At 46.7% G+C, this 121550-nt stretch overlaps 3 protein-coding genes across 4 annotated transcripts; 1 reads left to right on the top strand and 2 right to left on the bottom strand.

Moving 5' to 3' along the window:
• Positions 1–4559: 4559 nt before the first annotated feature.
• ABHD12 (abhydrolase domain containing 12, lysophospholipase) lies at positions 4560–58249 on the top strand. Its single transcript, XM_086482240.1, has 13 exons — positions 4560–4708; positions 32996–33120; positions 36610–36715; positions 39090–39209; positions 42026–42056; positions 50458–50503; positions 51842–51971; positions 53505–53542; positions 53735–53814; positions 54479–54561; positions 55286–55364; positions 55654–55781; positions 56285–58249. The coding sequence occupies exons 1-13, from the start codon at positions 4560–4562 to the stop codon at positions 56322–56324; spliced, it is 1155 nt and encodes a 384-aa protein (XP_086338366.1). The 3' UTR covers positions 56325–58249.
• Positions 58250–59597: 1348 nt separating this feature from the next.
• On the bottom strand, positions 59598–77078 carry PYGB (glycogen phosphorylase B). Its single transcript, XM_086460744.1, has 20 exons — positions 76836–77078; positions 74492–74593; positions 72608–72686; positions 71640–71743; positions 70063–70194; positions 67444–67555; positions 66283–66365; positions 65239–65382; positions 64801–64893; positions 64526–64672; positions 64254–64417; positions 63790–63904; positions 62936–63037; positions 62649–62796; positions 62051–62109; positions 61576–61717; positions 61033–61240; positions 60489–60623; positions 60222–60288; positions 59598–59932 (listed from the first exon to the last, which is right to left on the bottom strand). Exons 1-20 carry the CDS (start codon positions 77076–77078, stop codon positions 59780–59782), a joined length of 2532 nt encoding a protein of 843 aa, XP_086316870.1. The 3' UTR covers positions 59598–59779.
• Positions 77079–78722: 1644 nt separating this feature from the next.
• Positions 78723–91561, bottom strand: ENTPD6 (ectonucleoside triphosphate diphosphohydrolase 6). 2 transcript variants are annotated; one of them, XM_086460742.1, is made up of 13 exons: positions 91303–91561; positions 89977–90053; positions 89038–89181; positions 87788–87863; positions 86155–86190; positions 84899–84987; positions 83455–83567; positions 82492–82556; positions 82033–82134; positions 81422–81562; positions 80470–80526; positions 79298–79410; positions 78723–79026 (listed from the first exon to the last, which is right to left on the bottom strand). In XM_086460742.1, the coding sequence occupies exons 1-13, from the start codon at positions 91559–91561 to the stop codon at positions 78937–78939; spliced, it is 1362 nt and encodes a 453-aa protein (XP_086316868.1). In that variant the 3' UTR covers positions 78723–78936. The 2 variants fall into 2 exon arrangements, with proteins under 2 accessions (XP_086316868.1, XP_009945685.1); XM_009947383.2 differs by having other exon boundaries at positions 83455–83534.
• Between the last annotated feature and the right edge of the window lie 29989 nt (positions 91562–121550).

Raw genomic sequence — 121550 nt, 5'->3', positions numbered from 1 at the left:
GAGGGCAGCTGTGGGCAGGTAGGGGCAGCTAGGGGTCATCAGGGGAGAGCCGGAGGGCACTGAGGGTGCTGAGGGGGCAGTAATGGAGCTAGGGGGCATTAAGGAGCGTTGGGGGCAGCTGGGGCACCAAGGGCCAGGGACATTGGGGTGGGAGTGTGCAGGGGTCCTCCAGACAATGGGCTTCTTCCAGGCCCCAACCTGACTCCTGTGTCCCCCCAAGAGGTGATCTTGCGCCTGCTGTGCCCAGCCAGCCAGCACCTCTCAGCTGCTGAGCTGCTCTGGACCTACTGGGTCTCAGTTCCTGCCCGCGGGGCATGCGGGCTCGGGCACCTAGGCTGCCAAGCACTCAGCATCCGTGTGCAGTTTTGGGGCCCCCTCAACTTCAGGGGCCACTATAAAAGCCTTGAACCCTCTCTTGGCTCCGTCTCTCCTGGCGGAGCTCCCATCATGGACAGCCCCTGCAAGGGATCTCCCCCAATCCATCCCTCCCACCCTCCAGGCCACAAAGCAGCCTCCCCATATGGGGACACCTCTCCATTCAAAGCCTGTCTGTGACTGTGGGACCTGCCAGGCTCCAGGAATCTGGAGGCTCCCACCATGAGCAGAGCCACCCCTATTCTCCCAGGACCATTTCTCCAGTCTCTTTGTCATCTTTTTGGCCCTTCAAAGCACTTGCTTCAGTATGTCTGTGTCTCTCTTGTACTGGGCAGCCCAGAACTGGACATGGAGGTATGGGGGTAGCCTCACCAGAGCTAAGGAGAGAAGGACCACCTCCCTCAACCTGCAGGCAATACTCCTCCTAATGCAGCCCAGGAGGGTTTTGGCCTTTGTTGCCCCAAGGGTTCACTGCTGCCTCATGTCTAAGTTGGTGTCCACTAAGAGACCTCCAGGGCCTTCTCTGCCAAGTTGCTTTCCAGCTGGTTGGTCAGCCTCTGGCATGTACTGTATCAAGTTGCTTCAGCATTATCTCCCTTTCATAAAGCCATGCCAATCTACTAATCCTGATGGCCACCTTGTCCTTCATATGTCTGGAGATGGTTTCCAGGATTATGTGCTCCATCACCTTCCCAGGGATCAAGGTGAGGCTGGCCGGCCTGTAGTTCCCTGCAGACAGCTTTCTGCCAGTCCCCAGGAACCTCTCTCCATCATCATGGCTGTAATTACACAGGTGACAGAGAGTGGTCTTGGAAGGACTTCAGGCAGCTCCCTCAGCACTCTGGGGGCATCCCATCTGCTCCCAGGGACTCGTGTCTGCCCCAGTTGTTTAAATGTTCCTCAAACCAGTTCTCCCCAAGGCAAACTCTCCCTCACCCCAGGCACACTCTCTGGCTTCTGGGGCCTGTGATTTCCAGAGGCAGCAAAGGCCAGAAAGTTTCAAGGCCAGTCACACTGAAGTTCTACAGAACATGTCCTTGCCCACAGGGATAGCTTCTACTATTGCTCTACCATAATCTTTGTTCATGCCTTGAGCTAAGGAATCCCCAGTTCTTTCCCAGCCTTTACTCTGACTGGATTTTCCTGTTCTTCCTGTATATGCTCTCTTTGTAGAACCACACTGAGTTACTGCCTGCTAAGAAATCCTGTGGCAGCACATTCCCTAAGCTGCTTTGCATTGTTCAGATGAAGTGTTTGGTGACCGAAGATGGTAGAATTTCACTCTGGTTTGCCTAAAACAGCAGCAGAAGTATGGTTTGTGGACCCTTGCCTCAATAAACTCCTGTCAAGTCCACCAGAATTCAATATGGCATTTGGGGTTAATTTGGAATTCAGAATGGATGTTGTGCATTGATTTCTGTGAGTGGGCAAATTTGAGGCAGCACTCATCTCTTTCAATAGGTAGGGAGAGCAAGTACTAATCCTAAGTGGGAGAACCTCTTCATATTCTATAAATTATGTACTAGCAGCACAGAGGACATTACACTAACAACAACAACAACAAAATACATGGTGATTTCTGAATCTCAAAAATCTGATGTGATGGGAGACTGAACAAGCACCTGTTTACACTCATACATAGTTAAGGAAGAGAAGCCTTTAGAAATGCTGAGAATATCTTAAGGTTGCCGCAAGAAAATACTTGCTTGTCTTCTTTCTAGCACAGAGAAAAAGCCAACCGATATTAAGACCCATGCCACAAAGACAGACTTTCAAGTAATTTTCTCTAGTTGTCCTTCTCGGTAATAAACTTCACCCAGAGGCGTCTCAGAGGATTTATGACACCTCAGTCCATTTCCCTTGTATCAAAGCCTGTTGGGCAGCTTGCAGTTCGCTCTTCACAGGACTGCACTGTCACTCCCAAGGAGCCCCACACAGCCCTTGTGGAGCCTGATTTTGGAGTGACCACCACTCATGACATGTCAACCGGCAAAGCTCCTAACACATCGCTAACAATCCCCAGTTGCAGCATTCATTCTTCCAAATGGGACATAGGAAACGAAACAAAACCAGAGGGAGAAGAACACTCTTCTTTGCTATTCAAAGCATGCAAGAGAACAACCAGTCTTTCCAAAAGCCTGGCTGAAAATTTTAGCAATTATGATCTGGTTGAGAGAAAATCTCTAAAAGGTCTCATGTCAGAAGAAGCTTCCAGAGACGTGACAAAACACATATCAGCACATTGTACAGTACTTTCTGCTAGCTATCCATAACTGCTGAGATAGCTGAGGCTTGTATTTTAACAATTGCTTCCTCTCTTTTGATCCATTGCCTTGTCTTTACTCCTGGGATTCACTCATTCATGTATTTCTCTTGAATTTCCATGTTCCATCAGGTATGGGATCAGTCAGCAGCAAGTCAGAAGAAATGGGTGCAAGACAGCTTGTCCAAAGAGCCATTTTCCAGGAATTGCCTCACTTTTTCACTTTACAGGAACGCAGAAAGAACAGATCAACCCAGCAGTGGCAGTGGGAGACAGAACACATGACCATGGCTGCTTTCTGTGGTGCATTGCTGTCCTGCTGCCAATAGTACGGACAGAACAGTGTCCTGGTTTGACTGGGATAGAATCAGGACAGCTGACCTGAGTTAGGTACAAATGTAGCCCATACCATAATGTCATGGTTATTATAAAGGGGGAAGGTTTGCTGTAGAGAGTGAACATCTGTGGGGTTTCATTCTCTGGCTTCTCCTGAGGACTAGTCGCTGGTTGATTGTGACAACTGACTATTCATTTGGCTAAGTAACTTTGTATATCTCTGTTGATATTGGTGCTGTTTCATTAAATCTGTCTTCTACCCATGGCTCTGCTCTCCTTTTTTCTGCTTCTCCTCCCTGGCTGGTGAGGGGTTGTTGGGTGATAGAGCGGCTGTCACATTTTAGGCCTGGACACAGGCTAAAAGTAGACACACAGTCACCAGCTATTGCTGATACCGGAAAGTTTTACTTTGTTCTTTATTTGGCACTACTTCTTTCCAGTGCAGAATCCCCATGCTGCTAGGGGAGCTCTGTAGCAAGTTAGCCTTGCCAGTGCGTGTCAGAAGAGGACAATGTGCTTTCCAAATTGGTATCAAAACCTCCCCAGAAGCCTACAGAGCAAATGTATGTGTGTGGGGAATCACATCTGAAACTTTGATATGGCTGTCTTCTGCTTCAGAGAAAGTTTCAGAAGACAAAATAGTGGAAGGTGATGATCTCTGACTGTTTGGGGACCATGGCTATGATTATCTGTGTTATCTCAGTGCTTCATTCCTGTCCTCACTGCTGAGTCTAACAGTAAGGGTTACTGCTAGTTTTGCCTCTCCACATCCTTGTGCCATTTCTTCATGGGCAGATGTGTGCTGTAGCTTAGCCTCTAGCCCCAGGCAGGGTCTTGTAACCCCTCCAGGCTTGTGCAGACCAGATGGTGTTCTTTGATTTGCAACTGCCCTGTTCCCCTGTGTCCCAGCAGCTCTTCATGTGGAAGCAGTTTAATGATGCCAGGCTCATCATCCTCTGCTTCTCCTCACGAGGGGCAGCTCAGAAAGCTGGGTGTCCATTCCATGTGTGGGGTGCCAAAATTTCCAGTTGCCTGCAGGCTTCCATAACACCAGAGGGACTATGTCCCAGGTCCTTGCACTGGGACGCACACCAGCATGACACCTCACACTTCACAGGGCCCTGTACGCTCTCATGTGCCCCTACAGCCCCAGAAGGGCCAATACCCCGATGCGCCCTCTTCTTGAACCACCACCGCTCCCAAAGCTGGCAGGGGCCTCTGCTTGAACCACCACTTCTCCCAAAGCTGGCAGGAGCCTCTGCTCGAACCGCCACCGCTCCCACGCCCAGCAGAAAGGGACATCCATCGCCCCAAGCCGAGCGTGCCCCTCACAGACGCCACCGCCCCTCGCCCAACAAGATGGCGGCCGCCGCTTTTGCCCGCAGTAAAGATGGCGGCGCGGTCCCTCTGAAGTGCTGGTAAGCAGCGCCTTTGTCGCCAGTCCGCTCCGGTGGCGGGGATTGGTGGGGGCGCCGGCGGGGCGGGGCGCGGCGCAGGGCAGGGCAGGGCAAGGCGAGCGGCGGCTGTGCGCGGCGCCGCTCCTGCCGTCTCCGCCGTCCCGGGCCGCCGCTGCCGCCACCACGGCATGAGGAAGCGCAACGAGTCGGTCACGGTGGAGCATGAGCGCGCCGCCGCCGCGCCCGCGCCCCTCGACAGGGGCTGCAGCCTGAGGCACAGCCTGCGCCTGCCCGCCGCCGCCGCCGCCGACACGGGCATGAAGCGACCGCTGGGCAGGTGAGCGCCGCCGCGGTGGCGTCCCGGCGCCCGGGCTTTGTTATCTTCCGCGCCCCCCAGCCTCTGCCCAGCCCGCCGCCCCGCGCTGGGGGGACCGCCGGTCTCGGTCCCTTCCCCCCCCCCGTTACTCGCAGCGACAGCACCGTACCCGCTGATCCCCACTGGAGGAGCGGGGCCTCGGGCACCTCCTCAGCCTGGTCGCGGGGACGGCGGGAGGAGGGAGGGAGGGGGGCGGGGGAGGCGGTGGCCGCGGGGCTATGTTTTGCAAGGAGAGGGAAAGGGCCTGCCCCCCGCCCCCAGCGCCCGGGGAGCCCCCGGCGGCAGACGGGTACGTGGGAATTCGGGGTGTTTCCCACCTCCGTTTCGCGTCCCTGGCGCTTGTGTGCCGGGGGAGCAGGTGCCGTCCCCTCGGATGCTTTCCGGTTGCCGGTGTAAATAACTAATTAGAAGATGGGGTGGTAGCCGGTCCTGCAGACCCAGATCTGGCCAGCAAAGGCTGGCCGGAGTTTTGATTTTCAGACCTGAGCGTTGCTTCATCCAGGGCCCTTCGGTACAGGCAGGCGTTTGTCGTCCCCGCCCCCCCCCCCGTCCCCGTTCCCCGTTCCCCCTCCCCAAATAAAAAAAATGGCTAGCACAAAATCCTCTCCATCAGAGCGTACGTGGAGGGGCAGGGGCCTGCAGGTAGGATGTCTTATTTTTTTTAGAAAAGCCGGTTCCTGTCAAAGTCATCTCTTTCCTATAAATGAATCGCATCTGCGTGTCGGTAAGAGAAGCTTGTATGTCTGGGTCCGTTGAGAAGAGTTTAGGCATGGCTTTTTGCTAGCTGTCTTAACGTTTTAAACATCTTGTGCTTATTTATGCTGGGAAAATGTTTGTGTTCCGCTATAAAAAAATCAAATCTGTTACAATAGAAGGTTCTTACAAGCTCGAACCTTCTTGTGGAAGATTTCGGGGGAATGTAATACACAATGAAGACCGATTCACAATTACAGAGGGCTAGGGAGGAAGAGGCATCTACACCAGTATAGCGCTTTTCTTTGGCTGCATTTGGTAAGTGTGAAGAATATTTAATGATGAAGATAGCTGTGTCGTTTGGGTGGCTGAAGCCAAATTGCTGTGCTTCAGGAATGCAGCAGCCTGTTTAAAAAAAAAAAAAAGTGCTTATCAGTGGATTTCTAGAAAATGAGCTAATGTGGCTGTTTCACTGGTAAATTTTCTGAGAATTTTTCCGTTCTCATAAGCAAAAGTGACATTTGAAAATAACTTTTTCCTGTTCATGACATGTTTTTTTGTCATGTTCAAAGACAGAGGCTTTAAAATGTTACTCTTTTATTAGGTAATAGCTATTCAATTGTATGCCCTGGAGGTAAACCTTTGGGATGTTTTTAGCACTCTGTTCGTGTCAGGACAAGCTTTTGGTAATTGAAAATGGCGCTGGGTTGATCTCTCTGTTCCAGTGACTATGCAATAGATCAGACTCTGTCAGTGCTCTGCTTTTATAACATTTAAAAATTCAGCATATTTATTCCATTTGTCCAAGTGGGTCACTTCTAAGGCCAGTGGTAATCAAATGATGACTTACTAACTTCTTCAACATTATGAATGGCAATCAAGTACTTTTTACTGAAGTGGAAATGCTCCTTCAGTGGTAAGTATTGAGCAAGCCCTAAGAGCACCAGCGCAGGCTGTCGGCTTGGTCTGACAGGCAGGTATTGTGTGGAAACCGACAGCACAGCTGTTGGATACACCATATTGAAAAGGCCAAGGTAAAATCAGGGAAAATACATCCCATTTGTGGAAAGCTTTTCTTGCCTTTGTTTCTCATTTGCACATTTAAAGATGGTCAGCAGGCAAATTTTCCTCACTTTTCTTCATGTTGAGCCTTTGAAGCCTGTTTCAGAAATCTCTGAAGTCCTGCATGCTTTTTTGGGTTTGGTGTGGGGGTTTTGTTTGTGTGTGTTTTCTTTTTAGGTCAGGTACTGTATTCCATACAACAGCATTTCTCAAAATCTTGACATTGTTGGAAAATGTTATTTGTTTGGAACTCGCTTTCCCTTTTCCACATCTCAAGACTTTTTTTTTTTTTTTTTGAGAGTCCTGTAGATCATCCTGTGCAGTGTTGCCAAAATGGTGTGTGTTTGTATCTGTGCAAAGTGGAACAATCACTTACTTCTGTACTTCTGTTGTCTGCTGTCCTGGGTTGGGTTGCCTGCCTTTCTTACTGACTTTCAGTGGACCTCTTTCGAATTCCTCACCTTGTGAGCTTTCAGACAGTCGTTTGCAGGCAAGATGTCAGGGTCTGACAATACCCTCCAGTTATGTTTTCTACAGAATAACAAATACATAGGTGCAGTATGAATTTGAGTGTGCAGGAATGTGAGGTCCAGGCAGAAGGTGTGGTGCCCAGAGATAAGGCTGTTGTCCTGAGCAACCACTGTGAGTCAGATTAGGCTGCTTTCTAGCTCTGTATTCCAGCACTGCAGACAGCGGTGGGTGTTTAAGGAAGAACATGAGGGGGGTATGTAGACAGCACACCTACCTTGGAGTGTATCCTGACTGTGGCTAGTTTTGTGGCCAACAAGTTGCCGTATGAGCATCTGGATCCTCATATTTTAATATGCAAAGTCATGCTGTTATTGCAGCGTTCTTTACACCATTGGGTAGAAAACCAGTGTTTGATTGTGGTGTTGTTTTCAGTGTGTTGCATCAGTCTTACTCCCCATCTTGCAGAAACTGTAAGGAGGTGAAAACTCTGCTGCAAGGTTGCTGGGGTGGTAGAGATGGCATAGTATCTGGAATTTGGGGGTTGTACCATGGAAGAGTATTCTTAGCAGCGTGCTCATTGATTAAATAGTTAAGATCAGCACTTCTGGTGGTGGTGAATTCTGCGTTCAGGGGAAGTGGGGCTGTCTGCATTTCATACCGCTGCTATTTAGTCTCTCTGCAGACTTGGGAAACAGCTTGTGTGTTTGGCCTCGGTATGTGGGTTTCCATCTTTTCTTTGTAAATGACACAAATCACTGGTTGGACAAGCAAACTGACTGCACAGTAGCCTGAAGTGGCTGTGCACCTCTGCAGCCAAGGGCTGATCATGGGGCAGATCCTGTGGGTCATGAGCACAGGGGGCTTCGGAGGCAGCGATGTTTGCAATTGCAGCAGTGACCAGGGCTGTAGAGCACATCAGAGCTTGTGTGTGCGTTTCCCCAGCGGGGTTCTTTCTGTTCAGGCCCCTTCCTCAGCAAAGGCTAAATAGCACCATAACTGTAAATGTACGCAGTGTTTGTAGAATACAGTATTGCCTTACCAGCAGCTGCAGCTTAGTCATGCAGCAGTTTGTTTTTTTTAATTTCACTAGTACTGTATTTGTCCCTCTGTTTTGGTTCAGTCCTATCATCACACTGCTCATTCATCCAGGAGCTGAAACTCATTCTGAAGAGGTGGCTGTGCATTTGAACTACTCTGTTACAGAAAGTATATGTGTGCAAGTATGTGTAACGGAGATGAATGTCTGATAAATAAGATTTATGTGGCTTTGGCTAGTGCATACTGTAGTCAGTGTGGCTTTTCTTAAGTGGCTTACAAACAGAAAGGAACAAATAGAGGTATTTCCGTTTTTCTTCTGTGGGTAGCAGTAAAATACGGTGTGGTGGTTATCTAAGAACTTTCAGTAGCTGCTTTATGAGTCTGTGAGTGATGTTTTTTGAAGGAACTGAGATGTTTTGCCTGAAACTATTAAATGCAATAATGCAGTACTAAAGAAGCAGCATGCAGTGCTTGGTTTTCCTGGTATGTATGTTCTGTGTGCATGGCCATTCCTCTAATATTTGTGTTACGATGCGTTTTCCAGGTGACAGTGTTTAAGTGCTAGATGGTTATGAAGGTAGCATTGTGTTTTGGGTAGTTGCTTTGACTCGGTTTTGTGGCTCTGATGTTCTGAGGAAATGCGTTTGAGGAGCCTTAGGTATACAAAAACCTTTATGTGGGGGCACAAAGAAAGTGAGTTTAGTATTGGCATTGATATCAAAGCAAATTCTCCTGTCATTTCTGCTGAACCCTGATCCTGGTGGAAAATGGTCACTTGTATATTACCCTTCCTATCTGTGACCTAGTCCTTATCTGTGCCTCATTAATCCCAATTGATAGAGGGACTATAGACCTGAAGTATGAATTTTGCCACTCCCTAATCTCTTGCAAACACTTGTTTGCTGCAAATGTTAAAACTTGTTTCTGTCTCTGTCCGTGCTGTGAAGCAGTGAAGACCTGCAAATCCCACGTGTGTGAGCTGTATACCTTGATACTTTTGTCTTCCTGTGTCGCTGGAGAAGCCTGCTGTCCCTCAGGCTGTCTCTTCAGTTAGCTAATAGCTGCTACTATTTCATTTCTTGGTAGTTGTTCTTGAGCAAAGCTCACAAAGGAGCTGTGAAATAGTTTTCAGTCACTTGCCTGTGCTTTCTTCCATGGTAAGTACAGGTTGAATCACATTTCCTCATGTATGTAAATTGTGTAAAAGCAGCTTGGTCTGTGTGGGGTTTTTTTTGTAGTGTGGGTTTTGGTGTGGTGGTTTTTTTTTTTTTTATTTGTTACAATTCTCTTGGAAGAAGACGCACAGTAATATTTTGCTCAGATCTGTCAAAAATGGGATTGTGTAATTATTTTCACACGTGTCTGACTTTTTTTTTTTTTTTTTTGTGAAAGGGAACTCAGTGGCTGTGTCTAAATCCTGGTTTGTCTCATGTGTTATCAGCCATTTTGGCAGCTTATGGCTAAGTGAGTGCCTTTGAATTGCTCCCAGGTTACCAGTTTGGGGCATTAGGCGTTCAGTCTCTCCATCATCTTCCCGATTTGTTCAGCCTTTGCGGCCATTATAATTCTCTTTCCTTGTGCTCATCTTCTCCCCCCTCATTCTCAAAGACATATAATTCATTCAGCAAAAATAGCGAGACTTCCTGCATTGCAGGGAGTGATTAGTTTTATTGGTATGTTTTTTTAAATCTGGGATTTTTTTTTTTTTAAGGACTTAATGATTTGTGAGGCCATCATGTTGATGTGTAGCTGACAGTTCTGTGCCTCAGTTCATTAAAGCCTATCTTCTTTCACCATGTTCATCACTGACTTTGTTTTTTATGTTAAACAGGCAAGGTTTACTCTTTCAAGCATCTCTTGGGACTCCTAGCATCCTCCTGCAGGCCTGTCTATATGTTCTAAAATTTCTTTCCTTGGATCCAACTTATGAGTATATCTGGATTTTCTGTATTAGAGCATAGCATTTTTCTGATGCATCTGATCTGTGTTATGTCATCCTACAGTCTCATAGTCTCTGAGCAGTTTTCTCAAGTTCCCATAGTTCTCATGGAGAACTCTGCTCAAGCAGGCTTGCTTCAGACTGAAGACAGTTTGCCCTCTAGTTATGACTGAGTTTTGTGTTGGTCTCTTGAACTCCGTATTTCATTGCGGTGCTGTACTTCTCACATCATGTGTGCATCTGGGTTCAGTTGCTCTGCTTTGATGGCTTATTCCTGAGTTAATAATTACTGTGGTGTTATTAATTGCAAGTGCTTTGTAATTCCTGTAAAAGTCTTTTTCTACTTAGGAGCTGTATGAATTGCAGACCTCTGCTTGTTTCAGTATAGCTAAACTTCCCAACATATAGATGGTTCTGGGATAACTCCTGGGACCAAGAGGACTTTCTAGTCACTTCTGGAGTGAAGATGTCTGTGGAGACCAGGGTCTTCTCAGTATTGTCACAATCTTTTCTGTCCTTTCTTCTCAACTTGGCCACTACTGGTTCCTTTGGACATACCAGTGAGTATAATCATTGGCTGGGTTGTTGGCCAGCGTGATGCTGTGCTGTAGGATGACCAGCTAAACTGAGCTTCTAACATCAGCACAAGTCCTAGGTTCCCATATGCACTTTTCCCTCTAGATATCCTTTTTTCCTCTGGTAGCTCCATGTCTTATTTCCAGCCTATTTTCACTGACCCAGAGGATCAACGGTCTACTTAGGACAAGCTAATTTTTGAGGATGACTTTCTTTCATGCTATAAATGGCATGTAGTTGCTGAGACGGGAATCTAGTTCTCTGCAAATGCAGTCACAGGTCATCACAGTGATTCTGTAGCTTTTCTCCAGGATGAAATATATATGTATTTCTTTGTGGTGAAAACAACATTGTGATGTTTTCGTTAAAACAAATGATGACTTTATTTCCTTTCTAGAATTTGCTGCTGTGGTACGTGCAAGAGACCTGGTATACCCAAGCAGGATTTCTGCTGTGAATGAAGAGTTTTGCCGGTTGAGTCCAGTTTCTTTTGAAAGGCGCCATGATGTCCTCTTAGGAGGCTGTGACTAAGTTACTTTAACCTTGCAGGCCTGAAGGGCAGGTCAGGTTATTTCTGTAATCATTCCAGGATGTGAAATTAGTAAATAGGCTTCTACAGCAGTTCCCCTGCAAAACACTGGGTTTTGGAAACTCAGTGGGTAGCTGCACTGTAAGTGTCCTGTTGTTGGTGTTACAGTAGTGGACAGCTTCTGACATCAAGAGTTAGTGATTATAAGCAAGGGAGATTCACTAAGGCTGTAATGTGAGATCACTATGTTAATGTAGCTGTGACTGAATCAGTACCACCAGAGGACTAAAAGAAAGTACTTCTGGCTTATTAAAAGGGTAACAAGAGACCTAGGAGGCTTTAAAGTCATTAGCCTGAGGTGGACTCTGTGCAATTTTAATGGTAAGAGTTAATTTGCAATTCAATGAAAGAAGATTTAGCAGCTAAATATATATACTAATGAAAATAGATCTGCCCTGTGCAATGGAGGTCTCAGTGTAAAATGTGACAGGTTTATCAAGATTACAGCCTAGTTGATGAAAGCATCAGTGGTAAAATTGTTTCTCCAAAGCACTTGACTTGTATTGTAGTTTATTTTCTGGAATTGCTAATGGAGAGCATGTTATCTGTATTGAAAACTGTCTCAGTGGAGAGAGGAATAACTGGGGAGTTATCTTGGGATTGATGCTTGGGCTCAAGGGTGCCTAATTTTGTATATCAACTGTCCCAATGACGAGACAATTACTGTTGGTAAAACTGGGAGGAGGAGAAGGGCTGATGAAGGGGGCAGCTGGTGAAATAGTGAAAAGGCCACCAGAACACAGGTTAAACGTAGCTGGCTGCAAGGCAGGATGGTAGGGGAGAGTGTAGAACTTGTAACTGTGGGAAGGGAACTGTGTCAAAGAGTGAAGTTGTTCTAGGTAATCACATCTGCAAGCTGTCATGTGTCTTTTTGCACAGGCCTGGCACGAGTATCGCCTGTCCAGGAGTAAGGCTGCGAGCTAGGCTTTGCACTTTTGGTTTGCTGGCACGCATCTCTTCCTCAAAGCAGTAAGTGTTGGTAAAACAGTGCAACACTGAGCTTCAGAAATCTGCCTTTTCCTTATTGAAGGCAATTAAAACTTGCAATTTTTTTTTATTTTAGACTATTATGTGCCTTGATAATTTGAAGTATGACTATTGATCTGACCTAACAGGATGTCTGTGTTTACTTTCCAAATCAAAGTGTTTAATCCAGACTTATTTCAATGTTGTAACTCTTACTGAGTAGTAGAGAAAAAAAAAAAATGGATAGACTAGAAAATTAACTTTTAAAACACAAACACTTGAAAATATTTGAGATAAGTCCCACAGCTGCCCTCTCCTTGTTCAGAACAATCTGTCAAACTACAAAAAGAGAATTTTAGAAATTGAAAGAAGAGCATTGAAACTTCAGGCACCGAAGCTGTCTTCTGAATCTAGTAAATAGCTAAAGCAAAACCTTCTGGTGTAGGATTGGGTAGTGCAAGTAGTTCAATCTTTGTGGAGTTTATTTTAAAAATAAAAATCCTCCCCCAACAGACTGGCCACTTTAACTTTTTTTCGGTAACAACCATCTTTGAATGGATGCCGAATGGCTTTAAGCACAGATAGCAGAATATAGAATTCCTCTTTTAACATCTCTTAAGCCCAGAGCTTTTCTCTCATGTTGTGGTGGGAAGAGATAACCGTGTTCTTTGATTACCTCCCTCTTGTGTTTTTGTGTTTTTGTAGTGGCGATGTGTGACTAGCAAGAGCTGGTATTCCTTCTCGGCCTCTGATAAGAAGAGCCGAGGGGTAGGCCAAAATATGGGCCCTACCTTCAATTTATATGCTTCTTGTACATCAGGCACAGGACAAAGAAGGGTGACTGGGATTTCAGATATTCTTTCCTGCAGTATTTGTGCTGCTGTTCTGGATGTGAGTGGTTATATTAAAATCAAGTTTGTACCCATTTAAAATGCTGGCTAATTCTTCTTGCAGAAGAGATTGGTGTTGAATAATAAGTGAAATGAGGTCATGTGGAGCCTGGTCTCTCTTGTTACTAAGGGTGTACAGAATAAAGGACTTTGTGTGGCATAACTGAAAAAAAACCCCTCTTGGAAGTGTACTTTTCAGTGGGATATATGCAAGCTCAGAGCAGAGAACAGTAAATGCATTTACCCTGTCTAGAGGCTGATTTGTCTTCCCCTGACAGTAAAGCATCCCCTGGGGTGACTTTTTGGAGACAGAGAAGCCTACACAAATGAGGGTGATGTAACTGGAGCTTTGGAGTCAGGGCTTCCAGGTTGCAGCATCCTTGCTTGTGGAGGAAAGTTTGTGCAAGGTGTTTGAGAAGCAAGTAGATTTTTAGGCTTTCTTGGCATCCCCAGGAAGGGAAGCCTGGCTCTGTTTTCTCCTGTGAAGCAGTCCTAGCTAGCTTTTTGTAAAGTCTTGATTAGTTTCAGAGCAGCTTTAGGAAGCAGGAATAAAGCTGACAATGCAAATTTTACACTGTTGAATATGAAAATTGTGAATTGGACACAATCATTGGAAATATCTCATTCTCTTGTCTTGCAAATCCAGCAGAAATGCAGCAAGTAACCTTTTCTTTCAGTTTCTGATAGCTTTGTGCTGTCTCTAGTAAAGTATTCTTTTCCCCTTTTGACTGCTGGAATAGGGACCACATTCCACTTTAAACTTTGTGGCAGTCTGATGTATGGTGCTGCAAAACGTTCTGTTTTCATGCAGTTAAGTAGAAACTCCAACACCTGCTTTTCACTTTCTTTGAGTATGTTTTCTGGCTTGGCTCTTTAGAGTTTTGTGGTATTAGCAAAGGCTCTGGTTCTAATTGTCATTAATTTTTCAAGCCTTTGTCCTTTTGGAGTTGTTTCAACAAGGTGATAGCTAAAGCTAGAGTCCCTGAATAAAGCACCGATGAAAGCAGGAATGGATTAATCTTCCTGGCTGTATGTAAAATAAACCCGTGTTCAAGGTATGTTGGGGCTGACAATGGTTCCGTTATCTGTTCTTTAACCATGGCTGTTGCTTTGTGGCCATGCACTGTTCGTTCAGCCTGCCTTTTTAAACAGGTCACGATTACAGAGGGTACTGTGACTGCCAGCTAAATATAACTGTGCTCAGCTGATGGTCAGCGTATGTGATGTTTTGGCATTGTTTAATGTTCTTGTTTGCTTGTATGCCTCTAACAGGGAACTGTTGGTTCATTGTAATCAAAATGTATTACCAATGATGTGTTCTGCATCTAAAAGGTGGCAGTATCACTGCTAACACAAAAGCATTTTTTTTTTTTTCTTCAGGCTTCCAAGAAAGAATGGCTTCTGGTCTCTGACAGCAAAAGCAGAGCTGTCTCGGTTGGACAAATATAAAACTACCATCTTTATGCATTTAAAAGGGAAAAAGGTCTACAATACACAAATGAAACTTTTGCTCAGGTGGTTTAAAAGAGAGCCAGAGCCACAGAGGCTGCCAGTAGTGGTAATTCGCAAGCTGTGTGGCTGGTGGCTGTCTCCCAAAAGCTGTTGTGTGGAAAGATTTCATGTTCACAAAGTTGTGCAGCTTGGGAATATGGACCTGTTCATACATGTGTATCCATAGGAACAAAGCCTGAATCTATGGATTCCTGTTATTGCTGCATATTAACATATGCATGCAAGTCTGGCAGACTTACAGCACGTTAACAAGTTTTAAGTGGCGGTAGGGGAACTGGTTTGGCTGTACGGTATGCTTTTTCAGTTATGGTATACGTTCAACAGGCAAGTAGCTTTATGTTAAACAGCAGCTAGGAACTGTGGTGGAGTCTTACATGCCTAAATTGGTTCTGCTCTCAAACCTTTGCTTGTGCACCCCGATACTCCTCCTCATGAAGGAGAGTGTGGTAGAGAGAAATGTGCTGTACTGCTTCAATAAAAATCCAGCTCAGCTGGCCTCAAGCTCCTGTTTTATACTTCTTGCTGTTTGAGTCTTTTTGTGTTTATGTTCTGTTTTTTCCTCTTTCATTTGCAGACAGCTTTGCATTCCCCAGCTCATGGACTAGTGAGAGGGCTGTGCCCTTAATAGAAATCAGCTGTGAAATGAGTGGAAAACTTAAGAATTCAGTAAACACTGTGGAGGGAGTGTACTTGCACCACAGTAGTATCTCAATGCCAAGCTCAACTAAAATCTAGTGTGGGTGACTTCAGATTTGATTAGTGTCAGCAGCATTGCTGGGGAGCTCTGGACAAAGCATATTCTTAGAATTTGAACAAATGGTTCATACTGAAAAGGTTCTGTCGCAAACTAAATGGCTGTTGCAGAAGATGCATTCAAGGCAAGTCAACAACTTAAAACCCTAATCCCTAAGCCTGCTTCTCTGTCCCAAAAGTCAATTGTTCAGTTGCCTAGGGTATAATTATTCATTGTTTGCTACATACTTAAAATAACAGAAGCATCTGCTTCTTTATTCTTCAGACACAGCTTTCGGGTTAATTTTGCCAAACACCATTCACACTACTGCTAATGCTATTTTACCCAAGTCTTGAGAAGTAACATAGCTATTGCTTAAGCCATGCTGTCAGTATACACTTTAAAATAAATCAGTGCTATATTGCTGAGTGTTCAGCTCATTCTTGTCTCCTGGTCTGTGACACATATGTAGATTTCACGAGGTTAGAAGGTAGGTTATCAAGACTGATGTTTGAAGCTCCTGTCCTTCAAAGGAAGTGCCAATTTAATTAGACAAGCATTGTTGTTGCTACCTTTCAGGGATAGTTAGCTTAGGGGATGGTTGTGAAAAGGAGAGCCCAAGGCATGGCCACTCCAAAGGGATGGGGCAGGGGTGTGTGCTCAAGGGGGAAAAGTTAGATGTAGCTCCCATGTCACTGACCTGTGGGGTGTGTGAATGCCCGTGTGAGCCTTTCCCTACCTGGCTCCATTTACTCTGCTTTTTGCAAACGTGTTTCATTGCCACAGGCCCATACGCTACCTGTAGGCTGCTCCATTATTTCTGCTCATTAACACTGTACGCTAACTTGCCTTTCCCTCACTTCATGGACTTCATTTTTTTTCCTGCTGCACTTTGAGTCCCTGCATGACCCTCCCTGGCACTTCATTGCTATGGACTGACTGATCAGCAGTGCCTTCCTCTTCCCTTTACCATGAGTGCTGGTGCCGCATTTCCTCCTCTTGCTGCACCAGGGTCTTGATTCTTGCAGGTCCTACCCAAGATCTTTCACTATTCCATAAGCTGAAATGTGGTTATTAAGGTCTCAATAGCTGGAGCTTGCTGTCCCCTTCTGAAAAAACCAATTCCTTGAGACACTCCTTGCAGTTATAGGTCTTGGAGAGACACACCTGAGTTCTTGTAAATGACTGGCTAGATGGCTTCCTTCTTTCTGTTTGTTGTTTTAAGTTAATGTTTAATCACTTGATATTAATCAGAAGGAGGCACAGAAGCAGTCTAACTGAGAATCTGGGCTGTAAGAGGGGAGCTAGGTAATGAAGTGGTGGTCTGGGGGAATTTGGGGGCTTAAAGTTTCAAACCTCATCTGTATTCAGATAGTTGGAACAACACTGCCTGAAGCTCTTACCCTAGCCAAAAGGAGATGCCCTGTAGACAACACCTTGTTTTGGAGCAGGGAAGGGCTTGGGAATAGACAGTTGGCAATGAAGGGAGGGAAAGGACATTGCTGAAGAGGAATGTGTCTAAGGCAGCAGTTTTACAGTCTCTGTAAGAAAACGTCCTGGAGGCTCCTTCTTTGAATAGGCTTTTCTACCACAACTGCTAAACCATCTCTACAAACGGATCAATTTGAAAAGCTAATTTTATGTGTATTTGCACATATCTGCTATGATGCAGGTACAGGTTCAGGCCTTTCCTATGGTGAATTTCCTTTTGTGGCCACATTGTTTGCCAACTTTAGGCTGCATAAGTATGGAAGTGAATGGAAAGTGGGATGAACTGCATGGGTAAACTATGCAGTTTATCCATGTACAGCTTGTCAAATGAACTTGGCTAACTTCTCTGACTGCGAGGTGGTGTGGGGTGATTTTTTTAAAAAAGATAGAAATCCGGTAGGCCTAACTGAAGGCAGCATCAGTAAGCATTTGATTGATGTTACATGGGACATTGTTAATGGAAAATCAGGGGTGGGGTGCTGAAAGTGCTGGTTAGCATATAGACAAAATATTCTGGTTCTGTTTGCTGACATGCAGCAGTTCTGTGGAGCTGTGTATGCAGCTTTCACTGTCTTTCTGTGATGCTGCTATGAACAGAGAAATAAGCTAGTGCTTAATGATAGCTTTCTGCTGTGCTTTAGAAATACAATATACTATTCAGCAAAAAAAAAAAAAGGAAGAAAGCATATTTTGCTATAATAGCAGCAAAGAAAAGAATAAATTTCAGTAGCTGGCAAAGTTTTTCTATGGTTAGAACAATTTGAATTTCCTGCCAAATGCTAACTCAAAAGGTTTTATGGGTGTACTGACATCTCCTTGCCAATGCTGGTTTTTGAGCTTTCGCCTCTATTGGGACACCTTCACTTTCCATCACTGTTGGTGGTGTGTCTGTTTAAAAAGTAAGCTCTCATTCATTCTGAGGAACCTGAAGGTGGAGCTTGCATGTTTGAAAACACTCAAAAAACTGAGCTTGCCTTTCTTTTCTGTCTTTTTTATTTATTTTTTTTTTTAAATGAAAACCTGTAGGCTTTAAATTAGTTGTTTTCCCACTGCCTTACTAAGGGCATTATTCCCTTTCATTTTTCTTTTAATTAGAAGATAAATAGTAGAACATCCCAACTGTTTGCTTCTGAGTAGTCAAACTAAGTAGGCTGGTAGGAACTATGGAGTGGAGTAGCTTTTCCTGGGCTGGGTCTCTGCTGGTGAAGGTTTGAATACCTTGCTCCATCCTTGCTTTTTAAGGCCAATATTTAAGAAGGTGTGGGTAGTGTTTTTCACTACCCCTCTCCCACTTTCTCACTGGTGTAAATAGGACCATTTAGTAGCTTAGCTGGCTTTTGAGATCTGGATAGCTTTTTCTGTCTGCCTGCTGGGTAAATCTTTATTCAGCTTTTGAAGTACTCTGGTACCTTTCTCTCTTTCTAGGAAAAATCACTGTTCAGTGAGAAGTCAGCTAGCCTGGTCTGTTGTGTGAAGCTGGTGAACTTCAGTCCATCTGGCTCAGCTCTGCATTGCCAGAGGGACATTCGTGAAGTGTGGGCTGTTGCACTTTGCCAGGAGTTAGTGGGAGGAATTAAGCAGACAACTGCTTTAGGTCGTGTGTCCTTTGTAGGATGAGGGAATGGACTGGGTGACTTCTCGGGATCTTTTATAGCCTCTTTACCGTTCATGTATCTGTAACATGACTAAAATAGTCCCTGTTATCAGATGCTTTTCTTAAGTGAACGATGAACATTCTGGATGCTACAGTGATGAAAGCCATAGGATCGGGTATGAATTTGCCTGTTGCATCTTCTATACCTTTGGCATAGAATGGAAATGTACGTTGTATTAAGTGACTAATACTTCCTGGTAACAGCTCTAACAGCTCTGACTGTTAATGCTTGGGTTTATGTGCAAATGGATTTGTATCTGAATTATAGAGGCTGTCAAAGAACAAATAGATACCCAACCTTTTCTGTCTTGTCCCAATAGCTGAAAGATCAGGTTGTCTTTTGAAACATCAAGAAGTGAATTGTGTCCTTCACAGATATTGCACGTGTTAATGATTTTTCAAGCATCCAGCAGCAAAATAAATTACTAAGTCCTTTACCCTTGTAAAAATATGGTCTTCATGGCTCTTTGCAATGTAGTATCTTCATTCTTTTGAAGAAGTGCTGCAGCGATGATACTATATTGCAGTTTAGTTTATGAGGGAGAGACTTTCTTTAGAAAGAGCGAAGGTTCAAGATTTTAAGGAACTTTTTGTAGGAGATGGCAAAAGAATCCTGTAGAGCTAATTTTCTTCTTGTTTTTCATATATTCACAAGAGCAAAGATTTTTAGGAATTGGTTGAAACTAAAAGTCTCTGAGAATTCGGATACCCATGCGGTTTATGTCCGTGATTTTTTTAGGGTTGTTTTATGAAACAAGCTTGGGAAAAAAAAAAAAGAGTAATGCCTTTCTATTTGTGTCTTGTTTCCAGGATTGTGGTTTGTGGATTTTTTTTTTTTTTTTAGATGATTGCTTAATCCCTAGAATAGCAAGGTGAGTTTGGGGCTTTTAATTTTTCTTTTTGAGTTGTTTTGCAGTGAACTGGTCCTGTTAAAAAGTATGCTAATGTCAAAGGGAGGGATCAGTCACTCGGATGCTAAGAGTTCTGGCAGATACTGCTGTGTTCCCACTGGCTTTCATGAATTCAGGGGAAGATCTGTTTTCAGGATTGGATGAATTTTCTATAGTTCAACCTCCATGTTCTCTATACAAGTGCCTCCAGTGAAGCAGAATTAAGGCTTGGCTGCAGACTTTTCATTGAGGAGAATTCTGCGTAGCTGAGCCTGAAATAAAAGAATCGTGTGCTTGCCTATTTTGCCTATGCAGTTGCGTTCACTGTGAACAGGAACCAGGAGGGGACAAACCCATAGATAGAAGCATCCTTTCAGGCTGTATGGCTGCACATAAAGCAGGTTTTGCAGCAAAGCAGAGGAGATGATGACCCATATTAATGTTGTAGTGGAGAATTTCTTTGTTGCATGTCATGCATAAGCTGTCCAAAAGCTGCTGGTAGCATTTTGGAGCGGAGATGAGACCCCTGCCTGCCTGTGAATTCCCAGTCAGGAGCTGAGAGGCTCTCTCTGAATGTGCTTTCACACAATTGGAAGGCTGATAGGTTTTTTTTTTTTCCTTTTTCTTTTTTATTGTCTTGGCAGGGAACAAGTGAAATAAAACAAAAGTTTAATCGGCTTGGGTGGCTCAGATGGCCTGTGCGGGTTGGGTGATCCTGTCACCCTTCAGGACCTGTAAGAAGCAGAAGTCCTGTAGGAAGGGAAGATGAATGTTCTCGAAGATCATACCTGGGCTAGAAACCATCTCTTGTTTAAAGCAAGGCTAGCAAAGGCTGGAAGGCTTGCCAGTGACTTGATGGGTGGGGCTGTCCTGCCCTGTGCGTGGCTACTGTGTTGTTTCTGCACACCCTTGTGTACTTGAGGCTCAGTTACAGTTTCCAGATTGTAGAATAGGTTGTTTTGAGTACAATTGTGTTTACCCAAAGAAATTAATTCCAGTCCTTTAAATTCCCTTTAGTGCTCAGTTTTCTTAATCCTTTGCCTGTGACTTTGTCTGCCTCCTTATTGTTATGCTCTCGATCCTTGTCTATCAGAAGGAATGTATTGATTTTTTTCCCCAATGTTTTCTGTTAGAAAAGTGGTGGAATGTGCTCTTGTTATGACATTATTCATGTTATTATTTCTTCCCCTGCCACTTTTAAAGTCACTTTTGTCACCTGGTAATCTGGAGGCACCTTGCGTGGCCAAGAATGAAAATGGTCTTGGCTCTGCACATCCCATGCTCTGAATTCCCGCTGGGAAAGGATTGCCAGTTTGCAGTTTGAACAGCTGATGATTTGAGGGATGCCAGAGCAAGCCACAGAAACAGCATTTGCTGAACAAACGTAGTCTTGTACTCGGGTGTCTGTGAGCATTTTGTTAGACCTCTTGCTAGATGACAAAGGCCACGTGGTCTGGAAGTGCATTTGTCTGTAAGTTGTTTTGGGACTGCAAGCCCAGCGTGTATATGTTTCTGATAAATTTTGTTCTTGCTTGACTGCAGCTCTGATACCAGTCTGTTGTTTCACTCTTGGCCTGCCCTTTCACCCTTGTAGCACAGCTGATAAGGAGATCCTAATGGAAACTCTTCTGACGTACTTCTGATGCAGAAGTGATTCAGCTGTTCTCCAGGCAAAATTATTCTAATCTGCATCTGTATGCAGAATGTGCCACGGTAGCATGGTCATTGGATGCTCTCTGTTCACAAAACCTCCTGAGTTTACTGGAGAGAAGGGAGGAACACCAGTACTGTGAATTGAAAGATGCCCATAGTAAATTTGCTTGCCTTGGTTGCTCTTTGCAGACACACTGTGATTGTGGACCACAGGTTGAAATCCCTGTTCTGTGATGGCACAGTACTTAAATCTTAGTTTGGCAGTTGTTCTCTGTGGTGAGATGAAGGATGTTGATGTCTGCAGTTCCCTTAGTGCTGGTAAAGATAGCACATCCAGGAGAAGCTGTTATGAGAGGACCCCCAGCTCCTTGTTGCTGGCCAGGTTCTCCTGCTTGTTCTGAGTGAATGTAGGATCTTTGTCCAGGTATAAATTACCAGGAAGATTTTCTGTTTCTGATGTCACACTCACAGGAAAGACTTTCTTCTTTCAGATTTAAGTATGTCTGGAGAGACAATGTATTTTTCATATCCACTTTGGAAGCCTGCACAAACCAAAAAGTACTTCAGATTTTGCCTGTGTTTGGACAGAACTCAGAAGATGGGCAAAAGCCTTTGGTGAATGAAGGGAGAAAAGGTGGTGTCAGTGTTTTGCATGTTTTTTGGGGGGTGGGGGTGGGTGGGTGGGTGCTGGGTGTTTTGAATTGGTGTGGGTTTTTTTTTTGCTGTTGTTTAGGGTTTTTTTTAGACATTACTTTTGTTGTTCCTGGAAATCCCTTTATGATATTCTTCAATGTCTTCAGTTTGCAGCTGCTTATTCTCTAACTCACTTGTATTTTCCAGCTAAGACTGACTGAGTTTCCTGGTGAAAAGAGGGTGAAAATTACGTAGCTGCTGCTTTTGCCTGAGCACACCAAATTCCTGTGCATGGCATTTATTTCCTGAAATAGCTTTTCTGCAGAGCAAGAGCAGTTTAATTTAGCTAAATTGCTCACTAAAGAACTGGTAATCTTACAATGTCAGTACTTCAGCACCTTGTCTTGGATTTATCAGGAGAAGAGAAGCTGTTTGTTGATGGATAGAGGCTTTGTTCTGGTTGCATTTTAATTAGATATCTCCCTGGAGATAAGGTGTAAAAGTCACCTTATGGATTATGGTGTGGAGTGCCAGAGCAAAGGAAGAGATGTCTTGGTTGAGTCTCTGAAAAAGAGAAACTAAAATAGTTCCTGGGCTCTGACAGTGTTATACAATGTCATCTTCAGTGTTTTCTGTTCCTGATTCCAACTCGTGGCTGGGTCATGCGAAGCGCTTTTGAAACCCAGACATCTGAAGAGCCTGAGCTTTGATGTGCTCTGGTGGTGCCTGGAGGAGTTCAGACCTGACTATGGTGCCTTTCTAAACAAGTGGGTATTTTTTTCTGTAGGACTGTGAAAGTCCCCCAGGAGAGCTCCATTTGGCTTCAGCAGGACCTGAGCCCCAGGCAGGACAGCTTGCTGGAAAGCCCCATCCTGCCTGGTTGCTCAGCCGTGTTACCATTCTGAGTGGGAAGGTGGTGATGGCAGAGTCATCTCTCAAGTGTGAGGCGAGAGGGAACTGCAAGGTTGTGTTAACTCTGAGCAACCAGCCAAACAAGACGAAAAGCTTTAATGAAAAGACACGCTTTTCTCATTGAAGAGAGCTAAATTATATCCCGATTGCTCAGCAACTGTTAGCTACCCTGCTGTGACCTCTCCTCCCCTTCTCTTCCACAAACCCATTCCAGCAATGGAAATAGGCAGTAGGTGCTAATGTGGGGGTGGTTGTGGAAAGCTGGTTTTAATTTGAGAGTAGAAAGCTGTGATCAGTTGTGATTAGCCCACGCAAAATGTTGTGTGTTTTTTCCAAAGCTGTGAGGTTTGCATGTGTGTTTAGCTGACCTGACTGTTTCACAGTGGATTGCTCTGCAGAGCCTGGCTGTAGAGTATGTCTACTAGGCCCTCTCAAAACCCACAACTGTAGGCAGACTTTGTGTTGCTTATTACTGCTGTGCACTCAGGACCTGTGCCACCTTCTCCTCCTCTATTTGCTGCTCTCCATGGGGCAGGGTTAGGTCAGCCTGAGGCTTTGGTGCTCACTAATGTTCCTCTAAAGCCCCTGTTTTGTACTCTTTCCTCTGCCAGTCCTTTGCCATTTCTGCTTTCCTTAATACTTTAGGAAACTGGGCTCGAGGTATGGAAATGTCACTGGAAGCCTTGCTGGCTTTCTTCACCTCTTCATTGTCACATTTGCCATGGGAAGTATTAAAAATGTGTTGAATCTTTTGACATTGGCTTGTTCCAGCCAGAGCTGATTGGCAGTCTCTTAGTAATATTTTCTTTTTCCCCCTCTTGGAAAATGGCAGTTCCTTTAGCTTATCAAGAAAAGTACATTGATTTTGATGGTAGATGTTTCTGAAGTCCAGAATATGGTTCCTGGGTGAGAGAAGACAGACAGATACTTGTAGGCAGGCAGTAGTGTTGTCAGCAAAGTCGGGAATAAAACCTCTTAACACCAATGTAGTATTAAGAAGCAGGCATTCTTTATGGACGGCCGGGTGCGCAGGGGAGTTCTCTCACCAACAGCGCACACCTGACTGTGACAGTTACTGATTATATTGGATACATGATACGTAATAAACAGGTTCTCATACATAAACATGTTCATTCCCATAACTCATTATCATCTCCCCACCTTCATCCGATTATGTGCAGTAGGTTCTTGAATTGAGTCGAAGGGCTGCTCCGCAACCACCCACAGACCCCAGACTCAAAAGGTGCGACCCTCCAATGTCCTTGAGTCAAGGACTTTGGCTCAGACTGTACTTCAGTCACGATTCAGAGACTGTTAACAAAAAGTTGGGGTAATGAATCCTATCTAGCAGTCATCCTTAAACAATAACATATTATTTTTGCTCTTAACTGTAAATAGACCATCGGTTAATGAGCACCTCTGGTCTGCGTAGCTTGGGACTGTACAGGGTGTCTTAACAGAACGTATACAAGTGATTTTATACATACAATTGATTTTTATACATGTTTGATATCATTCCCCCCTTTTATTGAAAGTAATCACAACTACTATAACAATCACAATGAGAGTTTGTAAAAGGCTTACTACCCATCCAGTCAGGGCAAGTCTCAATCCATGGAGAATTTTGTTTAATCATGAATTTTCTAACCCCATTCTCAATTCCTTATTACTTTGTGCTACACTTTTGATCTTATTCAATTGTTGATTTAAAATCTGTTACATTTGGTGTGTGAACACAACACAAATCATTCACTAAACCCAAATATCTTCACACTCCGTGTTCTTTGAGTAATAGTAGGTCTAGAGCTAGTCTGTTTTGCAACATCATTTTGCTAGTTGTCTGAATCTGTTCAGCTCGTCCAATCCTCTGTGTGTGGCATTTGCCAGTATCTCTACCTGTAATGAGAGGTTATGTAACATGAATTTGTGTTCTAATGCTGACACTCCTGGCAAAAAAATTGATTCTAACACCCACCACACTTTAGTTCCTGTACTTCGAGATTGCCAAGTATCATCTTTCCTTTTCACTGGAGTCCACCACTGGGGTCATAGTGGTGATTTTCTCCAAAGAGGACACAGTGTCAACAATCCTAATGTCCATTTTTTATTTTGTCTCCTTATTGACATATGGGTGTTCCACCTTCCGTAACTGCTTATCCATACTGTCAACCCTAAGCTCTCTATCGGCCTCCTGGTACCATCAATTCCTGGCCAAATTCTTCTGTCATCATACAGATGCGACCAAGTATTATTTAAAAAATTACTATAATTTCTACATGCACATCCCCATCTTAAAGCCTCGGCCACTGGATAAAGTTGTCGAATTTCTGCCTCAGATGAACTGCAATTATATTTCCTCATACAGTTCCACTTAGGATGTGTGGTCTTGTCCTTCTGTTTAACTTGATCCAAATTGTCATAAATTGTACCCACTCGGGCAGGGTCTGGCAGGGACTCAGGTACTCCATCAAATTCCAAACACCATCCTACATCTTATATATGATCCCAGGTTCCCTTCTGGGGTCGCCATCAAGCTTTTGGAAGCTGACAGCCCCATGGGGTATTAATGCAAGTGTCTCCTGATGGGTGGTAAATCAACTCTTGCCCAGGACGTAGCCGGTTTTGTAATATTGCACCCAAATGTGGTTTCATTTTTCCTTTTGAAATTTAAAGAATAATTTCCTTCTGTGTCTACTCAAGTCAATTACTCAGATTTCCTTTCCACATTTTTCTCCATGCCATTGTCAAATTTATGGTTAATATTCCCCATGGAACTGGATCTTTAGCAGATCGTGGAATTGGAAGGCAAGCCGTAATAGATGCCAAATTCTGCACATTGGCAAATCCCTGTATAAAATTGTAAGAGCAAATTATTCTCCAATGATTCCACCAGTAAACAAAAACCCAATATAGTCAAAATCCCCTTCGTGGTGAAATCCAAAATTTCACTTTACCCTATACGACTGTTTCAAAAATTCTTGATTCATGTTTTTCTGATCCCTTTTTCCAAAGAAAAACTAACTTTCTCTGAAACAATTTAAAATACACCATAAACAGTGTAATTATTACCCCAGAAAAGATTCCTGATAAAAATCCCAACAGTATAAGTTTACCACAGTTATTTTCCCAAGTACGGTTCATCAAATATCTTGTGAATCTTCAGTTTCAAAGGTCCAGCTTCTTCAGACTCCCAGTTTTCTGGAGGTGCCTTCTTTACTCTGGTATAGCGGACCCAGGGTTCTCATCCTTGTACTTTAACAGCAGTATATGTAGTCAATAGTACTCGATAAGGCCCTTTCCACTTTTCCTGCAGAGGCTCCGAAGTCCAAGTTTTAATGTAGACCAAGGCTCCAGGTTGAAACAAGTGTACTGGAGTGTCCGGTCAAAACTATATGTCGCTGAGGGATTGCAAGAGTTTTCCCTAGGGAAATCAAATACAATTTCAAATCCATTTTTCCTTGTATATCTGCCTCCCCTGGAATTACCGCTATTTGGTATGGTTTCCCATATAATATTTCATAAGGGCTAATTTTACTCACAGATCTTGGCTGTATCCTGGTTCTTAATAGAGCTAATGGGAAGGCTTGAGTCCATTTCAGGGAGGTTTCTTGGCATATCTTGCTAATTTGTCGCTTCAAATTCTGATTCATCCTTTCCACCCCTCCACTTGACTGAGTAAATCCCATTTAATACCCAAAATTTTACTTAACTGCTGAACTGTATCTGCCACAAAATGCAGCCTCCGATGAGAAGACATTCCTATTGGTACACCAAATCTTGGTAGTATTTCCTTAAGTAACAGCTTAGTTACCTCTCTTGCTTTGTTGGTACGACAAGGGAAAGCTTCTGGCCAGCCTGAAAAAGTATCAACCAATACCAGGAGATATCTAGAACCATTTTGTTTCGTTAAGTTGGAGAAATCAATCTGCCAATAGTCCCCTCCTTTCCCTGCTGAGTAACACCTGGAAGCAGTCTTTCCTTATTCATGGAATTATTCTTTAAAGAAATGGAACATTTTGCTATTAGCGACTTCACTATCCCAGTCATCCCTACGCATATAATTGAATTTTGAAGACTAGAAATTATAGCCTCACTTCCCCAGTGTGTTTCCTTGTGTCTTTTCCTCACAATCTCAGTCATTATTTGCGATGGTACAATACCTTGTTTTGTAGGAGTTATTAACAATCCTTCTCCATTTGTGGCTGCTTTTAATAATGATGCCAATTTTTGATCTGCCTCACTATAGTTAGGTTTCAAATTTGGGAGTTCTGTTTGTTTCGCTGATATCCATGTCAGGATGCTTTGTTCAGTCACCTCCTTAGCAGTTTTATCAGCCAATCTATTTCCTATATTTACTGCAGTTTGTCCAAATTGGTGTGCTTTACAATGCATGACTGCCACCTTCTCAGGCTTTTGGATATTTTGCAAAATCTGGAGGATCTCTTCATTATACTTAATGGGTGGTCCTTGAGCTGACAATAGTCCCCTTTCTTTCCAAATAGCCCCATGTGCGTGCACTATCCCAAATGCATATTCTGAATCAGTCCGAATACTTACCTTCTTTCCCTTGGCTATTTTCAGGGCTTGGCTGAATGCCACCAGCTCTGCCTTCTGGGCTGATGTGTTAATGAGCAAGGCTCCAGCCTCTGTTACCTGTGTAGCTGTAACCACAGTGTATCCAGCCATCCATTTTCTGTCCCCGTAGAAAGCTGCTGCCATCTGTACATAACTCTAAATCACAGTCAATTGACAGTGCGTCTTTCAGATCTTGTCTGCTTGAACACACACGTTCAGTGGTCTGCAGACAATCATGATATAAGGGTTCAGAGCTGGGTTGATTACTGGAGTAGTTTTAAGTTCAACATCGTCCCGTTCCAATAATACAACTTGGTATTTAAGCATATGACTTGGGGACAACCAATGCCCCCCTTTTTGTTCCAGAACAGATACCACCACCATATCTAGAACGTATACTGTAACCTTTTGTCCCATTGTTATTGAAAATAACAATTAAATTGAATTAAAAGAACAGTTGCAGCTGCAGCATGTAAACATCCCGCCCATCCTTTGCTCGCATTATCCAGCTGCTTGGAAAAATATCCAACAGCTCTCCTCCACGTTCCCAGTTTTTGAGTCAGCGCTCCCAGAGCAAGGTGCTGCCATTCATGCACAAACAGTTCAAAAGCCTTAGACAAATCAGGCAACCCCAATGCAGGTGCTGACATCAAAGCCCTTTTTCAATCTTTAAAGGCTACCTTACATTTAGAGGTCCATAGGAGGTAGTTTTCTTTCATCTCCTTCGGAGTTTCGTAGAGGGGCTTCACCTGTAGTCCATAGTTAGAGATCCACAATCGGCACCATCCAGCCATACCCAAAAACACCCTCAGCTCTTGTACTGTCCTTGGCTTCGGCATTTGACAGATTGCTTTTCTTCGGCTGGCTCCCAGCCTCCGTTGTCCCTGTGAAATCTCAAACCCCAGATAAATTACAGTTCTTTCCCTACCTGGACTTTGTTCTTTGAAACTCTGTATCCTCCTTGTCACAGAAAATCTAGTAGACTTATAGTAATTTGGAAGCACTCCTCCTGAGTTTCGTTCATCAGCAGGATGTCATATACATAGTTGTAGTATCTTCCCATCAGGATTGTTTTTCTCTCAAATTTCTAGTTCCTTTGCCAAATATTGTTGGACTATTTTTTGAATCCTTGGGGTAGCACTGTCCAAGTGAGTTGTGTTTTACTTCCAGTGGTGGGGCTGTCCCACTCAAAGGCAAATATTGCCTGACTATTTTTGTCTAGAGGTATGCAGAAAAAATCATCCTTGACATAGAGTACCATGAACCATTTATGCTTTTCTTTTAAAGAGGTTAACAAAGTATATTGATTAGCCACTACTGGGTAAATATCTTGAACAATCTGTTTTACAGCTCTTAAATCTTCAACTAACCTATATTCTTTGCCATTCTGCTTCTTTACTGGCAAGATTGGGGTATTATATTCTGACTCACATTCTACTAACAATCCGTAATTTAGAAATTTTGTTATTAATTCCTCTAACCCCTTTCTAGTTTCCCATTTAATAGGATATTGGTTTTGTCTTACCCGTTTAGCTCCAGGCTTTAAAACAATTTTTACCAGTTCTACCAATTTAGATCGACCTGGGATTGCACTTGCCCACACCAGAGGTGTTACTGCATTTTCGACTTCAACCGGAACCTCTTCTTGTATTTCCTGCATATCCTGTAACATAAAACCCTCCACTTCTACTGTCTTTGATTCAGGAATCAATAATTGTACTTTTCCATTTTTAAAAGTAATCTGAGCCTCAGCAGCTCTCTTCCCATTAAAGGGACGGGACTATCTGGCATATATGAAAACTGGTGAGTTACTCAACTTGAATTTCAAGGGTTGTAAAAAAGGTTGCTTTTCTGTTTTCCCCGTGGCATCAACAACGTTTACCATTTCTGAACTAAAATCTCCCCTGCAAGTATTAAGCACTGAATATGTAGGTCCTGTGTCTACCAAAAATTCTACTTCATCATTCCCCAGCTTTTGTGTAACCAGGGGCTCAGCAGAGCATGATGCCCCTGGTCTCCTTCATAATTCTTCATCCAGTGTCATAAGCTTAATAGCTTGCAAAGAGGGATTGAGTTTCCCAGCCTGTGGGCAATCCCTTTTTCTCGGCAAATTACACACTGATCCTCTGCAAGCCAGGGCTGACCCCAAATGGGTGGCTTTCTCATTCCTCTACCCCTACCTATTCCCTTTTGTCCCCTTCCTCTCCCCCTAGACATTCCTCCTGAGACTCCAGCAAGAGCAGCATTCAATCTTACATCTCTATTGTTCTCTCTTTTGATTTATCTCCTTTTCCTTTTCCCTGTTATTAAAAACTTTCCACGCCACATCCATCATCTTCTCCAAATTCCTTGAATCTGCCCCTTGCAATTTTTGAAGCTTCTTTCTTATATCTGGGGCGGATTGTCCCATAAAAATAGAAGCTAGCTGAACTGCCTCCTCAGGATTTTCCAGATCCAAATTGGTATATTTTCTGGCTGTTACTTTCAACCTTTCCATGAAAATAGGGGGAGATTAATTTGATTCTTGTTTTACTTCATGTAATTTAGACCAATTTATTGCCTTTGGCATAGCATGCCTTATTCCAAATAATATCCATCTCTGATATCTCCTCAAAAGTTCCCGGGGTCCATCCTCATTCGGATTCCAATTTGGATCTATGGTAGGAAAATTCTGGTCAACCGTTCCCTGCAAATCCCCATTAGCCTGGGCTCCTTCTGCTTGCTTCCTAGCAGTACTCACCACCATTCTTTTTTCAGTACTATCTAGTAACGTATCCAACACCACCTGTAAATCACTTCAGTCAGGATTCAGAGTCCTAATTATAGTTTCAAACATGCTTGCCACTTTCTTTGGGTCCTCTCTATAAACCCCTGCCATCTCTTTCCAAGCTCTTAAATCAGTCACTGAAAAGGGAACCGGCCCATTGTTTCCAACTCCTTGTTGGAGGAGAGCTTGTATTACCTCGCCCTGTCTGCCTCGTGTTCTTCTTGTGATTGGGCTGGACCCTTCGGGTCTACCCCCTTCATTCCATCCTTCATGGTCCAGCCCAGCTCCTTCCTCTAAGTGTCCCTCATTATTAGGACCATTTCCTAACCTTTGTCGAGGGGCTATAATTAATTCTAAATCATCATCCTCTTCTTTTTCAGGTTTTAAACGTTGCTTTCCAATACTGCATGCCGAACAACACCTCCTTAACCAACCACCCTTTCCTTCCTTTTCTAATGCTAATACCACAGGACCCTGTGGTTTCGATCCACATTGCCTCTGCCATTCCGGATGATTCCTCAAAGAAAAAAATAAATCAACATATGGTACCTCATCCCATTTTCCTTCCCTTCTACAAAACAACATTAACTGTAATATGGTATTATATTTCAGAGTTCTACTCTTTGGCCATTTCTCCTGATCATCAAGGATATACATAGGCCACCAATGATTACAATATTCCTTAAGTTTCCTGTGAGTAAGCAGATCCCCTCCCACTTTCCTCCAGTATTTTAAAATACATCCTAAAGGGGATTGCTGAGGAATTTCATCCTCCTCCACTCTGGAGTTCTTCACCCCCACTTTAGCAGACAATTTATTTCCCATCGTTTACCAGATACCTTTTACCGAAACCTGGGTATCCCACAGGTTTTCACCTAGCAGGATTACACTTTTCAATATAAGGCACCTTATACTTAGACAAACGCTGTGAGATTTTTCACCCCACCGTATGGACAGGCAGTTACAATTCCCCCAACCAAAAGAATGAAAGGATGCCATTACCTTGTCCCAGAGAACTTGCTTGAGCTCTGCAGTCCAGGGATCGGAGGTTCTCCCCGAGAATCCCTCGGTGCCGGTTGGAGGTCCTGCAATCCTGAGGATCCGCTGAGGTTCACAAGCAGTGTCGTATCTGGGTCACCAAAACTGTCACCGAAATCGGGAGTAAAACCTCTTAACACCAATGTAGTATTAAGAAGCAGTCATTCTTTATGGACGGCCAGGTGCGCAGGGGAGTTCTCTCACCAACAGCGCACACCTGACTGTGACAGTTACTGATTATATTGGATACATGATACGTAATAAACAGATTCTCATACATAAACATGTTCATTCCCGTAACTCATTATCATCTCCCCACCTTCATCCGATTATGTGCAGTAGGTTCTTGAATTGAGTCGAAGGGCTGCTCCGCAACCACCCACAGACCCCAGACTCAAAAGGTGCGACCCTCCAATGTCCTTGAGTCAAGGACTTTGGCTCAGACTGTACTTCAGTCACGATTCAGAGACTGTTAACAAAAAGTTGGGTAATGAATCCTATCTAGCAGACGTCCTTAAACAATAACATATTATTTCTGCTCTTAACTGTAAACAGACCATCGGTTAATGAGCACCTCTGGTCTGCGTAGCTTGGGACTGTACAGGGTGTCTTAACAGAACGTATACAAGTGATTTTATACATACAATTGATTTTTATACGTTTGATGTCAGTGTGATGGAGGCAAGTTTTGGATGAATAGGAGGATAGCCTATTCCCTGTGGGTGCCATAGCAATCATGCCAAAAACTTACATGGGGGCGGGGGGGGTTTGGACTTTGGAGTGTCTCCTTCTTCACTATGCTGAAAAACTGTTCCTGAAAGTCTTGGCTTTATCCTAGGGCTACAAAAGCTGTTGAGATCCTGAAGATTTTGGTGCATGATTAAACTATTACCATCCCAGTTCTGTCTGTACACTCGTATTGCTTGTAAAAATGCCTGAAAAAGAGGTCTTCAGGCTCTCTATTTGATAATTTCAACTATCTGACAGTGTTCAAACTCTCTTAGCGCTAGTGTGGAGTAAGTTCAGTGTGTCAGTTTCTAAAATTGCTAAATGGGAGATTAATAATTTCGTGCCTCTTGGAAAAACTGATGTCTGCTTTCAGCTGCTGGCAGTTCCCGATACCAAGAACTGGTTGCTCGCTGGCATGCAATGTCATTCCTGCTTGAGACTGTCTACTGGAAAGCAAAGGAAGTTGTGTTGCCTGAAGGGTTTACATGCATTTTAGTTCTTGATTGCCGTGATAGTTGAGAGCCTTGGTGTTTCTGCCCATAAAATGTTAATCGAGTAGATCATTAGAGGTACACCTTTAGGTATACATACATGCATATATATTTACATATGAGTGTTTATGTGGTAATTATTCTGAGGCAATAAAGTATATTTTGAGAAAAATTACTTAACTACCTGCTCTGTGATCCTTCGAGATTTTGTGGTGGTTTTATTGTTTGGATTTTTTGTTTTGGTGGTTTGTGTTGTTGGGTTTTTTTGTGGGTGGGTTGTGGTTTGGGTTTTTTTGTTTGTTTGTTTGTTTTTTTCCTGTGTTGTTGAAGGAAATAGAAATAAAGTGTTGGGGCAATTGTTCCAAACTCAGTCTGGACTCATAGAGAATGGTGCTGCAGATAAGAAAATTCGTAAAGTTTCATAACTTAGAAAGATTTGCTTTGAAGGGTGTTGAGAGTTATGAACCCTTTTATCTGGACAAGGCAGAAAGCTCTAGACTGTATGTGAGATCATGTGTAATTTTATCAGTCTCATTACACGTAGTTCCTCAAAATATGTGAAAATCTAACTGAACAAAATCTTGCTGATGGTGCTTTAAATGGGAAGTGCAGTCAGGCTACTTTTTGGAGGCAAACATGATTTGCATTTCTGAAATCTGTTAAATTGGCAGAAAAAAGCTCATTACAGAGTGTTTTAAAATGCAATCAGAGGGGAGTTTCTGTTCCCTTTTTCTAAGCTGCATATCATCAGCTGACAGTTTGGTTACTTATGCTTTTCTGAAAGAACTGAGGCTACATAAACTATTTAAAGTTAGTTTTGTTTAAAGAGTAAATGACCAGGTTTTCACATACACCAAGCACACAGATTGTTGTGAAAATTGCTTCATAAAATTCCTGCTGTATTCAGGTCTGCCTTTCTCTCTTTTTGTCTTTTTCTTTTTTACAGGCGATACGGATTATGGTTTCGATTGAGGAAGTTAATAATTTGGTTGCTGGGAGTGTACATAGCCATTCCATTTCTAGTAAAACTTTGCCCTGCTATTCAGGCAAAGCTGGTCTTCCTAAACTTTGGTAAGTGACTCAGTCTGTTCGGATGGGTGAGGGGTGAAAGGGAGGAGTGTCTCTAACTTTCATTTGCCTGCCTTCACTTTCACCCTGCATGTGTACAGCTTACGAGGGATATGAACTTTCACAGGTTGTAAATTCTCCAGACTATGGTTGGGAAAACATTCCCTGTGGCCCTAGTGGTCTTTGTAGTATGTCTTTATATAAATGCAGTGACCAAACTGAAGCCAACTTTCAGCCAAAAGGGTCTGCTTCCGGAGACTGTGCAATGTGTCGAATGCATTTTTCTGAAGAGTTCAACAGAGTTGCATGAATAGACAGCAAGCAAGTGAAATTAAATCCAGTGAATTGTTTTCCAGGCAGTGACTCCTCACCTGAAAGCATTTTAGGAGAATATTCTGGTTGGGACAGAAGAGGCCTGTTCATGCAGTCAGATTGAATGTTTTCCTTGTGTCTGTTTAGCCTTTGCATTTGGTCAAATTGGTGGCACAGTGGGTCTGGTGAGCTTGCTCAGCTCCCAGGCTGCTCAGGGAGGCCTGAGCATCCACAGGATGGAAAATGGTGGAGCATCACTGTATGAGAGGTACTACTTTGTGATCTAAATTTGTCTTTAAACCTCGCTTGTGTTTTGTAATGAAGTTTTGAAAAATACCTTCCTTTGATTGTGGAAGCTAGAAGGGCCAACTACAGATACGTTGCTTTATATAACTTCCATCATTTTGACTGCATGCTCTGTGTATTCTAACACCTTGGATCATGGTCACCGTGAAGTGTGTGCATGTACGGGCCAGCTCTTGTGCCTTCATTGTCAGAACAGACAGCTGGATATCGTGAATAATGCGGGTTTCTCCCATTTTCATCATGTTGCTTTTCAGTGATGATTTTAATTTGCCCTTGCAGAGCTTTGTTAGGTCTCCCTGAAGTTCCTACCTCTATTCATTCCCAAGTGACCAAAATAATTGTCCCGTTATACTTTCTTGCATTAGTACTTGCACTAATACCACTGCAGCATTGTTCTGCTGCTTTATATAATGGCAGTCAGATTTTACTTACGACAGTACTCCCGTGAAAGTACTCCCTACTTGCCTTAATACAAAGTGCATTCCAGCACACTTACTAGAAGTAGTACATTGGCACACTTTAGTAATTCTTCTCCACTGGAGAGTGACATTTCTCCTTCAGAAGAGTGGTGTAGGGTTTACCATGTCGTTTTGGTTTTTAACCTTCTGAATATAAATCACTACTCTTCAGCTGTCTCTTTCTCCTCCTTTTGTGTAGTTTGGGATTTGCTTCCAAAACAGTAGCACAGAGCTTCAGGAGAAAGTGCTTCCATTTGTTTCTCGAGATGGGAGCCAAAGATGAACCGATAGCCATGCTCCCACTGTTAGCAACTAAACCAATGTCTGGATTTGTTCTTGTGGACAGACTTTTATTCCAAGTTATGAGATATGTGGGCATATGGGTAAGGGATTTCAAGCTGCCTCCAATGGAAGTCTTCAGAAAATTCAGTTTTCTAGAAAGATAAATACAGACTAGATAGGATTTAGTGTATCCATAGGATTAACAAATCATGTGATTTTTGTCATGTGATGTGTTGCGAGTGATACCAAATAGCTCTGAAACATGTCATTAGAAAACCCCCTTGATGTGCTAAATCTCCATGTGATGTGTGCCTATATGATGATGACAACGATCTGTTTGTCTGTGCATGTAGAATAGATGGACCATCCCAGTGATAAATGCTATCCGTAAAAATTGCATGTACTTCTATATTTTTCTCTTGCTTTGAGTTAGATCTCCATCACTAGGCCTCCATCACTAACATTAGTATGTTCCTGTTCATATCTTTGTAATACAAAATCCAGCAGGAAAGTCATAACAGATTTGGCAAATGGGAGAATCAAGACACAGAGAAGTTGAATAATTTTCCCAGAACACCGCTGGAAGTGACTTATGTGTCTGTCCAGACTTTGACCCCAGGACTTGGTATCCTCTTGGAGGATACACCACCCTTGTGAGAGTGTTCCCGAGTTCTGTGGTGACAGTGCAGTGACCTGACAGGTTTCTGGTGGCATATATGCTTTGTCTGGGACTCCTCCATATACTTTTGCTTAAGAGCGGATGGGCTTGCACAGGTACAGATTTGCAGTCTAAGGGGCCAGATACAGCAGGTTAACGTCAACTGTTGTCTGGCTTGGTTTCCATGTTCGTAGAATGTTCAGTGATTTTTTTGGGGGGGGCAAGTGAGATTTGACTGTCACAGTCATCGATGCTTCCTTGTGTGTCAGTAGCACAAGAACTTTGCTATGTTAATTGTTAATGCCACTAAATTTGAAGGAAACAGACTTCCTGGTTTTGCTGGAGTGGAGCTCAAGTTTACGGGAAAAGCCTGAATCATAGTGAGAAGAGAGTCCTTAAAACTGCTCGATGCTGTCAGTCGATCTCTGTAGCATCTCCCTTGGTATTGGGTGGGTCAGAGGCTGCCTAGAGAGGCCTTACAGCATTGGTAATGGAAAAGGAAGTATTTAGACTAAGCACATCCCCTCATTTAGTACATTGCACAGTGTCTATAAGATGTAGCTTGTGAACCAAGCAATGAACAACAAAATGCTGAAAATGTTTGATGTTTGACTTCCCTGATGTTGCTCATGTTTGAATCATTGAACAACTGTGTGTTGTACAAGTTAGGGAACATAAAACATTTGGAAGAGAGAATTGAGGTGTAATGATTTTGTTTTCAGGGATCTCTTCCTGAAGAGATGAAGTTTCTGACCTAACATAATCTTTTTTAAATCTGCAGTGTCTGGGATATATGGCAATTATTTGGTAGTCTTTGGAGAGTGAGCTAAAGAACGGCACGTCCTCCTCAAAAGCTCAGGAGGACAGTGTCTAACACAATTTATCTTACTCTTGTAGGACCAGAGCAATGTGGTGTCTGCTACTATAATGCAGCATCTCCTTTAAATTTTTGTTTTGTAGAGGCTGAAACCACATGTCATACTGAAACATGTTACAGCTCTGGGATGCGCCCTTTATCCTAGGGAGTTTGCCCTGTCAGTAACTTCTGTTACAGCTACAATGCAAACAATAAAAGGTTTGCCAAATCAGCTAACCCACCCCACTGAAGCAGCAGGAGCAACTACCTTATGTCTAGGAGATTTACAAAGCAGACTGGGCAGAGATGGTTAAATGTGTGTCGCAGGAAGCTTTGTCTGTCTCCCCGCCTCTTAATTTTAGCCTGCTCCCTGGTTTTCTGATGGTTGCTTGTGTCTTCTTACCTTGCTGTCTTTGATGCTCATATTTTAGTTACAGCTGTAGCCAGCTCATCCTTTCACACAAAAAGAATAAGGTCTTCCCAGCACAGTGGACCAGTTTGTGCAACTCTCCAGGGCCTTGGTTAAGCAGTTTTGTAAAAATAAGGGTAAAATTTAGAAGGTTTCATAGTCTGGGGTTGTTTGTTGTTTTTTTTTTTTCTTTTTTCTTTTTGTATTTCAGTGAGGGTCCCATATTTCATTGACTTGAAAAGACCACAGGATCAAGGTTTAAACCACACCTGTAATTATTACCTGCAGCCAGAGGAAGATGTAACCATTGGAGTCTGGTAAGGAAGCCTGTTCTGTGCGGTATGTGCTGTGCATCTTTATCCTTCTTTTTGTTCTCAGTGTTGCCTATCCAGTAATTCTGCTGTGCATGTGACAACCATTGCCCGCTCTGATTTGCAGACGTTTGTGTTTTCCTCTGCCAAGTGACCGAGTTCATGCTGAAAAGTACGTGAATCTCTGGAGCTCATCTGAACTCGGATCAGTAATGCATGAAACATAATCGGACAACCTGTGCATTCAGAGAAACTTCATGATTTGGAATTGTAAAGGTTACAGGTTGCGTTGCTACAAAGATCATGCCTCCATGTCAGATGAGACCCAAAGAGTTAAATGTTTTGTCATTCAACTGCTGTACATATTTTGTTTTGAAAAGTAAATGTAGGGGGAGATAGAACACGATCAAAGTGTTCAGAGTAGGGGGAAGAATATTCTGTGTGCAAAGCATATGGAAGGTTTGGACAGTGGGTGAGAACAAAACACAGTTTACTCTCTTAACAAAACAAGTGACAGTGTCAGAGTTCGCTTGTCATTCCTTCCTCACAAAGAAGATTTTCTGGTCCCAGACAAGGGCAGTTAATTTTGGCTCCTTGTTAGCCAGTATCAGCTCAGATGACTGGTTGTCTATGTGAAAAGGTCTGCTTTCAGTACTTCTCCTGTTACTACACCAGCTCAAACCAGCTTCTGCATGTGTTTCTTGTGATCACTTTCTTTTATGTCTCAACACCAGGAGTTTCAAAGCCACAGAAAAGTTCTTGCTAGCTTTGAAGGAAAAGTGCCTGCAGTTTGAATATATGTGCAAGAGCAGCAAACACCTAAAGAAAAGGCTAGACACCATGTCAGATGTGATGTTAGATCTGTAAGCTGTAGGATTTGGAGTTTGCAGTTACGTGTGTGTAACTTGAATGTGTCCGCTAATGCAGCAGAGATTGTCTTTTCACTTGAGGGTATATGACATTTTGAATGGGACAGTGATACCCTTCTACATAAAGATGGTTCATTCCCTTTAAATGAATTTTGGTGAAAGACATGTTTAGAAGCTGGAAGTTCAGTCTTTCTAGGGTAGGCTGATAAAGAATTGTTTGTATCTTTACTTGGACAATTAAAATTCTACTTGCTAAGCTGTTGAAGAAGTTTAGATTGCAGTCTTGAGATTTTGATTTTTATTCCCTTCCAGGTGAACTGTGTATCTTTACTAAAGTAAACAGAATTTCCAGCTTGTGGTGGCAATTCAGAGTCGGTGGCATTTGTGTTAATACTTATGAGATATGTTTTCACAAAAGATTGGAGCCTTGCTTTAATGCCAGTGTAAGGTCTTGTACTTGGTATACTTCTGAAACAAAGTCCTCAGCCTGCATTGTTCATAAGCTTTCAAAAGTCTTGAGGCAGAACAGTTGGGAGAAGTTGTGAGTCCTACAGTTACTTGGGCTTTTTGTCTCCTCAAGAACTCAATGTCTGCTGGCTGCATGCATGCATTGTTTCCACCCTGTTGGTTTGTCCTCTGAGCTTTGCATCTGGGAGGAAGGTGTGGTAGGTACATGGAGTTTGTCTTTCTTCCAGGAAGAAAGGCATATGAGTACTTCAGTTACTTCTGATGGCTGTAAGCTAGCCCCCTTCTCAACAATTTGAGATGTTTGTGGGCATGTACTCTCTTTTAGTGTTTGTCTTTTAGACTAATTATCCAATTTAAATGCCTACCTTCTCTTTGGTCTGTCATTCCTCTCTTTCCATTCCACCAGTGTGAATCCTTTCTAGCAGGCTGTCCAGCTCTGTTGTCTACAGAAGAACAGCTGTGAGTTAAAAGTTCCTAGCTTTTCTAGATTGTAGCTTTTCCAGCTAAAATGTTACACCTTCAGAAACCTGGTATCTGAAAACAAAATACATGATTTCCTCATCAGACTCTGGGCCCCTCTTTTTCTTCAGGTCGATGGAGTCAGATATGCTCTTAGTTACTGAACATTCTTTCCAAAACCAGCTGACTGATTATTCTGAGTATTCACTGACCTAGCTGTGAATCTTGTTTATGGTGTGTAAGTATGTTAATTGAAGTCATTAAGTGCTATAAAAGCTGAGGAATTGAGATTCTTTCTCCAGAACAGTGCGAAGTTCAGTAATTGTGCTTTGGGTTTGCCTGTGAAATTTGATGCCTTGCACAGCCGTGAGTTTTGAAGGCAATGGTGATGGAGGTGAAATGTAGAAATAATCCTAGTCACAGCCTTTAAAATTTGTCCATTTATCAGCTAATCATGACAGTTTTATGAAGAGTGTGTGTGAGGTGTGTAATCCTGTGTTAATGAGTTAGTCAGAAAAATTGAAAATTGGAGTGGCAGACATGGAGTAGCAACAGGACAATGTAATTCTTCCTTCTGTGTACAGGCACACAGTCCCTGCAGCCTTATGGAAGAATGCCCGAGGGAAGGACCAGTTGTGGTTTGAAGATGCTTTGGGTTCCAGCCATCCTGTAATCCTTTACTTGCATGGCAATGCGGGAACAAGGTGAGGCACAGAACAGTGATGGCTTTGTTTCATGCTGCGTTTTCCTGGCTTGCCACGGCATCAACACATTGCTAAGGAAGATGGGGACAAACTTTTTAGTAGCAATAGGACAAGGGGTGATGGTTTTAAACTAAAAGAGGGTAGGTTTAGATTGGACATAAGAAAGAAAATTTTTTACAGTGAGGGTGGTGAAACACTGGAACAGGTTTGCCCAGAGAGGTGGTAGATGCCACATCCCTGGAAACATCCAAGGTCAGGTTGGACAGGGCTCTGAGCAACCTGATCTGACTAAAGATGTCCTTGCTCACTGCAGGGGATTGGACTAGATGGCCTTCAAAGGTCCCTTCCAACCCAAACTATTCTGTGATTAAAAGATAAATAAAATCTAAGAGGAGTTTGGTGCTTCTCCTTTGAAAAGAAAGGAAAGCATGTTTTATGAAATGATGCCTCTCCATTTATTGAATGTGGGAATAGATTTCTTGCAGTTATCAGAGGTGTCTGATATTGTAGTTTACCTTGTATCCTCTACCAGAAGCCAGGAAGCTGTGACATGTGCTAGATCAAGTAGGAAGAACTTCTTTTCAGTATAGTGGTCTCTGAATCAAGACATGGGATACTGTTAGTGCTTCTGTATATGTGATTTACATTTATTAAATAAACTTTCTAGTTCCTTCCATGAGCTTGTTTTAGTAGCACATTCTGAGGAAGGAAAATCAGAAGGAAAGAGGAAGGTAATGTACTGGTCTTGTTTCATTATTGAGTAAATACAGAGCAGTTGTCTGGAACAGGAGCATTGCTAAAATTGGTAATTTTATAGTTGACCATGTGTATCAGCTGAAGAAGTAGGTTGGTTCTCTATACTTTTGTTGCTGGATGCTAAAAACCATTAGCACAGTGTGAAACTTCCTGGATGTTTCTCAGAATTGTGTTCGTAGTGCCACATCACTGCATGATGCAGTGCTGTGGTTCATTTATTAGAACGTGGTCTTTCTCCTTATTAATGCATCTTATAAAGAGTATCAGCCCGTTCCTGAGTTTTGAGGGCCAGTGCGTGTTCTTTTGAAGCTGATGTCAGCTCATAGATACTCTGCAAGAGCAGAAATGTTCCAGAAACACAAGTTCCACGATGTAAAGCAAAGAAACTCTGTTTTAACTGTACTGGTAGTGATGGTTCACTAGCCTTTACATCACAGGAACATTGCCCTTTTTAACCTAAATTCTTGCCTTAGCAGTATTATCTTTTGGTACAAGGGCATGGTATGGAAGAGGCATGCTGTGAGCCAGGAAATGTATGAGCAGATGGGATTTTGGAAACTAACCTTGTTGTCTTGTGCTGTTATATTACAAGGTTTAATCAAATTGTTGCATTATGTTTTAAATACTACTTTGCTTGGTTTCTTGCCTTTATTGCGTGTAGCAGGTGATACTAACGGAAGCTATTCTGCAGCTTAATGGTGGTAATTTGGGACCAGTATCTCTGTTATGTGTGTATTGATTAGATTTACTTCTTGGCTCCCCCAGGTGCTACTGAGATAAAGTACTGAGCTACAGATCAATTAGATACTTCATATTTTGCTTTACTCTGTGTACTGGAGAAGCTGGAGGTGTATTGGCTTTGCCACTGCAGCTTTAATATGTATTCCTGGGTGTTTCTACACTACATATTCAGTCTCTCGTCAGAGGGCTGCTTTATTGAGGCAGGCTGCATTAACCATGAAGTAAAAGGCACTGCCTTGGCTTTCTGGTTTGCCTGAGTGGTCTGGAGCTGAGGCAAAAATGTTATGTTTACTTGATCCCCTTAGAAAGAATTCCTCTGTTGCACTTTGAGGAGCGCATGAAAAGGCACCAATGCGTGCACATCAAGGGTGACTTTTCAAGAAAGTATGTTGTTGTCTTCTTTGGACTTGAATGATTCAAAATGACTTACAGGCAACCCCTTGCATTTTGCCCTGAGTTTTTGGCTGCATTAGGTATTTTGTAGTACAGCTGGAGCTGACAGCCTTTGGCTGGCAAGTGCATATGTTCTTAGAAGGATGTCTGGAAAGTGGCATTTTGGTTTAGAGGCTGCACTAACCAAACAAGTCATAGTGTGAATGTTTTAGATTTTCGTATGAGTGCAGGAGTAAATCTACTCTTACATCAATACTAGACTAAAGTTTGAGTGTGGATTAGCCATGTCATGTTGTGGATGTATTTTAAAGCATGTAATGGCACATTCAGTCTCCTTTCTGGTTTATTGTCTAGATTTTGAATTATGAAAAAAACATTAAAGCAGATTCTTCCCCTGGACTTATTTACAGTGTTAAACTCTGGGTTTCCCTGCTCAGTCTTTTGCACATGTCCTTTCTGTCTCTGTGCTTGGAGCCAAGTGAGAAAATCCAAGGGCTAGCTGCTTGGGTTAACATGGTGAGTTCTGCTGGGTGCATCACACTTTGGAGAGCAGGGGTTACTGGCTGGGGCAGCACTGGTGACAGGAGCGCAGGGTCTGCAAAGCAAACAGGGACAGGTTGTTTTGGATGTATTACAAGGCTTTGGAAAAGGCAGATAGGAAGGTGGGTTAAAGAGTTCATCTTTACCTACTGTGAGAAGAGATTTATAGGGAGAACTTGACTTCAAAACTATGTCCTGCATAGCTCAGCAAAGCCTTGCTGTCTCCTTGAAATCTGTTGACAAGGCAGTTACGGTGTTTCTTACGTTTGGCCTGTTTGTGTTAAACTGGAAGCCTGAGGCAATTGAGAAAGTCTGTTTCTGGAAGCTTAAATGTTCACATGTGGTTTTTGTTTGTTTTTCTCCTCGTCATGACTCACTTTCATCAGAGGAGGAGATCACCGTGTGGAGCTTTACAAGGTAAGTGGCTGCGTGTGTTATCCAAGCAGTTACATCATATGTGCACAGAATTGAGAAGACTGCTCATTACAGCCCACTGCCAACAGGCAGATAGCTTAGGGCTCTTAGTCTCCTCTAGATGTGGAGCGTGTATGGCAAAAGGGGTCTGTAAGCCATGAGCACACTTCCCCGTATTAAAAGATATCCAAAAGGTCTTTTACTTGCTGTGGTAAACTGTCAGCTCCAACTGAGCTGACCAGGTTCTTTGCCAGGAATACTTTGACAACATAGTTTCTAGGGAAAATTAAAAGTTTTATTTAATCACAGCCATAATTTGATTGATTATACTAGTATACTAATTTAAGGTACCATTTAAGAGTATTCTTTCATATGTTGCCAGACTCTATATACTCACCATCCTAGAACAGAATAGAATGTTTTCAGTTGGAAGGGACCTACAGTGATCGTCTAGGCCAAGCGCCTGACCGCTTCAGGGTTGATGAAAAGTTAAAGCATGTTAAGGGCATCATCCAAATGCCTCTTAAACACTGACAGGCATGGGGCATTGACCGCCTCTCTAGGAATCCCAATCCTATGAATTCAGATAACAATCTTCCACAAGTATTAGTCCAATGTTTTCTTTAGACCTCCTCTTGCTATTAACATACTTTAAAAAGCCCTTCTTGTTGTCTGACACAACACTGGCCAGTTTCAGCTCCAGTTGGGCTTTGGCCTTCTGTGTCTTCTCCCTGCATATATGAACCAGAGCTCTGTAATGTTCCTGCAAAGCCTGACCTTGCTTCCAGAGATGATACAATTTCTTTTTCCACTTGAGCTCCACAAGTTGCTCCCTGTTCAGCTGAGCTGGTCTTTTGCCCTGCTTGCTTGACTTACAACACAGTGGAATTGCCTGTTCCTGTGCTTCTAAAAGGTGGTTCTTGAAAACTGGCCAGCACTCATGGACTCCTAAGCCCTGAAAAGCAGATTGCCATGTTACTCTGCTAACTAGCTCCCTAAGTAGCTTAAAGTTTGCTCACCTGAAGTCCAGGATGGCAACTGTGCTGCCCTTTTTTCTCATTACATTGAAAATGTTAAACTCAATCATTTAGTGATCACTGTAGCAAAGACAGCTACCTACCATTACATCTCTCACAATCCTTCCCTATTCACAAACAACAAGTCTAGAGGGGCATCTTTCCTAGTTGGCTCACTGAGTATTTGTGACAAGAAGTTACCTCCTACAAATTTCAAGAATTTCCAAAACCTACTTGTCACAGCAGTTGGTATTCCCAGTTGATGTCTGGGAAGTTGAAATCTCTCATAAGTACCAGGGCTGGTGGCCCAGAAATTTCTCCTGATTGCCTATAGAATAACTCATCAGTGCTTACATCCTGGCTGGGGTATTGGTAGTAGACACCCACTACAAAATGACCTTTGTTTTCCATTCCCCTAATTCTCACCCAGAGGCTCTCAACCACATCATCACTTACAGTAAGGGCTGTGCAATCAAACCTTTCCCGTATGTGTAGTGCAACACCTCCACCTCTCCTGCCCTGCCTATCCCTCCTGAACAGCCTGTAGCCCTCCATCCCAGCACCCCAATTGCGGGACTCATTCCACCAAGCCTCACCGATACCAATGATACCATAGTTCTGGGAACTAACCAATGCTTCTGGTTCGTCCTGTCTGTTCCTCATACTGCACGTGTTGGTGTACAAGCATTTCAGATGTACTCCTGAGCCCTCCGTGCTCCCAGGAGCAGTGTAAATGTTCCCACTAGTATTGCCACCCTCAGATGATGTCATGCCAACTCTTGGCTTACCTTCTGCAATCCTGTTGGTATTCCCTTCCCCCATTGATTCTAGTTTAAAGCTCTCTTGATTGGTCCTCCCAGCTTATGCCCAAAGACGTGTTTTCCCCATTGGGGCAGGTGGGTCCAGTCAGGCCCCAGTATACCTTGTGTCTTGAAGGCTCTTCCATGGTTTACAAGCACAAAGTTTTGGTGGAGGCACCAGTCCTGGAACCAGGCATTGATATCCTGGCTCACCTGTTTATTCCAAAGTCTTAGCCCATTGCTGGGAGGGCTGAAGAAATCACTATCTATGTTCCTGATTTTTTTAGCATTCTGAAACCTCTTTTGATTGATCTCGGACTTTTTGTTGCGACGTCATTAGTGAAAGAGCAGGAATGGATAGTAGTCTGAAGTTTGTGCTAAGCTCTTCACTCTTGTGGTGACATCCCTAATCTGGGCCCCAGGGAAGCAGCAAAGCTTCCTGAAAAGAGGGTCTGGTCTGCAAATGGGTGCTTCTATTCCGCACAGGAGGGAGTCACTGACTGTAGGTCGCCATTGTTTCTTCTCGACACTGGTCTTAATGCAGGTTTTGTTGTGAGGATGCCGTACATGATACCATACATCACCATCTGCTGGGAAAATGTATGGAGATTGAGGCCAGCTCACACTCTTCAAACTTTTGAAGGTGACATTTGGTCTTTTGAAATGCCAAAATGTTGTGCTGAGGCACTGTAAACCTCCCTGTTGGTCCATCTGTTGGGCGGGATGACAAAGCTAGTACTTGCCTATTCACAGAACAGTTTGTTGCAATAAAACATTTTCAAGGTTGCCAGTGCAGGGGTTACTTTATTGCTTGTCAGGCAGGCAGGTTCAGCCTGGGTTTCCTCCTTCTCCAAGGCACAATGCATTTGTGTGAGTGGTGCCATCTCAAACGCTGAAGATTTTGTACAAAACCAAATGAATTTCCTAGAGGTAGCGCCATGGTGTGTTATGTGAGAACAGGCAACTTCAGCGGCTTTGGGTCTTTTGCCTAATGACTTTTGTGGTCATTTATTTTATTAAACTCTCTCTTGGCTGAAATTTTCACACACAATTTCTTGGTCTTATATCCCATGTTTCTAAAAGAGCCGTAATTATTTTTGCTGGCTCATTTCAGAGGGGTCTGAGTCTGTGTTTTTCATATGGATTTAGCCGTCATTCTCTTTATAATTTGTATCAGAGTATTTGCATTCATAAAGCTTTATTGCAGTGCAGCTCCTTATGTGAGATCCCCTGCCGCAAAGTCTTTTTAATTCAGATAGCTTAGAAAATGCTGTTTGGCACCTGCAAGGAGGCAGGTGATACATCTTTTCCTTTAAGAAAAAAGGATGAGCTAAGTTGGTTGAGCAGACTGTCATGTATGGTGATTTGTTTGGGTCATTTTTCTGGGAACTAGCCTGTTCTGCAGTGCATTTTGTGCTGGCCAAGACAGGCAGAGTTGTTGTTTTGGATTTTTCCTGAGCAAGAGTAGCAGTGCTTCAGAATGCTTGGAAGACTTTGCGTGCCCCTGTGTGTGTACACATATGGAGAAGACAGTTTACCAAAACCCAAGGTGGCTGTTCCTGGGAATGGTGTTCGTGTTTTTTTTTTTTGTTTTTTTTTTTTTCTGAGAACATAGACAAGTTGCTCAGTTTGTCTTTTTCAGTTAGTTACTCACATGTGAACGCACACATGGGCTTTGCAGAACCACGCCAGAAACTCCAGGTTCATGCTTTTTCCAGCAGAATGAAACAAGCTGCATTGCTGTCCTTTTTGCTGGTGCTGCTAGTAGGCTGGAAGGGAAAGCCCTCTAGAAGAGGCTCAGAAGGGAAATAATAACTGGAAGTGGTCTCTGTCCTTTCTGAGTGACTGACTCATGTAGGCAGCTTTTCTCAGGAGCAGCACTGAAAATTGAGACTGTTGCTGCTGCACAGCCTGTGAGCTGCAGGTGTCTGAAATTTTTCTTGTCCGAGTTGATGTGTATTTGAAGACAGAAACCAGAAGCAGGAGCCATGAGGAAGCCAGCAGGAGAAGCAGCAGTGGAGCAGTAACCAGATAGAAACTCGCTCTGAGGAGCATGCTTTCCTCTAGTCTGGACAAGCTTGAGTTTTGCTCAAGCCTGGTTTCCAGATATCACAGTTACCAATCACTGTTCCTCACGGTATTCAAATTATTTATGCTTGAGTAATGCAAATCAAAACCTTTTAAAACTGATAAGAATCCTGTTGTCTTAGTTACCTTAACTGTCAATGACAGACTGCCACAAGCTCCTTCTGCAATTCATGCTTGTATTTGAGGCTTTGACAGTGAAGCTTTTAGTTGTTATTACGCTGATGTGATGGGGTAGTGGAGGGCTGGTGCAGAGGTTTTTTTGCCCACCGCATGAGGTTATCCAACTTTATAGCAGTGCATGAAACAATACGCTATTGTTATAAGGCCGTAAGTAATTACTATAAATAAAACATTTGGCATTGTTACACTAAGCATCCTGTTAAGGGTCAAAGGAAGTGCCTGTTGTTTGCAAAGCCAATTGAAATCTTACCGACTTCATCTGAGACTTTTTCTGAACTAATTCTAAGTGGAAAAATGACAAAGAAAAATTCTCTTAAAAAAAAAGACTAAAACAGAAGAGGCTGTTAGTGCAGGGCGTGGGATCGGGTTGCTCCCAGGGTTGTTGGCGTCAGGCAGGGATGTTACAGCTCATCATCAGCTGTCTGTGCCCTTCACCAGCAGGAGCTGGATGTTGATGATGGAGGCTCTTCCTTCTCTTGTGTATCCACTGTGATAGGGTGTACTTTGGCCTTGCTTTGCATGTCTGCTTTCCTCTTGGGAAGTGGGTGTTTGGGTGCTGCAGCTGCCCAATGCCAGGGTGGGGAGGAAAGGTGCATGGCCAGCAGGGCCATGCTCTAAAGCAGAGGGTGCTATTAGTGGTGGGGCCTTGCATCGTGAAGGTTGAGGTGGGCACCTTACAACTCTGGCAGCTGCAGTAGTGCTAGTGACAGTTTCTGCTGGTTTTACAGCTCATTCCTGTTCCTCCTCAGCCTCATCTCTTCTTTTCCCTGGAAGAGAAAGGCACCTCTGAAATTAAGAGTGGGGCAGTGCCCATGGTTGGGGCTTGGCAGGTCCTTAGAGGAATGAGCCCCTGCAAGTGGTTCACCTGTAACTTGGCTTTGAACTGAATGGGTGCAGGAGTGGGAGGCTGAATCGGTTTCTTCCTTTGGTAAAAGCATGAGGTGACCTTCATCTTCTTTGTCGCAGCTACTTGTCCCTGCTGTCTGCTAGAGGGCAGATCTGGGCACACTGTCTTGTGCCACACTGGGCTGTGAGGAGGCAGGTCTTGCTGGTCAGGGGTCCTGAATGTGACCTGTCTAGGTTTAGGTGAGCATGGAGATTGCTGCTGCCTGTGCCTGGGGGATGTCTTGAGGGCATCCTCATTGCTTATTGCTGTGAGAGAGCTGGTGCTTTTGACAGCTGACCAGGGAGGGCAAGAGCCAGACAGATTAATGTTGCAGCATCTCCTGCTCTCTGACAGGTGAATTTGCTTTGTGTGGTCCTTTGTGCAGGTCCTGGCTCCTAGTGGCAAGAGAATTTGGCTAGGGGTGCATCATGCCATTCCTGTCTCTCTTCAGGAGACTCTGTGCTCTTTCCAGGCATGGCCACTGCCTCGGATGCTTCCTTGCTGCTTTTGGCTGTGCTGAGTGGCAGGATTTGGAGGTAGGGCTGGGCTTGGGGGTTCAGACTTGGATTTGGGTTAAGGAAAGCTGGAGGCCGCTCTATGGTGGTCTTCAACAGGTATGAGATGCGGGTGCAGGTCAGACTGGTGGTCTGAGGAGGTAAATGCAGGGGGAGAGCCAGGTGCTGAAGGGCTGTTTGCAGGAAGACAAACAGAGGGGGAGAAGATGGATGTTCAGGTGGAAGAAGGCAGAGCTGCTATGGCAACAGTGACCTGGGTTGAACAGAGATGCTCTACTGTTGTAGGGGCTGAGCATCTAAAGTGAGGTGGGCACCAGCACTAATGGCACAGGTGCAAAGTGTACGTGAGTATAAACATAAAAGAAATCTAGGATGGAGATCAAAAAGAAAAAAATATTTGAATTGAGAACATTACTAGTTAATTATTTATCAGTAATTAAGCAGATAGAAGTTAAAGGAATAGTTGAACAATAAAGTCTGTAGTTGGCTTTGCAAATGAAACATTAGTCCTGTATACGTGATTGCAATGGATGTGTAAGCTGGGCATATTTTTAAAGAAGAAATAAAGGATGGTAAAAGTCTGTTTTTAAATGTAACAGCTCCTAATTAAAATAAAAGTGCGTCTGTTTCTTATTGAGAAGAGATGTCACCAAGGCAGCCAACGCATAACAAACATGTAGAAGATAGGTAAACTGTCAACAAGTTAAATCATTTTTAGTGGTCTGGAAAAGGCTAGATTGTACGTGATATCTTAGCAGTAAAATCACATTGTAAAGCTGAAAACCAGACTTTGCAAGTCCAGTCAGGGGGGCCCAATATGTAAGTGAATAGATAAAAAGTGGTATGTAGTGTTTCTGATGGAAACAGCTGTCCTGCAGCACCTAATTTGGTAATTAATATTTTACCTGATATTGTTATGTATGTTGCAGTGGTATTCTGTACTGTGGTGTTGCATATACATAACCACATATCTCTCTGATGTTGGCATACTTATTTGCAAGAGGATGTCGAAGAAACTTGAGTAACTTGTGGGTGCAGATCCCAGAGTAGAACAATTGCGTATTTAATACCTTTGCTGTCAAGGGCCTTTGCCCTGGAATTGCACACAGTATGAACCTTGTCACCTTCAAAGGAACCCCTTTGAAGGAGTTAGAGCCAAAGAAAGAGGAACAGGAATTGCTTGAAGAAACCTGAATAGCAAAAAGCAAAAGACTTCGAAGCTGTTGCAGTTGCATCTGCTAATGTAAGTTCCAAATAACTGTTAGTGGGAAAATGGCATTAGAAGAGGGGTAGTGGAGTAGTGGAGTGAAAAAGGAAAACTGCAGCTTTGTAACCTAGTGCACATAGTTTTGCCACTGCTAGTAACATGGCTGAGGCTTGTAAGGCTTCTGACATTGTTTTGGAGCTCCTTGGAGCACTGTTTTGAGCTTGTTTAGCTGTAAAAGCAATTGTGTAACAACCAAGTGGCCATTGGCTAGCTGGTTGTATTTTTGCTGAGCTTTGTATAATTACATGGCATAGCCACAACTGTAATACAAGTAGTAACAATCCTCATACAGATAGTGTTACGGAGAAAATTGCCTTAATGTTTTTATGTGCAAGTTACAGGTACAGTTACTCTGTGTCGAATGAAACTCTGTTGGCACCCAGCATAGTGAGGCAGTGTAGAGGAGTACAGGCCTGGTATGACAGAGACCTCGGAGATGGGGACACAGCAGGCATTGCAGAGGAGTGCAGGTATGAGCGTGCACGGAACGGGGCATGTACTGACCCCGGAGACCTCCAGGCTGTGCACAACCTGCCAGTGGTCAGCTCAAGAGATGCAGACCTGGGAGCTGGGCAAAAATGTGTTTAGAGGTTACAGAGAGAACGTGTCCAGTGTATGTTGAACACGCCCCATAAAGTAATTCAGGATGTAACATGGAATCACAGACCAGTGAAGAGAAAAACATCCAGTGCGTGCCCAAAATGTATGCAAATTAGCTCTAGATGGATCCTAGAGGGAAGTAGGAGAAACCATCACCATCATAGTCCCCCCAGCAAAGAAGCTGAGTTGCCAGCTTACCTGAACACTCCTCTTTTCCATGTTGTCCTCTTTTTTTTGTGTACTAATGAGATCTGAACTAGTAACAGTAATTGTTCAGGCTGTTAAGATTTCAATTATACTAAAAATAAAGTGTTGGTTTTACATACAAGATGATTTCCTTTTGTCCATTAGAAGCCTTAGGTTATAGTGTAATACTAAGGTTGTTTTTTAATCATGAATCATACATAGACCATGAGAGCAGCAACATTTTAATCTTTTTGTGACTTCTTGTTGATTTTTATCTAGCATGAAGCTGTTAGGTTCATACCAAGCAATGGTAGCTTAGAGTGCTAGCATTGAGTTACCAAGGCACTTCTGATCAAGTTGATCTAACATTGGGTATTTTTACTTGCTTCTAACAGATTTTGTTAGGATCGCCATTGGCTGTAACATAGATCTTTGTGATAAAGCAATTACATATTTTGGATGTGTACCTTTAAGCCACCTGAAACAGGCTCCTCTGTTACACTGACATCTGTGCCAATTTGAGTAATATAGATGAAACAGTTGTACTGTTTCACTGAAAGTGTTTATAGGCTGTTCAGTCGTAGGATATTTGTGGATCTTAAAGGTAAAGCTGTTAAAGGGAGAATCAACATCTAAGATAGCCTTCTACAAGGTCTGGGGAAAAAAAATGGAGTACAACCAGCAGGCTGAGATGATTAGTGTTTGAAAAGCTTTGTGCCTGCTACACTGAAAAGCTGTAAGTTGTTGCTTTACCCTGTCAGGCTGATAATGTTATAAATTAGATCCCTGCACCTTGGCCTGAGGCAAGAGCATGGCTCCTGTGCAAGTCTCTGTAATGGGTTTCTGCATGTTTCTTTGCTCTCCAGGTTCTGAGCTCCCTTGGGTACCACGTGGTCACGTTTGATTATCGAGGTATGTGGTTTTCTTTTATTATGAAACACTTTTAGATGCCTCTTTCTGTAGAAGCAACAAAGAAGTTGCTCTTTTTTTTTTTTTTTTTTTTTGTATGTCGGGGAAGCTGTTGTTTTATAAATGCTTGCTGCCAGCTAGTTAGAGGTGGTTATTGCTTCTTTTTTTCCTCATGGGTATCCAAAGAACTTCCAGAAGTTCTTTCCAGTGCCTTCCTTTGTAGCACTGCTTCCCAATGCCCAGCTTTGTAGACTCTGGCTCCTGTCTGTCCTCTTGCACAGGGCTCGTTGATTTGGGAGCTGAGGAGCAGAGGGTGACCCAGGCACATATGCTGTCACAGCATCCAGTTAAGGCATCCTCCAGGTGCACATCTGCAAACTAGTAAGCTTGCCTGGATGTAGTCTTTTGGGTATGATCTAATTGACTTTCCTGAGGTCACACAGGGAACTGAACTTGCACTTCTTTTAAAAAGCTGATAGATGAGATAAAGCATAGAGTAAATGGTTTGCAAACAATTGGTAATGGCCTCAGCAGAAGCCATGACCACTTTGCAACTCTGCCACCAACAGTCAAGCATCTGCTACTCTTTTTTTTCTTTTTTTTTTTCTTTTTTTTTTTTCCTCTACTTTGTAGTATTTAAGCCATGGCTGCAGTGTAATGCCACTGGAGGTACAGGAAAGAAATTAATCTGTTGTATTTTTATCAAGAAGACATCTGGGAGAGGTTTATTTGTAGGAGCTTGCCCTGTTTTTCAGTCCCGCTGGCAGCTGCTTCTCTGGCTTCTTGTTAGGTATGAGAAGGGATGTGGGATGCTTGCTGCTTAGTATAAGATGTGTATAGACGTGCTGCAGTAGTGATAGAGCCAAAACAATCAGAAGGGTGGAAAATCCCTTGAGGGCAGTGATCGAACAGCATGGACAAACTGATGTTGCAACAGCTTTGTGAAACATGCTTGGGTTTTGACCCTAAGCATCCAATTCTTATGCTGTTAGAGACTCCACTTACAAATTGGTTACATGCATGCAAAAGCAGCTAAGGTTTGGGAGGTGGGCTGTTGCAGGTGAGTAGGTACAAGAACACGGTGTGGCAGTGTTTGAGATCCAGCTCTCGTTTTTGTTGTTGACTAAATCCACATAAACTCCTTGGCAGCCAGCAGTTCCCTTGTTTAAATGACTGTGGATCAATCAGGGCTTTCAGCCCCAAATTGCAGAGGTGCACAGTGAGGTAAACAGAAACCGTCTGTGTCCCAGGTCCCTTTGCAGTCGCAGATGGGCTGCACGGGAAGAGCTGGGTGGCTTTGCTGACTGGTTTGTGCGACTCTCAGGACTATTTGTGTTTCAGGCTGGGGCGATTCAATAGGCAGCCCGTCAGAGAGGGGGATGACCTATGACGCCCTTCATGTCTTTGACTGGATAAAAGCAAGAAGTGGAGACAACCCTGTCTATATATGGGGACACTCCTTGGGCACAGGGTAAGCATCTAATCTTAGTGGGACTTACCACCTTCTAAAAAACATTAAACACTGACCTTGGATGAAAGTGCTGTTTGCTGTAATCCCCAGGCTGGTTTGGCTTTGAGTCTGTGGCATAATTGCTGCAGAGTAGATTCCCCTTTGCACTCTACAGAGTGAGAAGGGCTACAGTGAATGACTATGCAGGAATTGATCTTGAACCTTCATTACCCAGAGGGTTGCGCTGGAAAAAAGGCACTTTAGAATAATAGATTGAGATTGACCAAGGGGAGAGAAAGTGGGACTGCACTGACCTCTTGCTGTGATGAACCTATGTCTATCTGTCCTTCAGAGCAGAACATCAGGCTTCTCTGCTACTCTCAAAGACTATCAGACCAGCCGCACGTGCAAATGACTTGCCCTTACAAAATGTTTTCCTCCTGTCCTGGCGAACATGCTGTGTGTAGTCAGTACTCGTGCAGATGCCTGCATGACTACACTGCTGGCCATCCGTGACATTTACGTGCCTGGCACAGGGAAGTTCAAAGAAGTGTCAAGTGCCTTTGCCTGCATGTTTTTTAATTTTCCTTTCCTGCTTCCTCCCTTTCCACTGCTGTCTGGAGGTGGGTTGTGTTCAGCAGGCAGCATGTGCTCTTAACACTCTTGATTTGCAGAGGAGCAGAGGGCAAACAGAAGAGTTACTTTTGATTTGAGCTGTGTGCAGATTAAACCGTTTGAGACCACAGCAGCTTGCCCTGCTGTCCAACAAATGTATTGCTGGGACAGGGAGGTTTTTCAGGATAGTGCCTCTTCATTGCTGTGATACTAAACATCATACTTTGTTTGAGAGAAGGCAAAGGCTTTTTCATTGGCTCTTTGTCTAAATTTTTACCATGTTCAGGATCCCTTTCTGGATTGGAGCATGTTGTGACATTTCCCAATGCGCTGCAATTCAAATGGTCTGGGACTGTGGTCCCCAGGTGAGTTTCCTGGTGACCATAGCCAGCCTGGAGTTTGACGTTTTTGAAATATGTTGTGCTTGGAGGATTCAGCAGCTTTGGAAATGTCCCTGTCCCATTAGGGAAATGCATGGGGGAGACCTTGCTGCTTTCTGGCCCAGCTGTGGAAACTCTCTTGCAGTGTCAGCCTGGGACCCAGCAATCCAGCTGCCTGGAACACAGCACCTTAACCCTGCATTCCTCTTTCTTGCTTAGCCCTTGTGGTCTGGGGCAAGAGGCTGTGTCATACAGCTGCAGATATGTGGGAGCCTGAGAGCTGCCTTAAAGGAGGTCCTTCCAAGTGGCTACGTGGTGTGATGCTTCCTTGGACTTGTTCACTTACCTAAGTGCAGGTACCTGATGCCGTTTGAGACAGTTGGGTACAGGAGACCCGTGGGATCCCAGGTCGTTGTGTGCTGGCTGCCCAGACCCCAGGCGGTGCGAGGGGTCAACATTACGGCAGTTGAGTTGTACCTCTGCCACCTGCTACCGCTAGAGCCCGGTGTTTCGCAGAGGGCCTGCGCCAGATTCAATGCTTGTTGTTCTTCTTTTCCAGGGTCGCAACAAATCTAGTGAGGCGCCTTTGCGAGAGAGGTAAGTCTGGTGGGTGGGTGCTCTTCCCACCCAGCCCGGGTCCTGCCGGTGTCCCAGATTTCCATGTACGCACGCGGTTGTGACAAGGCTGTCCTTTCCGCACCATGGTGGCAGCTGCTCTCATAAGGCAGACCCTGACCTTGCTGGCTATCCGCACCCCTGCATTTCAGCACAGTGCCTTTGGCTTTTCAGAAACGCCCCCAGATGCCCTGATACTGGAATCTCCATTTACCAACATACGAGAGGAGGCGCGAAGTCATCCTTTTTCTGTGGCAAGTACACAGTGGCATGTAATTGTACGCTTAGAAATTGATCTCAGAAGTGATGTAGCTGAGCTAACTGCATGACTTGAGGGGCAGTAATGGTATTTATAAGCGTCAGGGGTAAAGAGGTGTACTTAAGGCAGCTCCGGGGAACACTAGTACAACAAGCAGTACCAGAGCCATGTGTGGAGCCTGCTTAAGAAAGAAAACAGAGACTGGGTTCAGAAAGGGCAGTAAATGTAGGGACGGGAAGAGAGACTCTCCTCTCAGCGGTGGACAGCCCGTTCTTGTATTGTAACTTCTCTGTTGCAGGAGGCTATTTTGTGGGCTGTGGGCAAAGCTTGGCTTCTTTTGGTCACTACCACATCTATGCGGCCCCTTTGCGCTCGCGTGGTTTCCCTGCTGAAGCTCTCTTCTAGGAGGACTGTTGCCAGCAGCAGCGTGATACCTAGAGACCTTGACCATACAAGCACCCAGAGAGCTGCTCCTGAGCAGGCTGATAAGATGGGCCTGAAACAGGAGAGGAAAAATAATGCTGGTGGAAATGTGGACCGTCTCACTGCAGAGAGCGCAGCCAGGGGATGTTCCTGGGATGGCAGTGGCTTGCCCTGTCACTGCTGTTTGTATAACTGTCCTGCTGGTTCCTGCCACTAATGCAGATTTTTCCTCTCAGATATACAGATACTTCCCTGGGTTTGACTGGTTCTTCCTTGACCCCATCACGACAAGTGGAATTAAATTTGCAAACGATGAGAAGTGAGTTCCCTTTTTGCTGGGTTTTCAGCTGTGGCTGCAGTGAGCTATGGCAAGCATCAAGGAGGATAGACATCAGACTGCACACTCTGCTTTTTTTTTTTTTTTTTTTTGTTGTTGAAGCATTATACTCGCTGAAGGGATTTCAGTTACTCCCACAGCCCTGAGTGCAATGCAGCTTTGCACTGTGCAGCTCTTTCTTTTTTAATTGTTCTTAATAAGGGCAGATGCAACAAAGAGCACAGAGACTGCTCAGGGATGTGCTAATTTGGTCCATGTGACTTATGCTTTTCAAGTGTACGTTTCATGTTAAACAGTAGCATTGGGACGTTGAAGGTTTGGGAAGATTTCTCTGCTGTGCATTTGCACAGCTTCTGTGTAATAATACTGTCTCTTTTCACTGAGCCTTTTATTCAAGAGGGTTTGTGAGTTCGGTTTCCAGTACTGAAACCAAACCAGACCTTGGGGGATGAGGCTTTGCAGTGGGGTGAGCCACTTTTTTCTGGTCTAAGCAGCAAATAGCTTTTACAAGGATGCCTTTAGCTAGTAAAATTTCTATAGATCAAATGAACGGTGCCCAGATAATAGTGTTTTCAAGGTCTGAACTGCAGTTAATGACACACAGGACATGTTTGTCATTGCAGTTTCCTTGAAAATCCAAGTGTGGTGGAGTTAGAGAGTGATGGGATTGCTCTGAGCCTTTGTGACATTGTTGTGTCTTTTACAGTGTGAAATATATTTCCTGCTCCCTGCTCATCCTTCATGCTGAGGATGACCCTGTGGTACCATTTCATCTGGGAAAGAAGGTACAGATGTGGCTTTGCAAACTGATCTGGTGGGAGGAACTGGTGTGAATAGAACGAATCCCAGACAGGCAAAAAGTCAGCAATAGGAAGGTGTATGCAGAAATGCATAGCCTGAAGGGACTGTGAATTCTGTGGTGCTGGAGGTGGCAAATCAATAGTGAAATGGAGCTGGAGCTAGCAAAGCTGGTCAAGCTAGGGCCCATAACCTACCCCCGAGAGGGGTGCTGGTTTGGCAGGGGTAGCTGGTTTGGAACGACAGTGTCCCTCACCTGCTTCCCCTTGGACTCAGCTTTACAACATTGCTGCAACGTCACGGAGTTTCCGAGACTACAAGGTGCAGTTTGTTCCGTTCCACACAGACCTCGGCTACCGGCACAAGTACATCTACAGGAGTCCAGAGCTACCTCGAATACTGCGGTAACAGCTCAGCTAACTGGGGTCTCCTCTGGCTTGGGGAGGGCGAGAGTGGGGCTCGTGTTTGGGGTACACTGTGACATGTGCCCAGGAGAGAGAGAGATGTGTAATGGGGGCCTGTATTGGGCAGCTCTTCTGAAAAGCCCTTTTGTCTCCAGAGTGGGTGAGATACTGGGGCTGGCTTAGCACAAAGTTGGAGCTCTCCACCTCCCTGCAAAGCCGGTTTTGGGAGGGGGAGCCACAGAAAGCTGGGAGTGCTCTTCCTCTCTGGGTCATCTCTGCTGTAAGCTGGTTGCTCTGGAGGAGTTGTTTGCAGAGCAGCTGCTTCTGCTTGCCTCTTCTAGTGGGAGCCACTGATGGGTAAGAGCAAAGCTCAGTGCTGTTCCTTGTAGCTGCAAGTGCTCAAGCCTTAGTATTTACCAGGGGAATGGGAAGACCTGCAGGCTGCAGCATGCACCAGAGTGTAGGAGAGCTGAGTGTCACTGCTGTGTCGTTTCCTTTCCTAGGGAGTTCCTGGGAAAATCGGAACATGAGCGTCATCACTGAAGAGTGGCTGCTTGGCAGCACAGAGATTTTCCTTTCTTTCCTTCCTCTCTCTCCTTTTCTTCCCCCCTCCCTGTGCCATTCTTCCACCCCTGGCACTAAAGGAAGTCAGGGATTCCCACTCCGGTCCTGATGTGTACCCTTGGCAACTCCAGCGTCTGGCATCAGCGTCTGTGATGGTAGAAGAAAGGAGTTGTTGGCTTCTTTTTTGACGTGGATGGAGGGGCGATAACAGCCCAGGAGCCAGTACCAAACCGTGAAAAATGTAAGCACAACAAAGCCTGGCCAATCCAGCGTGGTACTGCCGAGGACAGACATTCCTAGGACACGTATGTCATGACCAAGGGTGTTTCTTCCACTTTTAAGCACTGCTGCTGGTTTTGGATCATGTAGAGACTCATTTGTAGGCGAATGGCTTTTGCCGTGTCTCCATACCACAGTTGTCTTGCTTGAGTTTGAGGTGTTCCCTTTTTAGGAAATACATGTTTTGCCTTTCCTTTTCGCTAAGTGGCTGTAATTACAAATACATGGAAGATCCAGGTGGTGAGAGAGATTTTTATTTAGCTTTTCAGTCACGATGTGTTGCAAGTGTTGGGCTAATTGCACACATTTGGAAATAAAATGAAAGATTTTTTTTTTTGTTCTTCCTTTTCAAACATCTATTTAAGGGAAAAAGTTAGTGCCCTTTTGTCTTTTCTGTACCCTTTTCCTTCGAAACATAATTTCTGCTCCCATCCCTGCTATCCTCTGTGGAGCTCCTCCCCTTCTTCACATGCGCTTCCTATTAGGACTGAAGTGACTTCCATAGATAAATTGCAAACTTGGGAGTTTAAGCTGGAAAGCATGAGATTACTTTTTTGCTTGATCTCCCCCTTCCATGAACAACGTGGGCCCAGGATGTGGGTGTAGGATGTCTTCCATTCTCCTTGTACACACCCAGACAGACATGTGCTTCCTTTGGGTGGGAAGAGCAGGGGGGGGTTTTCTCAGTTACCTTTTAACTCCTTAGGTCAGGTTTTCCTGTTCCTGGTGGGCTACACTGGTCCTCTGTAGCTAAAAGCAGGCAGTGGCATGCGGTTCTTCATGCAAAAATAACAGTCTGGGGTGTCCCTTGCCATCTCTCCGTACACCTCCCTTCTGTGCTGTGGGCATCCCAGGCACTTCAGTAGCATTTCTCAGCCCATCTCACAGCCATGGTTGTAGCGTGTTGTCCAGGAGGCAGAAGTGGAAATGAGCCTCTCCCATGGGGAGAGGTTCTGGGGATACCCTTGCCTTGCTTGGGGCTAGAGCAGGGGCTGTTTTATGCCACCAATGAGCTCTGTACTGGGATGAGAGAAGACTCTGTGGTGTCTGCCCTGTCAGTCTATATAGACAGTACCAGGTGCTGTAGGTTTAGTCACTAGTGCTCAGTGAATTGTGCTGCCTGAAGGGTCTGTTCAGGGGTGTACAGCATAGTATAAACTGCTCAGCATGCATCCAGGTTATATCTGCAGGCTCATACTAGTTGCAAAGCAGACAGTAGCTTGTTCTTGTAACGAGATTCTTCTGCCATAGCGTGGTTGTCCCTGAGGTTTCTGACCCATGATACTCATAAGCTAACTGTGCCACTTAAATTGTTTGATGCACTTGTATTTATTGCACTGACAGGAGAGGAACACTTACTTGGCTCTGGAGAATGATGTGTACATTCCAGCTAATGCTGCTGCTGGCAGCTGGCTTGGGGCAAAGTGCAGCCTGAGCCAGAGGCTGGCTGGCTGCCTTCCTCCTGTGTGACAGAGCTAAGGGTCTAGCATGTGAACTGCTGGCGTTGGTGATCCCAACACTGTCATTCCCGTTAGTAGGCCAGTGATACGCTTGGAAATTTGAACTGAAATGTTTATCTAAAAGTGGTGTAGTTCTAATAAAGGCAATGACTGCTGATCACTTCAGCTTCACCCGTTTTACCTGGCAGTTTTCGGGACTTTTTCCCCAGTTGGGCAGGCGAGCTGGGTGTACAGCAGGGCTGCACTAGGGTTGTGCATGGGAGATGAGCTTCCAGCCGGGACGGGGCAAGTCTTTGTGGCTGCTGTCAGCTCCAAGTGAGCAGCTCTCCTGAAGCCCAGTGGGTCTCTGCCTGTAGCCCAGCTGCAGCCGAGGCTCCACTTCCCCACTGGGGATGGGGGAAATGGGAGCTGCCTGTGGAACTTCTAGCACAGGAGCACTGTGTGCCATTTGCAGGGCAAACCTAACACTGTAACCCCCAGCCCAATCCACACACGAGGAGTGCAAGTAAAGGGCTTTGGCCCTAGCTAGCCCAGTGCAGCTTCTGGTACCAGTGCCCTCCTGTACACCCTGTGCGCTGGCAAGACTGACCTTTCTGCCATGGGCATGTTGCCCCCAAGACGATACCAGCACCCCAGCACCATGCCAGCTGCAGGCGACCGCATCCCATGAAGCCACCGCTGGGGAAGGCCAGCATGGCTTCAGGTGTCACAGCCTGAACTTGTTTCAACCTGAACTGAGTAGTCACAAGTCAGCACGAAGTCAAACCAGCAGGTGTTCTGGTTGTTTTAATGAATTGGTGTCACACAGGGGAGTACTGGTGTGCTACGCAGCACTACAGGTGTTAAAACTCTGATGCCAGCACTGGGAGGGACATGTGGAGCAGCATGACCCAGCAGTGGAGGGATGCAAGAGATGTGATACAAGTTCACCCCCTGCCTTGGGTAGCACCCAGCATACACCTCTGCTTGGAGAGCTGAGAGCCTGCTGGGGGCCTGTGGGCCCAGCAGGGTCAGCCACCCAGCTGGCAGTGGCAGGTACGACCCTCTCTATGCAGACATGGAGGCTAAAAATCCCTGGAGTGGCTTGGTTACTGGGCTCTTGGTTAACAAAGAAGTGTGGGAGGAGGCTACGGCAAGCTCTGTGGCAATGAAGTTACTGATCCCAGGCCCTCTGTCCTTGTGGCACACAGCGTTTGACGTTGGCGCATGCGCTGGAGCCAGCTGCTTGAACAGCCAGCCCCACCTTCCCTAGGTGTTACTGGGGAAGGGGGTGACCGGAGGGGTAGCAGTGGCCTCTCCCTCCCCTAGCTTTGGGGCTGGCAGACCCACTGGAGGAGGATGCAAGACAGTCCGTTGGCTAAACCTGCTTGTGGGCCAGGCCAGGCTGCATGCAGGGGGAGAGGGGAGGATTTAGTTGGAAAGCCCTTGTTAAACAGCAGCGGAAGACTTATCTGTTGTCATGTCACTAAAAGCGCTATGCAGCACATGCAGGCTGGATACATGGGTGCAAACACAGGGTCCTTTCTCCTCTTCCCCCAGCTCCTGTTCCTCAGTCAGGGCTCCCCCTCAGAGCATCCTTCTACCCCCCTGAGGGCCTTGTTTCTGCAGAGTGGAGCCCATCGGACTGGCAGTGAAATGCAGGTGAGGCCTCCTGGGCTGGGAGCCCATCTTTCCTTCCTTCCCTCTGTGCTTGCATCAATCCCGGGGGAGGTTGGGTGGGGGAATTTTTGTGGCAGATGGCTCCACACCCCAGATCTCCCGGGCATACTCCACGATGGTCCTGTCACTGGAGAACTTGCCCGAGCATGCAATGTTCCTGATGACTTTCTTAGTCCACTCCCGGGGGTCCTGGGAAGAGGAGAGGCCATGTCAGCAGCCAGTCCCTCACCCAGCTCTGTACTGGCACACAGCCTTGCAGGGCACTGGCTGTGTACACTTGGCTGGTTTAAACGCTGTGGTGTGGGGCTGCCAGAGCAGCAAAACCCACCTTAACTGCCCTGTGCCTGCATGGTGCGGTGTCTGTGAGAAGGGCGCCACAGGAGCACACTCATCCCAACTCCCCCCAGTTTCCCTGCTGCGCTGCCATGGCCAAGGACCCCCGCCCCGTCCCTCCCCTGCAGTCGTGGGCAGCTCTTACCATGAACAGCTGGTCCACTTGGCCTTGGCATTTAATGTAGGCCTCATAGTCAGCAAACACCTTAAACCTGAAACCCAAAGCAGAGTAAGGCTAGAGTTTGCCTGCTGTAGGGTCCTGGTCTGGCAGGACAGGGCAGTACAGACATCTTGCTGTGGGCAGGTCAGGCTTAGCCCCAGCACGGGGGCAGGGGGGGCGCCAGGCCAGCTGGGAGGGAGGCCTGGGCAGGCTGAGAGCAGCCCACTAAAGGGGATGTTTGTCATGACTCACCTGTCATGGTACATGAGCATGTTCACAACGTCCCTGAAGCAACTGGGGTCTCGAGGGGAGAAAAAACCGCTGCTGATCTGGTCGATAGCCTGTCGCAGCTCTGGCAGACGCTCGTAGTACTCCCGTGCGTTGTACCTGCACCCAGCAGAGACAGGCTGTAGGGACGCAGCACCCAGGGAGCAGGGCCTGATGGGTCTGGGTCAGGGAGGGCAGGCAAGGATGGCGTATAGCTCCTGAGTGAGGGGCCTTGTTCCTGGGGCTGCGCCTGTCAGAGCACCCCGCTAGTGGCTCTGAGACCAGTCACAGTGCCTGGAACTGCCAGGCTCATGTCCCAGTCACAGCTACTGTGCTCTGGGCAAGTTGCTTGGGCTGCATCCTTGATGGACCACCCACTGACCAGCCCAGAGCAGAGGCTGCCTCCAGCTTCCCGCTTTTTCCTGCTCCAGGGTTGTCCAGGGATGAGGGTGTCCTAGAGATTGTGGCTCTCCCTGCCAGAGCTGGAACCTTTATCCCTGGCATGCATTGGGCTCTCCCCAGCACCAACCCTTGGCGATCCAGGGCCTCCACGTCCTCCACCCGCATGCCAAAGATGAAGAGGTTTTCTTCGCCTGCCTCCTCAGCCATTTCCACGTTGGCCCCATCCATGGTTCCAATGGTGAGGGCCCCATTCACCATGAACTTCATGTTGCCGGTACCCGAGGCCTCTGTGCCGGCTGTGGAGATCTGCTGGGAGAGATCTGCTGCTGGGATCACTGTGGGGTGCAAGAGAGGTAGGAGTTAATCCTTGGCATGCTGCAGCTCCTCATGACCTGGGCCCAGGACAGCAAAACAACCCTGGGCATTTGCTAGTGGCCCTGCTGACCTCAACCTCAGCCCAAATAGTGCAGCTCTGGGGCCAAAGCCAGGCTCAGCCCTGCCGTGACCCCATGTAACTGCTGTCACTCCTGTGTCTTCATCAAGAGCCCTCAGGCCCTTCCTAAGGGAGAGCCAGGTGACCTGCCATGACAGCCTCTCAGGCCAGCCAGTTTGTGGGCTTAGCTAGGACACGCCCAGCTCATGACAGGTGCTTAGACAAGACCAGACATACCCTTCTCAGCCAAGGATACCCGGTAGTTCTCCAGGAAGATGACCTTGAGCCTGTCCCCCACATAGGGATCGTTGTTGATGACCTCACCGATGGACGTGATGAGTTTGATGATCATCTTGGCCATGTGGTAGCCAGGGGCTGCCTGAAGAAGAGCAGCCCAGAAATGGTGAAGGTTTTTAAGGAAGGGAGAGCATGAGAGGTGCCAGTGTGGGTCCTCACCACAGGGAGAATCTGGGCCTCTGCTGTCCACATGGATCAGCAAAACCACCCTACTAGGAGAAGTCCTGAGCCACAGGGAAAGAGTATAGGGGCCTTGTTCAGTCTGATTAGTCCCTGAAGGTGTTTCCTGAAAAGCCTGCCAGCACACGCGTGCAGGCTAACCTACAGTGGGCCTGGCAAAGCCACAGAAAGGGGCCAGCACCTTCCCCACATCCCCACTGAGCCACAGACACACCGAGTCTGGAACGCATGTTACCTTTCCTCCAATCATAATAGTCCTGGGCACAAAGGATTTGGATGGATCACTTCTGATGCCTGAAAGAGCAGGGCATAAGACCAAAGTGAAGACAAACTGGACAGAGTTTGTGTGCATCAGAGGTGGGCTGCAATCCCAGCCCATGTCATGTGGACCTAGCAAACTTGCAGGACCTTGAGGCCCAACCAGACGTCTGCCAGAGCTGTGCTGGGCAAACATGGCTGCAAATTCCTCAGAGAACTACTCAAGCCAGCACGATGCAGATCTCCCATGACTTGCCTCCCTTGGGGAATGGGCAGGGGCCCGAAGCATACACCAGGGGGCGGGGTTTTAACTTGCACCACATCAGTCCTAACACCTGCAGTACAGGCGTAGGGAGTTACCTGGGCCCTGGGACCCAGCTGGGCTGGAGACTGGGCTGTGAGCTTTTCCTCAGAGCTCTGTATGACCCTTCAGACACTCTGTCCTCCCTCCTGGAGAGAAGCCCTTCATGACAGGAGGGCAGAGCTAGGCTCAGGAGCCCTTGGCCACCAGCTGGCATACTTTTACACAGGAACCTTGGCAGTGAGAGGCTGGAGGTGCACCCCGCAGGACTTACGGTTGTAGAGGGTGATAGCATGCAGGCAGTTCAGCAGTTGCCGCTTGTACTCATGGATTCGCTTGACCTGAACATCGAACATGGACGAAGGGTTGATCTTGACCTTGTACTGCTCCTCCAAGTAGGCTGCAAACTTCAGCTTGTTCTCCTGGCAAGAAAATCTGATGAGGAACAGGCTTGGGTTCCCAGACCTTCCGTCAGAAGCGAGCATTCACTGCTGAGATGTTCCTGGGAGCACGGTACCTTTAGCCTTCCCCCCCCTCCACCCCACCTCCAGTGCACATTACCTGTTTGACTTTTGCCACATCCCTGATAAAAGTCTCATTATTTATGAAATCCAGTAGCTTCTTCAGCTGGCTCAGATCTGTGATAAAGCCTTCCCCGATTTTCTAAAAGAACAAATCAAGAGAGGGATGTCCCACCCGTGAGACACCTCACCCAGTCCACAACAACTGCCCTTCCCCAACAGCGATGCTGCAGTCCTGTTGAGAATTGAAAGAAGCACTCTGGCCAAGAAAAGGGGCACCGCTTCTTACGGTGAGGTTACTTCTCTGTGTCTTCAGGGAGCCCAAAGGTACAGGGGAAACAGGGCCCTTGCAAATATCCAAACAAGTTCCTCTCTCTCAAGGAGCTTCAGAGGGAGGACGTGGGCACATGTACCAAGGCCTCCTACAGCTGGAGAAACTGATGGGCAGGACATAAAGATACCTTTAATTGTAAGCTGTTACTCAGCTACAGCATGTCGCAGCGTGAAGCAAAAACCTGTGCTAAAGAGCCGGGTAAACAAAGGAGACAGAAGTGGGGCTTGCGCTCCAAGGGAGCTTCTTTGTGCCCGTGAAGCTGAATGTTTTTGCAGACACTCCATTTCACACACCGTGGTACCGCCTGACAGGTTGTGTGTAGTCACTGCGAGGGCAGGGAACCAGATCCAAGTTTCTGCAACTGTTTTAGTCAGCTCTTCATCCCTGAGTTTAAAGCCCAGCCAGTCTCACACCTACATGTGGAACAGGCGTGCTCCTCCCAGGCTGTCCTCACTCGCACCCACCACGTGTTGGCATCAGGTCTGATCAGACCAAACAAAGAGGTAATCAGATGCGAATGGATCACGCTCAGACCCTCACTTTAAATGCCTGAGACTCACCTCAGCAATAACGTCGGCCAGTCCCGGGTTGCACAGCAGGAGCCAGCGCCTTGGCGTGATCCCATTTGTCTTGTTCTGAAACTTCTCTGGCTCCAGCTCATAGAAATCCTTGAACCTGGAACACCAGGGAGCTCTGAACCACTCGCCGCCACCCAGAGCTTGACCTGGGCCCCCACTGTATTGTGCTCCCGACTCAGGGTGGTCTCCGCAGATCTCCCCGTAACAAGCATGGCCTCTCTATGCTGCCTCTCACCCTCTCCCTCAGCCGTAATGCCAAGGGTTTCACCAGCTCCACAGGGAGATGAGTTAGACCTTGCACGCATGTGAGGGAGACAGTCTCCCCAGCCTGCCATGCCCAACCAAAGCAGACCTCCACACCCGACTGCTCCAGCCAGACCCCCCAGACTTGCAGGCAAGGCCCAGGGAGTGGAGAGGGTGCATGCCTTGGGTGTCCCCCAACTCACACCGAGTTCTTCACAATGTCGGAGTGGATGCGGGCCACGCCATTGACCGCGTGGGAGCCAATGACACACAGGTGCGCCATGTTAATACGTTTGCAGTCTCCTTCCTCGATCACCGACATCCTCCGCAGGCGGTCGATGTCCCCTGGGTAGAGAGCGGCCACCCGCTGCAGGCAGAAAGAGCGACATTAGCGACCCAGCCGTAGGACCTAGGAATATTCCCGTCCTACAGGAAGCCAGACTTCCCACAGCTTGGGACCAGCCCAGTCCCTTACGTCCAGATGCATTTGATTGAGGGCGTAAATGATCTCTAGGTGACGTGGCAGCAGCTTTTCAAACATGGAGACCGGCCAGCGCTCCAGGGCTTCCGGCAGCACAGTGTGGTTGGTGTAGGCGCAGGTCTGTTTCGTGATCTCCCAGGCCTGGGTTACAGACAGCAGGTTAATGCGGCGCACGCCCACGCCAGGAGGGGAAAGGAAGCCCTGTGTGAGGACAGGTCAGCAGCTCTTTCCCCTGCAAGGTTCTGCATGAACCTCCCAGCTCTGCTTACCTTGTCCCAGTCCACTTTCTCCACATCCACCAGGATCCGCATGAGCTCTGGGATGGACAGGGCAGGGTGGGTGTCATTTAGCTGAATAGCTACCTGCAACACAGACTTGCTGGGCTCAGATCTGGCAGTGGTAGGACTGTTGACAGTGTCCCGCATGCATGGGGTGGGGGTGAGGGTCAGCCCCAAGCCTGTTCTCACGGCACACACCCCAGAAACGGAAAGAGGTCCCAGGAACGGAGCTATTCAACCTTTGCAAGTTGCGTTCCAAACTGCAAATTTTTTCCCTAGGAAAACAGGCCTGGAGATCACCTGTTTTCCAACTCAAATTGCCAGAGTCTTTGTATACATGCCCCCACGTGGTCCTGAGCATCCTGCTCTCCCTCATAATAGGCAGGTCTGGCTGAAATGCCCCCGGCCCCTCTCTGCCCACAAACTCACCTTGTCTGGGAAGGTTTCAAAGCATGTTCTCACAGGGTCTCGACAGCCAAATTTGGAGGACTTAAAGCGGCGGATGATGTCTTGGAGGGTAGCAGCCACCACAAAGTACTCCTGTTTCAGCCGCAGCTCCTTGCCTTCAAAGAACTGCAAGTGGGGGGACCACAGCCATCAGTGCTGCAGCTGCCAACCCCAGCTGGCAGCCAAACCCCTGGAGATGCTCCTACCAACTCTGATGGGCTTCCCAACAGGCCTCACAGGTTCAGCACCTCATCAGGTGAGGCAAATGTGGATGCTTCTTATACTGCCTCTGATGGGGCAGCAGCTCTAGGGACTGACAAGAGGCTTGGCATCCCAAACAGCTGCCTCCAGAGAGCAACAGGACCTGCCACATTCGTGCTGCTCTTACAGAGCAAGGGCAGCTCCCTCCCTCACTGCAAAACCCTTTGTGGGGTTTTTAGACCAAGGATTTTGGTCTTCCTGCAATAGCCAGGAGCCAGCGTCTCTGGACACACCAGCTCCCTCCTGTGTATACTACACTTCATACTGGTCTATTTTAAAATGCCAGCAAGAATGAGAGCATGGGGGTAAAGTGCAGGAGATAAGCTTTTCCAGCACAGATGCTAATCCTAGTGAGGGTGCTTCCCGTTTGGATCTGGTGCCGGGTGAGTGCACGACCTGGGACAGTCCCTGCAACTGGGGATAGAAACAAGTTCCCCCTCATGGCTGTCTCTGAAATGACTACATACTTTGCAAAGGGTAAGCCATGTAAATTGGCAACCGCCTTGAATTTGAAGGAGTAATATGTCTTCCCCTCCTTGCAGCAGGGAACAGAGCAGCTATACACTATGGGCCAGGGCTCTCAGCTGCTCTCAGTCAGCAGAGACCCTCTGGAGCCCGCAGAGCGGTGTGTATTCAGTGAGAATTATGGGGCCCAAACAATGAACATCAGGTGGCCATGAGCTTCCAGTGCTTGCAAACAAGGCGATACAACTACAGGGAGGATGATCCCGAGCAGCAGGGAAGAGAGACAAGAGAGTCACTCACGTTGTCATTTGGGTAGAGGACTCTGGATATGTTTTCTGCCAGGTTTCTGTCCAACACCGCCTCGATGTAGTCACCCACGTTGACTGCAGCAAGACAGAAATACACACAGCACTGCAACAGCTGTACAGATTCAGGCAGGTCCCTGACACTACACTTTTCCCTCTTCTCTCATAGAGAGATTTGTAACAGGAACATTCAGGCTGGTATTAATGAAACATGAATGGAAATGTACATGTGTGAAAGGCACCAGAAAGACAGGAGATGGCTTAAGAGAAAGGCACATCTCCATGCACTTTCTCAAAACACACGTATCGGGAAGGGCACACAGGAATTGAAGACCAGTAACAGCCAGAGAAGGCAAAAAAAGGAAGCGACAGACCAACTATCTTGCTTAAGGACTAAGGAGAAATGGGGCAGGGCAAAGGAGCACAAAGACCGCAATCACACTCAACTCCTAAAGGGTGCAAAGGGCTCATTTGAAATCCAGCTCGCAGCTGCCAATCGAGAATTGAGGAGACATAATGAGGACTTGAGAGCCATCACCCCTTGTCCCACACAAGTTCTCCTGGCAGGGCTGCCTGGACACACACATCTCTGCGCTTGCTCGTATGGAAGAATATATCAAATTGGTCTAGTCTAAAACCTTCCCCTTCTGTAACAGCCTAGCACTGACACTTGGTACGTTGTTTGCCCTGTATCTGCTCTTCAGCACTACACTTAAAGCCTGAAAAATGCACTAGAGAGGTCACACGTGCACCCAAAGGAAACAGTAAGGTGGGCTGTGCTGCTCTGTTCCTTCAGCACTAAGGGATGATGCCGCACAGAAACAACTCTCCATGGCAAGTGTTGGTTTGCAGCTCATTTGGTGACGTGGGGAACGCAGTGGCAGGTGGTCTATCACTTGGAGAATGCATAGGGAAGGATTTGAGAGCATGATAAGCATGATAGAAACGGAAGGAGGACAGGTAGGTGTCCTGGTGCATAAGGGCCCTGGAAGTGGTTGGATCCATGGATGCACACACAGCTCCAAACAGTGTTTTGGAGGTAGCCAGGAGATATGGGTACACCAGGCCAGATGGGGAGTGCTGTGCCAGGTGCTATGCACACAGGAACCATGTCCCAGCCTGGCCAGAAGAGAGGCAGTGGAGGGATAGCACTTACACTCTTGGAGGTTGAAGTCATTGGGTGCTTTTGCAGACCACAGCCTCATGGTGTTTACAGTGTTGTTCTTGTATCCTGGCACTGGCGTGTCGTAAGGCATAGCAAGGACAACCTGCAAAAGGACAGTATTCCCCTCTGATTAACAGCACGGTGGCCTCAGAGAAGGTGGGAAAGCGGCTGAAACCTCTGCAGGAAGAACCCAGAGGACGCAGACAACTCCTGGCTGTGTAAGAATCTCACCTCACTAAAACACATCTGCTGAGCTTCACAGACTTCCTTGCTATCACGGGCACTTCCAGCACCCACTAGCAAAGTGCTAGGAGAAGCAGAGCTGTTCGGAGCTTTACTGACAAACTGGAGCTACAAGCCCATCAACGAAATGTAAAGAAGTTGCAAGCAATCTGCTGACCTTCCTGTACCAACTGGCATACCTATCAGTCCTGCGAGCATCCTCAGCTGGCCACTGTGATCTGTGCTGCAGTAGGGCCAGGGCAGCTGGGACCTTCATGTTGCCATCTGAGATAAACTCCACAGCCTGAATCCTGCCCGTTAGCCTTCTTACAGCCTGCCAGGACCAAACCCTACCGCCGCAGCACCATTCCCAGAGCAATGTTCAAGGTTTGTTGAACCTGTCTGGGTAAATCCACTGAGATCTCCAGCGCCTGAACTGAATATGAGTACAAAACTATTAGTGCAGTCCACAGATGATGCTAAAGCAACAGGATGCTGCACACATGGCCACAGGGAGTAACACTGGGGCTCCCAGCTCCGATTGCACTAGCTAGGCAGGGCACGGGCGTGCTTCCATGCTTGTGTGCTCCAGCTCACTGCTGTGCCAACAACTGCGTGCCTCCACACCTGCCGATCAGCAAGGCAAGGCACCCCGACCTCAGCCTGGAACAAAGACGCTGAGGGCTTATGCCAGCAGAGCTGAATGGTGCTTGCAGAGCAAGGCCCTGATCCTGCAGCACGGAGCCTGGGCCGCCTCTCTGACACTGACAAAAGGAGCCAGCGTCCTCCTGAACAAGTCTGTGTACTGGCATGACAGCCCAGCAGCCAGAGGCTGTCCCCAAGCAAAGATGTGAGAGGCAGCAGAGAACTGAAGGAGCTGTGCTCACAGGGCAGGGAAAACCCAGGCGGATCAGCACGTTGGCCCAGAACAGCCTCTTCATGCTGGCGTCAGCAACACCTCCCCTCTGGGGAGAATCAGCAAGAGCTCAGGCTCTCAAAGCTGCTATTACCAGCTCCGAACATGGAAGCAGGCACAAAGGCTGCCCTGCCTGAGCCATGGGACTGGGGCACGCATCACATGAACTAAGCGATGCTATATTTGGAGACTGCATATTTGGCTTTTTTGAACCTTTCCAACTTGTTTCCTTACAGCACTATCTGAAAACTCACCTCCTTGTAGGAAGCAGTGTTTCCACTGCGCTGCTTGGGATCCCTGAAACCCCAGACTACCGACAGGGTCAGGAGAGGAGCACATTGAAAGGTGATGGCACTTGGTCCCCAAGTGGATGTCTGCTTCTCCAGAGAGCTCTGGCATGGTGCCTCCATGCTGTTCACGGGGCTGTGGTGTCGAATCCCTGCACTGTGTGTGTTCTGGGAATGGCCTAGGTCACTGCACAGCCTTCAACAACCAGGGTCCCTGGAAAAGGACCTGGTTTATTTCTCCTCTGAGAGGGCCTAGGCAACTTTGCAACTGAGCTTCAGCTCTTGGTGCTGAAGAGAACGGCTTGGCTTTATGACTGTATGCTCCTGGGATGGACAGAGCTGGCTCATCAGGCTGACAGACCCTTGAACATCACAGAAACAAGGCTAGCTCATGTCCCTGAATCCCAGAGAAATTCACAGTCCTTCCTCCATCCTGAGCAGTGCTTAGACAGAAGAGGCTGAAACATCTTCAATCCTCTTAATAAATCCGTGCCTCTTTAAAGCTTGCCTTCCTCAGCTGTAAGACTGGAATGCTCTTACAACACAGCAGCCCATGCTCTGAGCAGGCGTGTGCTCGTGAAGCACAGCATTACCTCCCCAGCTGTGGGAGGCTGAAGAAGCATTTGCTTTCCACAATGCCACAAAACAAGGCCTCCAGGCAGACTGGAGACTTGAAACTATGCCTCTAGCCTCCCCTGACAGCACTCTACCCACTAGGCTTGTCTGGGAAAGAGGAACTTGATCTGATCCGGAGAGTTAAACGCCCACGGGATTGCTCCACGGCCACTCCACAAGATGAATCTCCGCCCACAGCAGCAGTGCTAGAACCACCTGCAAAACCACTGGGTTCAACTGAGCAGGAGCAGTGCAGAAGCAGCCTAGCACTGCTCCCAGGGATGCAATCCTCCTCCAGCGTAAATCCATGCAAGACTGTGGGGCTTCACCCTGGAGATCAGTACAGAAGAAGGCCCCAACTGATCTGAAGTTACAGCTGTAACTGAATATCATTCCTCTTTTTCCTCAAATCCTGCTGCAGCTATAGCCAACAAAGTCACCTTTTGTAATTGCAAGGGTAGCAGAGAGAGCAGCGGGAGAGAAGCAAAGTCTGACAACCTCAGGCAGCCCGGGGACAGACTCTCCCCCTCCATGCTACCCGGGCTCATCCTCCCCCAGCCCAGCTGGTACCTGGGTGTCAATCCACTTCACACCCTCGGGAGTGTGATCCACACGGCCGTAGAAGTGCACGGGGAGCATGTACTCTGGGCGAGCTTTCTCCCAGGGATTGCCATAGCGTAGCCAGTCATCAGCCTCCTCCACCTGCAAGAGGCAAACGGGGTCTCCAAGTGAAGGCTAAACTAGACTCTCCAAAGGGAGGCCAGTTTAAAAGCAAACCTGTAGCAAGCTGGCTTTAAAAATGGATACGCAGAGGCCTCTAGAGGACGGCTGGGCTTTTCAAAACATGGATCACTACATCCCAGCTGGTAGAAATAAATCAGCCTCTGGGGACTTTGCAGAGCTGTACAGGTTTAAACCATCCAAACCACACAGACCACTGCACTCAGCCTGTCTCGAGGCCTTTACACCCAGATTGACTGTGACAGTGAGATACGGTTCCCTAGAAGCCCTTCTGTGCTGTTCCTGGCCACAAACCACCCGCTGTAACCCAGGTCTTGCTAACTGCTCTGCCCTCTGCCAGAGAGGATTTCTCCTCTTTGCTCATACCAGCACCAATGGGCACGAAGTGAATTCAGCGGAGCCACCAGGGCTGATGTGCACCAGAAACCAGAGGGGCTGCGGAGATGCTCTGTGCTTGCAGGCATTTCTCTGCCAGGCGGGGGCAGGTCTGAGCCACGACCCAGCACCGCCACCTCCCTGCTCTTTTTCTAAGTAACATTAAGCCAATTACAGTGGATGTTTTTTTTTTCCCCTGCTTTCACCATTTATAGGGCCTAGCATTGCAGCTTCTTTGTGGGGAAGGAGGAAAAAACAATCCTCAAACCTTTCTCCCTCCCTGACTTACGGAGAGTTATTTAAGGGGAAAAAAAAAAGGTTCTTTATGCTCGGAAGCAAGGCAGGCCCCCTAATGGAAACCATTTCCAGGCATACACTAGAGAAACTGCCAGCTGGGGCAGGTGTGTTTAGCCTATTTTCACTTGCAAAATGTAACAACCATTAATGCTACAGGACAGTCCCTGTTTAAGCCCCTGCTGCCAGCCTCCCAGGGAACCCGCAGGAGCAGCAGCACCCCAGGCACTTGCACATGTTCCATCACATTCAAATTCATCCTCCACCAGACACCTTCATGAGGTGTTTAGCCACATCTCCATCCTTAGCCTGACTCCTTGCCCACTCACTGCCAGGCTGGATGGGACTCTCGGGTTGTTGCAGCTGTGCCATGGAGCCCTGGGCAGGCAGACCTCTGGTCCCAGTCGTGCCCTGTGGGCTCAGCCCCAACGTCATCCCGCCGGGTTGGTGACTGGCGTGGATGAGCTTGCATGTGTCCCTGGGTGAGCGCCTGCCACACACGCACCCCACCGCCCTCACTGCTTCTCTTTGCTCAGGCGGTCAGAGCCCTGGGGTCAGCACAAGCGAGTAGGACGTGACAGCCCATCTGGCACCAGGTGACGGGCTCCAGCACCCAGTTTACAAACAGCTCAAGGCACCGCAGTGCCGTTTGTGTGGCCAGGCCGTGTCCACAGGCAGAGGTGGCCACCGCAGCGTGAAACAGAAGGAGAAAGGGTGACTTGAGTTTGCCAATGTACCTGCCATCCATCCACAATCTTCTGATTGAAGATACCAAACTCGTAGCGGATGCCGTAACCGTACGCCGCCAGCCCCAGCGTGGCCATGGAGTCCAGGAAGCAAGCTGGAAGAGCAGAGCATGGTCACACTGCAAGGAATCTCACCCCTCACTTGCTGCACTGGCTACGGCGTGCTGTGCACGGGGGTGAGAAGCTGCCACAAACAGTGCTGCTGGAAACATTCATTACTCAGAGGAAATCCACGTGCAGAAGGGACAGAAGGGGACAGCCTGCATCAGGACCCCATGCACGTCCTGCTGAGCCACCACGAACACCCCAAAGTTGTTGGTGAAAAGGACAGATCACCAAAAACCCAAATCCAGCCTCATTGCACTAAGAGCTTTTCTAAACCTGCCCGACAGGCCCACACCTTGCTTTGAGCCTGGCTGCCCAGTAAACCAAGGCTTCTGACATCTTGCTGCTCCACCAGCTACTTTGCTATTATTGCTTTCAGACCAAACCCTTCCAGCCCTCAGTCCGGGGCAGCTCTGGTAAAGATCAGCCGCAGCACTTCCTCTGCATTGGGAAGCTCTTGTCTGCAGCAGTCCCGTGGGACATGCAGCCTGAAATAGCAGCCAACAATCTGCCTACGTGATAGCTGCTTGGGCACCTCCAAAAAGTGAGAGATTTCACAGGGAGGTGAGGAGAAAGCCTCCAGACAGCCTCTCAGCCGCAGCCCCGCCTGCTGCGCTCCAGGCGATGCTACATCTCCTGGATGCTCTCAATGGGGAGGGGGCTCGTTTCTGGCCAGGCAGGAGCTGGCAGGAGGGTACCACGCTGCTGGAGGGCTGCGGTGTGGATGCAGGCTGTGAGGTCTGCATGCTGTCTCGCTGCGGTGCCAGCGGCGAGGACGTGACAGCCTCCAGCCACGCCACTCTTGGTCCCCATGCACTCCGTGTGAGGAGGGAGCTCCCCTCCCCTTGTATTACCTGCCAGGCGGCCCAGGCCTCCGTTTCCCAGCCCAGCATCTTCTTCGATTTCTTCCAGCTCCTCCAAGTCCAAACCCAGCTATTGGGGAAAAAGCCACCGCAGAACATGTCACCACCCGAAGCCCACGCTCTGGGGCTGCTCTCTGAGAACAGCAAACACAGATCCCAAAACAACCAACCCCACAGGAAATTAAACCCACAGGGATCTCTGCATCCCCCCACCCTCCCCTCCCCACAAAGCATCTGAACAGCCTCTGGTCCCCGGGCAGCCCAATTAATCGGAAAACAATTTAGCTTATCATCAAATGTCGCTTTCCCGTGAACTAGGTTTCCTTAGAGACCTCAAACAAAAAACACTTCTCTCCTGGCAGCCCTCGCACCGGGAGGCCCTTCCACTGACCTCGCCATTGGAGACGGGACGGCGAATGGCCAAGTCGGCATGCAAGGGACCGCCGAGCCCTGCCCGGGTACGCGCGCCGCCCCCCTGCTTGCGCCTGCTCGGCCCTTGAGGAAGGGCACGACCACGCTCGCAGCGGGTCACTGCAGCGTTCGCCATTACGCTCCGTGCCTTCCCCACATCCTGCCCAGCCTGTCACCAAGCTCCCTGGCTGGAGTCCACGGCTGGAAGTGGTTGTCTCCTCTGCTGCATCGCTCAGGCCATTTGTTCTCTGGCCCGGAGGCTGGTGCTGGATGAAGGCTAAGCATGCCAGCAGCAAGGACTCTCGAGGAGTCAAGAGATGCTGCCTCTCGGAAGGCAGCAGCATCTCACTTCAGTGCCGGGGGGACAGCAGGGCGTCAGGCTGCACCCCAAACCACTCTCCCTACACTTCAGCTGTCTGCAACACCAAGCCAGGAAGGCCTCACACACGGTGTGACAGAGTCACAAAACCCGAGGTGAATTCTCTCAGTGACAGAGCCACACTGGATACATGACCTCCCACCCCAGCTGGCCACTGGCCATGATGAGCTCCACATCTCGGAGGCTACAGCAAGGGAAGCCTCCACTCGCGTGCCAGGCCAAATCAGCACGTGGAGAAATGCCCTGCAAAGGGACTTGAGGATCCTCCCTGAAAAAAACAGCCTGCCCTCTGAGGCGCGACACCCCAGAGAGAAAACATGTCAGGTCCCTCCCTGGAAATTCCATCCCATCCCTTGGCAGAGAAAGTGCTCGCCAGGATGTTTCATCAGCAATTGTAGCATCTCCTTTTGAGTGACAGTGAGAGAGCCCAACTTCTGCAAAAAAGAGTAACGTGGGCGGGGCGGGGGGAGAAGAGCAGGGGAAACAAAGCTTTTGGGTGAGAAAGCCTGTCAGAAGGTGACTGTCCTGCTGCAGAGGTAGCTGCAAGCCTAGGTAACCATGGCCTCACGTTTGTGATTGCCTTGGTGGTACTCAGCTGTGTTTTTCCCAGTTTGAACTCATCCAATGACATTTTAATGCAAGCAAATTATTTCCCCCCTTTCTTCCTTCCCAGTAATTCATTTTATCTGGCTGTGCTGCTGCGGTGCCTTGTGTACCTGCATGGATGAACTGTAATTTGGTGTTTTGGTGCTCCAGTTTCCCCTTCTGGCCCAGCCTCTCCCATTAGACTACGTATCCTGTGATAGCCATCATCTCTCCTAGCAATGGGACTCCCTAGTCTTTTGGGATACTGGGTGTTGCTTTCTGGATACTCTTCTGGATTTCTCCCAGTTTGAGAAAACCATGCTCCAGCTCTCAAGGAACCCCAAGGTCCCCCCATGATCTTCTCTAGGGGACGAAAACCACTAACAGAGCGCCAAGCCTCGCTTCATTTAGTCAAAATAACCCATCCTCAGGAGGAAGCCCTCCGCATGGAAAAGTTTGGCCGGTTCCTCAGGGGGACCCCGGTACCCCCAAGACTTCACCTGGTAGATCGCTTCGTCGCAAGCATTCTGCAGGCCCAGGTTCACCATGGTGTTCTGCAGAGTCCGGCCCATGTAGAACTCCAGGGACAGGTAGTAAATGCGCTGGGGAGGCAAAGCAAGATGCTTACACACAGCACTGCGCTTTCACCAGAGTTGCTTAAAATTAAGAGCAGACCCAAGTGCTTTCCAGAGCAGGGATGTCTTCCCGAACTGGCTCTTGGCGCCTGCTCCTGAACACCACGCACCACAGTTTGTTTGTCAGAAGGCTCTCGCACGGGACGCTAGCCAACCCTCCGCCGCACGTCTCCCTGCCAACAGCCTTCTATAGAAAAATCTTGTTGCCTGTTAAGTGTTTCCCTAATTAACTTAGGGCAAGAATTATCTAGGATGCTGAACGGTATATTTATACATTGTCAGGCTCAGCTGAGGTGATGCTCATGCTGGGCTTTTAAAGTTTTCCCATGCTGAGCTGAAGCTGATCCAGGGCCTGCCGAATGCCGGAGCGAGCCCCCTGCCCCACGCGCGCCGGCCTGGCTCAGGGCCAGGACCCTTCCTGCTAGCCATTTTCCAGCGCTCCTGTTGCATGGGTCCTCCTGTTCTCCCCACGCCGAGTTTCACCCTGTTGAACAAACAAACTGTCCCACGGGTGGCAGGGTTCCTGGCATAACTGTGCAAGACAGGCTGCTCTGCGGTGACCTTCCAAGTTTCAGAGGAGCTGTGCCTGTGCCATGAATGCTAATGAAAGCCTCTCTGTCGGATGAGAAGCAAACTGCACAAACTTTTGCCCTCACTCAGATTTATCGCTATAAATATTTTTATAAATGAACAGGAATTTTTAACAGAGCAATAGCCTGACTTTAAATCATGCTTCCCCTTGAATCTCTTTCCTTCATAGCTGGGATCTTTCCCCGCTAAGCAGCAGGATTACCTGCTCTGCCACCTCTGCTGGGAGGCCTGAAAGGATCCATTTGTTCCTTGGGTCTCATTGGGATGACCGAAAACATTGCACAGTTGCATAAATACTCTGCTTCTTTCAGTCTCCCACAGGGATGTGTTTCTACTGAAAATCTAAGCACAGGGGACAGTAAGCAAACCCACTCCAAGCTCCTCTTAGTGTTTACGGGATCGGTACCATCCCTTCTGTTAGTGCAGCAACACAGATCAGAGTGTGTGTGTGTGTGTAAGGATAAAAGGGAGAGCTCCGCGCACCAGCGTAACTCCCAGTGCACGTGCAGCCACACCGATGTGAAAATGCAGTTTGTTGCTTGTGTCAAGGCAATACTCATAACCCCGAGAAAAAAGCTGACTCAGGGAGGCAGCTGCCTGCACGCTGGGAAGGTATGTGCCTTTTCTAGTACACACCTGCCCTCCAGTGCTCTCCAGCTAAGTGCTGGATCGGGTCTTAATTCAAAAGGATTAAGGCTGAATAACATCCGGCAGCCCCCAACATCTCCAGCATCACTGTCCTGACTCGATGAGTGAGGAAGAGAGGAGGGAGCAGGCCAAGTCCCCCAGGAACCACCAGGTCCCCGGGATTTGGTGACCTGGGAGAGCTTGCCTGGTTTGCATGAGGCAAGAAACTCCTCTCCGGCCTCAAAGCCAAGCTGCCTGTAGGTTCTGCAGGAGCGAAGCCAGGACACGGCTGTGCTGAGGCACATGCTGAGATGGGGAGGTGACGATGCCCATGGGGGACACCACCGTGGTGGTGCGAGTGCAGGACACGGCTGCGGTGAAGCGTGCAGAGGAGCTGCCAGCAGCAAGGCCTGTGTGAGGACACGCTCACAGGGCGATCACGGGGGGACATGGCTGCGACAAGGCGCAGGGGGTCACAGTCGTGGGGATGCCTGGGGGGGGGGGGGCATGGCTGCAGCAAGGCTCATTGGGCCAGGGCTGCCAAGGAGCTTGATGGGACACAGCCATGGTGAACTGCCGCGGTGATGCCCATGGGGACACAGCCACGGCAAGAGGCGTGCCAGGGACACGGCGACGGTGAGGTGGGCAAGGGCCACGGCCATAGCAAGGCGCACACAAGGTACATGGCCGTGGCGATGCCCACGGTGACACAACCACAGCAGCGCGCGTGCAAGGGACACGGCTGCGGCGATGCCCCCGGCGAAGAAGCCACGGCGAGGTGCACAAGGGCCACGGCCACGGCGAGGTGCACGCCAGGGGTACGGCCGTGGGGATACCCAGGGGCCACGTCCGCAGCGACACCCATCAGGGGGACACGGAGATAGCCGAGGGGCTGGCGGGGAAGGCGCAGCCCCCCCCGCGGAGACCCCCCGGGGCGCAGCTTCCCCCCCCCCCCCCCCCCCCCCCCGCGGCGGGGCCGTCCGGGGCTCACCTTGGGGTCCCGCTCGTAGTAGTGCTGCTGCGTGCGGATCCAGCGCCCCACCAGGTGGTCGCGCACCGTGTGGGCCAGCGCGAAGTAGTAGTCGCGGGGGGTGGCGACGTTGCGGTCCTTGACGAGGGTGAAGTGGAGGTGGCGGTTGAAGCTCTTCCGCACCTCCGCCACGTCCCCCAGCCCCGCGATTCCCCTCACGCTGATCTGCTTCCGCCGCTCCCCGTCGCTCAGCGGCGCCGCCATCCTGCCCCCGCCGCCGCCGCCGCCGCCGCCTCTGCCGCAGCCGGGGCCGCCGCCACTGCGCCTGCGCCTCCGCCGCCCGCGACGAGGCGGGGCCCAGCGCGGCTGTGGCGGCCGCCCGCCCCGTACGGCCCCGCAGCGCCGGGGCGGGCCGCCACAGGGGCCCGGGAGGTGGGATGGGGGGTGTGCCGCCACGCTGCCGTCCGCCCCGGTCCGGCCCCGAGGTGGCGGCATGCTGGGGTGGGGACGGGGGTGGTGGGGTGTGGGGACGGGGATGGCACCTGCGGCCGCGATGGTGTGAGGAGGTGGAAATGGCCTGGGGGGGATGGGGGGGGGGGGCTGGGATGGCCTGCGGAGACAAGGAGGGCATGGCGGGGACGGGGATGGGGGGGGGGCTGTGACGGCATGAGGGGACAGGGATGGGGTCAGGCGCTCATTTCTCAACCCACCTGCCCTGCAGGCTCTGGCGCTAAAAGCCACACCACGACCACGTTTTCATTTTAAATTGGGGTTTTATTGTCTGTACCGTGGGGTTCCAGTGTCCCCTGTACACTCGGCTGCAGCCCCAGCGGCCACGCAGCACCCCACGCCGCCATGCCACGTCTCGCTACCCCAGGAACAGGGCGAGGCTGTGGCCGTGAGCCCACAAGTCAGGGCATGCACTGCTGGCTCTCTGGGAGCCTGGGTCTTTTGCACCCCCAAAAGACCACTAGGGTCTGCTCTAAACACCCATACGAACACAACACAATTCCACAGTTAGATTACAAATAGCACAGCATGCCTCCCCAGCTCCTGCTGCCTCCGAGATCACTTCCAGCCGGCATACAGGACACCACTGGAGTGGTGCATTGCAGCTACCCTGCCAGAGCTTGGTGCAACCACAATACATTCATTTCTCAAAGTGAGATGCGTCGGCAGGAAGCAGCACCCAAAACACCATGTAAAAACATTCACCCTGGGCCCTGCATTAACCTTGCCAAGGCACAAATGTCTATGAGGTCCAATGAGCCACGCTCAGGGCTTATTTCTGTGGCTGCGTCTTGTTTGTTGATCTTACCCCCACGGACTCTAGAACTGTCAAATCCATCATGAACCCTGTACCCAAGCCCCAGGCCTTGCTCACCCAGATCCAGCAAATCTGATGTTGTCTTCCACCATCCATCTCCCAACAGCCAGGGAACCAACAGCAGGCTGCAAGCTTTCACTGTACAAGGCATACAGGCTCTGATTCCTGTCTCCATGTCCATATCCAGTTTCTAGATTGCTCCTGAGCTTTTCTTGTTCAGCAAGTGGAAAGCAGAGTGGAGACTTCCACACTGCATTTCAAAGCTGCTGCCTGTCAGCAGCACATCTGTGGTAGATCCACTGTCTTTGCACGCACAGACACAAGTTCACCTTCAAACACGTGGTAAAATAAAAATAATCACTGAAAACTGCTGACAAACAGGAAAAAACACCCTGACATGAGGACAGTAAAGCGTTCCTTCTGGAGTGACCATTTCCTACAGCAGCTTCAGCACAGTACAAGCACATAGTACAGGCACATTCCAAAAAAACGTGTGTTTTTCTCATAGAGATCATAGACGTCCTGCAGAGTCCTGGTTTTCCTTCAACAACGATCAAGTTTTACATCAAGCTGATGGTAGATGCTGTCAAATCAAGGCTTATTCTTTAGATACTGCACTCTGCACTGTAAAAAAGAGCTAGTGATGGAGAGGACTTGGCAGGGGGTGGGAGGAAAGGGGCCTAGTTTATGATGACCTCTCAAAGGACTCCGGAAGCCAAAAGCAAGCCCTTCGATAGATTCTCCCATGCTGGGCTTCCAAAAACTGAGATTCCCAAAAGTCACCTTCAAGGAGCTTTAGAACTGCAGTCTATTGAGTGAGTCAATGTAATGAAAAGTGGCTCCCAATGCCCAGCTCGTTTCAACATTGTCAATTTTCCGGGCAAGCTGGAAAAAAAAAAAAGTAAAAAAAAAAAAAGGCAAACAAAAAAGTTAAAACACATCTTTCTGGGAGAAGGAGAAGCACGCAAGATGAACACAGTGCTGAAGGTTATTCACAACCGGCTATCACCATTGTGGGGACAGCGTCCCTCCAACCCCCAATCACAGAGCATGTGCTGTAGCAAGAAGGCAAATCAAGGACCGAGCTACTGGCACAACGACTACTGCCTCGGCACCCTCCTGCCCACTCCTCCCAGCAATCCATTTTGTGCATCACCTTAAAGACTTGGCTCTTTGGGAAGCCCAGTTCTTGCAGGAGGAAGGTGATGTACGTGAGGTCCATGCAGAGGAAAGGGCTGCTTCCGGGGCTGATTTCCATGGTCTTACACACTAAGGAGAAAGAAAAGAGTGATCTGAATGTGCACTGTAGGGGCCTACCATCAGCCCAGCTCTGAAAAACCTCAAATGAATCCATGAAACACCTCTTGTCAGTTCAGTTGCGCAGTGATGGAACCTGTTACAATGAGGGTGAAATGACAGGCACACGTTAGCAGAAGCACAAAAGCTTTGGCACACTGGAAGGAAGACCAAGACATTCTGTCTCTCCCCTAAGACAGCTGAGTTTCTTGTATCTCTCCAGGAAAGGATGAAAAGGGCCTCCAACTTTTCTTCTATCTACTTCAAGCCTTTAAATATCTGAGCAACCTCAGATGTGTTTCTTGATCATAAGCACTCAAGAGATTTTGACACGGCCCCAACCACCACCCCCCACCCAAAAACAAAGGACAAAAGAAAAGAAAAATAAAAGACAAAACCAAAACAAATCCCACTTCCTTTCCCAGGATGAGTTACACAAATGGTAGTCCAGACAACAGAACTGTAACAATTGTTCAGTCATTCATAAAGTTTACCAAAAGGCCCCGTGTCAGTTTGATCAAAGCCTGAGTTCGTCATATTAAGAAAAGAATGTTTACATTTGTAAACCTGCATAGGCAGTTCTCTCTGCAGCTAATGACACGAAAAGCTATGAACCGGTTTTCCCCCTTTTCTGATTAACAATCAAGGACATGAACAAATCTTAAGACAAAAAGAACAATTAAACCACATTAGAACGGGGCATGCTAACAGGATGAGAACCCCCACATCTATTTAGAAAGCGTGATTTCAGGACAACTTAACTGGCAAGTTTATCATTAATTCTTGAGGGAGTTTTGAAATACAAGTATTGTAAGATGTGTCTTACGTGGGCTGCAAAAGCAAGAATTAATATAAAAATAGTTGAAACTTTCAGAAATAAGCAGAAACGTTGGCGAGATGCTATGGGGAGAGGTCCTCAATATTTACTTTAAAAAAAAAAAAAAATTAGGCTTCTTAGCATGTCACACCTTTGCCACCTGGGTATGAATTTACACACAGTTACTAGTGTGTGTTTGATTGTATTTTACTCACCGTATTTAGCTGCAATTTCAAAGTCACTGACAGTTAAGCTTCCTCCTTTTTCTTTATCTAAAAAAAACCCAACATGGTCTTTTATGGTTTTTGTACAAAGGTAATTGTAGATTCAAGTCATAAAAGCTGTTTGGAAATTGAACCTTGAGCCACTGAAATCAATGACAAAACTCACAATTGCTTTAAAAGCTAAAAGAATCTTTAAAAGCTTCTTAATATAGATTGAAAAGCCTTGTCTTATGCAGAACTTTTAGTCTCATTTCCTAAAGAAACACATTTTACAGACTCTCTCACCTTGTCCCCATGTCTGTGCTGCCCTGCCCTGTGCTGCCTGAACACAGTTAACGCCTTTGACCAGATCTGACAGGGTGCTGGTGCTCTGCAACATACTAAATCTGAAATGATTTGTAAAACAAAGTGCCTGAGGAGGGGGTTATATTTGTCCAAACTAGCTTGAGATCTCATCATCTGCTTTCTACCACTGAACACAACAGTCTTCTGCACACCAGCACACCCCTGGAAAAGAGATGGATGCATTCTGAATGCATGTGGTATTGTCTGAAAATCTTCATTCCATCTAAAAAGGTCAGTCAAGCAAAACACAGAGCCCAAGATCACTTTACTGCTTTACCACCCAAGAAATTTGTTTAACATTATAGGGGCTTTTTTCTGGTTTGGGTTGTAGAGTTAATCAGACAACGACGATTTCTGGAATGCAGACGGTTTGTTTAAAAGCCATTACCAGAAGTTGCGCATCCTATTTCACGGCCCCATTTCTTCTCTACAGAAATTAAAGAGCATTCAATATCCAGCTAAGACCAACACTGCACAAGAGGGTAACAAAACACTAAATTACCATGACAGCTCAGCAAAGCATCATGACGTGTGTAAATGTTACCATCTCTTCCACAACTTGCCATTTAAAATGAAATGAAAACAGGAGCAAACGTACCTATGAGACCAACCTCTGCTGCACGGTCATAGTAGTAGGAGAAAGTGTAAAAATCCAAGTCCTTCACTTCCTCAGCTTTATGCACTTTTTTGTAGAGCATCTTTGCCACTTTGTTAGAACAAGACTCATACAGAGGCTCACCTGAAAGGCAGCAAAGAAACCCAGCGTATTATAGGGAGAGAGTTAAATATACACACAATTTATTAGGATCCGCCAGGAAGCAGGCTCCCTTTTGCACAACAGCGCTTTGTAAGCTCCTCACAGAGAAGTGAAATCTGCATCTTCTCCCAGCAGCAATGCTTCCCATCCTCAGGTTGGGACTAAGCATGCAACAGACCAGAGATGGACATCATTTGAGACAGAAGGATTTTGAAAGACCTATTCAAGGACTGCTCAACTCCATCGGCATTACTACTAGCAGCTTTACTGACTGGACAGACACATCATGGCACAAGAGGAAAGAGCTGCAGAATCTCTTTAACAGCACATCAGGAGGAGCCAGACAGAACAGTAAACAAAGAATCTAGTGTCTTTGCAAGAGGCTGAGAGTATATCATTTCCTCTGCTCATAGCATGCTGGCCTAGGCAAGAAGAGCGATAAATCACTATACCTGCCTTCTGTCCTTTAATTTTGTACACTATCTCAGCATGTTGCCATTCAGATTTGAAGCCAGGTGGCAAGCAAGGGCTGATCAATTCCTCCCCTTCTCCTACTGCAGAAGTAAAACAAAGCCCCATTAGGGAAAAACATAAGGAGTTAATTTCAGACCCTTCACCCCCAGCCCTGCTCCATGCTGTCCCACAGCCTCAGCAAGGCACCTCCAAAGCCCAGTCATGGCTCAGATGTCCCATGGCCCCCCCGCCCCAGGGCTGGCAAGAATCCAGGTCTCCTGGGATCTAGCACTGTCACCTCCTGCATTCATCACAAATGCACCCAGCCGTGGTGACAGGAGTCCACATACCGCTCAGGAACCTTGAGCCCAGTGGGAAGGAGCCAGACAGCTCCTCCTCTCACAACAGGGCTACGCACTCTATGCTGAGCCAAGACTTGAGGAGTGCCCGTAACTTACAGGGTTTTCCCTCAATTCCTCCTAAAATGGCGAGCCTTGCTGACATCAGCCCGAGTCCCAGGTAACTGCAAAGGGATAAAAGTCTCTGTGAACAACAAACATCCTCCCTCCGATACTCCACTGACAACTTGGCTGGGACATGCCACTCCCTTTTACACAGTCCCAGCAAAAGGGCTCGAGTCAGCAGCTAATGCACATTAAGGGGAACAGTGTGACAACCCACTCATGCTACCTTACCCAGAAGGATAATCCCTCTCTCTGAATAGCTGTCAATGGTAATCCAGCTCTTGAAGAACCGGGAATGCTGAAGGCATTCCCCTAACGTTTCTCTGACCCTCCTCAAAGGCAGCACAGTCTCTAGCATACAGAATTGACTTTTTGAGCCCAAACACAACCCACAGCAAACACAGGTGGGAAGAAGCTGCTTCCCTCTGCCCAAAACACTGGGAGCAGGGGAAGGAATGGCAGAGACAAAGCGTTATGAACTGACTGCGATCCCCATGCTCCATCTTCCTTCACCACTTGGCTGTGAGGTGGTCGAAGAGTTGGGAGTGAAGCTGAGCCTGGGAAGGAGAGAGAGGCAGGGGGAAGGTGTTTTTGATTTTGTTCTTATTTCTCATTATCCTACTGTTTAACTGGCAATAAATTAAATTAAATTCTGTAAGTTGAGTCTGTTTCGCCTGTGACAGTAACTGGTAAGTGATCACCCTGTCCTTATCTTGACCCGTGAGCCTTCTGTTGTATTTTCTTCCCATGTCCTGTTGATGGAAGGGGAGTGACACAGCAGCTTGGTGGGCACCTGGTGGGCAGCCAAGGTTAATCCACCACAGTGATGTGGCTCAGGTTTCTCTTCTTCTTCCCAGTACTCATTTGCAAGGATCCCACTTCAGCAAAACACCCAGATCTCATTGGCTTCATAGAAAGCTTCTATCTGTACAGTGTGCTCTCTTTCCCACAACTAACCTGTACGAATACAGCTTGTAAGTGTTGTTAAACATCTGAAATGAAGTTGTATGGCCAGCTGGTGACGTCTGGAGAGTTGCCTGGAAGGAGAAAAAGATGCCACTGCAAGGTGTCTGCCAGCAGCAGCAAACATCAACAACATCATCTTCCAAAATGTGGGGAAAAATGTGAAACAATCCTAGCACGGTTCAGAGAGAAACGATGAAATTGCAAGTATTTTAATTTGACTGATACACAAGACAACCACAAAACCTGGAGCTAAAATAGCATCTTCACATGACAGAGGCTAAATATTTCTGTTTGTATCCACAACAAATTGGCATACAAAAGAATTATTTTAATTAAAAAGGAATCCTTATTCCAGCTCTTAACTGCTTTTCTCAAGAGGCTACAGCCACTGCCTCTTCACACGATCCCCACTAGGGAAAACTGTGTGCAAAATAGTATGGAAGCCAGGCACGCACTTACTTCCTACTCAAGTGAATTCAGCTGTGAACTTTCACAAGCCAGAGGAAAAGCACATCCCTGTGCTTGCCAAGGAACAGAGTGAGGATCAGCCTGTGGTCTAAGGAAATGAAAGGGTAATTATCTAAAGCATTTTGCAGTCTCTTCCCCAAGCGCACCAGCACTGCTAGCGCATTTGTGCGGAGCAAAGCTCAGGCCATGATGTTCTTTTCATGGTGCTCATATCTTAACACCAACTCCAAATCCAGAATTTCCACATCCAGGACTCTTCACATCCCCTGTCATTCTGCTGTAAGAGCACAATGTCTTGGTTAGCCCAGGCTGGGACACTAGATACAGCATCTCAACCCTCTGCTTTTATGCAGGTTTACTGTGAACAGTATCCTTGCTCAGACCAGAGCCTTACATCTCCACATCCACAGGGCTTCCAGCTCACAGAACACCCATAAAAATGCCACAACAGGAAGGTGAGATGACAAACATCAGCATGTATTTTTTACCGCATAATAACAGCTGCTCCTTAGAAAGCCTTCATTTGCAACCGAGTGAGCTCAGGAAAACCAGGAACAAGGACTGAGAAGGCATCTTGCTGTGTTCTTAAAACCCAATATAGGCCAAATGTTGGACTTGAATTCATTAACAGCATTGCCTTTGAGGTCTTCATTATAAGCAGCATAAACTGAGAGTCAAGGATTAAAATGCTCAGGCACACACTGCATTTTCCCCAAGATAAAGCAGCAGATTCACCACATGCACCACCAACCCACAGAGCTGGAGTAAGAGGACTGACAAAGAGCTGTGAATGCCTCCGTGACTGACCACAACAAGGCAGATGTGACCAAGTGACCTAGGTTCTTCTGTCAGAAGCGTGGCTCCGTGTCACACTGACAAACTCTTGGTCTGTTTCCAAGGGAAACAAATCTGAGCAGCTACTGGTTTCTGCACCAGCATTTCCCAACAGCGTGCATGTTCACATTACCTCGGTGCGTGGAAGGAAGGTGATCTGTGTTGATCCACCACCCAAATCCAGCATCCCTACACTTCTCTTCTGCGGATCATCTAGGCTACCTGAAATGTGTGACAGAACGCTGTGAGAAACTGGCTAGGAACAAAACCAGAAGTACAGTGGTAAAGAAAGAGGACAATCTAACTCCATCTGTCAGCTTCCAGACAGCACTAAATCATACTGTCATCTGCTGGGCACTGACTCTGGCTTTATCGGGGTGACCTGAAAATCTTCAGGTGACAGAGTTTCTCTTATTTCTCTGGCAGCTGTTCATGCCCTAATTACAGCAGCTTTGGTTACTGGATTCCTAAACACTTTTCAGTGGATGCAAGGACACTTTTGAAACTCTACTCTGGCAACCACTTTGTAACAGAGAGGAGTGTGGCTTTCTTGGCCACCTCTCCCTGATCCCTTAAGTGATATTTTGTAGATTCCTATCGCCAAGGGGATGACAGACTGAAAAGAGCTGACCTAAGAGACTCAGCTCTCTTGGAAATCTTCCTGCTGCCAGGCCAGCACCTCTCTTCTCACTTAAATCCAGTTCTTCTCAGTAAGATCCTTCAAATTCACCTTCCTGACAAGACTAGTTTGTGCCAAGTACCTTGGCATACCTCACGATAGCTCATGTTTGAAGATCTCTGACCTTTCTGATATTTCCTGTAAGCATAAAAAGCTTTAGAGCACTTACTGTATTGCTCTACACACTGTGTGTGCTGAATAGAGTGCTTGGACGGCAGGCTGCTTTACTTATTGTCAGAGAGCGCTTCAGCTGAGTTTTTTTATTTACTCCTCAGCTACCCTTTTCTAACTCAGCAGGGTAAACACTTGTGGTATTTCTAGGTTATAAAACTGTAAGGAAGTAGCACAGCACTTTCTTTCACTCTGTGCAGCAGCCAAGCACATCTAGAATACCCACGTTAAAAATTAAACCAGAGCTAGTGGCAGACTCTAAAAAAGGAATAAAGTGCTCTGGTACCCTACAGGGAATTGAAAGAAAGGCTACATTAAACATCTAGTAAAAGGGATTAAATTCCTCACTCTGTCAAGTAAATGGCCAAAATCCTAACGACTTAAATAGGCCAGGCCAAAAAACAACTGCTGACTTATTCCCAGATCCTGCTTTCTCCCTCTCCAGCCCAATGAATGAGCAAATCCCATGCAGGGGCAGAAAACAGCACAAATTTTAGAGCATCAGTCATATCTTTATGCACATGCTCATGTACACGTACCTGTTAAAAAATTTATTGTGATCCACGCTGAAATACCTAATAAGGAAAAGATTCGGAAGATGCACTGTTAGATCGTACCATTTCATTTCTTCCAACAACAGTAACAAATAAGGCGAGCTGTATTACAAGGTCTTCCTACTTTAGGATCTGTTCAGCTGAAGGCATTTTTAAGTTTTCTCATGCTCTTTAAGTGCACCGTCTAAACAAAACAATCAGCAAACCAGAGCCTGTCATCCAACGACAGACAGACACCTGAGACCATCTGCCACGAGCTCCCTTGTCTCCCTTTCACAAACGGAGGACTTCTAACACAAAGCCTCCAAAGGATGACTAGCTGAGAGCTAAGCAAGAAGCACCTTCAAGAAGGGCAAATAGGACTGGCTCTGCTGAGCTCCCCTGACCTACCCTGCCCCAAAGCTAGTGTTCTCACAACTGTCAACGGCTGTCAAAACCCAAGATTAGACGCCTTGAACAAAGAGAATGACCTTCTATACCAGAGCTTATGCGGTATTTGGAAGAGAAGCCCCATATACGAAATGCCTGGAGAACTCTGTGTTTCACAGGTCAAAAACTTAGGCGACAAGTCACAAAGGCTTCCATCCTTAGGTAAAAGACAAGGAAATGACTGACGCTCACGTTGTTCATTTTCTAGGAAAACATCCGCTGGTAGGCTTTTGTTTGTTCTCAGGCACTCAACTTTCCTTTTGAATACTAAGAATTTTCATCTTTTCAGTGCTCTAATTTTTCCCATTTTCCTCTAAGCATTTTTGTCAGCCACACTGTTTCTGTCCTATTCTTGGTTTATAAATCTTTTCTCCATAAATTAGATGAATTAGTAGGCCTTATGTTAACAAATTTAATTATTTATCCATGTCGTTAAAACCCAAGGCATGCTAGGGAACATGGTCCAGTCCAACCCTTGGCGGAACCAAGGCTGTCACTGCTATTAATGATTTTAAAACAAAACAAAAAGAAGAATTACAGTCTCTTTCTTCCATTAAGCAGTAAAAGAGAAACTCATAAACAGCTCCAAACAGCTCCAGCTATTTTAAAGTTTGGTCTCTAAGCAAATTTAAACACATTTCCACACTCAGTTACTTAGAATTTACACGTTCCTTCAAATTATTTTAAAGCAAGACTGATTCTGGGTTCTGTCCTCAGCATTTTCTGATGAGCATCAACTGACTTCAGCATGTATCTTCTTTTCTATATAACATTTTTTCAGCTTGAATTCACAATCACACTCATGAGATCAGTTATAATTAACATTATGACCAAACACTTCCAGAAAGCTCTGATGAGCATTGCCAAGAGCAGGGTGTGCAAAACCAGTTGTTGAAGACCGTCTCAACAAGCAGATAAGCAGAAACCTTTCCAGAAGTGCTGACTGCACAGTGGCTTCCTGGTGATCCCACAGGAACTGCCCCACTCAGAGCTCTGAAAACCAGGACAGAGCTCAGGACTTCAAATTCGAAAACACAGCACAAGATCTCTTTAGCAGGCACTGCCTGAGGCAGCATAAACACGGTGTCAAACACGCTGCTTGTGGGTTCCCACTACAGCGAGTGGGGACTTGTAATACTGCAGCAGGAATCTCCAGGACTGCAGAAAGCACCTCCACAAGTTAGCCTACCTTCATCGGTGCCGTTCATGATCGACACGCAGTTGTCCCTCACGAAGAAGGGGGAGGCCTGAAAAATCTCCTTCACCTGCAGTTCAAATAAAAGTTACACTCAGAGAAATCTTTTTTTCAGCTGAAAAGCAAGGTTTTTTAAAAACTCCAGTTATACACAACTGCTCCTCTTCTTGGGCAGATCCTGACTGTTGCTCACCACTTTATTTGAAGTTCAAAAGCCCAAAAAGCATCAACGGGCACTCCACTATAAAAGGCCAGTGATTTACATGCTGGCTCTGCAGCTTGGTGCAGAGACAGGGATGGATGTGTAGGTTTTCAAGCATGAAGACTGCTCAGAAATGCCATTAACAAGGGATGGACACGGATAGGGAAGAGAACCCAGTTTACTTTGCTGCAAGTGGCAGCCCACGGGGCATTATACATGCACGGAGAGGCAGGTGATGGACACACTGGCTTTCAGCAATGCCCCAGGGAATGGCATTTTTAACAGGAGCATGTTGGCTGTGAGAGGTCCTCTACGCTAGATGTAGGATGCTACATGAGGTAGCAAAGCCCTAGGTTTCTGGAGTCCTCTAAAGGAACAACTCCAGCAGGTCCAGCTGAAATTCAATGTGGAAAAGAATGGGCCAGCTTACAGGCAGCAGAGAACAATACAGACAACTAGTTTCAACCATGCCACATTTCTTCCTTCCAATTATTTCTTTTAAAAAAAAAAAAAAAGTACACTTAGTGCACACTTAAACTGTTTCCACAGCTGTAAGGTCTAGAATATAATATTTTTTTTGGTAATATTTTAAAATATTAAACATATATTACACGCTTTTTAATGCAATTCACATTATTTCCAATCAATATAAAGGAGCAAGGAGCCTGCAGCAGCAGGCTGATACCATGGCCTACCAAATAGCAAAGAGCTCCTTCCAAAATAGCAGCGTCCTGATCAAAAGCACCAACAAACATGCCCTGCAAGAACAAGTCTGAGGCAACTGTTAGGAGTATCTCATTACACTTGTTATGTTACATGTCATCTCCAGGCTTATTCGGAGCTGTTGTCATTCCTCTGTGCTTGTGCTCATTCAATTTCTCCCCCCAACCCTATTTGAGATCAGGTGGCTCTGCACTGCTTTGGGGGTTAAATGACGGGAATGGTTCATGTGCATGAAGACAAAGGAGTATGTACCTTACACAGAAGGGATCAAATTTTGCTGTAAAATTTCTGGGAAGCAAGCCGAGACAAGAAATAGTACCTTATCCAGCAACTTCTGAGCTTTCTCTCCTGGCAGCAACCGTAGGCCAGCTGTGGCTTTCAGGACCAGAGGGGTAAACTTCCACAGCTCCATAGGAACCTCCTTCTTTGCCACCTCCAAGAGCTCTTTTATTCCCTGGCCACTCTGTGAGCAAAGAACAAAAAGGGCATCTTAGAAACTCTCTAGATTTGTCTTTCTTGGAAGGGCAGAAGGGTGATCAGAGAGTATGATTTGCTGTAAATCTGGAACAGAGACAAGTGAATATCACAAGGAGTCAGAAGAAGGTGGAGGACTCACTATCTCTTACAGCGTGAGACCTGGTGGATATAATGGGGATTATCTAGGAACAGGTCAAAAACAAACAGGAAGAGTCACTTTTTCAAACAGTGACACAGAACTGTATTCCACTGAATATTTTGGCTACAAAAGCTTCAAAAGGCAGCATGACAAATCCTTGAGAAAAAAGACCTTCGGAGCCAGTAAAATACTATGAGCTGGGTGTAAGTCTGTCTCAGGAAGTCCCTAAATCCCTGCAAGCCAGAAAGTAAGCGAGACAGGAGAGAAGTCACTTAGTACTTGGCCTGTTTTTTAGACTATTTTCCTGAGAATCCAATTCTGGTCACTTTTGGAGAAGGCTCTGCTCCACTCCAACACAGCTCTTTTGTCATTTTCTTAAGCGCAATTAAATTCTTAAGGCAGAGAGAGGAAAAACATCCACTGTGCTTAAATAAGGACACCACCAAGTGCAACTAGATGTGTTCTGGTCCTTGCTCCTCTGCATATTGACCAGCTTTTGCTATGGGCTTGTATTATTTAGAGACACTTCCCAGAACTGAGACAGTTCAGCATACTGTACCACAGCAAGACGTGATTTGCAGGGCGTATCAAAACCAGTAGGTTTTGGGGCACACACTTTTACAGTAACAGAAACAAAATTACCTTTTCAACATCATCAGCATACGCGGATAGACCTGGCTTCAGTGCTTTAAACGTCTCATGGGTTAATTTGGGAGTCTCTGTTCAAAAGCAGGATTCCAAAATAAGTAATGGTATAAATAATTTTGCATACACAAAAAGAAAACCGTTTTACAAATGACATCATTAGAAAAACATTTTTAAAAGTCATGACCGTTTTTCAGGTGCTGGCGTCCGCTACGCACATATTTTTCATGCACATCAGACAATCACCAGACGGATGCAAGTTCTCTTTGGGTTCTTACAGCTGTTATGTGCAGCTTTCCAAACTGCACCAGTAACATAACAAAGACCCCAAGTTTCATCGTGCTCTGTGCTGGCTAAACTTGACTCCAGCAAAAGCTTTACCATCATTTTCAATGGCAGAAGAGGAGCCAGACCTAAGTATTTTGGAAACCTGCCGTACAGACAATTAGATGAACATGCAGGCAAAACAACATGAGCTCAACAACACCCTCCTCCTGTACCGAACTACACTCCATAAAGTTCCCTGCAGTATATTCTGAAACTATGTTTAAAGAGAAGCAGCAAGGAAGAAGCAAAGATTTGGGAATACACTCAAAGAAGGAAATGCACAGACTGTTGTTTAGTGCCTTTGGTGGCTAAGCCTTACACTAGCCCATTCTGCAAACCCAGGGTGCTCCCCACAGACCATTCACACCATACACCACTCTTCTAATCCTTAAAAGCATCCTCAGATCACCTACTAACAGCAAACACATGGGTCCTTTCATCTTTAAGAGCTTCACAAATATGAGCTGATGACACCTACACAAATGAAGCTTAGGACTCCAGAGGAAAACTGGAGCTTTTTTGTACACTTCTGCCTTGCTTCCCAGCAATGCTTTCTATTCAGATGCAACACACAGCAATTTTAACCAAACAATTTGCAATTTAAATCCAACACTGAAGCCAAGGATGCACTAAATCAGACAACTGCCAGGAACTGCCAACAACCTCATGGTGAAAATTCGGGGGAATAAGGCAGTTGTGAATTTACAAGCCTCTCTTCCATCAAGCACTCCGGTGAAGAACTGTAATTCTTCAAGGCACCGTTCTAAAGGTACAGCTGCTATTTAGTTCACATTCTGACATCACAGCATCTTCTCCTTGTTGAATGTTTTTGTAATTTCATCCAAACCCACATACTTGAATCATAATACACTTCCTGATGGCTCTCTAGAAAGAGCTGAAGCATGTTTGTTCAAGCAATCCCTAGAAAAGAATCATCAATAATCTGCTCCATATGTTACAGAAGAATTCATCTATCATGCAATGAGCAGGCCATACCTTTTGGCTGCTGTGTAAATTTAAAAATATGGATGCGAGTTCCCGTGCTTCCTGCATCAAACATAATTCCATAAAAGACCGAGGGATCTGTGGTCACTGCCTGATGGTTCAGTTTGTCTCCCTTGCTTTCAGCAACTCCTTCAGTTGCTCCCACGACTGGTTTGGAATCCAAGTGCCATTTTATGTATGCAACATAAATAGCTACGCATGCCAAAATCCCAAAAGCGAAGAACCGCTTTGATATCTTCATGGCTTCCATTTATCAGATACTGTGTTTCTTCCCTTTATCAAATGTTTTGTTTCTTGTCCATCACACAGAACAGGTGGTTCCCACATCGCTCCTACATCCAACAGAAAAGAAAAGATATGGGTTTTTTCCTATACCTGCAGAAAGGATCCAAGAGTATGATGGTTATTTGATAAGGAACTTACAGGAGTAAACTTGACTTGAGCATTAGTTAAACACTTAACTGTTAGTTGGTTTAGTCTGTGATAAGAAAGTTGGGCATGATAGTCAAAGCAAGCAGCAAGTCACTGAAACAAACAGCCTGGTAAAAATCCCCTCACGCACAGGGAGTGACAGACTACTGCTGGCAAGTAAAAGGATTTATGCCTGCAGCACCTGGAGTAGGACTGAGATATCAGCTGCTGTCTTCAGTGCTCAAATCTCTCTCAGCTAACACAGGGAAACTTGCAGTGAAATGCTCACATTTATTCCCGTAGGACAATGTAAAATCCTGCATTCAAAAATGTGGGATTCACCTGCAAATCACTTGTAAAACTGCAAAATCCCTCTCTTCCATGTTGCTTGTCCTAACCATCAAAGCCTCCATGGCTGCTGGATGCCTACAAGACTGCACACTACTTTCCCAACAATTCAGAAGGAACATACCCATCCTCCTTCAGCATATCATTGAGATCTGCAGCTAATTTCAAGACATGAAGCTGCATAAATCTTCTTTTCCCCATTGCTACTGAGGCCTAAGAAGGAACAGAGTAAGGAGAGTTCAGAGAAGCTAAATACAGTAGCTGAGGTGAGAAGGGACCTCAAGAGTTCTCTCATCCAATCTCCTGCTCAAAGGATGGGCAGCTATGGGGACCCACCATGATGCTCAGGGCTACATCCAACTGCACCTTGAAAACTTCCAAGGATGGAGATCCCAGAACCCTCTCTGGGCAACCCAAATCATTTGCTGTTATCTTTGCTAGTTCCTGGATGGTGAAGGAGGTCCCAGAAGACTGGACAATTTAAAATCAAGTGTTTAAAAGGCAAGACAGAAGATCCAGGGAATTAGTGCTCCCATGCAGCTCCAATACCAGGAAAGACACCATAGCAAAGCACCACTCAAGAAATGTAAAAGCACTCGCACAGCATCATCCAGATGACTAAAATACAGTCAGTGGTGACTTACGGGGAGCAAATTACATTATATCTTTCCTTTTTTGATAGTGTAGAAGAAAAAGAAAACCAGCTGATGAAGTTGACTTAAACAAGGTTTAGACACATATGTAATCTGTTGATGATATGAATTTGGTCAGTGTACAGAAGGTGTGAAGGGAAGGAATTTAAATTCAAGGTGATTGTATGGTATTGCCAAAAACGGGCAAGACAAAATTTTATAAAAATAGAGGAAAGCAAAACCACAGGCACAAATACACATGAAAAGCAGCATAGGGAAAGAAGAACTGTAAGCTGTCACAAAACAGAAATCATGGAGATGGCATTGCACAAAAAAAAAAAAACCCAAACCAAAAAACCCTTCCGGCTTCTATCAGCATGCCCAGAGATGTAGGAGGCAATTGCTGCACATACACGGGGTGACGACTCCCATCTTCCTGGTACCAGAAAGGCCTCAACTGTCGCTACACGAGAGCTAAAAACACCTCACGGGAGGAAAGCAACAGGAACCGGGTGATGCTCTGAGGAGACAGAAGCCTCCATCGCGGGAAGGTGGAGGCGGGAAGGATGAGGGGGCCGGAGGAGCAGCAGTCTGCCAGCATAAACCCCTACCCCCGCTCTCCTGAAGAGGGCCGGGATTAACTCTTCCCTGCCTTTGCCAGGGGACGCCGAGATCTGCTGCAAGGGAAAAGCTTTCCGCCTGCGCGGCCGAGGGCGGGCGGGGACCCAGCGGGAGCCGGGTGTCGGGCAGGTGTCCGCCGCGGCACAGGCCGGCAGGCAGCCGGGGCCAGCACCGCCCCGCCGCGGCCTCTTGGCCCGGCCCGGCCCGGCCCGGCCCGGCCCTGCCCGCCGCCGCGCCTCCTCACACACGGCTTCCCGTGCCCGCGCGCCCTCCCGCCCCCCCGGTGCGCGGCGCAGCTCCCGGCCGGCCCCGCCGCCCGCACTCACGCCTCCGCCGCCGCCACCGCGCCCGCCATGGCGACGCCGCTCCCACTGCGCAGGCGCGGGGCGGGTTGCACCGCCTCCGTGACCGGCGCAGCGTCTGTTGTCCCCGGTGCCGGTGGTGGCATCGGCAGCTCCTCCGTGAGGAGAGGCCGGGCTGCCTCGCCCCGGCCGGTTCCGCAGCAGGTCCCCGGCAAGGCTCAGCGGAGCGAGCCCCTCGGTGGTGGCGCGTGCGGGGAAAATGTGCTTTAAAAAAAAAAAAAAAAAAGGGGCAAAACGCCACAAAAATCGAGAGAAACAGCCCCCGAGGTGAGAGAAGGGAGGGGGGAGGAGGTGCTGGGCAGACGTTGCCCAGCAGAAGGCAGCTGGGGAGCAAAGGCCTGCGCAAGTCGAGGCCCTGTAGCCCTGGGGTAAGGTCACCGAAGAGATGGCCGCAGGACTGCTGGACACCCTCTGCTCCTCTGGGTGATCTGCGCAAGAGCTCCGCAGTCCCAGGCGATTGTGAAGCAGGTACGTTCATTACAGCTCTGCAGCGCTGGGTGCAGCCAGGGGCAGGTGCCCCAAGGAGGCTTGCACCCCGCGCCGCGGTAGTTGCCTCCTATTTAAAGCAGCAAAACTTACATATTCACAAGATTAGTACATATTCATCGCTCTGTCCCGCTTCGGATACAAATTAGATCTCCTCCCCTTGCGCAGGCGCAGTCTTCCCCTTAGGGGGTGTCTTGGGGAGGAAGGAAAAGTTACTCGATAGTCTTCATCATGATTGTCCTTTTGAACCCATCCTCCAGAGCATGCGCAGTTCAGGGACAGCTGGGCAGTGTCTCCCCCCGCGACCACAGCTCAAGGCAACATCCCCCTCCGTGGTCACGGTTTGTGCGCAAAGACAATTCCTCCCCCATCTCTACCTTACCTCAAACAGTGAAGCAGGCCTTGAAGTGATCAAGACCCTACTTAAGCCCTGCCAAGGGCAGGGGGTTACACTCTTGTTTACCAAAGACAAGGCTAGCTAGCTAATATTGCAGAGACTAAAGCATATCACGTATTTCAAAAAGAATATTTTCAGATATTTTCTACTTTCCCATATCATGGTGAGATCCAGCCCTGGAAAAACCTCTTTACCTGTGAGTTTGGTCCAGCTCTGAGGCAAAAAGTGTTGGTAGATGTGAGCAAAGGAGACCCTCAGATAGCTGCTCTGTTTTTTTTTTTCTCCATACTTCATGTTCCTCTGGCAGTTTTTCTGCTTCTTTAATGGCTCCTCCTCCCTGTACATAATCTTGTCTTTCATCAGCTAAAATTACTTGCTGATCCACTCAGTCTGGAATAATGAGGAGAGGTGGTTTGGGAGTGAGGGTGCATGAGCAGGCAGCAGCAAACACGAGGCATGAAGAAAAAGATTGAGACTGATGTTTGGAAATCAGATGCAGGGCAGAGGTCTAAGCCATGGTGCTGTTGGCTGCATGTGAGAGGCTCACAACCTCCCCGTGAAGCCTGTTGTCACTCCCACAGCTCTACGCAGTTGCTGGCATCTGTGCTGAGAGACCCTGCTGTAGGAATGAGCACAGAGTCTCCCATGGTGTTATTTATTCCAGTAAAGTAGTGTTTGGAAAGTAAATTTGGGTTTTTTCCCCAGCCCTGTAGGTAGCAGGCATTGAGGAATCTCAAATGATGGTTTCTGTTCAAATTAAACTCCCTGTCTGACTTACCCAGGTAAATAAAACTGATCTTTCCAACTATTTTTCTAACTTGTTTTAATGTTGTTAATTGTATTTAAAAGGAATTGGGCTATTAATGGGAGAATCCTGCAAAGGAAGATTAAGGCACAAAGGCTTAAAATCTTTAAGATTTGTGTCTCCCTCTATGACGTGGTTGCAACAGAATTTCTATCTCTCCTAGTTCATAAGTGAGACCCTGACACCTACTGTGGTTTCTCCACAGAAACCTGCCTGAGTTGGCAGGCAGCTTGGAAAAAAAAAAAAACAGCTGAGAGCGCTCTGGTAATTCCTATTGGTGTTACTCCCAAAATTGCTGCTGTAGCACTCCTGTCGGTCACAGCATCTCAGGATCTGTAAACCCATCGGGAAGAAGATAGACAGGAGAACCTCAGCAAAGACGCAGCCTGACTGCTACGTAAATACCCTTTATCCCTAGGACTGAGGGTAGGATGACACTTGCAGCTGGGCACGGGTGGCTGATCTTGGTGAGTTTGCAGCATAGCATCACCTTATTCTGACCTGAAATATGGGATGTTGACAGATTAAAAATTGTCGGGTTTTTATGGTTATTGCTGTGCGAGCTGTAGCACAGCGATACCTAGTGGCAGTGTGAAGGTAAATTCAATGCAAATAAGTTGGTTTTCAGTTAGCTTTGGTCTGAGTGTTCCCTTTTTGGTAAAACAACAAAAAAATGGGGATAGGGAGTAAAGATGCTACAAGTTTCAGGCCAGGGAGCTACCCAGGCCTGGAGTTGTCCTTTAAAGTAAAAGACCGGGAAGCCCCATCTGAAATCCTGTGGTTGTCACTGGGATTTTGGGCTGCTGTGAAAATTCCCACCTAGGAGCAAGTTTCCCAAAACCCAGAACAGGATTTCAGTCTCTTATGTTTAAAAATACACTGTTGTCTGAGCTCATTACAATGGGGAGCCTGCTACATGAACAGCCCGTTTCTTCTTTCAAGTTACAAGGAAAGAGGAATACTTCTGGAGACTTACTCAGGTTCAAGGACTACTTGCAATTTTTCTTTAAGACAAAAGATTTAGATGCTCTCAGTATTGTTTTCCTTAGCAATGTAACGCTTTTCAATCCTAAATGAAAGATGCTGCTGTCACTAATTGCTAAAAGATGCAATTGAAGAGCCAGCAAAACAAGGTGGTCTTTCCCGCTTTCTCTAGGGAAGACAGAAGACTGCGGGAAGCGAGGCCCTCATGGAAAAAAGCAGGCCAGGCCAGCAGAGAGCAGCATTTTATCAGGAACACCATTTCCCCGGGGATGAGATAAAATAGTACAATATTTATTTCTCGTAGTTGAAATATCTTGCATATATGCTCATAAACAGGGCTGCAGTTAGGATTAGAGATTCCAAAGAATGGGAAGATAATGCTGGTTTGTTTTTTTTTTCCTCCTATGAAAAACATCATTGGTGTGCATGGGGAACAGGTCTCAGTCTGTTCTTGGAAACCCCCTTGCCTCATCTGGGGCCCTGGGAGAGAGTGTAGATGATTTAAAAGGTTTTGCATTTGTTCCTGAGACTTTCTCACACAGTACTGTGGTCATTCCTAGGATTAACTCAAGCCATATAGTCTGAGGTTTGTTACACATTTTCAAGCATGATGTCTACATATTATATATATTACTTACATGTACATGTTTAGATTCATAGCTTGGTGTATTATATATGTCATACCTGAGCTAGAATGCAGGTTATTTGGAAAGAGTTGTTTGGGAAACAATCTCTGTCACTCCAGTGTTATAAGGACAGTTGGGTTGCATGTCTGAATAAGGATTAATAAATAGTGATCAAAGACAAATTGTACAAATATGAGAAACTGCATCATTAAAAGGTTATTTCACCAACTCATTCACGACTATTGTGAACAGTAACAAGATTATGTTATAAATATAAATACAAGCTCAGTATTTTTAGCACAGGGTACCCATGAGCTGCACATGATTGGTATGTTGTTTTGTGCAAGCCAGGTAGTAACATGTGCCAAATTACGCAAAATGCTCCATCACCTCCTCACATCCTCAGAGAGGCATGCAGGAGTTCAACCAGCTGACACGTGGCTAGCGACAGAGTTCAGGCTGCCTTATGTGGACCCAGATACACGTGTGTATTTTGAACATCTGACCTCTGAGAGCTGCGCAGTTAATTAAGTCTCCCTGTGCAGACCATGTTTCTCTCCATGCTGCCACCTCTGCCCTGTCTGGGGACTGGCTTTTCCAGGCAGCGCTGTAGGTTTGGGAAATTCAAAGGGGTGAGGAATCTGTTCCCAACTCGTGACTGGTGCTGGTGCCACTGAAGCTGGTGTGGCAACCCATGGGTGCTCAGGCAGCAGCCTCCCAACTGCTGTTGCTTTGCATCTCGGTTCCCAGATGTGTCCTGGGACCTAGATGCTCCCCAGCCACTTAACTAATAGTGCTATTAATACTGTTGCATGTTTAAGCTACAAAAGAGTAGCTCAGGTAACTCCTGAGGTATTTCATTTGAAGATTTTGGAGTTCCTTTTCTAGCAACAGTCCAGGAAGCCAGAAGTCCTATACCACAGCAGGACGAGTTGGGATTGTCCGAAGAAGAAAAGTATTTTGGAAATACTGAGGAAGGGTAACAGCAACTAAGCCTACAGCTCAAATTCCCATCCAAGATCCGTTTTCTCCCTTCATCTCAAAGACAAATTATACTAGTGCTGACCTTTAGCAGGAAAATGTGAAGCTCATTGAACAGTGAACATTAAGCTTGTTTTGCTATAGATCTGAGTCCCAAAGCCCCTTTATCTCCCTGCTGCAAACCACACACCTGTAGCCTTCGCTGTGATATTCTGTCCCCATGTCCTCCCCATATCCCTGAGCAGTATAAGGTGGGTCTGCAGTCCCGTCACTTACATGAAACCCCACATGGCACCTGCTGCTCTCTGATGCCCTCCACTGTTGTTTCTCATCATTCCTCCCCAAAATTTCTAGCAAGGCAGGCCTTGGCACATACTGTGGCTTCTCTGGAGCTGCACCTGGTCAGAGAGCCATGGCCAAACGTACTAGGTAAATGCTGAGTTGCCATTTCCTTTCCTATGGAGAAAGCATAAATAACATATTTCTCTGTCTCCTCTGGATACCCACCAGTTTTTGACAAACTCATAGAAATTAAACATCTTTGAGACATTTATGTTTCTGGCAATTGTGGCTGAAAGTAGTAACTGGATCAAAAGTTTTGGAGAGGCAGCAGGTGGGCAAAACAATCACAGAAACCTCCTATTCCGAGGAAATCTGGATCAAACCATGCCTTTGCCATATTCACATGTAGACCCTCCACTGACTGCTTTGCTTTTCTAGCTAGTTTTCTAATCATGCTCTGATGATTCCAATGATCTGAAGTAATAGGTCTTTTTGTCTTCCAGGATTTTTTTTTCCAAGCTAAAGGTATTTGAGTGGCAGTAAGTTCGAACTCTGAAGCATTCTAGAATCGGGCCAAGTAAGTATATTTTGCTCTTGCTCTGTACCAGGGTGTAATAGATCTTAGTGGCTTTTCATTGGATTTGTCTAGAATAAATGCTGGATGGACTCCACCACATTCTGTGATCGTATCACAGAGGGTGACTCCTGGGGGCTGTCACTGATGTTTTTGTGGATGAGGCTGTAGTACCACAAGACAGAAAAACCGAACAGGTCTCTGCTGTTCCTCACTGCTGTTCACAAGCCATGTGCAGAAATGAGCCATAACTTTGAAAATGCTGCCTCAACGTGGTCTTTTTGGTGCCCTACAGGCTGAAGTTCTTCACAAATTTATCATGACCTATATAATTGACCTATATTATGTGTCTATTTGTTAAATAGGTTGCACTAATTAGAAACATGAATGGGGATGGCTTAGCGGTTATTTATTTATACTGAGGTGTGTGCCTGTTGTCTGCAGTGACGTATGGGAGGATCATTTCCAGATTTTCCCCCTCTGCCCCCTCCGTATTGGACCTGTGCCTTGGATTATTGCTGTAAAACATGAACTGATTCTGCTTTCAGAGAAAAAGAAAAAGTAAAATTGTCTGTACTGCTTTTCTAGGCAATGTGATATGTCCTCATGCATGTCTGTACGTGAGAAAATAAAGCACGAGGCAGAAAATACAGCAAAATTTTCAAGCCCTTGACTTGTAGGGCAGCAAGTAGGGGCTGAGGGTGCTTTGCACTTTGGTTGCTCTATTGAGACACATTTCTAGGCTGCGAAACAGCATTACTGCACCCTGCTGATATCTGAACATTTTCTAGTGAATGGGTTTATTTCTCCTTGCACTTGTGCCTCACTTGCAGACTGTAGGAGCTGTTTGAAATCTAGGGTGACGTTGAAATGTGGTGAGTTTAATGGAATTGCATCTGCTCCCAGCAAGTATGAATTTTACTTTTAATTTTTTAGACTGAGGTCCAAAGTCTGGCTGATTGGCCTCTAGGGGCAGATTTGGATCACAGCTTTAAAACAGATGTCCGCTACTACAAACCCTAGCAGTTGTATTAACAACGCTGTCAGGCGGTTTCCACTGCTGTGTCCTCATTCATACAGACAGGGTGCGCAGAGTGTAATCTAATTAAGGAGAATTCCCCAGATTTTTTTCATGTCTGCTATCAGTGCATTTTTAACTTCTCCAAATTCATTAGGAATGCATCCATCTGTGCGCTGTCACGTAGTGCTGTGTTGAATATTATCTGTAATTCCTTCAAGAAGCTTGTTTTGAAGAAAAAAATGAGTGGGGAGGATGAGTAAAGTGAAAACAAATTGCTACCATTTTTACCATGATTTCAGGAATTGTTCCCTCTGTCTCATGCTAAGGATGGTTTTCCAGGCTGTCAAAAATGTATGTTCTGCCAGTGAGTGTGTGGGCAAAGCGTTTGTTCAAATATGTGTATTATTCATTAGCTAAACTGTTTGTCAAGTGGCACAGGTTTGGCTAGCTGAATAGACAGCCCATGCCTTGACCAGGCTTTTGTTAATAAAGATTTTAATGATCTTGTTATAATCTTGGAGTTAATTGTGGACATTCTGTGGGAGAAGAAAGTCCCGTCTCACCTTATCATTCTGCTTCCTCTGCGGAAAATTGATCCCAACTTCTATAGAGCTTTTGAGAGCTATTACTGTATGATGTACGACATTAAGGTTCAAAAAAGCAGCTTTTGGTAAAAATGCTCTGGTTTTAAAAAAAACAGATGTGCATGATATTTGAAACCGAGAATAATTCGGCTTCAAACTGCTATCTTGAGGTTCCCATGCTCAAACTAGGGCCAAATTTGAAGTTTTATTAGGTTGCTCAAAGCCTTGTTCAGATGAGTTTTTAGTATCTCCAAGGATGGAGACTCCCTGGGCCCTGTCCCAGGACTGAACCACCCATAAGGTGACATTTGTTTCCTCATATCGAATAGGAACTTGCCGTGTTCCAGCTTGCGCCCATCACTTCTTGTGCTGTCACTGGAGACCTCTGGGAAGAGCCCAGCTCCATCTTCTCTTCTTTCGGTAGCTGCAGATAGCAATAAGCTCTATCCTTTGCCTTCCCTTCTCCAGGTTGGACAAACAAATGCTGAATGGAGAGGTAGGTTCTCTTACCTCTCCTGCTGGCTCCTCTTTTGCTAATACAGCCCAGGGCATGGTTGGCCACCTTTGCTGCAAGAGCATGCTGCTGATCCTGGTCAGACTGGCCCCTGGGAGCTTTTCTATGGAGCTAGCCCTCAGTCTGTCCACTTGCGTGGGGTTTCTGTCTGTCCTGGGGCAGAACTTGGCATGTGCCTTTGCTGGACCTCATGAGGCTCCTGTCAACCCAACTTCTCCAGCCAGTCCGGGTCCCTCTGAAGAGCAGCCCTGCCCTCCAGCCTGGTGCAGAATGCAAACTCACCAAGAGTACATTGTATGCCATTGCCCAGCTTGTTAACAGGCACCTGGATAGTATCAACCTCTGAAAAATGCCCTTAGTAATCAGCTGCCCATTAGACTGCCGACTACAGACAGGAGTTGTAGGGTTTGTGCGATGATTTGCATCTTCGCATGATTACTTGTTTTCACACTGTTTAGATTCATGACGAATTTTCTCTGTGTGTCTTATGATATTTTCAATTACTATTATATAAAGCATGTTAGAAGCAATTTAAAATTATGAAGAACAGAAAACTGAAAGTGTCTGTCTTCCCTTAATATTGATAATAGTCTATTGCTTGATATGTATAGAAATGGAAATACGGAAATAAAGCTGGCTGCCGACTCCCCGCTATGTATATAACCCAAAGTATCCAATCTTAAAATTAAACCTGACCTGAAGAGTTTTGTACAATGTTTCTTTATTGTACAAAAATGTGACTGGGTCAGATTAAAGAGCAAAAACTACCTCTAGAAGCCCATTTCAATATGACAGTGCTGTCTGAGGCAGCGCAGCCTTCTCTTACGCTGCCTTCCTTGAGCAACAAGAGGAACTGAAGCCACAGAGGTCTGAGACACAGCTCTGTGGGTTTTGCTCTATGAAACTTTCACAGCAGCTTTACGGAGGGGGATGTGAATATCTGTTCGCAGGTGCTGTTCTTGTACCTATCTCAGAAGCTGCAGAGGAACACATCAGAAGCAAACCTTAACTTCAGGGTACCTTTAAAAACGTGGCATTGTATCCAGAGGACTGTGCCCAGCTTAAACATCTGCATCAGATCCGAGTGCAGTATTGTTTTCTTCTTCGCTGAATGTCTCTTCTCATGCCCTGAGAGCTGTTTTTGGAGGTGCTCTGCTGTCCCAGTGCCCCTTGAGAAGGAGTTCACTGATTCCAGTCCTCCACGTGGTTTTGCCTAACCCTGTGCATTGGTGATGAATGCTTAGAGTCTCATAAGGGAGAATGATCCAGAAAGTCACTTTTCCGCTCTGAAACATTATGAACTTCTCATTTGTTAGGATGTGCCTAAAGTTTTGTGTGTGAAAGAATCATTGTGCACCTTTAAAAGAAAAAAAGTATTCTCAATTAGTTTTTTTGTGTCTTGAAATGGAGACACCAAAACCCATTAATTGCTTAATTTTTGAATATAGAGTATCTTCTCATGTCATGTTTTTTTCTCGGTAAATGGAGTCACATACCTGTCTTCTAAAATAATTTACGAAAATAAGACTACTCTTGCAAAATGTAATCTTTGTCTGTCTGATGAGCTCAGTTCCTTGATATCATGATACAGAAAAATTATGCTGTGAGATTTTCAGAAGTTACCTTTTATATTAGGCACCTGTGTGCTGATTTGAGACAACTTCATACTCAACATGAAGCTGAAACTGTGCATTTGTTAGAGAATAAGCAATGGAAACAAATGCTACATTTTATTAACATGTATAACTGTGGTTGTCTGGAGAGGTAATGTATTAACAAGTTAAAATATTTTGGTTGGGTAATTCTGTGAATTTAGAAAAGCTATTTTTTGGTTCAGCTAACAAACTGAAAAGTTCATCAGTTGCAGAATAGTGCTTGAAATACCCTAAAGGGACCCATTTCTAAAATTTTCTGAATATAGTCTTTGGTGAAGAGTTTGGCCATGGTTTTCAGGCAGTCGTTACCTCAGGTCTTGGTGCAGAAAGCAGTTGTGAGGAAGCTTGCTCAGAAGGGCATGCAGGTGTCATGTGTGCTACCATAGAGCCTGATCTGAAGAGGGCTGCTCAGCCCCAGGGAGATGCTGAGAGCTTGGCTTACAGCAAAGTTTATGGGAACAGAAGGGGCTCAGCATTTTCACACTCTTTGAAATCGAAGCCACGCATTGGTGAGAGCAGGGTAGGAAACAAGGGAACAGCCTTCATCCTTGCCAGTGCGGGCTTGAGGGCTGGGTCTTCTGGATCAAAGAGCAGACAAGACCCCAAGCTTCACCTTCCCCACACCCCAGTTGTGTTCCTCTAGCCAACTTGGGCAGCTGGGATAGCGGGGAACCAGAATCACTGCTGATGAGCGAGTGGGAAAGGGAAGGAGCAGTAGCTGTGTGGCCCACTGAGGATGCAGGAGCTGGGACAATGAAGGGAGAAGCCTCGGAACTGTGTCCTGTTGACCTGGCTGCACCAGCCTGCTCTTGCCCCTCAAGCCCTTCTGTTCAACTCATCAGAGCTACCAGGGAAGCAAAGTACAGCAAAACTGAGGACTTTCCCAGAGGCAGCAGAGGTTGCTTGTGTTAGGGACCACAGAGCCAGAGCAGATCTGCAGAGGTCTGCTCAATAAAGGTGCCAGCTGACCTGCTGCAGTCCATGGGGGAAGCCCTTCTTGCAGGCGATTCAGCTGTTTGAAGAGCACAGCGTCTCAGAAGGATGGAGGAACCAGGTGCTGATCTTTCCCTTGTATTCCCAGCCTAAAGGGGAAGAAAAATGCAGTTGGGTTGACCTGGCACCAGCCCGTCTGCACACCTCCCATGAAAACCACTTCACCTCTAGCTTTTCCTCATGAATAACAGGGGTTTGAATTTACCAAGCTAAGTGATCAGCCCCTCCAGCCTGCTATTCATTACTCCAATTAACAATCAGTTGCCTGAAAAATGGGCCAATCTGTTTCTTGGGGAGCCGCATAGAAAATCCACAAGGCAAGCCAATTAGCATACCAGCCCTCACCGTCTAGGGAATTTAATTTAGTTGTTTGGTTGATCTAAGTACTGAAATATTGTTGTTTTGTTATGGAGCATATAATGTTTGTTAAATGGCTGAAATCCCCTGTGGCCCATATGCTGCTGATACCCTCTGCGTCCTTCCGAGCCGGCAGAGGCAATAAGGCAAAACTGTTTTGTCCTGCACATGGCCCCTGTATTTTCCTGGCACGACACGGCAGCTGGACGCAGGCAGAACAAACCTTCGCCACCCGGGGTGGGCGGGATAGCTTCCCTCTGAAATAGTTGCACACTTGAGCAAGCCCATTGTCTGCCCAGAAAGCATTTCAACCGCCTCTTACCAGGCAGCCGCCGCGTACAAAAAGTAAGCAGAACCAGTGTTCGGACAACCTGTCTGCACAGCGTATTGTGTGGGGGCAATTAGTTTGCAAATTGCCCATTTGCACATCCACGCATGAATTAGTTACATTGCTCCCACAGGATTTACTATTCTTATCATTACTATTAAGGAAGGCCCATGAATAAATAAGGTAATTTGGACAAATGCCTTTCTCCCCACACACACGAAGTTCTCGCCTCTTCCTCAGAGAGGACAAGCGATGGGTGAGATCCCTGGAAGGAAAAGAGTGGTTCCCAGGGATGTTGCCTCTGTGTGTTTCTAAGAACTCTAGGTTGCTGCTGGTGCGATGGTGGCACGTGTTGTGCGAAGTTTTTTGTGCATTTAATAGCTTTTTTTTTTTTTTTTTCTCTGGTGAGCGAAAATGTGTGACAGCTGTCAGCTTGTACTGCCATTGCTGGTGCACGTGCTTGGAGATGTGACCCCAATGCTGTAACTGAACTACTTTATTTCTGGAGAAATCCCATGTTGGGATTTCAACAGCCAAAGAAGTACCAGAGCCACCAATATATTCAGCCTGATTTAACGACATGAGTTTTATTCTGGTCTGAATTTGCTGAGGCTGATGGAGAGTCATGTTGGAAGGAAAAGAGTCTAACTGAATGGACAGTCCTGCTCAGTGTTTGCACCACATTTAGTTCTCCAGTTCAAAAGCCCAAACTGCAGATCACTGCTACCTAATCAGCAGAAGAAAAATGTAGATGAGATGTGGCTCTATCTGTCATCCTTGGGCATTTTGGTCAGACATTTCAATTAATCTGTACATGCCAAAGAAAGAGTTTGTATTCTTACCACCTTTGATGATCTCTGCGAGTGCCTAAGGGTTTGGTTATCCAGCTTTGAACCTGCTGATGTTTCTCCACCACCAAGAGGAAGGAGAAGGGCCCTCCTGAACTAGGTTTTAGCTCCGCTGTTTACCTTGTGTGCCTTGCAGACCTTGATATAACTATTCAGCTCCTGCTATATCATCACCTTCTGGATCACTGGATTTCAGCCAGATGTCCCCCTTGGCAGTCCAGGGACTACTGCCAGGGCTGTGAAAAGTTATAGAAAGCAAGTTGTGGTCAGGAGGTGTGAATGTGCTACGTGGAAGTCTGCATTTCTTCTGGGAAATCTCAGAGGCTGCTGTTGTAGATGCTCTGTAGGACTATCTTTAACTTCAAGTAGTTGGTCAGGGTAAAAAAAGGAAGCTTACTGCTCTGCAAATATCTGTGACAACCGTAAAAACTTAGAAAAATACTGTTATAACAAGAATGTGCTCTTGAATGGTTTGGCATAGTGGCTGACTTGAATGAAGGTCTGTGCACTTGCACTAGGTCAGCCGCTTCATTCCTGTCCAGCCTGGCTCTGGTGACTTGTTCTCTGACACATAACTCTGTTCTGGCACATCTTCCTTCTCTGCCTTCGGCACTGCCTGTCTGTTACAAGAAAAAGACATAAAAAGCCTGCAGGCATTGCTGCACAGATACACAGTGCCTGATTTTCTGGGGTGCTGTGAGCCTGAGTGTTCATAGCTTTCAGTGGGAACTGGGTAGAGTGGGGCACATGTGAAAATCAGACCCATGTCATGGATCTGTGCCACTGGTCTGTAGTCAGCAGCGAAGCATCCCAGCTTACTTGGTGTTTTCCCAAACAGCCGATATCTTGCTGAGTGAGGCCAGCAGGGGATGAGCAAGGCAGTACGATTCCCAACATGTAGGACTACTTTTTTTCCCCACTAGACTATTTGGAAGGCAAAATGCAAGGACTCTTCCTTTCCAATTGCAGAATTTGTGAAGGCAAAAGATGTTGCATCTTTCCTGACCTTCTCCTCCAGAAATTCAACATGTATTTTCTTGTGCACTGATTAGAGGAGTTACCTGTGGCAAATCCCTGTCTGCATCTCTGTCACTCAGTCCCCAGGGGCCACAAAATGACAACAAACCAAACCAAAAAGAATCTCTCTCGTCCTCATCTCTTTATGCCCTAGTTTCTGATAATGTCTTTTCTGGGGGTGGATAATTTACTGTACCCCGTGTACACGTGACACCATGTATGAACAGTGAAGTTCATAGCTGGCACAGTTAAGATCAGCTCATTTTTTTGGCTGCTGTAAATAACATGAGGGAATCCATGTCCCTAATGGGGGGACATGGATTATGTCCCTTCTTTCTTACCCAAATTCATCTCACTTCAGAGAGACAGTGTGTTCCAACCATGGCATTTTATTCAACCCTTTCTTCAGTTATTTTAGGCACCAACCCAAAGGACTGTCTCCAGTCACTGTCTTTTGACATGGAGATGTAGACTTGTGTTTGACTGTAGATTTTTTTGAGAACAATGACGTATTTCTGCAGGTGGTTAAATTTGTCTGCGTATCTGACCTGACCCTGTGCTATTTAGTGCTCATTTTTGAATCCTCTGCAAATGTGATGAAAATCCAGTGACCTTTAATGTTTCTTTGCAGCCTGGTGGTTAACCAAACTCTACTGGGCTGAGAAAAGGCTGGTGCTGGTTTGAGGATTTAGCAGTTAAATAGATTGAAAACTGGTCAATATGAGCACAGCCAATATTGTATAACACTCATTTCTTTTAAAACCAAAATCAAATCAAATTCCTTTGAGAAGCCATAGTATTATTTTATCAACATGCTTACATTCTTTGTGACAACTTCTAATCTGATGGAAAAGAATAATTTGTCTTTTCTGGAACCATAAAAAGCAAGACTTCCCTGGTACTGTGTTAGCTCTCCCAAGTTCTTTACAAATGATCTTGTATATTAGTGTTGGAGAATTTCCGCTTGGAAAGTTAAGGAGCTGGTAGTTTCCTGCAGCTATCACCAAAAGATGTGACCACTGCTTCTTTCCTCGTTTAAAGCTGCAAAAGTTTATTGACTAAAAGGAAACTATTCTGAACCATGAATGGCAGCTTAACAAGCAGCTTATTGCAGGAAAGCTAGCTCACGAGCAGGAGATAATGTTTGCTGTTGGTAAATGTAGAGTCTTCCTTCTTACTTTCTTTGATTCTATTAATCACAGTCTTTTTCAATGCCGTCTTTATATTCCTATATATCGGTCCTCGCCATTTCCTGCCTGCCAGTCAGTAACCATTAGTGCAACACTTTCATTGGAGCTACTGCAGTTTAAAGCAATTAATGATGTGATCCTACGTCTCCTCCCATTGATGGTCCTAAGATTTGAGGAGCCTAGGTTGTGCATGAGGTAATGAAGGACCAGGACCCGTCTTTCTTGGTATAGGCCACCACTCTTTGATCATAATTGTGGCCCAAATGCTTTGGGGAATGGGTAACTGCTGCGTTTTATTAAAGACACGCAACTGAAATAATAATCGGATAAAAGGATCATATATTGTTGAACGATTAGGGAGCTGCATTATGTGATTTCATATCTTTTCCTTCAAATCTCTGCATTTCAAACCAGCTTGTGGTTTTACTCTGTGCCATTAACACTTTGGTGTTACACAGGAGTATATTTCACATGGCAAATTCTGTGGAATATGGATTATGTTATCAGGAAATAAATAAAAATTTTTCAAGTTGGCCTTGGCTCTGCTGATGGTAATCGTGAAATTGTTTGTCCTTAAGCTACAGCAGAGGATTGGATTCTTAAAAACTGAATAGGGGAAAATGCTTTTAGAGTGATTTCTTTACAATAAAAACATGATAGTCTTAAAGCTAACTGATAATCTTTTTGCGTCCATTCCACGTGAAGAAGGGGAGCAACCAGATTCCCAGCTGATGTAAGTCAACATAGTCCCATTAGCTGACAAAGCTGGGTCAGGTCCACAGCAGCCGAGAATCCAGCCCCGTGACTTTGAAAGAATCATCATCTTGCTGGCAAAACTAGGGAAAAGACTATAACAGGATTTCATGAGGGCAAATAATATTAGAGAGCAAATAAGATGGGCTGGAGACTAAATAGGACGGCTGTTTCATTTGTCATTTATTGAGATCTTTTTTTTTTTTGGAACGTGCACCAATGTGGGAAAGTTGTCTCGTAGACCCACTCAGGGCTATTAACCTTTTTTAGTACTGTTTAGTACCTATCACGGTAGTGGAGTTAGGCTCATGAACAGTACACCTTTAATAACAAAACTCCTGAGTTAATCTCCTTTAGAGGGCTGCGTGGCATTACTAGCTATAATCTAACCCTTCCAGGTTATTGTAGGTGCACTTACGGGCATAAAACCTTCTTTGGGAGAATTAGGTATTTTCTCATTATGCATGCTAATAGCTTTTCACTGGATATCACCAAATTTCCATGAAAATCTGTTTGATTTTCACTGGCAAGATGCAGAGTTTACACAGTCCTTTATACAAAAGAGGATCTTAAGAATTGTCTCTAATGTCCTCTGACTACCTGTGAGTTATGCAGGTGAGATCCTCTCCAATGAACCGATGGAAAATGAAAGCAGTTTGCCTGTGGAACAGGCAGATGCAGGATGCATGTAGGGAAGGAAATGCTGAAGCAGATGACTCCCTGCTGTACGTGGAGCCATTTCAGGACAACAGCCTGGCGGCTGAAGCATCCACCCATCTCTATTCCTTGCTCTGCCTGTGGGACTTCATTGCCGTGTGTCCTGGGAAAATGTGTGGCCGCTCAGGCTGACCATTGACCAACTGCTTAGAAACGTTTGCAGGATTGCACATAGACACCTGAAGTCTGAGCCCCAGGCAGCTGAAGCCTGTATTGGATCTGGTCTTTAACCCCTGTGTCTCAGATCCTTCAGGGAAAAATAATTCTCCATTTCTGTGTCCTTGTACGTCCAGGTTTAGCAAACTCTCTGCGAAAGGGACCTTCTCTTGCTTTGCTTGTCATGCTAATAATAAACAAGTGCAGCAAGGAGACTGGAGTGACCATGGCAAAAGGAGTTGCAATTGCATCGCTAGCATCAGCAGGCATCTCCTGCTGAGGAGGTGACCCCTCATTGTGCCACAGATCCCTTACTGATCTTGTCCCCGTCTGGGGCATTCAGAAATGCATGGGCAGCAGGGCTGTCTGGGTGGTGGGTGCTTGGGTGCCTGTCCTCCGCCTCAGGAGACGGGCACTGACCAGTGCCAGCTACCTCGCACTCATCGCAAGGTGGATCAGGGAAATCAGGTCACAGCAGAGATGGGTTGCAGCTTTGCCATCTGCAGAAGAGTTTGAGAGAGTCTGACATGCCGGGTCAGTGGCAGGTGTCCAAGACGCTGGGAGTATTGGAGGCTCTTGTCCCTCCTGCATTATGAAGGACAAGGAGGACTGCTGGCAGATGATGTCCTCAGGGTCTCACCTGCACCCAGCTACAGCTGCAAACAAGTGTTGGTCTTTGTGCTCCCCGGATACTATTTTGCTGGAATATTTGTATTTATAGAAACCTTTGTTGAGACCATAGCTGAGATGTGGTTATGTGCCAAACTCTGAAACACAGTAAATGGAACAAGCTGGTGCATCCCTATTCCCCACCATGGCTTAAGCATGGCCATGGAGGAGAAACAAGTTGGAAGATGATAGAGTCTTTAGTACCGTGAACTCTTTGATGGTTGTGTTGTGAAAAACTGCCTCTGCTCCAAAGTGCAGGTGCACAGGACAGACCTGGCAGGGGTATTCCCTCCATGTCCTAGAGAGCTGGGTTGTCCAAGGGTGTACTGAGAGCTCATGGCTGAGCTGGAAATCGAATGGAAGCCTCTCAAGTGTGTGAGGCAAGCCGCCTTCACCTTCTCTTCCTAACTAGCTCATGTCAGGTCCTGTGTGCCTTTCAGCTTGGGTGGCTGCCCAACACTGGAGAAATCCCAGGCTGATCTGTGATACTCTTGCCAGCTAGTTTTGCTGTGGTTTTAATTCATTGCTTTTGCTTTTCAGAGAGCCATTCGATAGGGCTTGGCTTGAAGAGGGGCTGAAGTGCCATCACATGCTCTGCACCTCGTAAGAGGAAGGAATTAAGCCACCTACCTCTTAAACACCTTCCCCCTTTGAATAATCAGGGAAAGCCACCAAAAGGGTTAAACACTTTATTTAGATGGCTTTGTTTGTTACGTGTGTGCTTTGCTTGTTCTGAGAATTAATGGAAGATAAGCTAAAAGTTCATTTATAAGAGTATTAAAGGATAATTATGATGGAGTAAATGCAGCGGGTCAAAAGGCATTATGATGAACAGAATCATAATATAGGGCTTGGAGAAATAAGCTAAAATGTACAATGCATAACATCACTCACTGAACGCCATGGAAAGTTATTTCTTCTGTTTTCTCTCTGCTTCTTCGTTCCCAGTCTAAATTACAGTTGCGTCCATCAGCACTCTGCTGTTCATGCACGAACATGTAAAGATAATCAATTGCAGTAACTTAAATTAAACTTTTGGGCAGGCATAAATATGTGACCTTTTAATATCAACAAAATGATAAAAAAGATTTGGTAGGAAATCTGTTTCAATCAGATTAGAGGAGAAGTGGGTAAAGCTGATTACAAGCCCGCTAAACACAGTATTTGGGCAGTATTTGTTCAGAAACAATAGCGTTAATTCTACTTTAACAAGTATTATCTGGAAAATCAATAATTAATGGGAACCCATTATCAACTTGTAATTTAGCACAGAGATTAAGTTGGGGGAGAAGTGAAAGCGAGTGGGCAACCTGCTTTTACTTGACCTGTCAGGCTGATGGATTAGCAAGTGACAGCAGGTTTCATATTTTTTTAAAAGAGAGGTGGTAGAAATAAGTCAATTTGGGCCGCTTGCTGTTTGGCACCACCTTGCCCTCCCTCTTCCTCGCACTTTGCAGAAGAGCTGCCTTGTGCAGCAGGTCACCGGAGCCTGGGGGACGACGACTTCGGTGGTGCTTGGTCCTGGGACGAGGTGGGACATCTACCCCAAGTCCACGGGGTGCACAGAGAAGGGTAAATGAAGGGAACAGAGGCGGGCAGAAGGGTGCTGTTTGCAGATGGTGTGAACACGTATGGTCACATGATCTTGGCTTGGCTTCCCAAAAGGGGCATCCCCCTCCTTGACTTCTTTCTGCACCTCCCAGCTTGCTGAAGTGCCCCCTATCATGTTTCCTCCTTGACTGACAGGACTTGTAGCGACATGTGTGAATGCATGTGAATGGCCAGATTTTCCCCAGCCAGCCCCTCCCTTTCCCCCCACCATATCAGCTCTATTTGGAGAAACAACCTTATTTGTCCTCTGTGCTGTGTTGGGACTCAGATGTCGCGTGTGCGCGTGTGGGTCAGAAGTGGTGTGCGCGCAACTTGTCGCTGGAGTAGGTCATTGCAACAGATGCCAAACAGATAATGGTTTTGTGAAGACAACATACTTCCAGAGGATACAGATGTTCTGATCAAGGATCTGTGTGTGTGTGTGCGTGCGTGCGTCTGCGTGTGTGTGTGTGCATCTCTCTGGGTATCTCTGTGTGTGTTTGCTGACGCCAGAGCAGGCTTTTAGAAGAGGAGCATCGCTCTTTGCTGAATTCTGGGTGGACAGCAGTAAGCTACCATTTCCACCTTGCTGCCAGTCTACCCACCTTCTTCTCCTGGACAGAGTCAAGTTACCTGTTAGCTCAGTTTTGGGCAGAGCAGGATAGGGTTTGTGGGTTGTAGTGGTTTAGCAGAATAAAGGAGTAAAACAGGATGGGTTGGGGACACTGGAAAGCAAGTAAGCCAGTGCTAGAGAGCTTGTGGAGCCCCCGGTGCAGCTGGACATGGCTATGTAGACATCCATGATTGGGATGTTCTTTGCTCACAAGGCAATGGTCAAAAATGAGATCAAGGAAGCCCCTGCTGACACAAGTGGGGGCCTATAGATAGAAGAGAGGCAAGTGCCCAGGGGCGTACCACTTTCTTTAGCAGAGCAGTGGATAGAGCGGGAAGCAGTGATGTCTTGGGCTGGCCTCACATTTTGCACCAAACCTGCCCTCCCTAGAGGTGTGGGTGGAGGACACCACGACAGGATGAGAAGCCCAAGAGGTGTACTTTTCTCTCTGCTTCCACTGGCCATGTCCTCCACCTTTAGGTTGCAATGACAGTTGGTCTGGTCCTTACAGGGTGACAGAAAGGCTGATGTCCAGACATTGGCTGGATGTAGGCTGGCCCTGGGGCACGGTGTGCAGCCGGGGTTGTGATGGGGGCTTCTTGACAGTCAGCAGGGCGGGATGCTTTCAGCGAAGGGAACAGATTGAAGGCAGATTGTGTGGGTGAAGCAGCACCGTGCTACACAGCTAGGGAGTGGCTTCAGAAATGGCATTTAATCATTCAACATTAACACAAGACATCTGTCACCATCCTCGGCAGTGACGGGGCTGCACAGCAAAACAATATGTTCCGCCGCTCCTAATCACTGGAAAAACACTACTTTTTGCAGAGAGTTCTTTTAGTGCCCGGCACAAATCCTTCTATTTTATTATAGCAATCCCAGCCAAATCCTTCAATAAATGGAGTTTTTATTAATGTGCAGCTGTTAAATGAGAAAAAATAAAACTCAGAAATAAAAATGAATCCCTGAATAATCGGGCTGATCCCAGGCAGTAAGAACAAGGAGACCGATCACATACTTACAGCTTTTTGGTATTATTTAAAAATATGGTCAGGGCTTTTCTTTCCCCCTCTGTTTTTTTACACAGGCCTGATTATATTTTGCTCAGGAAGATCCGAGCCACTTCTGTGGGCTGGAAACACAGCAAGGAGGAGTGAGAGGTGCTGGGATGAGGGTCACACCCTATGTGTGTGCCTGGTATTTGTGTGATTGGAAATTTGCTCTGGGCAGAGAGGAGAGCGGCGGGGTGGCACCGTGCCCAGGGCAGCTGGGGTCTGGCTTTGCGATAAGGGATACACTTGCCTCTGTGCAAATGCAAACAGAAGAGAGTGTCAAAAAAAAAATAGGTGGAAAGAGGTGAGTGACAAAAGCCCTCCAACCATTGCAACTCACATCAGAAGGATGGGGTGGTTTGCTTTAATCAGTCATAGTTTGGGGTTCTTTGCCTTGAACTTGAGCTTGCCAGGTGAAATGTCACTTCCCAAAGTGTAATTTTGAAGTTAAAAAGGAAGGAAAAGCGATACCATGACAATGTGGTGGGTGAGGCAGGTGCTGTGTTGGGGCAAAAGCCATGCCTGCCCTAGCTTTAGTCCCAGGTCCTTCCCCCGTGCACAGGTCCTGGCCTGCCAAGGAGTCTACAACCTCCATGTCGTAAGTGGAGAGGCCTGCCATGAAGGGAACAAATCTCCTTCCTTTATGCTTGCTATTGCTGCTGGGAGACCTGGTCCAACTCTGCGACACCCACAGCACAGCCACATGACCGCACGGGTGCTGGAAGCTGGGCTAAACCAGGTCCCAGGCTACAGTCCAGCTGGCAATAAAACAACCATCAGGGGCCATTTCCTGATGGCTGCAGCCCAAAGGAGAGTGCTGAGTGAGCAGAGATGTAGGAGACCTGCTGGAGCTGCCACCAGATGCGTGCACATATTTCCAGGTACCTGAGACCTCAGACAGCCCTGGGGGCGGCCACCTAGAGCTAAGCCTGCAACAGGAGGGCAAAACCAGCCTGGGCAGCTCCCCCAGGGCTGACAGGGCTTTCATCCTGCCTGAGGTGCTCAGAGCTGAGCTGTGGTCATTGGGACAGTGCCTGTCACTGGCGGTCAGACCCTGGTCACCCAGGGGTGCTGCCTGGCGAACGCAAAGCAGGAGGAAATGCCCTGAGCAGATAGCACCCTGCCCACGAAATGGCACGACCACCTCCGCTATTCATTCTGATTAAATTAGATCCAAAGTAAAGCCCTAATTCTTCTGATTAAAGCTTAAAAGTTAAGCTCTTCGGGCAGGATGCGTGCCGTGCCCTGTGCTCTCCTAAACCACTTTGTCCACTCAATGACAAGACACTAATAGTACACTACTCTGTATTTCTTCTCAGATGATGCCTGGTCCGTAGGGTGTACGATGTTCCTGGGACTTGCCTTTGAGGACGAGCTCCTGGCACCTGCTGGGAAGCCTGTCCCTGGGCAAGACCTGGGCTGTTGTTTCAGCAGGGGAAGGAGGCACATGCTTAGGGCCCAATCTTCCACACACATCCAGCTTCTTGCAGGGAAGCTGGGAAACTTCTGCTTCTAACATCTTGCATGGGGAAGGTCTCCAGTCCCTCCTCCTCTGCACCACGGGCAGAGGCACAGCCTGGTATTGTTTGTCACAGATCAATGCATTTACCCATGTGGAAAAATGTCATTACCACCAGGGCTCGGCTTTTCTTTCCCCTTGAACCGCTCCCGCTGTGCTGGTGAGGGGCTGGCTAATTGCCTCTTTTCTCAGGTTGCCCCTGGGGATGGCTGCCCCGCAGCCCGCCCCACAGCTCACACCGGCCACGGTTCATGCCGGAGCTCTCGGGGCTTCCCCCAGCCCGAGCGTCTCCTTTGCCAAACAAATGAACACTCAGCCACCGTGCGGTGCCATGGGGCTCTTTGTTACATCTCCCCTAGTGAGCTAAAGAAACAAAGAGGGGGTCACTTAAAAAGAGAGGGAAGGACAGACCATGGGCTCCCAACTAGGAGGGGAGACACAGGTAACCTGCTCGTGCGTGCTCCAGACCATTAGGGTGCCAGGATGGCCAACAAAAGTAAGGAGAAGTGGGGGTAGGACACCCTCAGCGGTGGGTCCCCTCCCAGGTGGGCTGTGTCCACCCCAAAAGATGCTCTGCTGGGCTGGGGCAGTGAGCACCCCAAAATGGGGCTGGGCAATAAGAGCGGAGGGAAGGATATTGCCCAGGGCTTCTGCTGCTGCCGCCGCGCCTTCGACTCCCAGGAGGCTGGAGAGTGCTCTGGCTGGCTGAGCACTGCAGGAGCCGCAAAGGAGAGTGAGCAGGCGGAATGCTGAAGGAAACAGATAACCGGGCACCTCTTCCCTAGTGAAACTTGAACCTTTCTAGGTACCGAGCAAAAGGAAACAAAAGCCTTTGCTGCCATTTCCAAATAGGAAGAAAATATGTTTATTCCACCTTCAAAACCCAGTGAAACCTCAAGCCAAAAGGCAAGACTGCAGACAATGATCCCACAAGGGAGAGGTTTATTTCTTCCTCTTAATACTTTCCCTCCTCCTTTTTTCCCAGAGCGTGACAACACCGATAATGTAAGTCCTTATTTGAGGTGATTAAGTAACTGTTCATTGTGGGCAACATTCAATCTGTTCATTTTGAACAATATGTTCTCTTTTGGCATCAAGGTCCACCTTGACTATGTTGGAGGAATCATGTCAAAGCAAAGACCAGGAGCTAGTAGGAAAGCTGGAAAGTCCATTGTGCCAAAATCTGTCCTTTATTACAGGGAAAATTAATCCCACAAGAATATTTTACACATTTTACAACTAGGTGCTGCCAATGAAGGAGCTGAAGAGAAAAGAGAAAAAGATGGCTCAGGAGCGACACTGGTGAGAGGAGGGCTGAATTATGGCAGGAGAAGCGGGCAGGGGGAAGTGTGTGCAGGTTGAAAGCTGTTCTTTCTGCATCCCAAATGAAAATTGCAGAATGCAGTGTCAGAGCACAGAAAATGCATCCCCGAGGGCGTGGAGGGAAGCTGGGCATGAAGAGCTTTCCTGCAGGGTCGAGTAAAATGGGCGAAGTGAGCTATGGGAACCCCACCGCTTATACCTGTATTTCTAACACCAAATAATGTGATTGCCTGCAAAGGTGAGATGGCCAAGCACATACCTCTCTACTCATACAAGAAGGAGGATCCATGCGCAGGGATATATTTGATGTTATTTTTCTGTTATTTCTATATGTCCTTTAGATGGTCTGTTTGGGATAAGATTGCTTCAGCAAAGGATCATTTGCTTGTATAATGCCAGGTGAGCTCTGTGAGACAGCCACATGTCAGTCTTTTTAGCTAAAAGATCCCAGTTTATGTCTCTCGGGAGTCCAGTCCCTAAGGGGGTGGGGGTGGGGGGGTGGGGGCAGGCAGGGAGGGCTGTGAAATCCATTAGTGAATTATCTGCTTTGTCTGAAAAGAAATGGAGACATTCCTTGGTCTTGGGAAGCCATGCTCCAAAATCTCCTGGCCCTTCTGCCAACGCCATCTCCCCGCTGAGCTGCAGGGTGGAGAGAGCTGGGAAAGCCCAGGGTATCACTTGTTACAGCAGACCCGGAGCCACATTGCAAGCCGAGGCCGGTGCTGAGAAAGGGACCCTGACCTCTTTGCACAGCCAAACCCTTCGAATTCACCTTCCAGCAGAGGCACCACATTTTGGCACCTGTTTGCATTCAGGAGAGCCAATCTAGAAGGCGGTATTAAAGGGAAGAGTGAGAGTAGCCGCCTGTGTGCGTGGTGTCCTCCAGTTTAATTAGGTTAGCTTCTTTCATGGCAAGTGCTGTCATATCGAGCTGAAAAATCAATACCATATGGCACAGCACTCAGATAGCAAACTTGGAGATTAATTAAAGGAGAAGTAATTCTGTCAGGTCTCATAGCATAGTGCCTACGATTAGGCATGGCTGAACTGGTTTGGAAATGCAAAGGCGAGGCAACACCTTCATTCAGAGCTGAGCTGGACTCTCCACCACTTTGGGGTTGGAATAAAGTGAAATCCCCCTTTCTCTACCCCCAAAAGGAGCTATATTAGAAATACTGAAATCACTGTTTCATGTGTTTTCCTGGATTTCCCTGTGTCTGCAGGGCCTGCCACTCCCAGCTTGCTGGAGGTCAGGGCAGGCAGCTGGGAAGGGATCCATTTGCTCTGGGAGGCTTCTGCTTGGCGAGGTGCTGGGTATGAACGTGGAGAAGGTGCTGCCTGGGAGCTCTCCATGCTCCTGGGCTGGGAGCTGGGAAAGCCATGGGAGGCAGCAGAAAGAAGCAAATGCAGAGAGGTTCAGACGTTGTGCCAATGAGGACTGGACAGGCGCTTAGAGAAAGAGAGATGTGGCTTGGAGGCTGGGTGGGTAAAGGTGTCTGGGAGGGAAAGAAGGCTGCGCTCTGATGCAGACTGGGTTATTTTATGATGTTACACCCACAGTGAGTGCAGAGCAGCAACAATGCCCGTGGCACCTGGATAAGACACTTGCACTAGGATCCAGGAAGATCTGACCCCCAGCTCTGCCCCTGTCCTGCCGTCTGCCCCTTCCACGTAGCCCACAGAGCAGCTGCCCGTCGCTGCTGACATCCTCCAGGCTAAAGCACAGTGAGCTCCCCCAAGCCTCTGTATCTAGATGGCAAATGCTAAAACTGTGGATGTCAGTGGAGATATTCTGAAAGAGCTTGCTGGGCTTTAACTTGGTTTAACTTATTTTCACTTCATGCCATGATCTGATTGAAGGCCGAACATCTTAATGAAGAAACTGGCTGACAGTCTTTCAGTCTGGAAGTTAAGAATCTGGGTTCAGTTCAAAATCCACTAAGGTCAGTAAAAATCTTCCAGGTGGTTTCGTTGTCCTTGGGTTGAGACCTTCATGGGACTGAAAAATAGTGTAAAAGAAACCTGAGGTGGTGATGAAATGTTGTTTTTTCCATTAAAAAAAAAAAAAAAGAAAGAAAGAAAGAAAGAAAGAAATCTGACTCCATCGCTTGGGAAGTTTCATTTCCAGGGCACGTACCAGAGTGGGACAATGTCTACCCCTCTTTTGGGAGATGCTGATTTAATGAATGTGGCAGCTATTGTGTGTGCTTGGGAGCCTCACAGCCGTTTTTCTTCTGCTGATAGTTTCTTTTCTTTTCTGCTTTAATGAGTGTTTCTCTAATTGACTTGATGATTTCTGTTTAATTAGCACATTTTGGAGGAATGATCAAAAAATAATAAGATAAAGTAATCGGACAAGCATAGTGCAGAGGAATAATAGCTCCTTTGTGGGGCTAATTGGAGTGGACAGTCCATCGGCTAGTTTGGGGCTCCTCACAGTTGGATATTCCCAGCCTAGCTGTGCCGTGTGCCCCGGACTTCCAAGCACCCACATAGACCCAGCTCCGGTAGTCATTTCAATTAGCTTTAATGAGCTGTGAATGAGCACCAAGGAGAACTGAGTCTGGACCTGCCCTCTTTTGCTGTTGCCCAGATTTTGCAGAAGGCTGGGGAAGTGAGCGGAGTTTGCCCAGGACCTACGGCAGACCCGGGGCCCCAGGTACCGCCAGGCAGAGCATCCCCAGGGAGGGCTGTGTCCTGGCTCACATACTCTGTGTAGGACAGGAGGGGGTTGCCCACCAGGATGTGAGATAGGCAGGTGAATGGGACTAGAAAACAACAAAGCAGAGTGGAAGTGAAAGAACCAGCTGAAGGAGCAGCCAAAAATCAGAGCTATAGCTGTTGTGCCTGCTCTGCCTGGGTTTCTTCCTGAACACCCTGTCCCCCATGCTCCCATGTTTCACCTAAGGGTTTACACCTCTGGGACAAGCCCCAGTCTCCTCCATAGGAGCAGGGACAGGGCTTTCCATGGGCTCCATCACCTATAGCTCCTGGAGATGCACGGGGTGAGCTCTGCTTGCTCACTGATTGCCAGTCATGCCTCTAGTCGCAGTTGTAGGTGTAGCACCTCGATGGTCATTTGTTTGCCGTGTGTTTGGCTAGGAATTAATTAGGAGATGGGCTCCAGGCTGCTGTGACAGCTGTCTGCGTGCGGCACTTCCCAGCAGTTTGATTAAATCTGCGACACTCCAGATGTGAGAGCCCTGTGCATCGGCACATGGTTTACTCTTAAACTCTACTTAAACCATGACTGCTCTTCTGGTTTTAATCAAAGGCAAATGCCTTAAGACAGAAATCTGTGCAGAGGAATTAGTAGGGATGTCTCTGGGGCATGTGGAGTGGGACATGGAAAGGGACCCCCCCTCTCTGGTGCCAAATTAGGGCTGCCAATGCACTTGTAGTAAGCTTGGCTGGCGAGGCTACAGTGCAAAGCAGGTGACGTGCATGGCCAGCTGTGGCTGTGCCCACCCTGCAAACCCTTCGCTTCACCCACACAAACTCGAGCTAGGAATGAATAACTTTCTGCAGGCCAGCAGTGCTGGGAGCAGAGATTTCCCCATTTGTTTAACCTGGCCATGCCTCCTGCCCCTCCGAATTCATAACCCCAAAATGGAGGATATTTGGCCATTACATATATCTACTCCTAACTGGCCAGGAGTGCACACATAACCCACCACTCAGCCCTGACTGCAGCCTGAAAAAAGTCCCATCACCTGCATCACAAGGAGGAAGCCCACCTGTAATTCAGAGGTGGGGATTTAGCCTTGTGAAATACACACGTGCCTCACCGCAACACCCCCCTCTTTGTTGCCTTCTCCCCTAGTGCTGGGCTATTTCTCAGTTCCTTTTCACCCGTGTATCAGAGGCAACGTTTTCATAACAGACATCCCTTCCCCATGCTCCCGGCAGGACACAGAGGAAACGGAAGAAAAGCCCTTTTCCTTCTGTTCATGTTTAATGAGGCAGGGACCTCGCCCCCAGGCTCCCACCCTTGCCAAATTGCCTGTGTTGCCATCAGCTGGCTGCTTGCCCTGCTGCGCTCCACTGCTGGGCCACCTTACATGCAACATGAGGTCCACCATGGCCACCAGCTGGCCAGCTGAGCTTGCCCTGCAGAGCAGACACCCGAGACTAGGCTCCAACCTCGCTCCTGCACTGGGTTGCCAGAGGCTGAGGCAAGTGTGTGGTGTGGAGCCAGTGGGGGGCACTGGGCTGTGACTGGCGGTGCAGGTCCAACCAGTAGGTGTGTGGTAGGAGCTGGGCTTTTGGAAAGGGGTTCTCTGTCCAGCCTGGAGCATGGGAGCTTCTTCCACCCCGAACTGCCTGAAACTGTCAGATGGTCCTTTATTATTGACCTGATTCATATCTAAACCAGGGAGGTGAAAGCTGTCTTATCCCATTACTAATCCCCTAAACCAGGCCCTTCGATACCTTCTCCTTGCTTCCCCCTCCTCATCGCTACAGCAGGTGGTTGCAAGGCGAGTGCACATCCTTCTGGGGTTTCCCCGAGACTCATGGCCCTGCAAAGACAGGGGCCCCAAAAGCCCACCAGCCGCTGGCTTGGGAGCCATCATCAGCTGAGGAGGGTCTACCAAAATGTTGCACATTGTCTGTAATCTCCCAAGGACTCGCAAGGCTTGTCCCCGGTACCCATCCCATCCTGTGTGCCCTCACAGGGTGCTACAGGGCATGGTGGGTGCCTGACGTGGTGCTGGAGCAGCCACAGAGAGGAGGGGACACCTCAGGGACTGTCCTGCCAAGTGCAGCAGAGGGGCAGCAGAGTGCAGGGGATAGGATGCTCCAGCATCAACAGTGGGCAGCACCCACCTGCGGGACACGGGTCTGCGCTGGGGCCGGGGTGCTGTGGCCTCTGTCCACCCTGGACAGAGCCCTCACAGAGGGGCTGGGTGCTGGGGCACCCTGGGGCTGCCGGGCCGGCTGGTGCAGGCGCCCTGCCCACGGGGGGGCAAACCCGGGGGAAATTAGAGCAAGGGGCGATGTTTGATGTTCTGCTCTTTAAGAGATTAATAATCTTTCGGCGTCGGAGAATCAGCTGAAAATCTTCCCTGGAAAATAATGAGCAGAGAAACATTTACTGATTAGTCTAATCCCAGCTAATCCTATCTGATGAGCATATATCAAGATATCCTTTAACTGATTTATTGTCCAAAGGACCGGTAGAGATGCCCCTCTCCCCCATGGCTGGGGGAGCTGGCGGTGGCAGCAGGTGTGTCCCCCCACCCTATCCCGCAGCCTCGTCCCAGGAGCGGGAGCATCCCCTGTCCCCCACAGCACTGCCACGGCCGCCCTCCACCCCAGGCAGCAGTGCTGTATCCAGGCCACCTCAGCAGCGCGGGGAGATTTAATCGCCATTTCCATTTCTGCATCTATCGGCTTTCTCTTGGGTTTGAGCTTTTATGTTTCATAAACTGATTAGGAGCAATTATATGTGCTTTATCCCCAAACTTTCCAAATGCCTAGGCCATATGCATATTTAAGGCTTCATCATCTCTCCCAACAGCTCAGCCTGAACGTAAACTGCTGAAATCAAGCTGATTCTGGGACAACGTCAAAAATTAGGGTTTTATCCACTAATATCTGCTCGGACAGGAAATTTGTTGTGGGTGGTGGCCGGATTATGGCTTCTAATTACTGTGGCAGATCCTCCTTGCCTAGCAGTGAAAGTCTCCGATTCCAGCAAAACTGTGGCAAAACCACTCTGGAGAAGCAAAGGTGCCCAAGGGCACCCTGGGGTGCCCTGTCCCCAGTTGGGAGGCAGCCCTGGGTGGGGATACCCTGAGCATCCCTGCATCCCAAGCACACGGGGACCC

Source organism: Leptosomus discolor, chromosome 2 (assembly GCF_034619465.1).
Source record: "Leptosomus discolor isolate bLepDis1 chromosome 2, bLepDis1.hap2, whole genome shotgun sequence".
NCBI classification, from domain to species: domain Eukaryota; kingdom Metazoa; phylum Chordata; class Aves; order Leptosomiformes; family Leptosomidae; genus Leptosomus; species Leptosomus discolor.
This window is presented reverse-complemented; position numbering and strand designations above follow the sequence as displayed.

What these genes read in the sequence shown, in the direction of transcription:
- ABHD12 (XM_086482240.1), top strand. Translation starts at nt 4,560, where the DNA reads ATGAGGAAGCGCAACGAGTCGGTCACGGTGGAGCATGAGCGCGCCGCC. An exon ending in CATGGCAATGCGGGAACAAG is followed by an intron (nt 39,210 to 42,025) that starts GTGAGGCACAGA and finishes CACTTTCATCAG; the next exon opens with AGGAGGAGATCACCGTGTGG. An exon ending in ACCGTGTGGAGCTTTACAAG is followed by an intron (nt 42,057 to 50,457) that starts GTAAGTGGCTGC and finishes TTTGCTCTCCAG; the next exon opens with GTTCTGAGCTCCCTTGGGTA.
- PYGB (XM_086460744.1), bottom strand. Translation starts at nt 77,078, where the DNA reads ATGGCGGCGCCGCTGAGCGACGGGGAGCGGCGGAAGCAGATCAGCGTG. An exon ending in ACTACGAGCGGGACCCCAAG is followed by an intron (nt 74,594 to 76,835) that starts GTGAGCCCCGGA and finishes TTGCCTCCCCAG; the next exon opens with CGCATTTACTACCTGTCCCT. An exon ending in TGAAGTGGATTGACACCCAG is followed by an intron (nt 67,556 to 70,062) that starts GTACCAGCTGGG and finishes GTCCTTTTGCAG; the next exon opens with GTTGTCCTTGCTATGCCTTA.
- ENTPD6 (XM_086460742.1), bottom strand. Translation starts at nt 91,561, where the DNA reads ATGGAAGCCATGAAGATATCAAAGCGGTTCTTCGCTTTTGGGATTTTG. An exon ending in CACAATAAATTTTTTAACAG is followed by an intron (nt 84,988 to 86,154) that starts GTACGTGTACAT and finishes CACACATTTCAG; the next exon opens with GTAGCCTAGATGATCCGCAG. An exon ending in AGCAGAGGTTGGTCTCATAG is followed by an intron (nt 80,527 to 81,421) that starts GTACGTTTGCTC and finishes GGTTTTTTTTAG; the next exon opens with ATAAAGAAAAAGGAGGAAGC.